Source organism: Bufo bufo, chromosome 3 (genome assembly GCF_905171765.1).
Source record: "Bufo bufo chromosome 3, aBufBuf1.1, whole genome shotgun sequence".
NCBI lineage: Eukaryota > Metazoa > Chordata > Amphibia > Anura > Bufonidae > Bufo > Bufo bufo.
Window position 1 is genome coordinate 267245041 of NC_053391.1, and position 144179 is coordinate 267389219.

At 45.1% G+C, this 144179-nt stretch overlaps 1 protein-coding gene across 1 annotated transcript; it reads left to right on the plus strand.

Moving 5' to 3' along the window:
* The first annotated feature begins 28901 nt into the window (after positions 1–28901).
* Positions 28902–97711, plus strand: MPC2 (mitochondrial pyruvate carrier 2). The gene is made up of 5 exons (XM_040424131.1): positions 28902–29108; positions 59833–59873; positions 67115–67199; positions 68280–68391; positions 97487–97711. Exons 1-5 carry the CDS (start codon positions 29009–29011, stop codon positions 97542–97544), a joined length of 396 nt encoding a protein of 131 aa, XP_040280065.1. The 5' UTR covers positions 28902–29008; the 3' UTR covers positions 97545–97711.
* The last annotated feature ends 46468 nt before the right edge of the window (positions 97712–144179 follow it).

Below are 144179 nucleotides of genomic sequence, written 5' to 3' on the forward strand. Positions count from 1 at the left end.
AATAACACTGGGCATCCTTAAGCTTTGCATGACGACAACCAGGCTCTTCAAAAACCCTACAAAAAAGCATTGAGTTAATGTTTTCCGATGGGGAGGCCCAAATGTGAGTGTAGGAGTGACCTGATGTTGGCAGATCCTTACCCAGCAATCAGGTAACTGACAAAAAGGGTGCAGAGGAAACTATAGTGTTAGAAATACAGTTTGATATTCCTAGCACTATAGTTTTTACCCTCTTTCAATATTTATATAAGGTCCCAAAAAATCTACAACTCCAAAAAGGCACTGCAATATGTGCTCACCAAGAGAAACTGAGTTTTCTTTGGGGTCTATGGACGCACAAACGATTCCATGGTATTTAAAAATTCTTATATGGGGCGAAGTCTATATGATAGACAATTTGATTTCCCGCATCCTCAATCACTGCCAGGTACAGACGCTCCACCCATGCTGTTTGTGTTGGTTGGTGATTAACCCCTTAAGGACTCAGCCCTATTTCACCTTAAGGACTTGGTCATTTTTTGCAAATCTGACCAGTGTCACTTTAAGTGCTCATAACTTTAAAACGCTTTGACTTACCCAGGCCGTTCTGAGATTGTTTTTTCGTCACATATTGCACTTCATGTCACTGCTAAAATTGGGTCAAAAAAGTTAATTTTTTTTGCATAAAAAATTAGCAAATTTCAAAGTTTCAGTTTCTCTACTTCTGTAATACATAGTAATAACCCCAAAAATTGTGATGACTTTACATTCCCCATATGTCTACTTCATGTTTGTAGCATTTTGGGAATGATATTTTATTTTTTGGGGATGTTACAAGGCTTAGAAGTTTAGAAGCAAATTTTGAAATTTTTCAGAAATCTTCAAAATCCCACTTTTTATGGACCAGTTCAGGTTTGAAGTCATACCTGTTTTTTCAAACTTTATTAACCCTTTAGGTCTTCCACAAGAGTTAATGGCAGATTGAGAAACAATTTCGAAATTTCTATTTTTTGGAAAATTTTCCAATATAATAAATTTTTTCCAGGAGTAAAACAAGGGTTAACTGCCAAACAAAACTTAAAATAGGTTGCCCCGATTCTGTAGTTTGCAGAAACACCCCATATGTGGTCGTAAACTACTGTTTGGCCGAACGGGAGCACATAGAAGGAGGGGAACACCATATGGGTTTTGGAAGGCAGATTTTGCAGGACTGGTTTTGTTTATACCATGTCCCATTTGAAGCCCCCTGTTGCACCCCTAGAATAAAAATTTCAAAAAAGTGACTCCATCTAAGAAAGTACACCCCTCAAGGTATTCAAAACTAGGTTTACAAACTTTGTTAACCCTTTAGGTGTTCCACAAGAGTTAATGGCAGATGGAGAAACAATTTCGAAATTTCTATTTTTTGGAAAATTTTCCATTTTAACCCTTACTTTATTACTGGAAAAAATGGGTTAACAGCCAAACAAAACTCTAAATGGGTTGCCCTGATTCTGTAGTTTGCAGAAACACCCCATATGTGGTCGTAAACTACTATTTGGCTAAAAGGCAGGACATAGAAGAAGGGGAACGTCATATGGTTTTTGGAAGGCAGATTTTGCTGGACTGGTTTATTTACACCATGTACCCTTTCAAGCCCCCTGATGCACCCCTAGAGTAGAAACTCCATAAAAGTGACCCCATCTAGGAAACTACGGGATAAGGTGGTTGTTGTTTTGGGACTATTTTAGGGGTAAATATGATTTTTGGTTGCTCTATATTACTCTTTTTTGAGGCAATGTAACAAAAAAATTAAATTCTAAAATTGTTTCTACATTCGCTATTTAGTTTTGTGGAACTCCTAAAGGGTTAACATAGTTTATAAAGTAACTTTTGAATACCTTGAGGGGTGTAGTTTCTTAGATGGGGTCACTTTTTTGGAGTTTCTAGTCTAGGCTACATCAGGGAGAGCTTCTAATGGGACATGGTGTCAAAAAAAAACCTGTCCATCAAAATCTGCCTTCCAGAAACCGTATGGAGTTCCCTTCGTTCTATGCCCTGCCGTGCGGCTATATAGCCATTTACGACCACATATTGGGTGTTTCTGCAAACTACAGAATCGGGGCAATAAATATTTAGTTTTGTTTGGCTGTTAACCCTTGCTTTATTACCGGCAAAAAGGATTCAAATGGAAATTTTGCCCCTAAATTGGTGTTTTGGCACCGTTTTTATTTTATATTTTTAACACCGTTCATCCGAGGTGTTTGGTCAAAAGTTATTTTTATAGCGATGACTTTTACGCACGCGACGATGCCCAATATGTATGGTTCTCAGACTTTGGAGACACTAAGCAGGCATCCTAAAACTGCGGCCCTCCAGATGTTGTAAAACTACAATTCCCACCATGCCCTGCTGATAGCTGTAGGTTGTCTAGGCATGCTGGGAGTTATAGTTTTACAACATCTGGAGGGCTGCAGTTTGAGGATGCCTGCACTAAAACTAATATTTTTTTGGGGAAAAAAATTGTTTCTGTGTCTCCAAAGTCTGAGAGACATAGTTTTTTATGTTCTCTAGTGGACTGTTGGGGATTATAAAAATTTAGTACTCCATGGAAGTGTGATACTCCCTGAAGCAATCGATAACGCAGAGGCCCGGATGATCGGGGCACGTGTCGCACTGAGTGGTGGTGTCCTTCCGTATCCCCCTCCTGCGACACACTCTGCACTTTTTTTCGGTTCGTCCCTTCTTTCCAGTATGGGGGACCACACCTGGAAAGTGTTGGCCAGGGACGATCCGGGCGCCTCCAATTCCCGAGGTACTACGGCCTACTCTTTCCCGGTCCGAAAAGATCAGATCCTTGGGACTGCCTCATAGAATTGGAGGAATGTCCCTGTGCTGCCAGCGCTTCGGGATAGTACAAAAGAGTTGTACATGGCAACCTGCACCAAGTAGACCGCAACTTTTTTGTACCATGCCCGGGTTTTGCGCATGGCGTTATATGGCGTGAGACTTGATCAGAGAGATCAACTCCTCCCATATACCGATTGTAGTCGACGATACAATTGGGCTTGATGACCGTTGCCGCGGTACCTCGCACAGGGACAGGGGTGGTGCTGTTACCGTGGATTGTGGACAGCATAAGGACATCCCTCTTGTCCTTATACCTGACCAGCAACAGGTTTCCACTGGTAAGTGCACGGGTCTCACCCCTGGGGATAGGTACCTGGAGGGGGTAGGCAGGGAGGCCGCGTTGATTTTTCCGCACGGTCCCACAAGCGAACGTGGATCTGGTGGCAAGGGACCTGAACAAGAGAATGCTGGTATAAAAGTTATCCACGTACAAGTGGTAACCCTTATCCAGCAGTGGGTACATAAGGTCCCACACGAGTTTCCCGGTAACACCCAGAGTGGGGGGACATTCTGGGGGTTGAATCCAGGAATCTCGCCCCTCGTACACACGAAATTTGTAAGTGTACCCTGAGGTACTCTCACAAATTTTGTATAGCTTCACGCCATACCTCGCCCGCTTTGTGGGAATATATTGGCAGAAACTGAGTATCCCCTTGAACGCAACGAGAGACTCATCAACCACGACCTCCCTTCCAGGTACGTAGGCCTGCTGAAATTTGGCCCCAAAGTGATCGATGACCGGCCGTATCTTATACAGCCGGTCATAGGCAGGATCACCTCGGGGTGGACATGCTGCATTATCGGAATAATGCAGACATTTCCGGATGGCCTCAAACCGGGGACGTGTCATGACCATACTGTACAGTGGGGTCTGGTATAGGACGTCCCCACTCCAGTATTGCCTGACACTGTGTTTTTGAACTAGACCCATATGCAGCACGAGGCCCCAAAATGTCCTCATCTCGGCTGCACTGACCGGCATCCAGCCACCTGGTCTAGCCAAAAATGAGCCTGGGTTTTGAGCGACCAACTGTTGGGCGTACAGATTCGTCTGCTCCACCATCAGATTCACCAGTGGGTTACTGAAAAAAAAACTAAAATAGTCAATTTCAGTAAACCCCACTGTGGGAATCTGGATTCCAGGATTGCCAGCAAAATCCGGAATCTCAGGCTCAAAGTCCACTGGGGGACACCAACTAAGTTCATCGGCAGGGGGCTCCGGTGGGCTTATTTGGTGGGCCGGGAAACCAGTACGAACCCCAGGGCGGCTGGCAAGTGGCAGGGGGGGGGGTCTGGGGTCTGATAGATGGATCAAAGAAAGTTTTGAATAAAAGTGCTGTTTTTTTTTTTTTTTCCCTAACTAACTTTTCCCTTCTTTCCCTGCCTAACGGTGCCTCTCCCTCACTGACCCTAACCTACCTGGGTGGCGATGGGTGCAGGAGGGTGATGGATGGCGATTAGGGGGACTCAGGAGCTGGACGATGCTGCCGGGTGCTCGTGCAGAACAGGAAGAGGAGGGGAGAGAGGAGCGCAGGAAGTTTGAATCTCGCGCCTCTCTCCCCTGCACCAATCAGCACCCTGGACAGCAGTGTTCAGCACCAGGGCCAGCACCGCCTCTCCAAATCTTCGGACTGCGATTGGTGGTGTATAATTACGCCACCGATCGCAGTCTTTTTCCGGTTCATCGGGTCACAGGACACCCGAATGGACCGGAAACGCAGAAAACCGCAGGTCTGAATTGACCTGCGGTTTTCTGCGATCGCCGATACGGGCCGGCATCCCGTTGCGATTAACCCCCGCAGCGCCGGAATACCGATTTAAAGTTAGGACGTACCGGTACGCCCTGAGTCCTTAAGGACTCGGGAAATAGGGCGTACCGATACGCCCTGCGTCCTTAAGGGGTTAAGCCTTCCAAATGTGCGGAAATCTTATGAAGCCATATTCTAGCCGTGGATTAAATAAAAAAAAACGCACATTCAAATACGGCTTGACCAGGGCTCGAATGATGGTGGAATGAACCAGTTCATATGAAAGTTGAAACGTTCGACGAGGTGGTAACTAGCTACTTACAAAAGAACCCCAAAATGTGTAGCAGATACCGGAGGAAAGTGAGATGATCAGCATTAAAAATTTTGGACCGTGGTCAAATGTAGCGGTTGCAAGGATGAGAGACTCTTTTGCAGATTATTTCTGCTCTGATGCCGGAAGGGTTCACTGGCAGGACCGTTTTGTCTAAAATATTATTGTTAATGTGTTCATGTAAAATTCATCTGTTTCTGTTTAGTTGCCTGGTTATATGGGTGGGTACAGTGGTGTTTATTGATTGAAAATACATGTATATTACTTTTTTGGGTTTATTAAATTTTGTTTCATATATTTATGTCCGCACTCAGGAAGAGCGACACATACTTTTGTCGCTCCACCAGCGCTGGTAGATAATGTGCGGCCTCTTCTACACACTACAGATTGTCAACATACTCTCCCCACGCTGTTGGAGCGACAAATACTTCTGTCACGCATCCATGCGCTGGGAGATTATGTCAGGCCTAAGGTTGACAAATAGTTTGTAGAAGAGGCCGCACAGTATCTACCAGCGCTGGTGGAGCGACACAAGTATGTGTCGCTCCTACAGCGTGGGGAGTGTATGTTGACTATCAGTAGTGTGTAACATAGAGGCCTAACATGTTACACACAACTGATTGTCAACATACACTCCCCACGCTGTAGGAGCGCCACATACTTGTGTCGCTCCCCCAGTGCTGGTACATAATGTGCGGCCTCTTCTACAAACTATTTGTCAACTGTAGCGGCCCACGGTGTAGGAGCGACCCATACTTGTGTCACTCCACCAGCGCTGGTAGATAAAGTGCAGCCTCTTTTACAAACTATTTGTCAATCTTATCTGCCCAAGTATTTGTCGCTTCACAAGCGCTGTGACATTTTAAAACTTTTTTCCCTTTAAAATAAATACATAACCAAATAAATTTTCTAAAAAAAGAACATTTATTATAAAAAAATATATAAATAAAACAAACAAACAAAAAAAAAAGATGAACATGCCTATATGAAGGCCTGGGTGAAGAGGGTTGGAGGGCAGATCGCGGTTTGGTTCCTCTCTGTCCTGTTCTTCTGCCACTGTGGACATAAAACTGCATGTTGTGGGAAGTGGAACAGAGGGAGTGTGTAATCTGGAGGATATGATGTATACCCAGCACACGTAGAGGCACTTTTTATTGTATTTTACATTTAGTCATGAGACTAATGATTGCCTACTCTTGACGTGCGCTTTTTTTGAGTTAGTGATTTTTATTTGATAAAAATTAACTTTTATTAGGTTTTAATTAAATAACAGTGATAACTTATTCCTAACCTACCTAAATAGTTAAAACTTTCATCAGTGGACTTTGACAGTGCTGTACTGTATAGATGCGTCTGCTGACAGTCGTTTTTACATTAGTGATTTAGCTATATGTAGCTGGCTATTTATTTGTCTGCTGAGACGGATACTTTGTATCTACTGAGTTGTAGCGATAACTTGCTACATTGTCAGCAGGCTATTTGCTGTTTGTATCGGTCGGCTCTATATAGTAGCGTTTTGTGGTAATAGGTTTGCTGCGCTTACTACCTACTGCATAGCTAAATGCTCCAGTTCATTCACTCTGTATTCTGGTTTGCTGCGCTTGCTACCTACTACCTATCTAAATGCTTCGATTCATTCAATTTTTTTATGTGGTGCCAGCACAGTCTTTGCTATGCTGCCTTCCGATGGCAGCGCAATGACTTGCTAGGTTGCCGACTCGTTGCTTGGTAGCTAGCACTATCTAATCCTGTCCACTGTGACCTAAAAACTTAGCGCTGCCCCCCGACATGTTTCGCCATGGATATGGCGTCCTCAGGGGATCGGGCAGTCTGTGTAATCTGGAGGATAGGGTAGGAGATAGAGTTTCCCGAGCAACAATAGAGGGAGTGGTGAAACTGGTTGGAGGAAAGTAATGAGGAGGAGAGGGAGAAAAGTGATGAGAAAAGAGCTTGGGGGTTTGGGACTAGGAAGGGGGAATGAGGAGGTTGGGATGGGGGATAGGTAGTTTGGGAAAGGGGTTGTGGAGGTTGACATGGGGAAAGGTAGTTTTGAATTAGGGATAGGTGTGGGATGGGGGATAGGTCGGGGGCGGGGGATAGGGCATGGATGGGGGATAGGTCAGGGGAAGGGATGTGGGGCGGTGTTGCACTTGCCACAAGACGCTGTCCACTTGTCTACGGGGCCTCAAACAGCTGGTCGGGCGTAAACCGCTCCATCACAGGGAGCAACGATAACCAATAGTGATGCACCGGATCCATCTGCGACGTCAGCACCGCCCCCTCCTGCAGATGTCGCACATTGTCCTCCAAAGCGGCAATTGGTGAATCCCATCAAGGACTTGTAAACAAGCCTTGTGAGATCCTCGTAGTCCGCCTGATGGCTCCTACCGGTCCTCTGGCGACGCATGAGGGCCTCAAAGCAACTACAGATGTTTCATCTGAAGTACGCTTTGCTCATCTGTACTCCTCCAAATACTATGTCAATGGCCCGGATAGAGTGCCCAATGACAGTCTACCTGGGCCACACACATAAATTTGAGATCTTTATTCATACTTTGGATAAACATAATATCTTACCGTTGCAGCTCTAGGGTTCTTTTTAGGAACCCCAATGCGGCCGCATAACTGTTCCTCCAGACCCACTCGGGCACTTGACCTCCTCATTGAAGTCCTTCTTGTAGCGGTCCCTCATTGACCGCCACCGCACCATGATTGTCGTCCCTGTCAACAAGAAAAAAAAAAAATAATAATAATAAAAAAAAAACATGTTTTTTTTTTACATAAAAAATGGTTAACTATTTGATTGAACCTGCCACAACAACAAACAAAAATATATTGTTGTGAAATATCGGTGGCAGTGACCTACTTCAACCAGATAGAAAACCATTTTTCACAAATGAAGCTGACATGTATGCAATATAGAAATGAAATACTATATCCTTATGGCACTCATCCCGTTGAGTATCACTGAGGTCGTCCCAGTTGGGTACAATGGCCTTGCAAATTTGGATCCAGAGGAGCCGGGTTGCATGATGGTCTGCATGGCGGCGGTCAGTCTGTGTCATGAGGGTGTCAAGAGCCATGCCTGACTCCGTTATACCCGGGGTCAGGAAATCGCAGCGGGTGGCTGCGCGCTCTATGTAGAAAGATAGTGTTGTTTCTTTATGGTAGCTTTCTGGGTTTGCTTTGCAACCCTTTTTGGCTTACTCAGGGATCCGTAGCTCCTTCTCCTCAGCTGTTTCTTGTCCAGCACTCCCAACCTCCTTATATTCCCCTCTCCCACTTCTCTGGTTGCCAGATATAGAGCTTCCTGCCTGGACTTCTATACTGACCCACTTGAGCTGTGTAGCTGTGTTCCCTGGTTGTTGTTCCAGAACGTTACCCTCCGGATCCCTGTTGGGTCTTGGTGGTCTGCTGTTGTTGCCCACCTGGGATTATATGTTTGTCTGTCCTCTCCTTGGTGTTTTCCTCTTAGTGTCAGTGGTGCGGACTAGTGATCCCACCGCCCCGTTCACTACATAGGGCTCATCTTAGGGAAAGCCAGGGTTTTAGCACGTGATCGGCGTATGGGTGAGGAACCCGTCTAGGGACGTCAGGGCAGTCAGGTGCCAGCCGCAAGGTGAGTCAGGAGTCACCATCTTTCCCTCTCCCTTGGACAGGGCCTTCCCATTTCCCTCCCTTTGCGTGACGCCGGTCATTACATTATATCTGGCCCTTATTTTGTGTAGGTTAAAAAAAAAAAAAAAAAATTTCTTTCTACCTACTTAGAATCCAGTATGGATCCAATTGCTGCTTTGTCAAAGCAACTTCAAGGCCTGTCTTTGGAGGTGGCAGGATTGAAGGCGTCGGTCCTCCAGCAACAGCAGCAATTGCAACAGACCGCAAGCCCAGCGGTTGCTACAGGTAACCAGGTTGTTGCGAAACCCAAGGTTGCTCTTCCTGACAGATTTTCTGGGGGAAGGGACAATTTTGTGACGTTCCGTGAGGCCTGTATATTATATTTTAAGCTGCGCCCTTACTCCTCTGGTAATGAAGAACAGCGGGTGGGGGTTGTTATTTCCCTGCTGCAGGGGGACCCGCAATCCTGGGCGTTCTCTTTACCCACTGATTCCCAGGCTCTCCGGTCAGTGGATGAATTTTTTGGGGCCTTGGGTCTCATATATGACGACCCTGACCGAGTCGCACAGGCTGAGTCAAAATTACGGAGACTCCTACAGGGAGAGCGGCCAGTAGAGGAGTATTGCTCAGAGTTCCGTAGGTGGGCTACGGATACCCAGTGGAACGACCCGACTCTCAGGAGTCAGTTCTGCTGTGGGTTATCCGAAAGGATTAAGGATGCACTTGCGCTGTATGAGACTCCCTTTTCCCTTGATGCGGTTATGTCCCTTTCTATCAGAATAGATAGACGTCTTAGGGACAGATTGAAAAATCCGGAGCAATTGGTAACCCCTCCCAAGCAGCAGTTAGTCTGTACGGACTTAGACGAGCCTATGCAGCTAGGAGGAACTACTCGTCAGGTCCATCCTCCTGAGGCGAGGTGTTTGCTTTTTCTGTGGGGAGAGGGGTCATTTTATTAATGTCTGTCCTTCGTTCCTCAAAAACAAAAGACCGTCGGAAAACTACTAACCCCAGGCTGTGTGGAGGATGTCAGCCAGGGGGTATACGTTTCCTCCATACGAACATCGCAATTTGTGTTGCCAGCAGTTGTTGTTTTTGGCGTTAAGACGGAGACAATTTCTTTTTTTCTAGACAGTGGAGCAGGAGTAAATTTGATAGATGCCCATTTTGCCCACACTATGGGTTTGTCTCTCTGTACGCTACAGAGACCTATTCCCATATTCGCTATTGATTCTGCTCCTCTGTCTCAGAGAAACCTCACTCACATTGTCCATAACTTACACCTTCGGGTAGGGGACCACCATAACGAGTTGCTTTCATGTTATGTTCTGGAGGGGCTTCCCACTCCGGGGGTGTTGGGTCTTCCCTGGTTGGTAGCGCACAATCCAGTGGTGGATTGGCAGGCCAGGGAGATATTGGAGTGGAGGGAGCATTGCAGAGAAAATTGCTTAAATAGCAATTGCTTAGTCGCCTCCATAGCTACCCTACCTACATTTGTTTCGGACTTTGAGGACGTTTTTTCTGAATAGGGTTGTCAGAAGTTACCACCTCATCGTCCTTATGATTGCCCGGTTAACCTGATTCCCGGTGCAAAATTACCCAAGACCAGGTTATATAATCTTTCGGGTCCGGAGAGACAAGCCATGAAAGATTATATCTCCGAGAGCTTGGCTAAGGGACACATCAGACCCTCTTCTTCACCCGTGGCTGCAGGGTTTTTCTTTGTTAAAAAGAAAGATGGGAGGCCTGCGTCCTTGCCTAGATTTTCGCGAATTAAACCGGATAACCATCCGAGACCCATACCCTCTTCCTCCCATTCCTGACCTGTTTAATCAGATTGCGGGTGCTAGGTGGTTCTCCAAACTTGATCTTAGGGGGGCCTACAATTTGATTCGAATCAAGGAAGGGGATGAGTGGAAGACAGCTTTTAACACCCCTGAGGGGCATTATGAAAATCTAGTCATGCCTTTCGGTCTGACCAATGCTCCTGCTGTCTTCCAACATTTCGTTAATGACATTTTTAGTCATCTTATCGGCAGGTTTGTGGTGATATACCTAGATGATATTTTAATTTATTCGTCTGATCTGAAAACACATGAGGTGCATGTCAGACAGGTACTGCAGGTCCTACGGAGGAATAAATTATATGCTAAAATTGAAAAGTGTGTCTTCGCCGTTCAGGAAATACAGTTCCTAGGGTATTTATTATCTGCTTCAGGTTTCCAAATGGATCCTAGGAAGGTCCAGGCAATTTTAGATTGGGATCTTCCTGAGAACCTCAAAGCACTGCAAAGGTTCTTGGGCTTCGCAAATTTCTATAGAAAATTCATTAAAAATTATTCGGTGATTGTAAAACCCCTTACTGACATGACTAGGAAGGGGACTGATTAATCTAAATGGTCTGACGCCACAAAAATTGCTTTTTCCTCTCTAAAAGAGAGGTTTACCTCGGCACCTGTACTAATCCAACCTGATGTCTCCCAGCCTTTTATTGTTGAAGTCGATGCGTCAGAGGTGGGAGTGGGGGCTGTCTCAGGGTCCGTCTCCTGGCAAATGGCCTCTATCTGCAGCAGAAAAGAACTATGATATTGGCAATAGGGAACTATTAGCTATTAAACTAGCGTTTGAAGAATAGCGTCACTTTTTAGAGGGGGCAATCCACCCCGTCACTGTGATTACGGACCACAAAAAACTTCTGTACCTCGAATCAGCTAAGCGTCTCACCCCTAGACAAGCTAGGTGGTCGCTATTTTTTACCAGGTTTAACTTTGTTATTACCTATCGTCCTGGGGCAAAAAATACCAAGGCAGATGCATTATCTCGTTGTTTCCCTGGAGGGGGTAATGTGAGTGATCCGGTACCCATTCTACAAAGAGGAGTGGTTGTCTCTGCGGTACACTCTGTTCAGGAGGGGAAGGTGTTAGAGGCCCAGGGGGACGCCCCGGTCTCTTGCCCCTCAGAGAAATTGTTTGTACCGTTGAACCTGCGTCTCGAATTATTAAAGGAACATCATAATTCGGCACTTGCTGGGCACCCGGGTAGTAAAGCAACCTTGGAGCTATTGTCTCGTCGTTTTTGGTGGCCAAGGTTGCGTCAGGATGTAATGGATTTTGTGTCTTCTTGTTCTACTTGTGCGTGCGCGAAAGTCTCTCATACACGTCCTGCAGGGTCTTTATTGCCACTTGTCATTCCCAATAGGCCATGGACACATCTGTCAATGGATTTTATCATTGACTTACCTTTGTCTGCGGGTAAAACAGTTATCTTGGTAGTAGTGGACAGGTTTAGCAAAATGGTACACTTCATTGCGTTACCCGCACTACCTAATGCTAAGACTCTTGCTCAGGTATTCATCAGTGAAATCGTGAAGCTTCACGGGGTCCCTTCCGATGTTGTTTCGGATCAGGGAACCCAGTTTATTTCTAAATTTTGGAAAGCTTTTTGTTCCCGTTTGGGGGGTACACTTGTCCTTTTCCTCAGCTTTCCATCCTCAGTCGAATGGGCAGACTGAGCGTACCAACCAAAACCTTGAGACATATCTAAGATGTTTTGTGTCTGAAAAAAAAGAGGTGTGGTCATCATATTTACCGTTAGCTGAGTTTGCCATAAATAATCGCCGTCAGGAATCTACTGGTAAGTCACCATTTCTTGGTGCATATGGTTTTCATCCCCAATTCTGTACTTTTAAAGAGTCTTCTGGGGTTCCTGAAGAGGAACGGTTTTCGTCATCTCAGCTTAGTCTCGTTTGTGGAGGGATTTATTTTGGGACAGCGCTTTCGTTTATTGCTAGCTGTGGAAGGAGTTCGACTGAATTGCTGATCGGGAGTTGCCGCGTTCGTATGCTCCATTCGGGAGTTTGATGATCGTCTGGATTAAAAACTGCATTTCTGGAGAAAGGGGATTATTCACTAAACGGCGGCTTCCTCTACCTGGCGGTGAGTGTCGTAACAAAAAGTACATAGGGACAGCAGGTGGTGTAAGTGCATAGTAGATGCTAGGAGTAGTAGTCCCGGGTACTGCTACTCCTAGCATCCAATATGTACTTATACCACCTGCAGTCCCTATGTACTTTTGCATAGGGACAGCATTTGGTAAAATTGCTTCAGGGGATGATTGGAGTAGTAGTCTTAAGTTTAAAAAGTTTAATACTACTCCTATTATTAATTTTGTTTTTTATGTAGCCCAATCAAAAAATAAATAAAAATTGTCCGCCTATCTGCCGGCAATCCATCCTGCAAGCCAGCCCGCCAGCCATCAAGTTGGACCCTGAAGCGACTCTAGTGGCTGTCTGGTAGACAGCCAATAGAGGATGAGATGACCTTGCAAGGTGGTATTTAACATTGCAGGGTTAGGGGGGCATGGGCACTGCACCCAAACCCATTAAACAAGATGAAGTGGTCTTGGTGCCTTTAATTTCCCTTTAAAGAGCAACTTCTTACTACCTTCACCTGCCCTTCATGGCCACTGGAATACAAGTGGAACAGAGACCAACTGGTATCTTTGCACAATATTCAAAATAGATAAATAAAATATAATAAAAATTATTAAGTGGTTTAGGGTTCGGTCATAATCTCAGAATTGGGTCTAATGCAACAGAGGGTTCCGTTTTATGAATCTGTTGATATCCTGCTGAGCCGCCAGTCATAGATGATACACAACAGAAAATGCACTTAGTGTATAATGCTTTAAACCGCCTCCCTCATCAAACTGAAACTTGATCTAGAATTGAGAAAACAGTCTCACATATAATGATTTAAACCTGATCAAACTGGGGTGTGAAAGGAATCCATGTTTTTATATGTTAAAACTAATTCTGTTTTCTGCTAAGTTTCTGTTCTCTGTAACCATGAATCTTATCTCTTTGGCACTACTCCCAGACAATACCCCAAATATGGAAGTTCCGCTTTTTGCTCTATTTGCCTGTAGAATAGAACGTGTTAATATATGGTAGGTTGAATAAATAACTTACATTGATATGCTAATAAAGGGGGTAAAACCCCCTCTATATAACCTGTGTGCACTAATAATAAACTTCAGAGCGTTCATTCAGTACATCATTGTTGTGTCTGTTATTCCCTACTGAGTGAAGCGCTCTCCTGACGTCAGAACAAGACTCAAACCAAGCCGATACTAGAAGTTCGGTACCAGGGGTACCAAGTGGGACGTTGAGATTTCCTATCAGTTTGGGGGCACGTCCGGGATTGAGAAGGTCATCCTCGGGTCTGGTAAGAAAGACATCTGTTATTGTCCTCTGGCCGATCCGAGGACCACGTCTCGATCTAGTAAGTAGAACCTACAACTTCTAGTATAATTACTGTATCAGGGATACAGGGAACAGACTCCGGGAGTCTGGGGAGAAGTGACCCGGGGACTCCGGGAGTCCGCCGTGAGGATCACTCAGAGAAAATATAGTGCGCACTAGAAAATATTGTCTAAGGGAGACAAGGACGGAGCTTGGTTTGACTCTTTTTAAATTGTTTAGAGTATAAGAATATTAGAGTTGATATAAGTATACTGATGTCCAGGTGGTAAGTGTACAGACTGAAGTTGACTTTTTGCATAGAGTTATAAGGACATTGTATTGTTGTTTTACTGTGTTGCGGAGGTCTGCAAGACGCCCCACCCCCCCGGCTAGGAGCAATCGTTGACCCGGGGATAGGTGAACGCAAGTGGCGGACCAAAACAACAAATTATATGTTTGATGAAACTCTCAGATATTTTGTGATCAGACCTGAGTCCTTCGTCTAAGTTGACAGGATTTGTTGGAGCCTTTACGGTTCAGTACAGCCAGTACTAGAAAAGTGGCATCATTAAAATATCAGACGGAATGGGGGCACAAGGGTCAAAAACAGATTACCCCAAACCTGAAATGGGAGAAACATGTAAAGTTTATGTTGCCCGGTGTAGTCCCACAAATTACTTCCTAGTTAACCCATGGGTAGACAATTTGGCAGGATGTGATATTAATGGAGAATTGAAAGTTACAATGTGAAAAAGAATGTTACAGAGAAAGTGGGCCCGGACAGCAGGTCGCCTGGCTGGCAACAGGGATGAAAATCTGTAAGAATCTGTGAAGTTAGAGCTTATAGACTGTGGACATCAGAACTCCTGTGATGGTGAAGGGGGGGTTCTAATGAGTGAGAAAACAGAGCAGTGTCAGGATGTTAATTGATGGCACTAGCAAGAAAGAAAGTGCCCCAGTGTCTGCAATCAGAAAGGTGCTTGTGTTAAATGTTCAGAAATGAACTGGTTAAGTTTTGTTACCCTAATGATATGTGTGTGTTTAAATAGGGAAGATCCGTAGCCCTAGCATTAGATATTAGAGCAGTAAAAGATGGTCAGTTAATGGATAAGTATTGTACCTAGTGTGAGCCACAGAACACGAAAGGTGTTAGAAAGATATCTCTGTTGAAGTAGTTTGAGGAATATTTAAAGGGCTTCTGTCACCCCTCAACCCCCAATTTTCAGTTTTTGACTTATTATATTTGTTAATGTAAGCAGATTCAATATATGCCTGTCACTACCAGAGCTTTGGGACGTTCTCACAGCTCTGTTTCTCCACCCCTGTGATGATGTCACTACTAGAGCTGGGAGGAGTTCTCACTACTCTGTTTACTTTTGGTTTCTTTCACCACAGTTGTTCCTCATGTGTTTGATTTCCCTCTCTTTATATCACCCCTCCTCCTATGATAGGATGTGGATTATAGTTCTCATTTCAGTTGTAGCTCTTGCTTTAGTATCTTCACTTGTAGCTATCAGTTCACTGGACCTGTGTTCTGCTGCAGCTAGCACTCCGGATATTGCCAGCCTGTCCTTGGATCCGTCTTCTCTGCGGCAGACATTGTTGTGTTCCTGTTTATTTTCTGACTGGATCTGAGGTGGCCACGGTTCCCTCCATATACTGAGTAGGGCACTGGTGGCCGTGCCCCTTCCACTATTGTAGGGGTTACAGTGGTCATTAGTCTTAGGCACGTGGGCATGCCTCGTTCCACCATTTGGATCCGGGCATGTGCTTTAGCAGAATAGGGAGAGCGTTGAGGGTCGGACAGGGGTCACCCTTTATCCTCCCTAGTTCTGGGTCCAGTCAGTAGCTCTGTACTGTGTATACTATTGTTGCTCACATACAGCCGTGACAATGCCCCTCTTACCTCGGGCTGTGCAGTAATTACAGTAAAAAATGTACTTTTATTATATGTAAATTTCTTCACTACCAGCAAGTTGGGGGACTTGCTCGTAGCCACTGCATCCTCTGTTTTAAAAAATGCCCCCTCTTCCACTTGATTGACAGGGCCAGCGAGCACTATCCTCCTCTTGCTGGCCCTGCCTGCAGCCTCAAATTCCGCGCCTGCGCCGTACCGGTCGTCATTCGGCGCAGGCGCTCTGAGAGAAGGACGGCCGTTCCTTCCTCAGTGGGCCTGCACCGTTGACGTCAGCCCTACACCCGGAAGAGAAGCCCACATGGTGGGCTGATTCACTTCCCCTGCCTTAACAGAAACATTCCTAAGATAAGAGAAGCAGGCAAAGAAAAAAGGGGGGATGGAATCATGCAGAATAAGTGATGTTATATGTGTAATAACATTATACAAGACGAAGAATTGTTTAATAATTTTCTTTCTTCTTTCCCAAGCAGTGTAATGTGGGAATCCAGCTTTTAACAAAAATTATTATATATGTGCAACACTAACTTAGACCACATGGCATATAAGATGATTTGGGTTTAACAAAATTACTGTAGGATTATAACATGTATATTGTCTTCTTATAAGAGTTGATTAATCACAGAGTGAAGACCAGACGACATTGGAAAACACAGCACAACAGCGACATAGACCATCAGCTATTCTGGGTGTGGTGTGGCTATCTGTTTCCAGGAAAGCTGTGTTTGTCTGTGCTGCAAGTTTTGGGATGAAACAAAGAAAACTGTGTGGCTGGGTTGGAAGACATAAATCATTCAGTGGAATGTGAATGGGTGTGGCTTTGAGTTGTAGTTGAGTCGAAAATGTGTGAAGACTGATGGATGTTTTTAGCAGAGCTGTGTATGCAATTCATATTTTATGTATAAGGGCATGGTTATGAGCTGTTTGTGAAAAGGAGTACATGAAAATGTGAATGTGTATGGAGTACGATATTTGTTTTCATATAATATGTGCATTGAGAATTTAATTTTATTTTTCTTGGAAGATTTTTGGTTTTTATTGGTGCCAGTGTTGATTGAGCTGTACATTTCTTTTTAAATTGAAGTCAATGAAAAGTTTCTTATGGGCCCTTTGTGTGTTCATGTCTGTATTGTCAGATCTGTTTGTTTCAATGTTTGAAGTTATGTATTACATGTTAAGTGTTGTGCTTAAAGAGGACCTTTCACTTGTAAAAACTATGTGAACTAAGTATGCTGCCATGTAGAGCGGCACCCGGGGATCTCACTGCACTTACTATTATACCCTGGCGCCGCTCCGTTCTCCCGTTATGCCCTCCGGTACCTTTGCTCCTTAAGTTATAGTAGGCGGGTCTTCCCTTGTCCTGTGGGCGTCTCCTTCTCCTAGGCTGTAGCGCTTGGCCAATCGCAGCGCACAGCTCACAGCCTGGGAGAAAAAACCTTCCAGGCTGTGAGCTGTGCGCTGCGATTGGCCAGCGCTGCAGCCTAGGAGAAGGAGACGCCCACAGGACAAGGGAAGACCCGCCTACTATAACTTAAGGAGCAAAGGTACCGGAGGGCATAACGGGAGAACGGAGCGGCGCCCGGGGATAATAGTAAGTGCAGTGAGATCCCCGGGCTCCGCTCTATATGTCAGCATACTTAGTTCACATAGTTTTCACAAGTGAAAGGTCCTCTTTAACATCAGAGCTCTGTTCTCATGGACAGCTGGGACACTACTGACGGACAGTAGGAGGACCACAGCGTCTGACTTAAAGGGGTGGACTTAGATGACTGAGAGTGGGAGGAAGGAGAGTAGGTTTTATGGTAGATAGCGGTGCAACCTCAAGTGTGTTAAGTAAGGATTTGTACAAAGGACCATTGAGAAAATCTGAGCCCTCTATGGGAATTAATGGGGTATTGACAAAAACTTACAAAACTGACTCACTACCACTCGAGACCATGGACAGGGAATACATCACAGATAATCTATTCAGCATTATACCAGATTGCCCAGTCAGCCTGTTAGGGAGAGATTTGTTCATTAAGCTTGACTTGCAGGTATCAGCAAAGAATCAGGGCATAAAAGTACACTCAGACCTCATTCCAATCTCTACACACGTGCCACTGATTCTTGCAAACATACAGGACCACCCAGAACTTAACAACATTAACCCTGCATTATGGTCCTCAAATGAATATGACACGGGGCTCATAGATTGCACACCTTACAAAACCAGGTGTTCCAGAAACAATACACGTTGTCCACAGAGAAAATTGAGGGTTTAAGGCCAATGATCGAGAAAATTTTAAACAAGGGCATTTTGGAAGAGGTGATTTCACCCTTCAGCACTCCCATAAATCCTGTGGCAAAAGCAAATGGTTCAGTTCGCTTTGTGCAGGATTTAAGGGCCATCAACAACATCATTGTGCCTATAGCCCCTGTTGTACCTGACATCACTCAACTACTATCTGCCATCCCAGCAGACGCTGTTTGTTTCAGTGTGATAGATCTGAAAAATGCATTATTTTCTATCCCAGTTGACAAGCGGACCAGACTACTTTTTGCTTTTTCCTTCGAAGGGCGACAATTGACCTGGGGCAGGATGCCCCAAGGATATGCTGATTCACCTGTAGTGTTCAGTATCGTCCTCCAAATGACTTTAAAACCATGGCACCCCCCCAAGGTTCCGTGTTGTTGCAATATGTGGATGATCTACTGTTATGCAGTATGTCAGTGGAGGCCAACATTGAGGATGGTATATCACTGTTACAATGGTTGTTTGAATGTGGACACAAAGTGTCATTAGGGAAAATGCAATGGTGTAAACAGCAAGTCGAATACTTGGGGTTTGTCCTCACAAAGGGGGAAAGCAAAAGTGAAAACAGTCGGCACTCCTCTTGCAGAGTCGTGGTGCTCGCGTCCAGGGTAAGAAAAACCCACTTACGATATGGAACAAAAGACCGGCACTTCACTTCTCGTCAATCTTTACATTATTGAAGCATGGAGGAACAGCGCAGATGCGACACGTGTTTCGGCTCAGGTACGAGCCTTTGTCAAGCATCAAAGGCTTGACAAAGGCTCGTACCTGAGCCGAAACACGTGTCGCATCTGCGCTGTTCCTCCATGCTTCAATAAAGTAAAGATTGACAAGAAGTGAAGTGCCGGTCTTTTGTTCCATATCACAAAGGGGGAAAGGAGGATCAGTCCAGAGAGAGTCCAGTCTGTAGCTGGCCTGGTCACCCCGCACTCTAAGAAGGAAATGCTGTCCTTCCTTGTTATGATTAACTATTGCAGACAATGGATCCCCGACTGTTCCTACTATGACAATATCTTGAGGCAGGCAACATTGGAGGACAAACCAGATTTAATAAGATGGTCTTCAGAAATGTAAATTTTTTTTGTATATTTGAAATGTTCATTAATGTCAAGTCCAGGATTGGGCATCCCTGACTACAAACTGCCCTTCCACATGTTTGCACGACAAAATTGTAAAACCATGGCGGGCGTACTAACACAAGAACATGGCAAGTTGCGCCCATGTGCATTTTTCTCGAAGGTAATGCCCACCTCTGTCCAAGGGATGCCGACATGTCTGCGTTCTCTTGCAGCCTGTGCTATGATGGTAGAGTTGGCAACTCCTTTCACAATGGGACATTACACCATTTTGCACACCACCCATGATGTTGTAGGCCTACTCAACGGCATCCACACTCAACACATGTCTGCACATTTTAGGATATGAGGTAATACTGCTCAGTGACCCCTCACTCAAAATCAAGTATGCTTCCCACACCTCAGGTCCAGCACCAATACTGAATGCTCTCTTAGGCCTTAAAGGACAAGAAGATTGCCTCACAGACACACGATTGTTTACAGGTCCTAGAATATAAAACTTCTCCAAGACATGATTTGTCATCCACACCCATTGAAGGAGCTCCAGAGGTTTTTGTGGATGGGTCATGCACCAGACCAAATGACACCAGATACTGTACAGGCTACGACATTGTCATGCTCCCAGATTTTGTACTAGAAGCAAAGCCCATAAAATTTCAGTCTGCACAGGCAGCTGAACTCATCGCCCTTACTAGGGAATATATTCTACATGCAGACAAACCTGTCACCATCTATATTGACAATAGGTACGCACATGGAGTAGTGTGGGACCATAGTATGATTTGGCAGAAAAGAGGATTCACGGCAGCAGATGGTAAGCGTATCTCACACTCACAGATCTACTTGAAGCCATCAAACTACCCTCACAATTAGCAACTGTCCACTGCAAGGAACACACCAACGGCAAGGATCATGTCTCACAGGGCAATGCGCTGGCAGATAAGGTGGCAAAACGAGTGGCCAAATGCAACCCCACAGGTCCATGTAACCATTGGGAGATGCCATGTCTGGCACCTCCAACCCCTGAGATGTGGCAAATGCTTACTGATCTTCAAAGGTATGCCACTGAACAGGAACAGCAAGACTGGTGTTATCCAGTATTGCAAAAAAATCCTAAAACAGGATTAGTCTGCAAAGAGGGGAAGCCATGCATTCCCCAACACAGTGCTTCTATCTTTATAACACATTTCCACAGAGTAGGACATAACAGCATTCACCTTTAAACTCAACAAGGAAATTGCTAAATTACCACAAATAGAATGGAAATTTCACATTCCATATCACCCACAGAGCTCAGGAATTGTGGAACGCATGAACAGGACAATTAAAGATAAATTGAGAAAGGCCACTGCAGGTACCTTTGAAAAATGGAAAGAGACCCTACCCATAATACTTGCAGAAATAAGGATGACACCTAATAAGAAGTTAGGGTTATCACCATTTGAGATACTCATGGGAAGACCTTTCCCCACCCCCTGGGCCAGACGCCCAATGATAGTGCAGGAAGGGGACCTTGATTTAATAAGGGAAGAATATGTCACCAAATTGATACAGGTACTTAATAAAAAACTGAGGAAAAAGTTGCTTGTAAGTCTCCCTCTCCCATACAGGGTGGGGGATCAGGTGGTGATCAAAACACTGAAGAAAGGAAGAGCCCAAGGTGATTTCGTATATGGCCCACCTACTACTGTGGTCGCAGTAACCAGAACAGCCGTGCTGACTGAACAATCTCCAACGTGGATCCACGCCACCCGAGTGAAGCTTGTGAGAGCAAGAGAGGAGGCTGAAACGGGGGCAGACAGCCCTGACCTCCAACGAGGCCCAGAGGTACTAACGGATACAGACAGCCCTGACCTCCAACATGAAGATCCTCTCCCCTTGTTTTGGGAAATGATCGAGCGCATTGATTAAGATTGCAATGGCCTCGATGACTTTATTGAGTTTACTAACCAGTAGTAATAGGTGTAGTAGCATTATGTGTTATTCCCTGTGTGAGACGAATGCTAGAAAAGGGGATCACTAATATGTCATTATATCAGACTACTGTACCCCAGGAGGATCGAAGCCCAGATGGGTATAAGAATTACCTAATATCATATAGAGAGAAAAAGGACAAGAAAGGAAAGAACCATGTAAAGGTTCTAAGAGGGGATTTGAAAGGAATCCATGTTTTTATATGTTAAAACTAATTCTGTTTTCTGCTAAGTTTCTGTTCTCTGTAACCATGAATCTTATCTCTTTGGCACTACTCCCAGACAATACCCCAAATATGGAAGTTCCGCTTTTTGCTCTATTTGCCTGTAGAATAGAACGTGTTAATATATGATAGGTTGAATAAATAACTTACATTGATATGCTAATAAAGGGGGTAAAGCGTTCATTCAGTACATCATTGTTGTGTCTATTATTCCCTACTGAGTGAAGCACTCTCCTGACGTCAGAACAAGACTCAAACCAAGCCGATACTAGAAGTTCGTCGTTGAGATTTCCTATCAGGGTGCTATATCTGGAACACTTTATTACCCCCCCCCCCCCCCCCCCGATTAAAGTGGCATGGAGTATATAACACTAGATTTCACCTTTGATGGATCCCGATAAGTATAAGCAGTGTTTATGATACAGTCACAGTGTAAGCAGTGTTTAGGTGATACGGTCACAGTATAAGCAGTGTTTAGGTGATACGGTCACAGTATAAGCAGTGTTTAGGTGATACGGTCACAGTGTAAGCAGTGTTTAGGTAATATGGTCACAGTGTAAGCAGTGTTTAGGAGTCTAAGCGGTGTTTAGGTGATACGGTCACAGTATAGGCAGTGTTTAGGACATACGGTCACAGTGTAAGCTGTGTGTAGAAGATACGGTCATTTAACCCCTTAGTGACCAAGCCTGTTTGGGCCTTTATGACCAAGCGTTTTTCTTCCTTTTTTTATGGTCTCGTTCCAAGAGCTATAACTTTTTTATTTTTTCATCTATATAGCTTTATGAGGGCTTGTTTTTTACGGGACAAGTTGTAGTTTTTAATGGCGCCATTTTGGGGTACACATAACTTTCTGATTAACTTTTATTAACTCTGGGAGGGAGATGGGAAAAAATAGCAATACTACCACTGCGTTTTTACATTATACATTTTTTGGCGTTCATTTTTCGGTACAAATAACATAATATCTTTATTCTCTGGGTCAGTACGATTACAGTGATACTAAATACTTATAATTTTGTTTACGTTTTACTACTTTTTTTGCAATTAAACACCTTTTATTAACCAAAAAAATGATTTTGCATTGCCACTTCACAAGACCCATAACTTTTTTTTTTTTTATATGGAATTGTGTGAGGGCTTGATTTTTGAAAGACGACTTGTATTTTTCATTGGTATGATTTTGGAGTAAATGCCGCTTTTTGATCGCTTGTTATTACGTTTTTTTTCGGTGGAAACTAAGAATAAATTCGAAATTCTGTCTTTTTTTATTTTTTACGGCGTTCACCATAGGGGATAATTTATGTAATATTTATGTAGTCCCGGTCGTTACGGACGTGGCAATACCAAACATATGGGGGATATTTTCTTTTTGCAATTTTTTTCATTGAAAAGCGTATTTTCAATGGAAAAAAATGCATATTTTTTTATTTTATGGAATTTTTTTTATTTAATAAATGTGTATTTTTTTTCTATTTTTTTTACTACTTAATAGTCCCACAAGGGGACTATAATATACAGTATTTTGATTGCTTTTAAAATGTAATGCATTATCTCTATAATGCATTGTATTTCAATAGCAATGCTATTCAAACATTGACCAGCAGGCTGCGCCAGAGAGGCACAGCCTGCTGGAAGTAACGGAAGACAGGCTCGGGGCCCTGATCGGAAGCAAGGTAAGCTTCCCAGCACATCAGCACCCCGCGATCGCATTTTCGGGGTGCTGATGGGAGACAGAGGGAGTCCGCTCCCTCTGTCACCACTTTACATGCAGCGGGCACCATTGCACCCGGCATGTAAAGGGTTAAACAGCCCGGATCGGCACTCCTGCCAGTCGGGGCTGTTAGAGCAGGGACCCGGCTCTCATGTGAGAGCCAGGTCCGCGCTCCCCGCTGCACGGGGGAGCCGTGCAGCGCTTAAACTGGGCCGCCGTAAAAACGCGGCGGCCCAGCCTAAGGCCCCTTAGTGACCGCCGTAAAAACACGTATGGGTGGTCACTAAGGGGTTAATTCTCCATCGTCACAGTATTTATGGTTACCTCATAAGTATTACAGTCACTCACATTGGTTGAATTGGCATATGGATACACATGTGAGCAGTAACGTCACATCAAGGCTTCAACCCTTGTTACTGACCATTCACACACACCATATTTTTCATTCATACGCATTTGGTATTCCAGATGTTTTGGACTACACCTGCCATAATGCTTCGCCAGCATTAAGGGAGATCTAATTCACAGCATCTGGACTGCCTAAGGTTGTCTACCTCTGAACTAGTGGTGATCACAGTACACAATGTTGAAGTAGCTGTGCAAACAGGAGCAGCTTGTCACGTGTCAGATGCCCCTTCAATACTTATAAATTCAATACTCCACCCAGGACGCGGGCCTCAAACATGGGCATCTTCATTCCACTTCATGTACTTCGTGTTCCATAGGAGAACATGCTTGCCATGGTGATGGGGACGCTTCAAGTTAGAATATACTAAAAGAACTGTGCACATGACTGCCCCCTGCTGCCTGGCAGGTGCTGCCAGGCAGCAGGGGGCAGACCCCCCCTCCCTCCCTCCCCTGTATTTAACTCATTGGTGGCCAGTGCGGCCCCCCCTCCCTCCCCTGTATTTAACTCATTGGTGGCCAGTGCGGCCTCCCCTGTATTTAACTCATTGGTGGCCAGTGCGGCCCCCCCCTCCCTCCCTCCCCTGTATTCAACTCATTGGTGGCCAGTGCGGCTGCCCCCCCCCTCCCTCCCCTATATTTAACTCATTGGTGGCCAGTGCGGCCGGCCCCCCCCTCCCTCCCCTATATTTAACTCATTGGTGGCCAGTGCGGCCGGCCCCCCCCTCCTGTTTTAACTCATTGGTGGCCAGTGCGGCCGGCCTCCCCTCCCTCCCCCCCCTGTTTTTAACTCATTGGTGGCCAGTGCGGCCAGCCCCCCTCCCCCCCTAATTAAAATGACCGACCCCCCATCATTGGTGGCAGCGGAGAGTTCCGATTGGAGTCCCAGTTTAATCGCTGGGACTCCGATCGGTAACCATGGCAACCAGGACGCTACTGCATTCCTGGCTGCCATGGTTACTTAGCAATTTTAGAAGCATTATACTTACCTGCGATGTCTGTGACCGGCCCGGCGCTCCTCCTACTGGTAAGTGAAAGGTCTGTGCGGCGCATTGCTTATAGCACAGACCTTTCACTTACCAGTAGGAGGAGCGCCGGGCCGGTCACAGACATCACAGGTAAGTATAATGCTTCTAAAATTGCTAAGTAACCATGGCAGCCAGGAATGCAGTAGCGTCCTTGTTGCCATGGTTACCGATCGGAGTCCCAGATTAAACTGGGACTCCGATCGGAACTCTCCGCTGCCACCAATGATGGGGGGGTCGGTCATTTTAATTAGGGGGGGGCGGCTGCACTGGCCACCAATGAGTTAAAAACAGGGGGGGAGGGAGGGGGGCCAGCCGCACTGGCCACCAATGAGTTAAAAACAGGGGGGGGAGGGAGGGGGGCCGGCCGCACTGGCCACCAATCAGTTAAATACAGGGGAGGGAGGGGGCAGTCATGTACACAGTTCTTTTAGTATATTCTAACTTTAAGCGTCCCCATCACCATATATACTGTCGGATCTGAGTTTCACGATCTAACTCAAATCCGATGGTATTGTCTAACATAGAGGCGTTCCCATGGTGATGGGGACGCTTCAAGTTAAAATATACAATCGGATTGGAGAAAACTCCGATCTGATGGCATATTAATAGGGACTCCTGACTTTACATTGAAAGTCGATAGGGACGGATCCGTTTGCAATTGCACCATATTGTGTCAACGTCAAACGGATCCGTCCCCATTGACTTGCATTGTAAGTCTGGACGGATCCGTTTGGCTCCGCACGGCCAGGCGGACACGAAAACGCTGCAAGCTGCGTTCGGGTGTCCGCCTGCTGAGCGGAACGGAGGCCAAACGGTGCCAAACTGATGCATTCTGAGCGGATCCGCATCCACTCAGAATGCATTGGGGCAGTACGGATCCGTTCGGGGCCGCTTATGAGAGCCTTCAAACGGAACTCACAAGCGGAACCCCGAACGCAAGTGTGAAAGTAGCCTAATGAAAACAACAAATAAACTGAAACAGGCTGTTTTTCAGCTGATCAAAAGTTTAGGACCACACCTCCAAAAAAAAACTAAACCCCCCCCAAAACAGAAATCCAACTTCCAAACATGAACTCAGTAATGAGTAGCTCCGCCGTTATTGTTTATCACTTCCAAAATTTGTTTCGGCATGCTTGATACAAGCGTTTCCATGAGGTGAGTGGGAACATTTCTCCAAGTGGTGAAGACGGTCGCACGAAGACCATCTACTGTCTGGAACTGTTGTCCATTTTTGTAAACTTCCCTTGCCATCCATCCCCAAAGGTTCTAAATTAGATTTAGATCAGTGGAACACGCAGGATGGGCCAAAAGAGTGATGTTATTCTCCTGGAAGAAGTCCCTTGTCCTGCGGGCATTGTGTACTGTAGCGTTGTCCGGTTGAAAAACCCAGTCGTTACCACACAGACGAGGGCCCTCAGTCATGAGGAATGCTCTCTGCAACATCTGGACATAGCCAACGGCCGTTTGATGCCCCTGCACTTCCTGAAGCTCCATTGTTCCACTGAAGGAAAAAGCACCCCAGACCATTATGGCGCCCCCTCCACTGTGGCACGTAGAAAACATCTCAGGTGGGATCTGCTTGTCATGCCAGTAATGTTGGAAACCATCAGGACCATCAAGGTTAAATTTTTTCTCATCAGAGAATAAAAATTTCTTCCACCTTTGAATGTCCCATGTTTGGTGCTCTCTTGCAAAGTCCAAACGAGCAGTTCTGTGGCGTTCAAGGAGACGAGGTCTTTGAAGACGTTTTTTGTTTTTGAAGCCCTTCAGTCTCAGATGCCGCCTGATGGTTAGGGGGCTGCAGTCAGCACCAGTAAGAGCCTTAATTTGGGTCGAGGATCGTCCAGTGTCTTGACGGACAGCCAATTGGATCCTCCGGCTCAGTGCTGATTAAATTTTTTGGGGTCTTCCACTTGACTTTTTTGTTCCATAACCCTCAGGATCATTTAAGAAATTCCAAATGACTGTCTTACTGCGTCCCACCTCAGTGAGAGACTCTGCTTATGCAACAACCCGACCACGTTCAAAAAGGGAGAGTTTTTTTGCCTTTGCCATCAAAACGTGTGACTACCTGACAGAAAATGACAATGAATCCACATCTTTGCACATATTTGGCCTTTTAAAGGCATGTGGTCCTAAAATTTGGATCAGCTGAAAAACAGCCTGTTTCAGTTTAATCGTTATTTTCAATTAATTGAATGCTCAAAAAATGTTTGGTCTCACTCTCATTTCTTCTTGTTGCATGTTGAAGCTCTACTTGGAACCTTGTTAAGATCCAACAATGTAAAATATGATTTTTTGCCATTTTTCAAGTGGTCTTAAACTTTTGATCAGGACTGTATATACAGCAGACAGACAAAAAGATTGTGGGAGACACAGAGACGGAGATTACCGAATTCAGTGACCGACTGATTTGGTTGCAGATGTGGGGCAGTCCCTCTGGCTGGGGTGCAGTTTCTCATCCTTCTCCGAGTGACTAGATGGCTGCGGTTTCGTAGCAAAAAGCACGCCATGACATATGAGATCTAGGAAAAAAATTTTTTTGTGAAACTAGGGTTGTAGGCATCTAACACACAGGCCAAACGTACTGCACAGCTCCCAAATATAATACACTGCCCCCCCACATAATACACTACCCCCATCTAACGCACAGCCCCCCATCTAATACACTGCCCCCAAACATCTAACGCACAGCCTCCCCATCTAACGCATAGGCCACCCCAATATATTTCACAGACCCCCCCAATCTACTGCACAGACCACCCCAATATATAGCACAGACAACCCCCAATATACTGCGTAGACCCCCCAAAATATACTGTGCAGACACCCTCAATATACTGTGCAGAAAGCACCCCATATACTGCGCAAACACCCCCAAATATACTGCGTAGACCCCCAAAATATAAAGGGCAGACACCCCCAATATACTGTGCAGACAGCACCCCATCTACTGCGTAGACACCCCCAAAATATACTGTGCATACAGCCCCCATATACTGCGCAGACAGCCCCCCATATACTGCACAGATAGCACCCCATATACTACGCAGACAGCCCCCAATATACTGCGCAGACACCCCCAATATACTGCGTAGACCCCCCCCAAAATATACTGTGCAGACAGCCCCCCAATATACTGCGCAGACACCCTCAATATACTGCGCAGACAGCACCCCATATACTGCTCAGACATCACCCAATATGCTGCAGTGTCGGCCGTTGTCCTGCTGAGAAGTACGGCGCAAGCGCATTGCTTCTCTACAACTCTGCTATGAAATGTCCCTACCCCATCGTTCCGTGCCTACACGGCACGGCACACCTCCTTCCACAACTGAGAACGTCATGTCCGATGCGGTCGGAAGTGACGAGGGTAGGGAAATTTTTTTTAGAACACCAGTGTTCCGTTAGATTTCCCTACCCTCGTCACTTCCTGCTGTGACGCGGCCGCACCGGACATGACGTGAAGGAGGTGTGCTGCGCTGCGCAGGTGCACAACGACGGGGTAGGGAAATTTCACAGCACATGCACCGGGAGCTCACCAGTGGTTAGGGTAGGGAAAAATTATGGGCCAGTGCGCAGGTGCGGTGATCGGATGGATGTTCTCAGCTGGACACCGGCCAACACTGCGCATGCGCCGGGAGCCTCACCAGCGGTTAGGGTAGGGAAAAATTCTGGCCCAGTGCGCAAGCACGATGATCGGATGGATGTTCTCAGCTGGACACCGGCCGACACTGCGCATGCGCTGGGAGCCTCATCAGCGGTTAGGGTAGGGAAAAATTCCAGGCCAGTGCGCAAGCGCGATGATCGGATGGATGTTCTCAGCTGGACACCAGCCGACACTGCGCATGCGCTGGGAGCCTCACCAGCGGTTGGGGTAGGGAAAAATTATGGTCCAGTGCTTTTTTCCTACCCTAACCACTGGTGAGCAAAAAATCATTGCAGCACCGCGGGAAAAGGACTTCATGCACATGCGCGAAACCGCACACCGCGCGTGTGCACACTTAGGGGTAGGTAGGTGGAAAATCTACCTACCCCTAAGTGCGCACGCGCGGTGTATGGTCATGCGCATGAAGTCCTCTTGCAGCGCTGCAATGATTTTTTGCTAATCCAGTGGATGGGCGCTTGCGCAGCGCGCACACACCCTCCTCCAGCTGCATCCTGTGTGGCTGCGTCACTTCCGGTATAGCGTTCTTGCAAGGTATAGGAATCTGGCAGAATCCAGCTAACTGCTGTGAAATTTCCCTACCCAGTCGTTGTGCGCCTGAGCGGCACATCTCCTCACGTCATGTCCGGTGCGGCAGCGCAACAGCAGGAAGTGACGAAGGTATAGAAATCTCACGGGTAGGGATGGAAATCTAACGGAACAGCGGCCAATACGTTCTTGACTTTACCAGGTTGGTTTCAGTTGGTTCAGCAGACAGGAAGAGGCGGGGCCTGTTGTGTCAGCAGTGAGCCAATAGGAATCTGACGGGCTTTCTACGCCCCTGGAGAAGACCTTGTGGGGACACTGTGCGCTTCCGTCAGTTCTTTTGTTAGCTGCCAAGCAGTTGGTATACCTCTGCTGGAGAAGATGGCAGCGGTCGGACTAAGGGCATCGTACCACCGAGCTCTGGATAAAATAGAGCTGATGCTGCCTGCGCGGATCAGACCCTTCTACAATCACCCGGCAGGTGAGGCGCTGTGATAGGCAGGCAGAGGTGACCTGTTAGCTTGGAGGCTTCCTGCAGCACCCTCCTTGTGTGATGTACAAGTGCTATGCTGCTAGTGTGTTGGTGTGCGGCCAGTAGTCACAGACGGTCATAGACCAAACCTGCAGATAAAGTACAGGGAATTATCCCCTGGGCACAGCTCACCTCTGCCAACAGGAGGTCACTTACTGGTCTGTCTTGTTTTGCATTCAGTTTGTCTCTGTCATGGGGACAGTGCTTTAGCTGGAAAATAAGCTTGCACTTGCCCCAGAGAAACCGATCAGGCCTGAAAGACTTGCTCAGAATAGGCACCCATTGACCTTTAAAGGGAGTCAGTCACCTAATCTGTGCGTTTTAGACCGCTCAGATCAGGTTATAGACCCTTTGGCCCTCATTACAACGTTACCTTTCTTTTCTGTGTCCCTCATCGAGATCATGAAAAAGAGAGACTTTTTAAACGTATGCAATTGAGCTTCTGCAAGTGCCCAGGGGCGGTGTTACTGCTCAAGTGCCCAGGCCCCTCTGCAATGTACCCCGAAAAACATACCTCTTTCAGCCCTCTGGCCCGCCCTTGTTTCCTATTATGATCTCCTCCTCTGCTTCCAGCCGGCGGAAGTCATGAGCTGCACCAGAGGATGGCAGGCAGGAGAGAAGGGGTGGGCCGGCAAGTCTCAGCGCAGCTGTGTTTAGTTGGCCAGCGCATGCGCAATATGAATAGCTGTTCCTCTGCCCATAATGGGCACAGCAGTGCACAGGTGCGGGCCAACTGTGGAGCGGCACACGCGTGAGATCTGGGATGCAGAGGAGGAGGTAATAATAGTAAACAAGGACAGGCCAAAGGGCTGAAAGAGGTGTGTTTTTCGGGGTACATTGCTGAGGGGCCTGGGCACTTGAGCAGTAACGCCCCCCCCCCCCCCTTCCTGGACACTTGCAGAAGCTAATTTGCATAGATTTAAACAGTGTATTTTTCATGATCTGGACGAGGGACACAGAAAAGAAGGGTACCGTTGTAATGAGGGCCAAAGAGTCTATAACCTGATATGAGTGGTCTAAAATGCTCAGATTAGGCGACAGACTCCCTTTAAAATAAATAAATAAATAAAACTGTAGCACTTGTCGGTCTTTAATTCATGCTGGTTTATTCACCAAAAACTGCGACGTTTCAACCTCTGTCTTTCTGAAGCTTGAGAAAGACCGAGAGGTCAAAACGTCGCATTTTTGGGTGAATAAACCAGCATGAATTGAAGACCGGGGAGTGCTGCAGTTTTATTTTTTATTTATTCTGGATGATTTGGGGATAGACTGGTATCAAACACTGCGGGCACCACCACCATAGAGACTTTTTGCTATAGATTCATCATTGCTGCTACTTTTTATCTTTTTTGACCAGACTCCCTTTAAAGGCACATGTAAAATTTGAGACAACAGCCACCAGTCGCAGCATTTATAGTGCTCCTGAAAAATGAATGCAGCACCTGATTGGTGTCTATGAGAACAAGTGTGTGTGGTAAAGGAAAGCTGTCAACACAATTACCAGTAGCAGGGTATAGAGCAGGAGGAGCTGAGCCATTTGATGTCTTATGGGAAAAGATTCAGTAATTCTTGTAATTTCTACATTTAAAATGCCATGAACTGCTCAAGTCAGGGGGGCTGCTTGGGTGAAAATGGGGGCATGTCCAGGTTCAGCTCTGAAACCGGACAACCCCTTTAAATTCCTGCTCATTCTATGTTGATCAAGGTAAATTAAAAGGAACCTGTCATGTTGAAGTCAAGAAGGTACTTGGTGACTGACGCCTATCTGTGTAAACACATTCATAGAGGGAAGGCTGTCAATTACTGGTAGGACCGGCTCCTTGACTTCAAAGACCAGCATGGGCAGGAATTTAAATGAATAAAATACCAGTTTTACTTTTCTGTTGTCACATGCTGTTCACAAGTTGACTTATTGTCTGCTGAGGCATGGCATCCCATTCCTCTTGAAGGGTGGCCCTCAGGTCATTGAGGTTCTGAAATACAAAGTTACTCTACATGGTGACTCAGCTGATCCGACCACTTTATTTGAGGTACCCCAGTTTCCAGCAACCGTTACTTAAAGGATAACTGTCACATTTAGACCCTAATTTCAATTTTCATATATGTAGTTGCTAATAACATGATATTCCAGAATCAGTTACTATTAGACTGACTTACCCCATATTTAAAGGGCTTCTGTCACCCCCCAACCCCCAATTTTCAGTTTTTGACTTATTATATTTGTTAATGTAAGCAGATTCCATATATGTCCCTCTTACCTCGGGCTGTGCAGTAATTACAGTAAAAAACATACTTTTATTATATGTAAATTTCTTCACTACCAGCAAGTTGGGCGGACTTGCTGGTAGCCGCCGCATCCTCTGTTTGAAAAAACGCCCCCTCCTCTACTTGATTGACAGGGCCAGCGAGCGCTCTCCTCCTCTCGCTGGCCCTGCCTGCAGCCTCAAATCCTGCGCCGTACCGGTCTTCATTCGGCGCAGGCGCTCTGAGAGAAGGACGGCCGCTCCTTCCTCAGTGCGCCTGCGCCAATGACGTCAGCCCTACACCCGGAAGAGAAGACCTCTCTTCCGGGTGTAGGGCTGACGTCATCGGTGCAGGCGCACTGAGGAAGGAGCGGCTGTCCTTCTCTCAGAGCGCCTGCGCCGAATGACGACCCGCGCAGGCGCGGGATTTGAGGCTGCAGGCAGGGCCAGCGAGCGCTCATCGAGAGGAGGAGAGCGCTCGCTGGCCCTGTCAATCAAGTAGAGGAGGGGGCGTTTTTTCAAACAGAGGATGCGGCGGCTACCAGCAAGTCCGCCCAACTTGCTGGTAGTGAAGAAATTTACATATAATAAAAGTACGTTTTTTATTGTAATTACTGCACAGCCCGAGGTAAGAGGGGCATATATGGTATCTGCTTACATTAACAAATATAATAAGTCAAAAACTGAAAATTGGGGGTTGGGGGGTGACAGAAGCCCTTTAATAAGATTCAGCCCTTAGCAACCAGTCTGCATAAAACTGCAATTTATCTATTCAGTTAAGATGGCCGCCACTGCCCTCACCCTGAGGCTAATCCCGCCTGCCCTCACTAGCCAGTAACAATAGCCCCCCAAAAGTGTCAGTAACCAGAGCCCTCCCCTTAAAGGGTTAATCTCCTGCAGCACAAAGGGGTCCTCTTACCACATGTTGCTTTCATTTATACACTGAGCAGATGGCAGATCTCCCTTCCCTGGTCTGCGCTGATTCAACTCTACTTCTCCAGCTCTGCTGAGTGAGGGAGCGTCTGCCAAGCGCAGGGACAAGGAGAAGTACACACAGCCCAGGCACTGTTATCAGCTGCTGGGGAGGACCTGGCTTTAATCATTTACCTACAGTCCCTGGCTGTCTGTAATCTGACCTTGCAGGCTGCCTGCTTCTGTGTCCTCTGTCCTTCAACACATAGAGGGACCCTGCATAGCAACCTGATCTTAGGCAGAGGTAAAAGCAGGCAGTAGAGGGAACTAAACTGTTGCATTAAGGGGTAATTGAATACACAGTGAAAAGTTTAAATAGGGCCACCAAGGAGATATTAATCACCACAATCCAATACTCCAAAAAAAAAAAAAGACAGTTATCCTTTAACCCCTTAAGGACATAGGACGTACCGGTACGCCCTATTTCCCGAGTCCTTAAGGACCAAGGACGTACCGGTACGTCCTAACTTTTAAATCGGTATTCCAGCGCCCGAGGGGTTAAACGGAACGGGATTTCGGCTGAAATCCTTCAGCCGGCATCCTGTGACAACGCCAGGGGGGGTCATGTGACCCCCCCCCGTGTCGGCGATCGCAGCAAACCGCAGGTCAATTCAGACCTGCGGTTTGCTGCGCTTTTTGCAGTTTCTGATGCCCGTGGTCCCTAAAAATTGAGTTTTTTTGTAAATTTCTGAAAAATTTCAAGATTTGCTTCTAAACTTCTAAGCCTTGTAACATCCCCAAAAAATAAAATATCATTCCCAAAACAATTCAAACATGAAGTAGACATATGGGGAATGTAAAGTCATCACAATTTTTTGGGGTATTACAGAGGTAGAGAAACTGAAACTTTGAAATTTGCAAATTTTTCCAAATTTTTGGTAAATTAGGTATTTTTTTGTGCAAAAAAAATAATTTTTTTGACTTCATTTTACCAGTGTCATGAAGTACAATATGTGACGAAAAAACAATCTCAGAACGGCCTGGATAAGTCAAAGCGTTTTAAAGTTATGAGCACTTAAAGTGACACTGGTCAGATTTGCAAAAAATGGCCTGGTCCTTAAGGTGAAAATGAGCCCGGTCCTTAAGGGGTTAATGATGTGACCTCGATGAGCTTGTACATTGTTGTCCATGAAGAGGAAATTAGGCCTGTCTTGTTCATGCAGAGGCACAATGACTGGATTAATGGTGTTATTCAAGTAGTATGGCTTGTACAATTCACAAAGTGTAGGGCAATTCTGTATTGACTAGCCACACTGTAACACCAACACCACTAGCAAAGTCCCATCTGGTGACAACAGTGGATGATGCATAGAGCTCTCCTTGATGTCTCCAACATTGTTGGCGGCCATCATTTCTGCTCAGCGTGAATAGACTTTCATCAGTGAACAACAATGAGGAGCACTGGTCCCTCATCCAATGTAGCTGCTCCCTAGCCCATTCAAGACAATGATGCCTGTGTCTGGTGGTGTAGTCAGGTACCCTTGCAGGTTGTCTAGCACACAGACCACGCTGATGTAAATGGTTTTGAATGGTCTGATGTGACACTTGGGTGCCTCTAACCTCCCTTAAATGTATCTGAAGTTGTGTGGTTCATCTAGTTCTGCAGGGCATTGTTCACAATGAAGTGGTCATCAGTGTGGGATGTGACCAAAGGACATCCACTTCTATACCGTTCTGTGACTCTTCCAGTCTCTCTTTTGCAACCTGTTGATGACACTCTGTGACACTCTAAGCCCAGTGGCCACTTCCATCTGAGTACATCCAATTGTTAGGTGTCATCTTGATCTCATGATGTCAAAATGTGAACAGCATGATGAGGACTGTTTAAAGGGTTTCTGTCACTAGAATTTTCATTATTAAACTGGCTGACATTAGCTATTTGCAAATGTCAGCTGCACCTAACTCTGCTATTTTAATGATTTATCCGTGCCCCCCCCGTTACTGTAAAATTCTTACTTTTATAATATGTAAATGAGCCTCCAGGAGCAGGGGAAGAGGGGGGGAGGCGCTGCTCTTGCAACTAGAGGCTCCTGTCTCCCACCTAAAGTCACGCCTTTCAAGTGTTGACTGACAGGGCCAGGCATCGTTCGCATCCTTCTGCCTGCCCTGTGCTCTGGGGAAATCTCGCGCCGTTCGGTATTCAGGCGTGGTGAGGAAGCTGGCAGCCTGCGACCTTCCCTCATCGCGCCTGCGCAGAATACCGAACGGCGCAAGATTTCCCTAGGGCATGCAGAAGGATGTGAACGATGCCTGGCCCTGTCAATCAACACTTGGAAGACAGGAGCCACAAAAAATATTAAGTATAAATCACCCCCTTTCCCAATTTTATATATAAACAATAAATACGGTAAATAAACATATTACATATCGCCATGTATGAAAAGTCCAAACTATTAAAATGTCCTATGCGGTGAACGCCGTAACAGGAAAAAAATAAAAATTGCGTGATTCGTTTTTTTTTTGGTTTATTTTTTTGTCACCTTGTCCCCCCCCCCCCCCCCAAAAAAATAGGATCGGACTGTTCTATTATGGGCCGTTCCATAAAATGCGGGTATCGAAACAACCTATTTGTGAGTAGTGTATGTCCAATGTGGACAAGCCCCGAGATGTGTTGACATTTTTATTTTTTTTCTTTACAGGAAAACACAAAATTAGCACTTTAGAACGCCATGCTATATAATTTATGATTGCTTCTAACATTCTGTTCCCATGTGTGCATGTTATATTGTGCACCTCCCTTCATAGGTGACCACTAGCAGTGATTATGTATGACACAACACCAGTATCTACTTTGATAGCAAAGTTATATGGTGGTGGTTATATATAAAATCACCATAGAGTCCTGCCCTTAACCCCTTAAGGACTCGGCCCTATTTCACCTTCCGGACATGGCCATTTTTTGCAAATCTGACCAGTGTCACTTTAAGTGCTGATAACTTTAAAACGCTATGACTTATCCAGGCCATTCTGAGATTGTTTTCTCGTCACATATTGTACTTCATGACACTGGTAAAATGAAGTAAAAAAAAAAACTTTTTTATTTATAAAAAAAAAAATACCAAATTTAACAAAAATTTTGAGAAAAATTGCCAATTTCAAAGTTTAAATTTCTCTACTTCTATAATACATAGTAATACCTCCAAAAATAGTTATTACTTTACATTCCCCATATGTCTACTTCATGTTTGGATCATTTTGGGAAGGATATTTTATTTTTTGGGGATGTTACAAGGCTTAGAAGTTTAGAAGCAAATCTTGAAATTTTTCAGAAATTTTCAAAAACGCAATTTTTAGGGACCAGTTCAGGTCTGAAGTCACTTTGTGAGGCTTAGATAATAGAAACCACCCAAAATGGACCCCATTCTATAAACTACACCCCTCAAGGTATTCAAAACTGATTTTACAAACTTTGTTAACCCTTTAGGTGTTCCACAAGAATTAATGGAAAATAGAGATACAATTTCAAAATTTCACTTTTTTGGCAGATTTTCCATTTTAATATTTTTTTTACAGTTACAAAGCAAGGGTTAACAGCCAAACCAAACTCAATATTTATGGCCCTGATTCTGTAGTTTACAGAAACACCCCATATGTGGTCGTAAACTACTGTACGGGCACACGGCAGGGCGCAGAAGGAAAGGAATGCCATACGGTTTTTAGAAGGCAGACTTTGCTGGACTGTTTTTTTTGGACACCATGTCCCATTTGAAGCACCCCTAGAGTAGAAACTCCATAAAAGTGGCCCCATTTTAGAAACTACGGGATAGGGTGGCAGTATTGTTGGTACTAGTTTAGGGTACATATGATTTTTAGTTGCTCTATATTACACTTTTTGTGAGGCAAGATAACAAGAAATAGCTGTTTTCGCACCGTTTTTATTTTTTGTTATTTACAACATTCATCTGACAGGTTAGATCATGTGATATTTTCATAGACCAGGTTGTCACGGATGCGGCGATACCTAATATGTATACTTTTATTTTTATTTATGTAAGTTTTAAACAATAATATCATTTTTGAAACAAAAAAAAATCATGTTTTAGTGTCTCCATAGTCTGAGAGCCATAGTTTTTTCAGTTTTTGGGCGATTACCTTGGGTAGGGTACGATTTTTGCGGGATGAGATGACTGTTTTATTGGCACTATTTTGGGGTGCGTGTGACTTTTTGATCGCTTGCTATGACACTTTTTGTGATGTAAGGTGACAGAAAATGGTTTATTTAGCACAGTTTTTTTTTTTTTTTTTACGGTGTTCATCTGAGGGGTTAGGTCATGTGATATTTTTATAGAGCCGATCGATACGGACGTGGCGATACCTAATATGTATACTTTTTTTTTTCTCACCTATTTTTTACCAATTTTTTTAACTTTATTTGGGTAAAATGACGTTTTTGTTTATTTTTACTTGAAACTTTTAATTTTTTTGGGGGAAAACTTTATTTTTTCAACTTTTCTTTTCACTTAATTTTTTTCCCCACTTTGGGACTTGAACTTTTGGGGGTCTAATCCTTTACAATGCATTGGCTGTATGAGTAATACTGTGTGTATTACTCATACAGCATCCGGCCTGTGAGATCCAGGGGGCTGGATCTCACAGGCACGTCACAGGAAGGCAGCGCGATGCCTTCCTTAGACATCGCGCTGCCTTCCATGCCATCGGGTCCCCCCTCCAGCCGCATGGGGACCCGATGGCCCCCCACCGCCGCCGCAATAGCTAAAAGCCGCAAACCGCAGGTCTGAATTGACCTGCGGTTTGCGGCGATCGCCGTCATGGGACCCCCCGGGCATTTAGCCGAAGTGCCTGCTCAATGCCTACGCCCTGTGTCCTTAAGTACCAGGACATAAGGGCGTACCTGTACGCCCTGTGTCCTGAAGAGGTTAAAGGGGTTCACCTGGGAATTAAGAAAATACAATTACTGAAAATACTTAAATATAACTTTATTCTAAATATATTCCCAAATACCTTTCATTAGATATTTTGCTTGTTTTGTCCGGGAGCAGTCATTAGGAGAAATAAAATCTCTCCTGTTCTATTAGTGCACACAAAACCAGTGCTAATTACACAGGAGGACAAGTTACTTCAGAACACTGAGCTAAAGAGCTGCCTCATCCTTCTCTCTGCTCTGCTTGTCAGGGATTATGAGCATGAATACAGATCTTCAGCTGAATCTCTGTAGGAATGGAGCTCATGAGGAGACATGAAGTACACAGAGGATGTGGCTGATGAGCAGCAGCACTTGTATGGGTAGCACTGTGGCTCAGTGGTTGGCACTGGTGCCTTGCAGCGCTGGGGTCCTGGGTTCAAATCTGACCAAAGACTATCTGCATGGAGTCTGTATGTTCTTCCCGTGTTTGCGGTTTCCTCCCACACATTAAAGACATACTGGGGACAGCTTGATGCTAATGACTGTAAAGCGCTACAGAATATAACAACGCTATATAAGCGCATAAAATAAATAAATAAAATACTTGTTTGCAGTCTCCATTACCACAGTCTGTCCTGTCCATCCTCTCTGTACTTTGTAGGAATGGAGTTCATGAGAAGACACAGAGATTGTAGACAGCTTTTGTGTGCACTAATAGAATGGCGGTCATCTTATTTCTCCTAATGATTGCTTCCTAGTCAAAACAAGCCATTATAACTAATTAGGCGTATTTGAGTAATATTTAGTTATGTTCACTTTAATTCCCAGAGAGCCCCTTTAAGGAATGGAGTGATCATTTTGTCTGCAAAAATAACTGAGCAGCGGAACATGCAAAGTAAAAATTGCATTTATTTTTTCACTGTGGATGGCATTTCAGTGCACAATATATTGTGTCCAGCTCGTGCCACCTGAGATTGAAACCACACCCCTTGGGCTACTTTCACACTTGCGTTTGGAGCGGATCCGTCTGGTGTCTGCACAGACGGATCAGCTTCTATAATGCAAACGCTTGCATCCGTTCAGAACGGATCCGTCTGCATAACTGGTTTTTACAGATCTGATTTTTCACTTCGTGAAAACTCTAATCCGACAGTATATTCTAACACAGAGTCGTTCCCATGGTGATGGGGACGCTTCAAGTTAGAATATACTAAAAGAACTGTGTACATGACTGCCCCCTGCTGCCTGGCAGCACCCGATCTCTTACAGGGGGCTGTGATCCGCACAATTATTGTGCGAATCATAGACCTCTGTAAGAGATCAGGTGCTGCCAGGCAGGAGGGGGCAGACCCCCTCCCTCCCCTGTATTAAATGTGACCAGTGCGGCCCCCCTCCCTCTATATTCATTGGTGGCAAGTGCGGCCCCCCTCCCTCCCTCCCCAGTATTAAATGTGACCAGTGCTGCTCCCCTCCCTCTATATTCATTGGTGGCCAGTGCGGCCCCCCTCCCTCCCTCCCTCCCCAGTATTAAATGTGACCAGTGCGGCCTCCCCTCTCCCCCCCCCCCCTAATTAAAATCGCCCCCCCCCCCCCCCCATCATTGGTGGCAGCGGAGAGTTCCGTTCGGAGTCCCAGTTTAATCGCTGGGGCTCCGATCGGTTACCATGGCAGCCAAGGTGCTATTGCAGTCTTGGCTGCCATGGTTACTTAGCAATAAATAGAAGCATTATACTTACCTGCAATGTCTGTGACCGGCCGGGAGCTCCTCCTACTGGTAAGTGAAAGGTCTGTGCGGCGCATTGCTTATAGCACAGACCTGTCACTTACCAGTAGGAGGAGCGCCCGGCCAGTCAGACATCGCAGGTAAGTATAATGCTTCTAAAAATTGCTAAGTAACCATGGCAACCAGGACTGCAGTAGCGTCCTGGTTGCCATGGTTACCGATCAGAGCCCCAGCGATTAAACTGGGACTCCGAACGGAACTCTCCGCTGCCACCAATGATGGGGGGGGGGGGGGAGAGGGGAGGCCGCACTGGTCACATTTAATACTGGGGAGGGAGGGGGGCCGCACTGGCCACCAATGAATATAGAGGAAGGGGGGCCGCACTGGTCACATTTAATACTGGGGAGGGAGGGAGTGGGGGCCGCACTGGCCACCAATGAATATAGAGGGAGGGGGGCCGCACTGGTCACATTTAATACTAGGGAGGGGGGGCCGCACTGGCCACCAATGAGTATAGAGGGAGGGGGGCCGCACTGGTCACATTTAATACTGGGGAGGGAGGGGGGGCCGCACTGGCCACCAATGAATATCCTGGTTGCCATGGTTACTGATCGGAGCCCCAGCGATTAAACTGGGACTCCGATCGGTACTCTCCGCTGCCACCAATGATGGGGGGGGGGGGTGTGATTTTAATTAGGGGGGGAAGAGGGGAGGCCGCACTGGTCACATTTAATACTGGGAATCCGCACTGGCCACCAATGAATATAGAGGGAGGGGGGCAGCACTGGTCACATTTAATACTGGGGAGGGAGGGAGTGGGGGCCGCACTGGCCACCAATGAATATAGAGGGAGGGGGGCCGCACTGGTCACATTTAATACTGGGGAGGGGGGGGGCCGCATTGGCCACCAATGAATATAGAGGGAGGGGGGCCGCACTGGTCACATTTAATACTGGGGAGGGAGGGAGTGGGGGCCGCACTGGCCACCAATGAATATAGAGGGAGGGGGGCCGCACTGGTCACATTTAATACTGGGGAGGGGGGGGGGCCGCATTGGCCACCAATGAATATAGAGGGAGGGGGGCCGCACTGGTCACATTTAATACTGGGGAGGGGAGGGGCCGCATTGGCCACCAATGAATATAGAGGGAGGGGGGGCCGCACTGGTCACATTTAATAGGGGGGGGGGGGGGGGCCGCATTGGCCACCAATGAATATAGAGGGAGGGGGGCAGCACTGGTCACATTTAATACTGGGGAGGGAGGGAGTGGGGGCCGCACTGGCCACCAATGAATATAGAGGGAGGGGGGCCGCACTGGTCACATTTAATACTGGGGAGGGGGGGGGCCGCATTGGCCACCAATGAATATAGAGGGAGGGGGGCCGCACTGGTCACATTTAATACTGGGGAGGGAGGGGGGCCGCACTGGCCACCAATGAGTTAAATACAGGGGGGGGGGAGGGGGGGGTCTGCCCCCTGCTGCCTGGCAGCACCTCCCAGGCAGCAGGGGGCAGTCATGTACACCGTTCTCAGTATATTTTAACTTGAAGCGTCCCCATCACCATGGGAAAGCCTCTGTGTTAGAATATACTGTCGGATCTGAGTTTCACGATCTAACTCAAATCCGATGGTATATTCTAACAGAGGCGTTCCCATGGTGATGGGGACGCTTCAAGTTAAAATATACCATCGGATTGGAGAAAACTCCGATCCGATGGTATATTAATAGGGGACTCCTGACTTTACATTGAAAGTCAATGGGGGACGGATCCGTTTGAAATTGCACCATATTGTGTCAACGTCAAACGGATCTGTCCCCATTGACTTGCATTGTAAGTCAAACTGATGCATTCTGAGCGGATCCGCATCCACTCAGAATGCATTGGGGCTGTACGGATCCGTTCGGGGCCGCTTGTGAGAGCCTTCAAACGGAGCTCACAAGCGGAACCCCGAACGCAAGTGTGAAAGTAGCCTTAAGGCTCAATTCACACCTGAGCGTTTTACAGCGCGTTCCTACGCGCTGTAAAACGCTCAACAAGGAGAAACCAATGCTTCCCTATGGGAATGGTTCTCACCTGGGCGTTTTACAGCGCGTACGATCGCGCTGTAAAACGCCCGACGCTCACACAAGTACAGGAGCGTTTTTTTGGGCGCTTGTCGCGCGTTCCCGTACATACACTTTCGGGAACGCGCGACACTGTGTGCACACTTGTCTCTGTATGCGCGCTTGTAAACGTCCGTACAATCGCGCATACAGAGCGCTCCTTTCAGAACGCTCAGGTGTGAATTGAGCCTAAATTGTTAGGCAGGTTCTACTTGGTACAGAAGTGCCATAAATGTGGATGTAAGCTGCTGTATGGGCACACGGTAGGGCTCAGAATTGAAGGAGTGCCTTTTTGGCTTTTGGAGCACAGATTTTTCTGGAATGGTTCTCAGGAGCTACTACATCACATTTGCACAGACCTCAGGGTATTTTCACACCAGCGTTGTTGGGTTCCGGCAGGCAGTTCTGTTCCGGAACTGGCTGCCGGATCCAGAAATCCATTTGCATACGGATATCATTTGTTTCCGGATCCGTCTGACAGATGCATTGAAATACCGGATCCGTCTCTCTGGTGTCATCCGGAAAAATAGATCTGGTATTTATTTTTTTTCACATTTTTAAAGGACTACCCATGCGCAGACCGGAAAACTGGATCCGTCAATGTGGCAATTTAATGAACACTTGGTACCGGATATGGCATTAATACATTTCAATGGAAATTAATGCCGGATCCGGCAAGTGTCCGGAATTTTGGCCAGGAGAAAATACTGCAGCATGCTGCAGTATTTTCTCCTGGCCAAGTACTGTAAAAGGGACATAACGGAAGACACCCTGATGCATACTGAATGGATTGCTATCCATTCAGAATGCATAAGTATCAGGGCTGTGTAGTCGGTAGATAAATACTCAGACTCCTCAGTTTTGGGTACTTCCGACTCAGACTCTCAGACTCCTCTGTATTTAATATGCGAATGTATTTTATACGTTCCTTGAAGGAAATAAAGTCAACATACAGCTGTTCCACCAAATTCTTCTAAGCTCTTATAGCAGAGAGAGGTAGTTGTTCAGAAGCTGCTGCCTCCTCCTGTGTGCTGATCTTCTGCTGAAGATAGGGCAGTGGGAGGATCCAGGAAGGGGCATGGGAAGGGGCATTTATTTTAAAACATGATTTCCCTAGTAGAATCCCATAGTCATGTTTAAAGTTTAAGCTAACAATCTGAGTTTACAAGTTTTTATAGCCTTAGCTGAATGACAGCAGTTTTTCAAATGGTTTACAGCTTCAGTCTTAGGGCTCTTTCACACTTGCGTTATTGTCTTCCGGCATAGAGTTCCGTCGTCGGGACTCTATGCCGGAAGAATACTGATCAGGATTATCCTAATGCATTCTGAATGGAGAGTAATCCGTTCAGGATGCATCAGGATGTCTTCAGTTCCGGTACGGAACGTTTTTTGGCCGGAGAAAATACCGCAGCATGCTGCGCTTTTTGCTCCGGCCAAAAATCCTGAAGACTTGCCGCAACGCCGGATCCGGGATCAATGCCCATTGAAAGGCATTGATCCGGATCCGGCCTTAAGCTAAACGTCGTTTCGGCGCATTGCCGGACCCGACGTTTAGCTTTTTCTGAATAGTTACCATGGCTACCGGGACGCTAAAGTCCTGACAGCCATGGTAAGTGTAGCGGGGAGCGGGGGAGCAGCATACTTACCGTCCGTGCGGCTCCCCGGGCGCTCCAGAGTGACGTCAGGGCGCCCCAAGCGCATGGATCACGTGATCACATGGATCACGTCATCCATGCGCATGGGGCGCTCTGACGTCATTCTGGAGCGCCCGGGGAGCCGCACGGACTGTAAGTATACCGCTCCCCCGCTCCCCGCTCCTACTATGGCAACCAGGACTTTAATAGCGTCCTGGGTGCCATAGTAACACTGAAAGCATTTGGAAGACGGTTCCGTCTTCAAATGCTTTCAGTACACTTGCGTTGTTACGGATCCGGCAGGCACCTCCGGCAACGGAAGTGCATGCCGGATCCCAACAACGCAAGTGTGAAAGAGGCCTTAACTATTGACTATCCATTCCCTTCACTTATACAAGTGTCCTGCAAAAAACATATTTACTTAATAAGTTATCAGTGAGAGGCTAGGTTAACCATGGGCGTTGAGTTCCATGTAACAGCGGAACACAACACAATGGAAAGTATAAGTATTGCCGCTCCTTAACTGTGCGTTCCGTGCCATATAGTGAAGCATATGAAAAGCATGCTTCTTCATGGTCACTTAACGTGTTTGTTTTGCGGTAACGTGACGCACTGCATGCATTGGCCTTTATTCTTACAGTAGAGAAGTAATTAATTATAACTTTTTGTGAATTGGGAGATTTAAACTGGCTTTTTTTTATTCCAATTAAAATTTAGTAGGAGTCGGAGTCGGTTCATTTTTGCCGACTCCGACTCCAGGTACCCAAAATTGCCTCCGACTCCACAGCCCTGATTAGGACAAAACTGATGCGTTTTTCCGGTATTGAGCCCCTCTGACAGAACTCAATACCGGAAAACTTTAAAGCTAGTGTGAAAGTACCCTTAAAGGGGTTGTCCCACGAAAAAAATTTCTATAGTTTTCAAACCAGCGCTTGGATCTGAATACTTTTCTAATTGCATGTAATTAAAAATTTTGTATAGCTACTGAGTTAATAAAATGTATGTACTGTATCTTTATAGTGCCACTTAATTTCTTATTTCTATATAATGACCTGCTCATTAGAAGGCCGCACATGCTCAGTTTCATCCTTCAACTGCCTCCTGAGCTGTGATAGGGAGAGCATGGACACGCCCCCCTAAGCAGCAGCAGAGAAGACACTCCCCTTGAGCTGTCAGCTTGATATAAATCTAGCAGACCAATGAATGGGGGGATATCTGGATCCCTGTGAGGTACAGGGCTGGTTCTAGCTTTGTTAGGGCTCATGCACATGACCCTATGCTGGCTGGGCCTGTGCTGCAGACCGCAAATTGCGGTCCACAATGCACAAGCACCGACCGTGGGGCAGCCGCATGCAGATCGCGGACCCATTCACTTGAATGGCGTTCACGATCTGTATCCGACGGTCTGCACCGCAAAAAAGTTGTGCATGCACTACTTTTTTGTGGTGCGGAGGCACGGTTAGAAACTCAACGGAAGCACTCCGTAGTGCTTCCACACCGCATCTCCGGGTTTGCGGACCCATTCAAGTGAATAGGTCCGCATCTGTGATGCGGGGTGCACACGGCCGGTGCCCCATGTATTGCGGACCCGCCATATGCAGGCTGCAATACGGTCACTTCGGGGCAATGGCTGTGTGTATGAACCATTACAGATTGTCCTAGACTATACGATATCTCATTTTCATTATTTACATTAGTCATGGGAGAACCCCTTTAAGGTACCTGTAATGTGGAAACCCCCAATAAGTGACCTCAGTTTGGAAGCTAATCCCCACAAGGGGTGGAGTGAGCATTTTGATGCCACATGTTTTTTGCAGAACTGAATGAGCAGTGTACAGTCTTGCATTTCAGTGCCCAATACGTTATCCCCAGCTTGTGCCATCTTAGAGCCATACCTCATCCCTTATTAAATTGTTCGGCAGGTTCTACTGAGTACAGAAATGCCATAAATGTGGGCGTACATTTCAGGGTTCTGAAGGGAAAGAATACTTTTGTTGCATTGATTTTTAATGGATTAGTTTACAGGCACCATGTTGCTATTAAACAGCCTATGAGGCACCAGAACAGCCATTTTCTGAGAATTATAAGGCCCCTTTCACACGGGCGAGTTTTCCGCGCCGGTGCAATGCGTGAGGTGAACGCATTGCACCCGCACTGAATCCGGACCCATTTATTTCTATGGGGCTGTGCACATGAACGGTGATTTTCACGCATCACTTGTGTGTTGCAGCAAACTCTATATTGTGCGTTTTTCACGCAACACAGGCCCCATAGAAGTGAATGGGGCTGCGTGAAAATCGCATAGCATCCGCAAGCAAGTGCGGATGCGGTGCGATTTTTCACGCATGGTTGCTAGGAGACGATCGGAATGGAGACCCGATCTTTATTATTTTCCCTTATAACATGGTTATAAGGGAAAATAGCATTCTTAATACAGAATGCTATGTAAAATAGGGATGGGGGGGGTTAAAAAATAAAAATAAAAAATTACACTCACCTCATCCACTTGTGTGCGCAGCCCGGCTTCTCTTCTTTCTTCTTCTTTCTTCTTCTTTGATGATCTGGGAGGAAAAGGACCTTTGGCGACGTCACTGCGCTCATCACATGGTCCAGGTGAGTGTAATTTTGGATGAGGTGAGTGTAATTTTTTAACTCCTCCATCCCTAATTTACATCCCATTATAACCATGTTATAAGTGAAAATAATAACATTTACTCAACACCGATCCCAAACCCGAGCTTCTGTGAAGAAGTCCAGGTTTGGGTCTGGGTACCAAACATGCTGATTTTTATTTTTTTCTCACGCGCGTGCAAAAGGCATTAAAACGCTTTGCACTCGCGGGGAAAAATCGTGCATTTTCCCACAGCGCACCCGCATCTTTTCCCGCATGTCACCCGCAACGCCCGTGTTAAAGAGGCCTAAATCTTTAATTTATTTCTCCCTGGTGTTGTCTGAGGACTCATTTGTTTGTGGGATGAGTTTCCATTATCATTGATAGTATTTTGGGGTACATATGACCTTTTTTTTTATTTTTATTTTTAAAACCCCTTCCCGACTTTTGACGTACTGTTACGTCATGGGAACCACTGAGTTCCCGCAATTTGACGTAATAGTATGTCATAGTAATCGGGCGGGCACCGGAGCGGTGCGTGCACGATCACTGCAGGGGCCCGGCACTCCGTGGTAGCCGGGCCCCTGCTGTATCCGCCGGCATCTCTGTAAAAGCCGATGCCGGCGGATTAACCCCTTCTATGCCGCGGTCCGCGCTGACTGCGACATAGAAGAGGTTTGTGTCGGGTGAGGGAGAGCATCTAGTCCCCGCGCTGCTGTGGCGGGGACCCGATGCGACACAAGGCCGTGAAGAGGCTGCCCAATGCCTTGCACGGCATCGGGAACTGCCTTCTACGGGAGCCGAGGAGATCCAGCCTCAGGCTGCTTCTCCTAGGCAACCTGTTAATGTATGACTCAGTGTCATACACGAACAGGCAATGCATTACAATACAGATGTATTGTAATGCATTGCAGAGGGGATCAGACCCCCAAAAGTGAATGTCATAAATAACGTAAAGTAAAAAAAAAGTGTTTTTAATAAAATTAATAAAGTAAAAAAGAAAAAAAAACGCCCTTTTCCCCTTATTTTATAATAAAAACCAAAACAAAACCCACACATAATAGGTATCGCCGCGTCCGTAATGACCGGCTCTATAAATACACTGCTCAAAAAAATAAAGGGAACACTTAAACAACACAATGTAACTCCAAGTCAATCACACTTCTGTGAAATCAAACTGTCCACTTAGGAAGCAACACTGAGTGACAATCAATTTCACATGCTGTTGTGCAAATGGGATAGACAACAGGTGGAAATTCTAGGCAATTAGCAAGACACCCCCAATAAAGGAGTGGTTCTGCAGGTGGTGACCACAGACCACTTCTCAGTTCCTATGCTTCCTGGCTGATGTTTTGGTCACTTTTGAATGCTGGCGGTGCTTTCACTCTAGTGGTAGCATGACGGAGTCTACAACCCACACAAGTGGCTCAGGTAGTGCAGCTTATCCAGGATGGCACATCAATGCGAGCTGTGGCAAGAAGGTTTGCTGTTTCTGTCAGCGTAGTGTCCAGAGCATGGAGGCGCTACCAGGAGACAGGCCAGTACATCAGGAGACGTGGAGGAGGCCAGCAACAGGACCGCTACCTCCGCCTTTGTGCAAGGAGGAACAGGAGGAGCACTGCCAGAGCCCTGCAAAATGACCTCCAGCAGGCCACAAATGTGCATGTGTCTGCTCAAACGGTCAGAAACAGACTCCATGAGGGTGATATGAGGGCCTGACGTCCACAGGTGGGGGTTGTGCTTACAGCCCAACACCGTGCAGGACGTTTGCCATTTGCCAGAGAACACCAAGATTGGCAAATTCGCCACTGGCGCCCTGTGCTCTTCACAGATGAAAGCAGGTTCACACTGAGCACATGTGACAGACGTGACAGAGTCTGGAGACGCCGTGGAGAACGTTCTGCTGCCTGCAACATCCTCCAGCATGACCGGTTTGGCATTGGGTCAGTAATGGTGTGGGGTGGCATTTCTTTGGAGGGCCGCACAGCCCTCCATGTGCTCGCCAGAGGTAGCCTGACTGCCATTAGGTACCGAGATGAGATCCTCAGACCCCTCGTGAGACCATATGCTGGTGCGGTTGGCCCTGGGTTCCTCCTAATGCAAGACAATGCTAGACCTCATGTGGCTGGAGTGTGTCAGCAGTTCCTGCAAGACGAAGGCATTAATGCTATGGACTGGCCCGCCCGTTCCCCAGACCTGAATCCAATTGTGCACATCTGGGACATCATGTCTCGCTCTATCCACCAACGTCACGTTGCACCACAGACTGTCCAGGAGTTGGCAGATGCTTTAGTCCAGGTCTGGGAGGAGATCCCTCAGGAGACCGTCCGCCACCTCATCAGGAGCATGCACAGGCGTTGTAGGGAGGTCATACAGGCATGTGGAGGCCACACACACTACTGAGCCTCATTTTGACTTGTTTTAAGGACATTACATCAAAGTTGGATCAGCCTGTAGTGTGTTTTTCCACTTTAATTTTGAGTGTGACTCCAAATCCAGACCTCCATGGGTTGAAAAATTTGATTTCCATTTTTTTATTTTTGTGTGATTTTGTTGTCAGCAGCACATTCAACTATGTAAAGAACAAAGTATTTCAGAAGAATATTTAATTAATTCAGATCTAGGATGTGTTATTTTTGTGTTCCCTTTATTTTTTTGAGCAGTGTATATCACATGATCCACCCTGTCTGATACACCATAAAAAAATAAAGACAGTGTAAAAAAAAGCTATTTTTGTCACCTTACATCACAAAAAGTGCAACACCAAGGGATCAAAAAGGCGTATGCCCCCCAAAATGATATCAATAAAGCAGTCACCTCATCCCGCAAAAAATTAGCCCCAACCTAAGACAATCGCCCCCAAAAATAAAAAAAACTATAGCTCTCAGAACATGGAGACACTAAAACATCATTTTTTTTCTTTTGTCAAAACTGCTAAAGTGAAATACATAAAAAAATACCTATTAGGTATCGCCACGTCCGTAACAAACAGATCTATAAAAATATCACATGACCTAACCACTCAAGTGAACACCGTAAAAAAAAAAAAAAAAAACTGTAAAAAAAATGCCATTTTTGTCACATTACATCACAAAAATTGCAACAGCAAGTGATTAAAAAAGCGTATGCCCCCCAAAATAGTACAAATCAGACCGTCACCTCATCCCGCAAAAAATTAGACCCTAGCTGAGAGAATCTGTAAAAAAAATAAAAAAGCTATGGCTATGAGACACTAAAATATCATTATTTCTGTTTCAAAAATGCTATTGTGTAAAACTTAAATAATTAAGAAAAAGTAGACATATTAGGTATTGCCACGTGAGTAACGATCTGCTCTATAAAAAAGTCACATGACCTAATCCCTCGGTTAAACGCTGTAAAAATAAAAACTGTGCCAAAACATCCATTTTTTGTTACCTTGCCTCACAAAAAACGTAATATAGAGCAATAAAAAATCATATGTACCCCAAAATAGTACCAACAAAACTGGCACCTTATCCCGTAGTTCCAAAATGTGGTCGATTTTTTTGAGTTTCTACTGTAGGGGTGCATCAGGGGGGCTTCAAATGGGACATGGCATCTAAAAACCAGTTCAGCTAAATTTGCCTTCCAAAAACCATATGGCGTTCCTTTCCTTCTGCGCCCTGCCGTGTGCCCGTACAGCAGTTTACGTTCACATGTGGGGTGTTTCTCTAAACCGCAGAATCAGGGTAACAAATATTGAGTTTTATTTGGCTGTTAACCCTTGCTTTGCTACTGGAAAAAATGGATTAAAATGTAAAATCTGCTGGATGTAGTGTGCGATCACATTTGCATTTTCCGTTTGTATATGTATTTCGCCATAGTGATCTGCACCTACAGGCAGGTTGTGCGGACTCAACCCCCCACATTTTTTCTTTGTAGCATATATTGGAGGCGTGGCGATCTCCTTTGAGTCAAGCACACCTGACCAGTTAGTTTGTCCTGGAGGCTGGTTTTAAAGTCAGTATAAAACTGAGTCTGCTTATATGGAACCTACCATTAGCCATTTGGCTCCAGGAGAAGTATATGGTGGGTTCAGCATGCATGTTGGTACTTGCATCCCTGGATCCGATGAAAGCTGTAATGGCACCGGACGGGGTTAAACGCAGAGTGTACTTGGCTTGCATGCTGACCTGCATTCCCTGGACTTTATGTGGCTGTCATGGCCCATAAACAGGTAGGAACAAGAGTTAGGGACCACTCAAATGAGACGACCTTGACGCGGTGAGTGGCTTAAATACGCTTTGGCCAAAATGTACACCAATGTCTCATCCAGCATGGAGGGCAGAGTGCTGGATGTAGTGTGCGATCACATTTGCATTTTCCGTTTGTATATGTATTTCGCCATAGTGATCTGCACCTACAGGCAGGTTGTGCGGACTCAACCCCCCAAATATTAAGTTTTATTTGGCTGTTAACCCTTGCTTTGCTACTGGAAAAAATGGATTAAAATGTAAAATCTGCCAAAAAAGTGAAATTCTGAAATTTCATCTCCATGTTCCATCAATTCTTGTGGAACACCTTAAAGGGTTAAGAAAGTTTGTAAAATCGGTTTTGTATACCTTGAGGGGTGTAGTTTCTAAAATGGGGTCATTTTTGAGTGGTTTCTATTATGTAAGCCTCACAAAGTGACTTCAGACCTGAACTGGTCCTTAAAAAGTGGGTTTTGGAAATTTTCCGAAAAATTTAAAGATTTGCTTCCATACTTCTAAGCCTTCTAACGTCCCCAAAAAATAAAATGTAATTTTCAAAATGATCCAAACATGAAGTAGACATATGGGGAATGTAAAGTAATTAATATTTTTGAAGGTATTACTATCCTATTATAAAATTAGAGAAATTGAAATTTGCTAATTCTTGGTAAATTTGGTATTTTTTTTTTTATGAATACAAATGTGTTTTTTTTTTTTTTTTACTTATTTTTACCACTGTCATGAAGTACAACATGTGACGAGAAAATAATCTCAGAATGGCCTGTATAAGTAAAAGCGTTTTAAAGTTATCACCACATAAAGTGACACCTGTCAGATTTGAAAAAAAATGGCCTGGGCAGGAAGGTGAAAACAGGCCCGGGGTTGAAGGGATTAAGCAGGATGAGGTTTTGTTATTATGGCATACACCTTGTTGGAAAAATGACATTTTAACTTTATTGGGCTGGTCAGTACGATACAATTTTTAGGTATTTTTTTTTGTTACTACTTTTACACAATAAAAGCATTTTTGAAAAATGATGCTATTTGTTGACATTTTTGGCCCACAAACAGGTAGGAACTAGTGTTGGGGACCACTCCATAGAGGCGACCTTGACGTGGTGAGTGGCTTATTACGCTTTGGCCAAAATGTACACCAATGCCTCATCCAGCATAGAGGCAGGGCAGAATGCTGGTTGCAGAGTGCCATTGAATATATATATATATATATATATATATATATATATATATAATATTTATATATATTTTGCAGGATGAGTTTTTTTCATTGTTTAGCATTTTGAGGTACAAATGACTTTGACCACATCAAAATGCATGGTCTTTTATTTCAGTGAACAGTTGTTATTTTCACCACATATGCCCAGCAGCAACGGGTTATTCAGTTCTTGTTTTTTGTGTTGTGGGCTGTGGTCACATGATCATGTCCATATAGCTCCTTATTTCCTGTGATGTTCTGTCCATGGTCATGTCTAAGCAGCAACAGTGATAGGGGAGTGTCTGTGACTAGCAGGGTAGGAGGAGTTATAAACTAGCTGGGCAATGTTAGGGGCGGTGCTGGAGCTGTGGAAGAGAAAGGAAAAGTGCATCATGGGTTTGGTTAGATGCAGTAACAGGAAGTGCTACATTGATAGAAACATAGAATGTGTCGGCAGATAAGAACCATTAGGCCCATCTAGTCTGCCCAATATACTGAATAATATGAATAGCCCCTGGCCCTATCTAATATGAAGGATGGCCTTATGCCTATCCCATGCATGCTTAAACTCCTTCACTGTATTTGCAGCTACCACTTCTGCAGGAAGGCTATTCCATGCATCCACTACTCTCTCAGTAAAGTAATACTTCCTGATATTACTTTTAAACCTTTGCCCCTCTAATTTAACCACTTCCCATCTGGGCCATTTGCCCCCTTCCTGACCAGGCCTAATTTTGCAAAACTGACATATCTCACTTTATGTGGTAATAACTTTGGAACGCCTTTATTTATCCAAGTCATTCAGAGATTGTTTTCTCGTGACACATTGTACTTCATGATAGTCATAAATTTGAGTCAAAATATTTCACCTTTATTTATGAAAAAATCCCAAATTTACCCAAAAATTTGAAAAATTCGCAATTTTCTAAATTTCAATTTCTCTGCTTTTAACCCCTTAAGGACACAGCCTTTTTACACCTTAGGACCAGGCCATTTTTTGCAAATCTGACCAGAGTCCCTTTAAGTGCTGATAACTTTAAAACGCTTTGACTTATCCAGGCCGTTCTGAGATTGTTTTTTCGTCACATATTGTACTTCATGACACTGGTAAAATGAAGTCAAAAAAATTATTTTTTTTGCACCAAAAAATACCTATTTTAACAAAAATTTGGAAAAATTTGCAAATTTCAAAGTTTCAGTTTCTCTACTTCTGTAATACATAGTAATACCCCCAAAAATTGTGATGACTTTACATTCCCCATATGTCTACTTCATGTTTGAATTGTTTTGGGAATGATATTTTATTTTTTGGGGATGTTACAAGGCTTAGAAGTTTAGAAGCAAATCTTGAAATTTTTCAGAAATTTACAAAAACTAAATTTTTAGGGACCAGTTCAGGTCTCAAGTCACTTTGCGAGGCTTACATAATAGAAACCACCCAAAAATGACCCCATCTAAGAAACTACACCCCTCAAGGTATTCAAAACTGATTTTGCATACGTTGTTAACCCTTTAGGTGTTGCACAAGAGTTATTGGCAAATGGGGAGGAAATTTGAGAATTTCATTTTTTTGTCTAATTTTTCATTTTAACCCATTTTTTCCACTAACAAATCAAGGGTTAACAGCCAAACAAGACTGTATCTTTATTGCCCTGACTCTGCCGTTTACAGAAACGCCCAATATGTGGCCGTAAACTACTGTACGGCCACACAGCGGGGCGTAGAGTGAAAGGTGCGCCGTATGGTTTTTGGAGGGCTGATTTTTTGGACTGGTTTATTTACACCATGTCCCATTTGAAGCCCCCCTGATGCACCCCTAGAGGAGAAACTCCCTAAAAGTGACCCCATCTAAGAAACTACACCCCTCAAGCTATTCAAAACTGATTTTACATACATCGTTAACCCTTTAGGTGTTGCACAGGAGTTATTGGCAAATGGCGATGAAATTTGAGAATTTCATTTTTTTGCCTAATTTTCCATTTTAACCCATTTTTTCCACTAACAAAGCAAGGGTTAACAGCCAAACAAGACTGTATCTTTATTGCCCTGACTCTGCTGTTTACAGAAACACCCCATATGTGGCCGTAAACTACTGTACGGGCACACAGCGGGGCGTAGAGTGAAAGGTGCGCCGTTTGGTTTTTGGAGGGCTGATTTTGCTGGACTGTTTTTTTTGGCACCATGTCCCATTTGAAGCCCCCCTGATGCACCCCTGGAGTAGAAACTCCATAAAAGTGACCCCATCTAAGAAACTACACCCCTCAAGGTATTCGAAACTGATTTTACAAACTTTGTTAACCCTTTAGGTGTTGCACAAGATTTAATGGAAAATAGAGATACAATTTCAAAATTTCACTTTTTTGGCAGATTTTCCATTTTAATATTTTTTTTCCAGTTACAAAGCAAGGGTTAACAGCCAAACAAAACTCATTATTTATGGCCCTGATTCTGTAGTTTACAGAAACACCCCATATGTGGTCGTAAACCGCTGTACGGGCACACGGCAGGGCGCAGAAGGAAAGGAACGCCATACGGTTTTTGGAAGGCAGATTTTGCTGGACAGTTTTTTTTTTTACACCATGTCCCATTTGAAGCCCCCCTGATGCACCCCTAGAGTAGAAACTCCAAAAAAGTGACCCCATTTTAGAAACTACGGGATAGGGTGGCAGTTTTGTTGGTACTAGTTTAGGGTACATATGATTTTTGGTTGCTCTATATTACACTTTTTGTGCGGCAAGGTAACAAGAAATAGATTTTTTGGCACGTTTTTATTTTTTGTTATTGACAACATTCATCTGACAGGTTAGATCATGTGGTAATTTTATAGAGCAGGTTGTCACGGACGCGGCGATACCTAATATGTATACAATTTTTTTTATTTATGTAAGTTTTACACAATGATTTCATTTTTAAAACAAAAAAAATGTTTGTGTCTCCATAGTCTAAGAGCCATAGTTTTTTCAGTTTTTGGGCTATTATCTTAAGTAGGGTCTCATTTTTTGCGGGATGAAATGACGGTTTGATTGGCATCTATTTTGGGGTGCATATGACTTTTTGATTGCTTGCTATTACACTTTTTGTGACGTAAGATGACAAAAAATGGCTTTTTTTACACCGTTTTTATTTTAATTTTTTTACGGTGGTCATCTGAGGGGTTAGATCATGTGATATTTTTATAGAGCCGGTCGATACGGACGCGGCGATACCTAATATGTATACTTTTTTTTTATTTATGTACGTTTTACACAATGATTTCATTTTTGAAACAAAAAAAATCATGTTTTAGTGTTTCCATAGTCTAAGAGCCATAGTTTTTTCAGTTTTTGGGCGATTATCTTGGGTAGGGTATGATTTTTGCGGGATGAGATGATGGTTTGATTGGTACTATTTTGGCGTACATGCGACTTTTTTGATCACTTTTATTACCTTTTTTGGGAAGTAAGGTGGGCAAAATTTCAATTTCATCATAGTTTTTTATTTTTTATTTTATGGCGTTCACCGTTCGGGTAAAGTAACATAACCGTTTTATAGATCAGGTCGTTACGGACGCGGCGATACCAAACATGTGTAGGGAATTTTATTTTTTTCATTTTGAATCAGTGATAAATGTGTTTTTTGATTTTTACTTTTTTTTCACTTTTTTTAACTTTTTTTTTGACCCAGACCCACTTGGTTCTTGAAGATCCAGTGGGTCTGATGTCTGTATAATACAGTACAGTACAATATATATTGTTCTGTACTGTATTTTACTTACACTGAACAGATCTATGCTTTTAGCACAGATCTGTTCAGCACCATGGACAGCAGGACGCCTGAGAGGCGTCCTGTTGCCATGGGAACCTTCCCCGTCTGCTCAGAACTGCGCAGACGGGGAAGGGTAAGCACAGGGCTGAGGGGGGCTCTCTGGGGGCTCTCTCCCTCTCCCATCGGGGGGCTGCAAAGGCACAGCAGCCCCCCGATGGGAGAGGGAGGGAGCTCCCTGCGCTGTTAACCTTTTCCATACAGCGGTCCGTACGGACCGCTGTATGGAAAGGGTTAACGGCTGACATCGCATCGCAGATGTCAGCCGTTTATACCAGGGTGCCAGCAATGTGCTGGCACCCTGGTATACCCACTAGAAACCAACGATTATACAAGGGGAGGCGGGCGGGGGATCGCGATCCCGCCTGCCGCACCGCCCGCCTCCCGCACCGCCCGCACTGCCCGCAACCCTCCCCCTGCACCTCCCACCGGGCTAAAATCACTCGGGGGGTGCAGGGGGAGGGATACAGATCTATTTTAGGAATACTAAAGTTTCTGATCCCCGCGGTCAGGGACCGCAGGGATCAGAAATCGCAGCAAACCGCAGGTCTGAATTGACCTGCGGTTTGCCGCGATCGCCGACATGGGGGGGTCACGGGACCCCCCCGCGCATTTAGCCTAGGTGCCTGCTCGATGATTTGAGCAGGCACCGGGTTCCGATCACTGCCGGCCGGGCGGCAGTGATCGGAACAACACATGACGTACCGGTACGTCATGTGTCCTTAAGTACCAGGACATCATGACGTACCGGTACGTCATGTGTCCTTAAGAGGTTAAAACAGAAAGTGATACCTCATAAAATATTTATTACTTAACATTCCCCATATGTCTACTTTATGTTGGCATCATTTTGGAAATGTCATTTTATTTTTTTTAGGACGTTAGAAGGCTTAGAAGTTTAGAAGCAATTCTTCAAATTTTTAAGAAAATTGCCAAAACCCACTTTTTAAGGACCAGTTCAGGTCTGAAGTCACTTTGTGGGGCCTACATAGTGGATACCCCCATAAATGACCCCATTGTAGAAACTACACCCCTCAAGGTATTCAAAACCGATTTTACAAACTTTGTTAACCCTTTATGTGTTCCACAAGAATTAAAGGAAAATGGAGATCAAATTTTTAAATTTCACTTTTTTGGCAGATTTTCCATTTTAATCCAATTTTTTCTTTAACACATCGATGGTTAACATCCAAACAAAACTCAATATTTATTACCCAGATTCTGCGGTTTACAGAAACACCCCACATGTGGTCATAAACTGCTGTATGGGCACACGGCAGGGCGCAGAAGAAAAGGAGCGCCACATGGTTTTTAGATGCCATGTCCCATTTGAAGCCCCCTGATGCACCCTTACAGTAGAAACTCCCAAGAAGTGACCCCATTTTGGAAACTAGGGGATAAGGTGCCAGTTTTATTAGTACTATTTTTGGGTACATATGATTTTTTGATCATTCATTATAACACTTTATGGGGCAAGGTGACCAAAAAAATTGGTTGTTTTAGCACAGTTTCTATTTATTTATTTTTACAGCGTTCACCTGAGGGGTTCAGTCAAGTGACATTTTTATAGAGCAGATTGTTACGGACGTGGCGATACCTAATATGTATACTTTTTCTCATTTATTAAAGTTTTACACAATAATAGCATTTTTGAAACAAAAAAATTATGTTTTAATGTGTCCATGTTCTGAGAGCTATAGTTTTTCTATTTTTGAGAGATTTTGTGGGACATACGCGTTTTTGATCACTTGGTGTTGCACCTTTTGTGATGCAAGGTGACAAAAATTGCTTGTTTTGACACACTTTTTTTTTTTTTTTTTTTTTTTACGGTGTTCATCTGAGGGGTTAGCTCATGTGATATTTTTATAGAGCTGGTTTTTACGGACGCGGCAATACCTAATATGTATACTTTTTTTTAAATTTGTTTCACTTTAACACAATAATAGCATTTTTGAAACCAAAAAAATTATGTTTTAGTGTCTCCATGTTCTAAGAGCTATAGTTTTTTTATATTTAAAACTTTTTTTTTTATTTAATTTTTTCAACCCTTTTATTTTTTATTTTTTTTTATTTTACACTTTTCGTCCCCCATAAGGTCATACAAGACCTCTGGGGGACATTTGCTTCACTTTCTTTTTTTTTTTCACTATTGATTTCTCCTGTAACTGGGGCTGACATAGTAGCCCCAGTTACAGAAGAAATGCACCCCCCAGAGAGGCTGTACAGCATAATTCTGCGCTGTACAGCCTCAGAGCAGGGCTGATCGAGGTCTATGAAAGACCTCACACAGCTCCTGCACTCTCCGGTCACGGCGGTCACATGACCGTCGCGCCGGAACAGGAAGCGCATAGCGCTTCCTGCTCTGCATACACAGCGCTCGGTGAGCGCTGTGTATGCACCGATCCATAAGGCAGGGACAGCGGGCAACCCGATCAGCAGCTGCATGATTAGCGTGCAGCTGCTGTTTCTGAAAGGACGTTTTAAAACGTGCTTTTCAGAAATAGAGGTTCACCCATAGGACGTTTATATCCTATGGGCGGTCTAGTGGTTAAAACGATGTCCTCTTGTAGCAGACTGAAAACAAACCAGAGTGATTTGTTTACATGGAGAAAAAAGGTTTAAACGTAGCCATAGGTTTTGGGTATACTGATGTAGGTTAGAAGAGTGTTCCTTTGGCCTTCTTTGATCTGTATGTTAGCTGTATTTGCTGTATGGAATAGAGTTGTTGCGATACCAAATTTTTGATTCGGTTTCAATACCATAAAAAAGTATTGCGATACTCGATACCATTCGAAAAAAGTAAAACACAAATAAAGCCATGTGCATTCCGCATTTAAAAAAATGGCGAATCACGCAGTTTTTATTTATTTATTTTTCTGTTCCGGCGTTCACCGCATAGATTTTTAAAAATATTTTAGGGCTCTTTCACACCTGCGTTATTGTCTTCCGGCATAGAGTTTCGTCGTCGGGGCTCTATGCCGGAAGAATCCTGATCAGGATTATCCTAATGCATTCTGAATGGAGAGTAATCCGTTCAGGATGCATCAGGATGTCTTCAGTTCCGGTACGGAACGTTTGTTGGTTTGAGAAAATACCGCAGCATGCTGCGCTTTTTGCTCTGGCCAAAAATCCGGAACACTTGCCGCAAGGCCGGATCCGGGATTAATGCCCATTGGAAGGCATTGATCCAGATCCGGCCTTAAGCTAAACGTCGTTTCGGCGCATTGCCGGAGCCGACATTTAGCTTTTTCAGAGTGGTTACCATGGCTGCCGGGACGCTATAGTCCTGACAGCCATGGTAAAGTGTAGCGGGGAGCGGGGGAGCAGCATACTTACCGTCCGTGCGGCTCCCCGGGCGCTCCAGAGTGACGTCAGGGCGCCCCAAGCGCATGGATCACGTGATCGCATGGATCACGTCATCCATGCGCATGGGGCGCTCTGACGTCATTCTGGAGCGCCCCGGGAGCTGCACGGACTGTAAGTATACCGCTCCCCCGCTCCTACTATGGCAACCAGGACTTTAATAGCGTCCTGGGTGCCATAGTAACACTGAAAGCATTTGGAAGACGGTTCCGTCTTCAAATGCTTTCAGTACACTTGCGTTTTTCCGGATCCGGCAGGCACCTCCGGCAACGGAAGTGCATGCCGGATCCCAACAACGCAAGTGTGAAAGAGGCCTTAATAGTTTGGACGTGGCACTATGTGATATGTTTATTTTATATGTAAAATTGGGAAATGGGGTGATTTATACATTTACATTTATTTTATTTTATTTTTTTCACTTTTTTTTTAATAACCATTTCCCCACTTAGGAGCTAGAACTTGGGATCTTTTAATCCCGTGTCCCATTTACCCTGATAGATCTCTATCAGGGTAAATAGGATCTCACACTCTTCCTGCTACCCTGTGCTCTGTGCACACAGCAGCAGGGAGCTGACTAGGGCAGCCAGGGCTTCAGTAGCGTCCTGGCTGCCATGGTAACCGATTAGAGCCCCAGGATTACACTGCTGGGTCTCCGATCAGAAGCTGCCACTGCCACCAATGAGAAGGGGAGGGGACCCTGTGGCCACTGCCACCAATGATTTTAATACTGGGGAGGAGGGGGGGGGCGCACAGTGCCACCAATGATTTTAATACTGGGGAGGAGGGGGGGCGCACATCGCCACCAATGATAATTAACCTTTGATACAGGAGGCGGGTGCCGGCATCAGATCAGCGGCAGTTAACCTCCTCAGGTGCGGCACCTGAGGGGTTAATTGCCGCTGATCGCAGTTCCCTGTCAGAGGCAGGGTGCCGACTATGTGATTCTGCTGCCGGCAACTTCCTCCTGTATTAAAAGTCAAAGACGACCTTTCATGGGTCTGGACTTTAAGTTAGCAGGTTATATAGAACGGCGCCCCGGGATCTCACTGCACTAAATATTCCGGGGTGCCGCTCCGTTAGCCCGCGGTGTCCCTCGGTATTTTCAGTCTCTTGGTAAAACTGTGAGGAGCCTGCCCTTTTTCTCCCTGGGCGTTCCCTTTCCCAGGCTGTAGCGCTGTCCAGTTGCTCACAGCCTGGGAGAAAAAAGCTCTACACAGCCTGATGGTTACTTTACATTGTTCGGACCATTTAACTTTCATTGGTGGCGCAGTGCGCCCGCCCCCTCTTTCCTCATTGGTGGCAACGACGGCACAGGGGGAGGGAGAGAGTGACTCCTCCCCTGTGCTGCTGTGGAGAACACGGAACGCGCTGACAGCAGCACGCTCCATGCTGTGATATTAGGTTGCGCAATAGTGAAGCCTAGTATCGAAAATTGTCAAATCCTGTTATCTAGGTCAATACCGGACAAAAGTATCGATTGAGTATCAAAAATTCGATACCCACAACAACCCTAGTATGGAATAGAGCAGCAGACTGTGCCATGACGCATGCAGTATACTTTTTTCTTTGTAGCATACGTGACTGTGGGTGCTGAATGCCAACAGTGGTAGCCGTAAAACACATATGTCTGAGATGTCTATTGGAAAATGTTCTCAATGGAAACCTCATCTGGACACTGCAGAACGTAGTGCGGAAAGAGCCAAATATCGACAGCTTAGGGCTTGCATTTAGGTTTTGTTTTAATCCCCTTTTACTTGAGGCAAAAATGCAGACAGATCAGGAACAAACATTAATAGGAGTTCAATCCATTCAGGACACCTACCTGAACAAAATGCATAAATTGTACAGGATACGTAGCTAGCTGGACACGAAGTCTGGTTGTAATGGATTGCTATGAGAAACTGACTATCACTTGTCTTTCTTGTTTTAGGACCCAAGACTGTCTTTTTCTGGGCTCCAATAATGAAATGGGTAATTGTTTTTAAAGTCTTTCCAAGTGTTTAAAGGGAGTCTGTCACTTCCTCAAGCAGTCAACTGGATCATTAATAGTATGTTGCCTTATTGCCTCAAATCATGCAGGAATACCTTGACAAGCTTCCTGAGAGAACGCTCAAAATGAGGAGGACCTTCTGGGTGGGCGCAGCGGTGCTTGTAGTAATGCACTTCTTAGTGCTTGCAGAAGGTGACAGACTCTTTTAAATGTGTTGAATGTAGTCAAAACCTGACTTAAAGTTAAACCTTCAATTAAGTTTCCTTCATAATTTGCTAATCAGGGTACTTTCACACTAGCGGGTGAACTCCGGCGGGTGAACAGTTTGTCGTATCTGTGCTGCTGCTAGTGCACGCGTGCCCCTTGTAGTTTTATTGTGGCCGCCTCTTGGCATGTTTGCTATGCTGCCGCCGGAACTCCGGCCCGCCCCCATTATAGTCAGTGGGGCTGGAGCGGTAGTCCAGGGGTACGCGTGCACTAGCGGTAGCACGGATGTGACAGGCTGTTTACCTGCCGGACTTCCTTGCCTCTAGTGTGAAACTAGCCTCACCCCATGTTACATAAACGTTGTTTTGTACATGTAGCAGCCGTTCATACCTTCAGCTCATTAAAGAGGACCTTTCTTCTGTTTTACTTATAGGAGCTAAATACCTGTACTTGCGGGGATTCTGCCATCCGTTGTTTTTTGTTTGTTTGTTTTGTTTTTTAAACATCGCTCTTACACCTCGCTGCTCTCTCCTGAAGTTTTCACCCTCAGTATGCTAATACTGCGCATCGGAACAGGAAGGAGGAGACTCCAGGGTTTCTCAATAGGCGTTTCCTTCTCCCTGCTCAGCGGGGGGTACCCTGCAAGTACAGGTATTTAGCTCCTATAAGTAAAACAGATGAGAGGTCCTCTTTTAATTCCTGTTTTCAGAGTGGATATTCTTTGAAGCTGCCCTCTCATGCTCCGGAGGTCATCCAGTAAGCAACCTGCTGTAAACCTGTCGCACACGCTTCTGTCCTGCATCTGACCTGACATTAGAATAGGAGCTTGTTTCTGTATACACATCGCTATTTGAAGTAACAGTAAATTACTGCTTTCTCCTTATTTTGGAGATCAGCGTGTCTTTTATCAATGAATACATGTATTCTCTACCGTGCTCCTCCATATCCACTCGTAACGGGGTTCTCTGGGAATGATTTAAAATAGTGCCAGGAACCTGTCCTAGAATGTGAGTAGGACTGGTTGCCATCGATTGCCGAGCTGCTTAGGGGAGGGTTATACAGAGGGGCCTGACTACACACAACAATCTGGAACTTGCATATGCTACATTTTGGTGAGTTTTCTTGTTGGGCTGCTGAGCCATGATGACATATCATAGGCAGGATGACGTCATTACCATCTATTGTAGAGCAGTGCAGTGAGGCCTTGCCCGCTCACCCCCTAGGCAGCTCTGCAAGTGGTGGCAGCAAATCCTGCTTGCATTGTAGGACAGGTTGCAGGCAGCAATTTTAAATCCTTTCCAGAGGACCCCTTTAATCTCATGTGTCATTGCTCACTTCTGTCAAATTTTATGCAGTTCCTCAGTCTTCCCATAATCGTCATGTGTCATGCTCCAATGATCCCCATGTGCCAGAACTCACCCCTGCCACCTTCCATTCTTCTCCTCCGTCCTCCAATCATCATGCACTCACACCTGCCACCTTCCATCCTCCACCATTCAGGCTGGCTGACTTGATGGGGTTGTTTCAAACGCCTAAATCTCCGGATGAGCTGGTTCTTTAACCCGTAGGATACCAGCGACGTACATGTACGGCGCAGAGATGAGGGACACAAATACCAGCATACATGTACGGCGGGGTGATTGGGCAGGTGTAGGAGCTGCTCCCGCCAGATCAGCAGCAGGAATCCAGCAGTCACTGATAGCCAGACCCCTGTTGTATGCGCTGGCATCGGTGAAAACACCAATGCCAGCGCATTAACCCTTGCACGCTCACGGTCAGTACTGACCGCGGCACTTGCGGGATCCTGCCGGGTGCAGGTGGTTATGGGGTCCCCGCGCTGCTGTGACGGGGACCCGATGGCAGGCAAGGCAGGCCGATGCTTTCCTTAGGTATTGTGGCTGCCTTCCGTGACAGCCTGTGAGATCCAGCCCCCTGGATCTCACAGGAAGCTGTAAGTTTATTACAGTGTGTAATACACTTAAAGCCATTGCATCACAATACAGAAGTATTGTGATGCATTGTAAAGGGGATCAGACCCCAAAAAGTTGAAGTCCCAGAGTGGTACAAAAAATAAAGTGAAAAAAGAAGTTAAAAAAATAAATAATTAGAGTTTCAAGTAAAAAACAAACATCCTTCTTATAGCATTAGCAATGCGCCGCACAGACCTATGAGAACAAGGAGCGACCGGCGGCCACGGCGCACATGAGTATAATGCTGCTCACTAACATACCATGGCAGCCATGACTTCAGTAGCGTGACTCCTGGCTGCCATGGTAACCGATCGGAGCCCCAGCAATACACTGCTGGGACTCCGATCGGAACTGCCCACTGCCACCCATAATACTGGGGAGGGAGGGGGGGTGGGTTTGAGTTACCAGAGGGGGCTGATAAGAGGGAGAGGCTGGGGGGGGCACATGAGAGGCTGGGGGGCACATGAGAGTCTGGCTGCTGTTGTGTGCACAGGGCAGCAGGGAGAGTGTAAAGTCCTATTCACCCTAATAGAGCTCTATTAGGGTGAATATGACAAGGGTTCTAGCCCTTAAGGAGGCTAATAGTTATTAAATAAAAAGTAAAAAAAATAAAAGTTAAAACACCCCCCCCCCCAATATAGAAAACAATATATCGCAATATATATCGCATATCGCACATGCTTAAAATTATATCGCAATATACAGGGTGGGCCATTTATATGGATACACCTTAATAAAATGGGAATGGTTGGTGATATTAACTTCCTGTTTGTGGCACATTAGTAAATTTGAGGGGGGAAACTTTTCAAGATGGGTGGTGACCATGGTGGCCATTTTGAAGTAGTCGGCCATTTTGAATCCAACTTTTGTTTTTTCAATAGGAAGAGGGTCATGTGACACATCAAACTTATTGGGAATTTCACACGAAAAACAATGGTGTGCTTGGTTTTAACGTAACTTTATTCTCTCATTCGTTATTTACAAGTTTACAGCCATTGACATGTCGCCGAGGTTAACACGTGAGGAACGGATAGAAATTGTGTTGATGTCTGGTGAACGCAGTAACCGGGTCATTGCAGCAGATTTCAATGCAAGACACCCTACGAGACCACCCATCTCCCATGCTACAGTTAGCAAACTGCTTGCTAAGTTTCGTGAAACTGGTTCAGTGTTGGATTTGCCAAGATGTGGACGCATGAAATCTGTCTCTAATGAAGAAACATTAGTGGCTGTCCTAGCTTCATTCAGCAAGAGCCCACAGCGTAGCACTCGCCGCATGTCACTGGAGAGTGGCATTAGTCGAACATCCCTTTGGCGGATATTAGCTACTCACAAATGGCACCCTTACAAACTCCAGCTATTGCAGCATCTCAACGAGGATGACCCAGATCGGCGCACTGAATTTGCAGAATGGGCAAAACATAAAAAAAACTAAAATTCGAACAGGACCCTCAGTTTACGCAGAAGATTTTGTTCAGTGATGAGGCAAACTTTTATGTGAATGGTGAAGTTAACAAACAAAACCACCGCTATTGGTCTGACACTAACCCACATTGGATAGATCCGTTCAAGACTGTTGGAACAAAAAAATTGATGGTATGGTGTGGTATATGGGGTACAAAGATAGCGGGGCCATTCTTCATCAATGGAAACCTCAAGGCCACTAGATATGCGAAATTGCTACATGATGATGTGTTTCCCTCTTTATGCACTGAAGCTGGCACGTTTCCTGAGTTTTTCCAGCAAGATGGTGCACCACCACATTATGGGTGTCAGGTCCGAGCATTCCTAGATGAACAGTTTCCTGGAAAGTGGATTGGTCGTCGTGGGCCAGTTGAATGGCCCCCAAGCTCTCCCGATCTGACCCCCTTTGCCTTCAGATGACCCCAAAGATAAAAGTCTATTGTCTATGCTGTGAAGATACGAGATGTGCAGCACCTGAAACTACGGATACTGGAAGCCTGTGCTAGCATTTCTCCTGCGGTGTTGCTATCAGTGTGTGAAGACTGGGAGAAGAGGGTTGCATTGACGATCCAACACAATGGGCAGCACATTGAACACATTTTATAAGTGGTCAGAAACTTGTAAATAACTCATGAAAGAATAAAGTTACGTTAAAACCGAGCACACCATTGTTTTTCTTGTGAAATTCCCAATAAGTTTGATGTGTCACATGACCCTCTTCCTATTGAAAAAACAAAAGTTGGATTCAAAATGTCCGACTTCAAAATGACCGCCATGGTCACCACCCATCTTAAAAAGTTTTCCCCCTCACATATACTAATGTGCCACAAACAGGAAGTTAATATCACCAACCATTCCCATTTTATTAAGGTGTATCCATATAAATGGCCCACCCTGTAGATTTTAGGCCATATCGCCCACCCCTAGTTTCGACTGTAGGAGTACGTCAGGGTCTCTTCAAATACAAAATGGTGCCTAAAAACCATTCTAGTGAAATCTGCCTCCAAAATCCATATGGCGCTCCTTTCCTTCTGACCACTGCCACGTGCCCATACAGCGGTCACATAGGGCACATCTACACTGCAACATTTGTCATGCGACAATTTTTAAAATGATAGTCTATGGTGTCGCACTGCGACATGCTGCGACGCGACAGTCGCAAAAAATCCATTCGAAATGGATTTTTCTGCGACTGTCGCGTTGCAGTCACAGCATGTCGTAGTGCGACACCATAGACTATCATTATAAAAATTGGCGCACAACAAATGTTGCAGTGTAGTTGTGCCCTATGTGTCGCGCAACATATGTCGTCGTGTAGACGTAGCCTAATAGTAGTTGTTGTTTTAGAAATTTTAGCTTGTTATCCCATTTGTGCGTATATGTCATGTATGCCTTTGAGGGTTGCTTGACTGAATCTTTAGGAGCTGCTCACATCAGAAACGTATACAGTGCAAACACAGTCAAAAGTATGTACTTTTGATCTTTGTTTTCCTAATTAAAATCTGTGCGTAAGTTGAGTGATATGTATAAATACGTTTTTGCGGTTTAGAAACATATATGCCTGATGTACAGAAAAAATAATATATGACAAACCACAGACTGTTAATATCATACTGATGTAAGTCAGGCACAGCAAAAATGAGATGAGGGCTCCAACCAATACACCTAAAGAAGTAACATATACACAGAAAGAGAGCAAGAGAATGTGTAGACTGAAGTTGAGCACTCTGTTAAAGGGGTATTCCCATCACAGACAATGGGGGCATATCGCTAGGATATGCCCCCATTGTCTCATAGGTACCGGTCCCACCTCTGGGACCCGCACCTACAACAAGAACGAAGCGGGGAGAGCTGTGGCTGGAGGACCCTGGATTTCCCAGGGTCTGTCCACCACCAAGCGCTGCTCCCATAGAAGTGAATGGGAGCGCACCGAGAGAACAGAGCGGGGAAATGAACGGAGGGCGCACTGCGCATGTGCAGCTGCTCTCCATTCATTACTATGGGGCCGCTGGCTCGGCGATTTCCGTCTGCCCCATAGAAATTAATTGGAGCAGGTGCCGCGTATGCGCGGTGTGCTCCCATTCACTTCTATGGGAGCAGTGGGGAGCAGAGCTTGGTGGTGAACGGACCCTGGGAAATCCGGGGTCCTCCAGCCACAGCTCTCCCAGCTCCGTTCTCGTTGTAGGTGCGGGTCCTAGAGGTGGGACCTGTATCTTTCAGACAATGGGGGCATATCCTAGAGATATGCCCCCATTGTCTGTGATGGGAATACCCCTTTATTACACAAATTGACAAAAATGCCACCCAACAACAATAGAATGAAAAATTTAAAAATAAAGCAATACATAAGTAATGATACACAAGGGTATTTATGTCAAGCCCTAACCCCTTTCTCCCCCCCCCCCCCCATTTCCAACAGTAAATGCCTAAGGAAGGTGAACCAATGTGGAAACATAGCTCAAACTATATAAGAAATGTGCAAAGCTGTAAAAGCAGTAATAACCATAGAGTGTTCCAGAGGGAGGGCAGAAGGAGGGGTGTATGACTCCACTTGTCACCAACTACTATGGCTGCTGAAATGTGTGAATACATACTATACATGTGTGTCAAATTCAAACAACTGAGTGGTGAGGTGAGGGATGTAAGTGGAGCTGTACCTTCTGGATCCTGGACCTCTATAAGAGGAACTCTGAGACATTCAAGCGCCAGATTCATGTGCAGTAGTCACAACAACCAGATACAATTGATCTGCGCATGAATCAAAATAATTAGGTAGAAGCTTAGGGGGAGATTTATCAAAACTGGCATAAAGAAAAACTGGCTTAGTTGCCCATAGCAACCAATCAGATTCCACCTTTCATTTTCCAAAGGATAGAAGCTGACTGGTTGCTATGGGCAACTAAGACAGTTTTTCTTTACACTAGTTTTGATAAATCTTCCCCTTAGTCTATCACCATAGGAGAACCAGTAAGCGCATGTTCTAAGGACCAGACAATATTTTAGAATACACAGGTAACATTACAGCCATGTTTTCCAGAGTGGTTACCAATGCAGTGTTTAGTAGATATGCATATAAAAGATGACAATAATGCAGAAAGGTAGAAATATTTAGTCTTCCTTAGGCCTCTTTCACACGGGTGTCCCGGATTTGCTCCGGATGCGTCGCGCGTGCATTGCGCGAAAACCGCACGAGTAGGAACGCAATTGCAGTCAGATTTGACTGCGATTTGCGTTCTGGTGTTCAGTTTTTTCCACGCGAGTGCAATGCGTTTTGCACGCGCGCGAGAAAAGACTGAATATGGTACCCAGACCCGAACCCTGACTTCACTGAAGTTTGGGTTAGGTGTTCTGTAGGTTTTATTATTTTCCCTTATTACGTGGTTAGAAGGGAAAATGAGTATGCTTACTAAAATGTCGATTGAGGGGTTAAAAAAAAAAATATTAAATTACTCCACTTGATTGCGCAGCCGGCATAGTCTTCTTTCATGACGTAATCGCGCTTACCACGTTGATTGAAATTATACTTTACTGCTTTTCCCCTGCAATATTGTAAATGGTTTTATATTTTGTATGTACTCTAGGGTTTGGTGATTGCTGGATTAGCAGATATGACTAGACCAGCAGATAAATTAAGCCCAGCTCAGTCTGGAGTTCTCATGGCTACTGGTAAGTTGTTATATATTGCATGGTGTTTTAGGAGCTAATGGAACAAAGATTGTCCAATATCTTTGTAGAAATAGTTAAGGTAATAGTGGAAGCTGCAAATACATGACTTGAAGTTGTGTAGGGAAGAATTCCAGTAAACTTTAGGTTAAATAATGCATTGTGAAATGACTGCATACGAGAACCATTTCATTTTTATATAATTTGCTGTTTTTCTAACCACATCTACTACTCAGTAATAATACTTTCTGCATTACATCAGTGAGCACAGGACTGACAGGAGCACACAACACTGCCTGTGCCTGCTCCACTCAAAGCTCTGCATAGACATGGCGGCAGGATACCCTGCACCATTGGCCTATGGCAAGCTCTATTGGAACAGACAAGGGCAGGATCCTGGGACCACTCCACTCTGCTGACAGCTCTGCATATGACATCTCTGAAGGAGACTCTCCAAGAGCTTTGAGCAGAGCAGATAGGGGCAGTGATGTGTGCTCCTGCTAGTCCTGTGGCACCTGTACTCATGAGTAAGGGGGCGTGTTCTCCCGAAACGTCGCGTGGAGAGGAGGAGGTGTGAACGATGTCTGTCTCGGCGTCCCTCATGATGTACCATTTTATACTGGAATAAATTTAAAGACATGAAAGAAACAAAAGGTTTTGTACCAGCAACTTATGAGGATGTCTTCTATTGCTCACTCACATACAATATTGGCACATTGAGGTAAAGAGAACACATAGGTCTGCATTTTTGAAAGACTGTCCGTGCAGGGTTAAGCAGAGCTCCCGGTGTGGACTTGCATTTGCTACAGTTGACTGAAGTCGTATCAGTCGGCATCGAAAACACAGTGGCTTTAATATCTAGATACTAGAAAACCCCTTCAGCTGCTTATGGTTGAAAGCCTCTGTTGTCTATCCATTTCACTAGCTTCTGTCAATTCCCTCAATTTCCTTAGTATTTAAAAGGTAGACTAACATGTAGATGTAAAGTTTTATCTTTATTGGCATACTACTAACATGTTGTTTGTGCCTTAATCATGTATCTTCCATTTACACGATAACCATTTCTTTTCTTCCCTTTGCCAGGACTGATTTGGTCACGTTATTCCCTTGTGATTATCCCTAAAAACTGGTCTCTCTTTGCTGTGAACTTTTTTGTTGGCTGTGCAGGCGGGTCTCAACTTCTCAGAATATGGAGGTATGTGTTCAGTCTTCATACTTATGAGCCCCTTAATTAGCTTAATTGTGACAGTTTTGTAGTATTAGGAAAAGTTAATGCGCATATGACAACTTTGCACAGGATCTGTAAATGTGGTACACTGGATGGGATCAGTTCTGTCTCTTGAGTTCTGAGAACAGTCAAGCAGTTTTACCACAGCTGGAGTGCCGGAGGTTAGCCATCACAGTCCTAGGGCATGCTAGAGTTTACTGATCACAGCTTCTACTCCCCTAGCAGGACTATTAAAAAATAAATAAAATAAAAAAACAATGAAATATAGCATAGCTGGCAGTGCAGGGGCTCAGACAAGTGCCTCCTCAGCTCCTCACTTGTGCTTCTCTTTTCCACCAAATTTCTGTTTACAACGTTGACTTGAATCCAGCCAGTGCTCCGACAGCTGCCCTTCTTCCTTATGCACACTTTGGCCAATGCTTTAGGAGAGTTTTTCATCTGCCTCTGTCCCAGACATGAACATAAAAAATAAAATAAAAAAGTGAGTCCATAGCGGCAGGAGCCAGTAGATCAAATAATGACCAGAAGACCAATGAATTCCCAGGTGAAGAATTTGAGAAGGATAAATGGTAAAAGAAGTGTTCCCAAAGGAAGATGAAGGATCTTTGTGGACAAAATATACCAAGAAATGATTAGATTGAATCATAAGTCTGTAAGGAGTACGGAGTTTGAGGTGAGGAGCACCAGTCTCCGCAGACTTTCTGAAATTTAGATGGACATTTCTTATAAGTGAATACAGTGTGTTCAAATGGGATGATGGTTAACCAATGCCTTCCATTTACAAATAGTAAAAGAACAAGAGTCCATCCTTCGTAATGCAATGGTCTTCCTCACGATGAATTCTTTCTTTCAGAAAAAAACTAACATGATGTAACCATAATTCTTCTTGCAATAATCCAAAAAAAAACATCTGTGGAATGACAGTCCCAGTTATGTCTTGAAGAGAAGCTACCTATTCCTAGAAGGAGAAGACATAAGGGCACTTCCATATCATAAGCCAAAAATCTGATCTGGGGTATGAGCACCACTGACAACGTGTAGTGCTAGAACGGCCCATTCTCTATAGTTAAAGGGGTTTCCCATCTCAAACAATGGGGGCATATCGCTAGGATATGCCTCCTTTGTCTAATTGTTGCGGCTCCCACCTCTGGGACCCACACCTATTTTGTTAACCCAGCCGGCTAAGGGCTCTTTCACACTTGCGTTCTTTTCTTCCGGCATAGAGTTCCGTCGTCGGGGCTCTATGCCGGAAGAATCCTGATCAGTTTTATCCTAATGCATTCTGAATGGAGAGAAATCCGTTCAGGATGTCTTCAGTTCCGGACCGGAACGTTTTTTGGCCAGAGAAAATACCGCAGCATGCTGCGCTTTTTGCTCCGGCCAAAAATCCTGAACACTTGCCGGATCCGGAATTAATGCCCATTGAAAGGCATTAATCCGGATCCGGCCTTAAGCTAAACGTTGTTTCGGCGCATTGCCGGATCCGACGTTTAGCTTTTTCTGAATAGTTACCATGGCTGCCGGGACGCTAAAGTCCTGGCAGCCATGGTAAAGTGTAGTGGGGAGCGGGGGAGCAGTATACTTACCGTCCGTGCGGCTCCCCGGGCGCTCCAGAGTGACGTCAGGGCGCCCCACGCGCATGGGTGACGTGATCACATGGACACGTCATCCATGCGCATGGGGCGCTCTGACGTCATTCTGGAGCGCCCCGGGAGCCGCACGGACTAAGTATACTGCTCCCCCGCTCCCCACTACTACTATGGCAGCCAGGACTTTAATAGCGTCCTGGGTGCCATAGTAACACTGAACGCATTTTGAAGACGGATCCGTCTTCAAATGCTTTCAGTTCACTTGCGTTTTTCTGGATCCGGCGGGCACCTCCGGCAAATGGAGTACACGCCGGATCCGGACAACGCAAGTGTGAAAGAGCCCAAAGTGAAGGAGGGCACACTGCGTATGCCTGGCTGCCCTCCATTCATTTTTATGGGGCCACCGAAAATAGCCGAGCTGTTTTCGTTGGCCCCACAGTAGTGAATAGAAGCGGTGGCCACGCAAGCGCAGTGAGCTCCAGTTAATTTCTATTGTATTCCAAAAATAGCCGAGGGCACCACTCGGCTATTTTTGGTGGGGCAATAGGAACGTTTGGTGGTGGCCGCAGCAGGCACTCCTGGCCACCACTTTGCTGACTTCGTTTTAGAGAGGTGCGGGTCCCACCTCTCAGACAATGGGGGCATATCCTAGCGATATGCCCCCATTGTCTGAGATGAAAATACCCCTTTAAATAACAGTGATGTACTATGTAAGCCTATATCAGCTTATTTATGGAAGGAGAAACTGATACTTGAGAAACCAATGGCTCCTTCAATGAACATCTGCCTTGAGAGCACAGTGCAAAACGATGGGTGTAGATAACTAAAAAGAGGAATAACTGAAATAAGGCCTTGAGATCTAAACACTCCAATTAACCACTTCCTGCCTCAGCAATTTTCCGTTTTTTACGTTCTAATTCTTTTAATGGCACCATTTAATACTGTATGTATTAGAAAGCTGGAAAAAATCCAAATGGGGTGGAATTGGGGGGAAAAAATGCAATTGCAGTTTTATGGGTTTTGTTTTTACGACATTCACTATGTAGTAAAACTGATTTGTGCTGTTCTCCAGGTCAGTACAATTACAGCAATACCATATATGCATATGTTGTCTTGCGTTTGAATACTAAATATAAAAAACTTTTGAAAAAAAATTATTCTGACCACCATAACTTTTTTTATAGTTAGGTCTATGGAAATGTGTGAGGGCTCATTTCTTTCTGTGGGACGATCTGTAGTTTTTCTTACCATTTTGGGATGTGTATGACTTTTGATCACTTTTATTTAATTTTTTGGAAGGTAAAGTGATGAAAAATGGTGAATTGAACAAAAAAAAATTCTGTTGTGCCATTCATCGTATGGGATAAGTGTTTTTATACTTTAACAGTGTTTTTTCGCATGCAGCTTTGTCCATGTTTTTTTTTATTTTTATTTATTAAAGAGGACCTTTCGCCTCTCCTGACACGCCTGTTTTAATAGCTCCATGCATTCTCCATGTAATAACAATTCTAGAACATCTATTCTTATGGCTCTGTTGTGCCATTCCTTTATTGTTTCAACTAGAAGTTATGAATTAATTACTATCAGTCTGCAGTAATGGTACATAGGGGCGGTAACCAGTTGGAGGTGTGTTCCCTCACATACTTACTGTATCCAATCAGTGCTGCCATTTTCGGACTATGCAGGTACACCCCCCCCCCCCCCCTCCCAACTGGTTACCACCCCTCTGTACCCTTAGGCCTCTTTCACACGGGCGTTGCGGGAAAATGTGCGGGTGCGTTGCGTGGAAAAATCTGAATACAGAATGCTTAGTAGGTGATCAATTGAGGGTTAATTATTATTTTTTTTTTAACTCACCTTCTCCTCTTGTTCGCCACGGTGATGGACCATGTGATTGGAGCATGTGATCTGACGTCACCAAAGGTCCTTTAGCCCACAGCTCATCATTAAAGAAGTAAAGAAGAGACTGGGAACTACGCGAACAAGAAGAGAAGGTGAGTTAATTTTTTTATTTTTTTTTAACCCTCAATTGATCACCTACTAAGCATTCTGTATTCAGAATGCTATTATTTTCCCTTATAACCATGTTATAAGGGAAAATAATACAGTGAATAGACTGTCACCTAGCAACCATGCGTGAAAATCGCACCGCATCCGCACTTGCTTGCGGATGCTTGCGATTTTCACGCAACCCCATTCACTTCTATGGGGCCTGCGTTGCGTGAAAAACGCAGAATATAGAGCATGCTGCGATTTTCACGCAACGCACAAGTGATGCGTGAAAATCACCGCTCATGTGAACAGCCCCATAGAAATTAATGGGTCGCTATTCAGTGCGGGTGCAATGCGTTCACCTCACGCATCGCATCCGCGCGGAATACTCGCCCGTGTGAAAGGGGCCTTACTGCAGGCTGCTAGCAATTCATTCATAACTTCTAGTAGAAATAATAGCGGAATACCACAACATAGAGCCATAAGAATAGATGCTCCAGAATTACATAGTAACATAGTTTATAAGGCCGAAAAAATACATCTGTCCATCCAGTTCGGCCTGTTATTCTGCAAGTTGAACCAGAGGAAGGCAAAAAAAAAAACTGTGACGTAGAAGCCAATTTTCCCCACTTAACCTGTTCAGGACACAGGGCCCACCGGTACGCCCTGATGTCCTGGTACTTAAGGACACAGGGCATACAGGTACGTCCTGTGTATACCTTAGCCAAGGTGAGCAGGCACCTTGGCTAAATGTGCCCCCCCCCCCCCTGTCGGCGATCGCCGCAAACCGCAGGTCAATTCAGAACTGCGGTTTGCGGCGGCGATCGGGTCCCCATGCGGCTGTAGGGGGGACCCGATGGCATGGAAGGCAGCGCGATGCCTAAGGAAGGCATTGCGCTGCCTTCCGGTGACGAGCCTGTGAGATCCAGCCCCCTGGATCTCACAGGCCGGAAGCTGTATGAGTAAGTATTGGAATGCATTGTAAAGGATAAGACCCCCAAAAGTTCAAGTCCCAAAGTGGGACAAAAAATAAAGTGAAAAAAAAAGTTGAAGAAATAAAGTTTTCCCCCCAAAAAATTAAGTTTCAAGTAAAAAATAAACAAAACCGTCATTTTCCCCAAATAAAGTTAAAAGAAATTGGTAAAAAATAGGGGGGGGGAAAGAAGTATACATATTGGGTATCGCCGCGTCCGTATCGACCGGCTCTATAAAAATATCACATGACCTAACCCCTCAGATGAACACCATATAAAAATTAAAATAAAAACTGTGCTAAATAAACAATTTTTTGGCACCTTACATCACAAAAAGTGTAATAGCAAGCAATCAAAAAGTCACACGCACCCCAAAATAGTACCAATAAGACGTCATCTCATCCCGCAAAAATCATACCCTACCCAAGGTAATCGCCCAAAAACTGAAAAAATGATGGCTCTCAGACTATGGAAACACTAAAACATGATTTTCTTTGCTTCAAAAATGAAATCATTGTGTAAAGCTTACATAAATAAAAAAAAAGTATACATATTAGGTATCGCCGCATCTGTGACAACCTGGTCTATAAAAATATCACATGATCTAACCTGTCAGATGAATGTTGTAAATAACAAAAAATAAAAACGGTATTTTCTAAAATGGGGTCACTTTTTTGGAGTTTCTACTCTAGGGGTGCATCAGGGGGGCTTCAAATGGGACATGGTGTAAAAAAAAAAACAGTCCAGCAAAATCTGCCTTCCAAATACCGTATGGTATTCCTTTCCTTCTGCGCCCTGCCGTGTGCCCGTACAGTAGTTTACGACCACATATGGGGTGTTTCTGTAAACTACAATATCAGGGCCATAAATATTGAGTTTTGTTTGGCTGTTAACCCTTGCTTTGTTACTGGGAAAAATTGATTAAAATGGAAAATTTGCCAAAAAATTGAAATTCTGAAACTTCATCTCCATTTGCCAATAACTCTTGTGGAACACCTAAAGGGTTAACGACGTTTGTAAAATCAGTTTTGAATACCTTGAGGGGTGTAGTTTCTTAGATGGGGTCACTTTTATGGAGTTTTTACTCTAGGGTTGCATCGGGGGGGGGGGGGGGCTTAAATGGGACATGGTGTCAAAAAAAACAGTCCAGCAAACCTGCCTTCCAAAAACCGTATGGCATTCCTTTCCTTCTGCGCCCTGCCATGTGCCCGTACAGCGGTTTACGACCACATATGGGGTGTTTCTGTAAACTACAGAATCAGGGCCATAAATATTGAGTTTGGTTTGGCTGTTAACCCTTGCTTTGTAACTGGAAAAAAATTATTAGAATCTGCCAAAAAAGTGACATTTTGAAATTGTATCTCTATTTTCCATTAATTCTTGTGGAACACCTAAAGGGTTAACAAAGTTTGTAAAATCAGGTTTGAATACCTTGAGGGGTGTAGATTATAGAATTGGGTCATTTTTGGGGGGTTTCTATTATGTAAGCCTCGCAAAGTGACTTCAGACCTGAACTGGTCCCTAAAAATTTAGTTTTTGAAGATTTCTGAAAAATTTCAAGATTTGCTTCTAAACTTCTAAGCCTTCTAACGTCCCCCAAAAATAAAATATCCTTCCCAAAATGATCCAAACATGAAGTAGACATATGGGGAATGTAAAGTAGTAACTATTTTTGGAGGTATTACTATGTATTATAGAAGTAGAGAAATTGAAACTTGAAAATTTGCAATTTTTTACAAATTTTGGGTAAATTTGGTATTTATTTTATAAATAAAAATGCATTTTTTTTTTTTACTTCATTTTACAAGTGTCATGAAGTACAATATGTGACGAAAAAACTGTCTCAGAATGGCCTGGATAAGTCAAAGCGTTTTAAAGTTATCACCACTTAAAGTGACACTGGTCAGAATTGCAAAAAATGGCCTGGTCCTTAAGGTGAAATATGGCCGTGTCCTTAAGGGGTTAAAGGAAACTTGTCACCTAGATTTTGTGTATAGAGCTGAGGACATGGGCTGCTAGATCGCCGCTAGCACATCCGCAATATCCATTCCCCATAGCTCTCTGTGCTTGCTCCCCGACGTCATAAAACTAGAGCGCCGTAATCTCGCGATGCGCAGTGTCGGTATAGTGTTCCTACTCTGTGCTGGTATCCGCCTCAGGGAACGAACTATGCATGCGCTAGTTCGCGCATCGCGATATTACGGCGCTCTAGCTTTGTGACGTCATGAAGCAAGGATTCGGAGGATGCGGGGGCGGTGCTGGGCTCCTTCACAGTGGGCGTGGCTGGACTCAGAGAACGCTGGACTCATCTCTGAAGCATGGAGGAGACAGGACTCATCTAAGGTTAATTTAAATATAATGTAGGGATGCCCCGATACCATTTTTTTTAAGACTGAGTACGAGTACCGATACTTTTATTTAAGTACTCACCGATACCAATTACCGATACTAATTTTAACAATAAAATACACACACATGTATTTTCTGACCACTGACCAACCAAAAGGCCCAAAAACAGAACTATAACATTCCAAGGAGACGTTATACTGTATAGGGGGCCACAAAGAGACGTTATACTGTATGGGGGCAGCCACAAGGAGACGTTATACTGTATGAGGGCAGCCACAAGGAGACGTTATACTGTATGGGGGCAGCCACAAGGAGATGTTATACTGTATGGGGGCAGCCACAAGGAGACGTTGCACTGTATGGGGGCAGCCACAAGGAGACGTTGCACTGTATGGGGGCAGCATCAAGGAGACGTTGCACTGTATGGGGGCAGCATCAAGGAGACGTTGCACTGTATGGGGGCAGCATCAAGGAGACGTTGCACTGTATGGGGGCAGCATCAAGGTGACGTTGCACTGTATGGGGGCAGCATCAAGGAGACGTTGCACTGTATGGGGGCAGCATCAAGGAGACGTTGCACTGTATAGGGGCAGCCACAAGGAGACGTTGCACTGTATGGGGGCAGCCACAAGGAGACGTTGCACTGTATGGGGGCAGCCACAAGGAGACGTTGCACTGTATGGGGGCAGCCACAAGGAGTCGGCTCTCAAGTGAACCGAAGGTCAGGAGGGACTCACTCCTGGCAAACACAGCTCTGCTGCATTGAATGCAGTGGAGCAGACTGTGATGTAATTAGAATGTATAGTTATTGCAGGGACTCAGAGAATCGTCTGAGAGTTTTAGTTAAAAGAATCGAATGAGTCAGAGACTGTGTCACCGAGCCCCTGCCAGGCTTCCTGCTCTGCTACATGCACCCTGGACACACACAGCTCCACTACATGGTATGCTAATAATGCCCCCCTTCCCCCCCGGACGGACTTACAGGGAGCCGCAGAGCAGGAAGCCTGGCAGGGACTCGGTGACAGTCTCTGACTCATAACTAATAAACTCTCAGACGATTCTCTGAGTCCATGCGACTCCCCCTGTGCTGTGAGTCAGTGCTGGTTGCCTGATTGGTTGGAGGGCGGGGAGGGGCGGGGCTAGCTTCCACTGTAGGCTCCTATTACACTGCCTGCTGCTGCCTCTGAAGCTGTATCAGCTGTGCGAGATGCAGGGCCAGGCCGCGGACGGACACAGACACGCGGCGCACAGGTATCGGCAGTGGTATCGGGGACATTTGCACGAGTACATGTACATCGGTATCGGGACATCCCTAATATAATGTACATCGAGTACATGTACATCGGTATCGGGACATCCCTAATATAATGTATAGATATATATAGACTAAAACCTTCAGGATCACAGGTGCATATCCATGAGGCAAACATAATTACAAAAAACAAAATGGCTGCACACCATTATATACAAACAATAGAGCTAGGAAATGGGGGTCATTCTAGATAAAAGTGGTACAATACCGACTATAAATCAGTATACATGAATAATGGATGCTCTTAGCGCACATATGTGTCGAACCCATCTACCAGGCGTCAAGGTGGCTTCCGCAGATGGGTCCCTATCACTAAAGAAACTGCCTCACTTTGGACTTACTTAAGCCTACAATATTCAGGGCAGTGTAGGAACCAGCTACAAACATATTCTGCTCAGAATTCCCAGGTAGATGGGCGTGTCCAGTCTAAAAGGGGTGCCACCCCCAAAATGTTGCAAGAAAATTTAGACTAAAACCTTCAGGATCACAGGTGCATATCCATGAGGCAAACATAATTACAAAAAACACGCCCATCTACCTGGGACTTCTGAGCAGAATATGTTTGTAGGCTTAAGCAAGTCTACAAACATGAATATTGTAGGCTTAAGTAAGTCCAAATTGAGGCAGTTTCTTTAGTGATAGGGACCCATCTGCGGAAGCCACCTTGATGCCTGGTAGATGGGCTCGACACGTATGTGCGCTAAGAGCTTCCATTATTCATGTATACTGATTTATAGTCGGTATTGTACCACTTTTATCCAGAATGACCCCCATTTCCTAGCTCTATTGTTTGTATATAATGGTGTGCAGCCATTTAGTTTTTTGTAAATAAATAAATATTTACATACATATATTTTTGTTTATAATTTTATTTTATTTTTTTACTTGTAATATACAAGTAATGAGCCAGAAAGCCTAAATCAGGCTCATTACTCACATGGAATACTTCCCCAATATCCGCCAAGGAGAGGTATTCCTGCCCGTGAAACACACATGCTTCCGGTTTTCCGGCCTCTGAGTCGCCGTGGACACATTTGAAGTGGGTGAGGTTAAGATTATGCCAAAGTGGAATATCAAAAGGGATCTCATCATAGTGGGAGATACTCTTAGCTGCTGTCCAAACCTGTAAGGCTAGTTTGTGAAGTAATAGTAAAGGTCTAGGATTGCTGGAAGACAGGATTAGAAAAGACTACAAGCAAGGGTCATTCCAATAGTTGGCCAAGTGTTGATTGCTATTGCAGGGTGTTTCTAACAGGAAGGTTTGGGTCTCTATAGAGTAGACAGTTTTAGTTTAGCTCTATTTTGCTTCTATATAAAGGGCGGAACGGAGTGCTTTCGTGGGGTTCCGTTCCGTGCTCCATGTATTGCGGAACCGGTGTATGCAGCCTGCAATACGGCCATGGAACGAGGCCTAAGTGAGAGAGAAGCCAATTTTTCCCAATTAATGCGTAGGCCAGAATACACTCCAAACTCCCCAATCATGGCAGTGGCCCTTGTGAGGGTATCCCTAGGGGAGGACATAAAAAGTATCATGCCATCGGCAAATAGGCCAGTTCTATCTTCCACACCGCCTAAGGATATCTCCTTTTATAATTCAAGTCCTGACAGATAAGTAGGGCTTGGTGCTCCACTGCCAACGCAAACAGGAACGGACACCCCTGCCTAGTTCCCCTGCCCAGAGTTTAATAGGAAGAACAAATACCATTGACATGGACTTGAGTCTGTGGGGACATAAAAAGCATGCACACTCACCGAATAAAATTCAATTGGAATCCAAATCTTTTCAGATATTCTCATTTTATAGTAAACTTGTAGGACTTACTCCCAGGGTTGCACCGGGTATCGAATACCCAATCGATACTTATGAGCCGTTATCGATTCGATACTGGGATTTAACATTTACCGATACTAGGCAGCGCTTCTGTGCAGCCTAGTATCAGAGAACATGGCGCCTGCTGCTCTCAGCGCACTCCATGTTCTCCTCATCAGCACAGTAGAGAAGGAGAGAGTCTCTCCCTCCCTACTGTACCGCCGCTGCCACCAATGTGGATGGAGGGGAGGGACTGTGCCACCAATGAAGATAAGTAACCTTTTAATACAAATACAGGAGGCGGGTAATGGCGGCAGAATCATAGTCTGCACCTGACTTCTATTACAGGGACCTGTGATCCGCGGCAGTTAACCCCTTAGGTGCCACACTTGAGGGGTTAACTGCCGCGTATCGCAACACCTTGTCATAGAGGTCGGGTGCCGGCTATGTGATTCAGCCGCCGGCACCCATCTCCTGTATTTGTATTAAAAGGTTACTTATCTTCATTGGTGGCACAGTGCTCCCACCCCAACCCCAGTATTAAAAACATTGGTGCTGCAGTTGCCCCCCCCCCCCCCCCCCAACCACCCCAGTATTAAAAACATTGGCGGCAGTCGCCACAGAGTCCCCCTCCTCTTCATTGGTGGTGCAGTGGCAGTTCCGATTGGAGCCCTATGCTGTAGCACTGGCCAATCGCAGCGCTCAGCTCATAGCCTGAGAGGGTTTTTTTTCTCTCAGGCTATGAGCTGAGTGCTGCGATTGGCCAGCGCCACAGCATGGAAGAATGAGATGCCGGCAGGTTCCCCTGGGTGGAGCCTAACTATGAAGATACCGGAGGCTATAACCGGAGAACGGAGCGGCGCCCAGGTATAACAGTAAGTTCAGGGGGATCCCTGGGCGCCGCTCTACGCGTCTGTATAGTTAGTTTAGAGGTTTTATTATGGTGAAAGGTCCTCTTTAAATCTGACGTGTCACTTTGTGGTAACTTTAAAACGCTTTTACTTATCCAGGCCATTCTGAGATTGTTTACTCGACACATATTTTACTTCATAACAGTGGTAAAATTCTGTCAAAATATTTCATTTTTATTCATAATTTTTTTTTCAAAATTTAAATTTCTCTACTTTTATGATAGTGATACCTCCAAAATAGTTATTACTTTACATTTCCCATATGTCTACTTCATGTTTGGATCATTTTCAAAATGACATTTTATTTTTTTGGGACGTTAGAAGGCTTAGAAATTTAGAAGCAAATCTTGAAATTTCTCAGAAAATTTCCAAAACCCACTTTTTAAGGACCAGTTCAGGTCTGAAGTCACTTTGTGAGGCTTACATAATAGAAACCACCCAAAAATGACCCAATTTTAGAAACTACACCCCTTAAGGTATTCAAAACTGATTTTACAAACTTTGTTAACCCTTTAGGTGTTCCACAAGAATTAACCACCTCCGGACCGCCTAACGCAGGATCGCGTTCCGGAGGTGGCAGCCCTGCGCACAGTCACGCATATATGCGTCATCTCGCGAGACGCGAGATTTCCTGTGAACGCGCGCTCACAGGAACGGAAGGTAAGAGAGTGGATCTCCAGCCTGCCAGCGGCGATCGTTCGCTGGCAGGCTGGAGATGTGTTTTTTTTAACCCCTAACAGGTATATTAGACGCTGTTTTGATAACAGCGTCTAATATACCTGCTACCTGGTCCTCTGGTGGTCCCCTTTGTTTGGATCGACCACCAGAGGACACAGGTAGCTCAGTAAAGTCCCACCAAGCACCACTACACTACACTACACCCCCCCCCCCCCCCCCCGTCACTTATTAACCCCTTATTAGCCCCTGATCACCCCATATAGACTCCCTGATCACCCCCCTGTCATTGATTACCCCCCTGTCATTGATCAACCCCCTGTAAAGCTCCATAAGACGTCCGCATGATTTTTACGGATCCACTGATAGATGGATCGGATCCGCAAAACGCATCCGGACGTCTGAATGAAGCCTTACAGGGGCATGATCAATGACTGTGGTTATCACCCCATATAGACTCCCTGATCACCCCCCTGTCATTGATTACCCTCCTGTAAAGCTCCATTCAGATGTCCGCATGATTTTTACGGATGCACTGATAAATGGATCGGATCCGCAAAACGCATCCGGACGTCTGAATGAAACCTTACAGGGGCATGATCAATGACTGTGGTTATCACCCCATATAGACTCCCTGATCACCCCCCTGTCATTGATTACACCCCTGTCATTGATTACCCCCCTGTAAAGCTCCATTCAGACGTCCGCATGATTTTTACGGATCCGCAAAACGCATCCGGACGTCTGAATGAAGCCTTACAGGGGCATGATCAATGACTGTGGTTATCACCCCATATAGACTCCCTGATCACCCCCCTGTCATTGATTACACCCCTGTCATTGATCAACCCCCTGTAAAGCTCCATTCAGATGTCCGCATGATTTTTACGGATCCACTGATAGATGGATCGGATCTGCAAAACACATACAGGCGACTCCCTGATCACCCCCCTGTCATTGATCACCCCCCCCCCTGTCATTGATCACCCCCCCCCTGTCATTGATCACCCCCCCCCTGTCATTGATCACCCCCCCCCTGTCATTGATCACCCCCCCCTGTCATTGATCACCCCCCTGTAAGGCTCCATTCAGACATTTTTTTTGGCCCAAGTTAGCGGAATTATATTTTTTTTCTTACAAAGTCTCATATTCCACTAACTTGTGTCAAAAAATAAAATCTCACATGAACTCACCATACCCCTCACGGAATCCAAATGCGTAAATTTTTTTAGACATTTATATTCCAGACTTCTTCTCACGCTTTAGGGCCCCTAGAATGCCAGGGCAGTATAAATACCCCACATGTGACCCCATTTCGGAAAGAAGACACCCCCAGGTATTCCGTGAGGGGCATATTGAGTCCATGAAAGATTGAAATTTTTGTCCCAAGTTAGCGGAACGGGAGACTTTGTGAGAAAAAAATTAAAAATATCAATTTCCGCTAACTTGTGCCAAAAAAAATAAATTTCTATGAACTCGCCATGCCCCTCATTGAATACCTTGGGGTGTCTTCTTTCCAAAATGGGGTCACATGTGGGGTATTTATACTGCCCTGGCATTCTAGGGGCCCCAAAGCGTGAGAAGAAGTCTGGTATCCAAATGTCTAAAAATGCCCTCCTAAAAGGACTTTGGGCACCTTTGCGCATCTAGGCTGCAAAAAAGTGTCACACATCTGGTATCGCCGTACTCAGGAGAAGTTGGGGAATGTGTTTTGGGGTATCATTTTACATATACCCATGCTGGGTGAGAGAAATATCTTGGTCAAATGCCAACTTTGTATAAAAAAATGGGAAAAGTTGTCTTTGCCAAGATATTTCTCTCACCCAGCATGGGTATATGTAAAATGACACCCCAAAACACATTCCCCAACTTCTCCTGAATACGGCGATACCACATGTGTGACACTTTTTTGCAGCCTAGGTGGGCAAAGGGGCCCATATTCCAAAGAGCACCTTTAGGATTTCACAGGTCATTTACCTACTTACCACACATTAGGGCCCCTGGAAAATGCCAGGGCAGTATAACTACCCCACAAGTGACCCCATTTTGGAAAGAAGACACCCCAAGGTATTCCGTGAGGGGCATGGCGAGTTCCTAGAAATTTTTATTTTTTGTCACAAGTTAGTGGAAAATGCTGATTTTTTTTTTTTTTTTTTTTGATTTTTTTTCATACAAAGTCTCATATTCCACTAACTTGTGACAAAAAATAAAAACTTCCATGAACTCACTATGCCCATCAGCGAATACCTTGGGGTCTCTTCTTTCCAAAATGGGGTCACTTGTGGGGTAGTTATACTGCCCTGGCATTCTAGGGGCCCAAATGTGTGGTAAGGAGTTTGAAATCAAATTCTGTAAAAAATGACCAGTGAAATCCGAAAGGTGCTCTTTGGAATATGGGCCCCTTTGCCCACCTAGGCTGCAAAAAAGTGTCACACATCTGGTATCTCCGTACTCAGGAGAAGTTGGGGAATGTGTTTTGGGGTGTCATTTTACATATACCCATGCTGGGTGAGAGAAATATCTTGGCAAAAGACAACTTTTCCCATTTTTTTTATACAAAGTTGGCATTTGACCAAGATATTTATCTCACCCAGCATGGGTATATGTAAAAAAACACATTCCTCAACTTCTCCTGAATACAGAGATACCAGATGTGTGACACTTTTTTGCAGCCTAGGTGGGCAAAGGGGCCCATATTCCAAAGAGCACCTTTCGGATTTCACAGGTCATTTTTTACAGAATTTGATTTCAAACTCCTTACCACACATTTGGGCCCCTAGAATGCCAGGGCAGTATAACTACCCCACAAGTGACCCCATTTTGGAAAGAAGAGACCCCAAGGTATTCGCTGATGGGCATAGTTAGTTCATGGAAGTTTTTATTTTTTGTCACAAGTTAGTGGAATATGAGACTTTGTATGAAAAAAAAAAAAAAAAAAAAAAAAAAATCAGCATTTTCCACTAACTTGTGACAAAAAATAAAAAATTCTAGGAACTTGCCATGCCCCTCACGGAATACCTTGGGGTGTCTTCTTTCCAAAATGGGGTCACTTGTGGGGTAGTTATACTGCCCTGGCATTCTAGGGGCCCAAATGTGTGGTAAGGAGTTTGAAATCAAATTCTGTAAAAAATGACCTGTGAAATCCGAAAGGTGCTCTTTGGAATATAGGCCCCTTTGCCCACCTAGGCTGCAAAAAAGTGTCACACATCTGGTATCTCCGTACTCAGGAGAAGTTGGGGAATGTGTTTTGGGGTGTCATTTTACATATACCCATGCTGGGTGAGAGAAATATCTTGGCAAAAGACAACTTTTCCCATTTTTTTTATACAAAGTTGGCATTTGACCAAGATATTTATCTCACCCAGCATCGGTATATGTAAAATGACACCCCAAAACATATTCCTCAACTTCTCCTGAATACAGAGATACCAGATGTGTGACACTTTTTTGCAGCCTAGGTGGGCAAAGGGGCCCATATTCCAAAGAGCACCTTTCGGATTTCACTCGTCATTTTTACAGAATTTGATTTCAAACTCCTTACCACACATTGGGCCCCTAGAATGCCAGGGCAGTATAACTACCCCACAAGTGACCCCATTTTGGAAAGAAGAGACCCCAAGGTATTTCGTGATGGGCATAGTGAGTTCATAGAAGTTTTTATTTTTTGTCACAAGTTAGTGGAATATGAGACTTTGTAAGAAAAAAAAAAACATCATTTTCCGCTAACTTGTGACAAAAAATAAAAAGTTCTATGAACTCACTATGCCCATCAGCGAATACCTTAGGGTGTGTACTTTCCGAAATGGGGTCATTTGTGGGGTGTTTGTACTGTCTGGCCATTGTAGAACCTCAGGAAACATGACAGGTGCTCAGAAAGTCAGAGCTGCTTCAAAAAGCGGAAATTCACATTTTTGTACCATAGTTTGTAAACGCTATAACTTTTACCCAAAGCATTTTTTTTTTTTTACCCAAACATTTTTTTTTATCAAAGACATGTAGAACAATAAATTTAGAGCAAAATTTATATATGGATGTAGTTTTTTTTGCAAAATTTTACAACTGAAAGTGAAAAATGTCATTTTTTTGCAAAAAAATCGTTAAATTTCAATTAATAACAAAAAAAAGTAAAAATGTCAGCAGCAATGAAATACCACCAAATGAAAGCTCTATTAGTGAGAAGAAAAGGAGGTAAAATTCATTTGGGTGGTAAGTTGCATGACCGAGCAATAAACGGTGAAAGTAGTGTAGGTCAGAAGTGTAAAAAGTGGCCTGGTCTTTCAGGGTGTTAAAGTACTGGGGGCTGAGGTGGTTAAAGGAAAATGTAGATGAAATTTCAGAATTTCACTTTTTTGGCAGATTTTCCATTTAAATCAATTTTATTTCCAGTAACAAAGCCAGGGTTAACTGCCAAACAAAACTCAATATTTATTGCCTTGATTCTGTAGTTTACGACCACATATGGGGTGTTTCTGTAAACTGCTGTACGGGCACACAGCAGGGCGCAGAAGGAAAGGAACGCCATATGGTTTTTGGAGGGCAGATTTCACTGGGATAATTTTAAGTTGCTGTAACCTGAAATCTGAGGTAAATAGACAGATATATAGATAGATCTCATATTCTCCTAGACTTACATTATCAATAGCTGATTATATAGCAGTGGCTAATTGATCTATTAAGCAAATGCACATGGTGCCTCTCGATGCCGCCCGTCTGAAGACTAGAGGAGTAACTCCACATTATCAGAGGAAGCCCCCATATAGCACAGGCCTGCTAATTGAAAACCATTTGGGCATCCTAATGAAGACCTGGGAGGGGGATACTTGAAATGCACAGCCGCCCTAGACATGTTGGCTGCTAGACCAGTGGGTGGTCTAACCCATTCAGAGATGAATGAAATAATATCAGAAGCCATAACTCCGACCTCATGGCACCCACAGCCTCAGAATCCTAATAATTGTGTTCAGCCTGACATGGGCTTCGGGCAGTCTATGCGTGCCATACTGGACAGAAGGCATTTACTCGGTATTCAGGATCTGGCCTTTTGGAAATCATAACTCAATCATATTTGGTGTCTGTATGACTGGGACAAAGCGACTCAGATTATATGATCATACCTGTACCCGCAGTCCCTGTCATACAGCGAGGAATCGCCGTGGTTCATATTGCCACCTCAGTCAGTCTTCTGGGAAGGTGGGGCAGAAACCTGAATAATATCAGACGTCCCAGAAGTCCGGACCGAAAGGAGGGAGGTTCCCTCACAGCCCACCCCTAGGCTGAGGGGGGATAAAAAAATGGGTTTTTGGGAACAGGTAATTGTAAGCCATTTTGGGGATCCACATCGTTTGGAGTGACTGCCCATATCTTCAGCTGTCCCCACAGCCGGAATTTAACTGCTGCATCTCAGTAAGCCAATATTCCGTATTTTATCCCGTTTATTTTATCTGTTTTACTGCATTGTTATTGTATGTATATTTTGTTTTTATCTTTTATCTGACACTTTCTTTTTGTATTGCACTGAACTATTGTGTATTAAATTTAAACATTAATAAGTCCCTTCCTTGTGGTCTTATAGAACTTGCTCTTTCAGAGGGAATAGCGTTACCAGTAGTGTTTCAGAGGATTTTAGGTCCCATATAGATAACCTGTGTTACTGTGTTAAATTTGGGTTGAGAGAATATCTGAGTATAGGCCCCTATTGCCTTATAGTACAGTGTGCGCAGAATTATTCGGCAAATGAGTATTTTGACCACATCATCCTCTTTATGCATGTTGTCTTACTCCAAGCTGTATAGGCTCGAAAGCCTACTACCAATTAAGCATATTAGGTGATGTGCATCTCTGTAATGAGAAGGGGTGTGGTCTAATGACATCAACACCCTATATCAGGTGTGCATAATTATTAGGCAACTTCCTTTCCTTTGGCAAAATGGGTCAAAAGAAGGACTTGACAGGCTCAGAAAAGTCAAAAATAGTGAGATATCTTGCAGAGGGATGCAGCACTCTTAAAATTGCAAAGCTTCTGAAGCGTGATCATCGAACAATCAAGCGTTTCATTCAAAATAGTCAACAGGGTCGCAAGAAGCGTGTGGAAAAACCAAGGCGCAAAATAACTGCCCATGAACTGAGAAAAGTCAAGCGTGCAGCTGCCAAGATGCCACTTGCCACCAGTTTGGCCATATTTCAGAGCTGCAACATCACTGGAGTGCCCAAAAGCACAAGGTGTGCAATACTCAGAGACATGGCCAAGGTAAGAAAGGCTGAAAGACGACCACCACTGAACAAGACACAAGCTGAAACGTCAAGACTGGGCCAAGAAATATCTCAAGACTGATTTTTCTAAGGTTTTATGGACTGATGAAATGAGAGCGAGTCTTGATGGGCCAGATGGATGGGCCCGTGGCTGGATTGGTAAAGGGCAGAGAGCTCCAGTCCGACTCAGACGCCAGCAAGGTGGAGGTGGAGTACTGGTTTGGGCTGGTATCATCAAAGATGAGCTTGTGGGCCCTTTTCGGGTTGAGGATGGAGTCAAGCTCAACTCCCAGTCCTACTGCCAGTTTCTGGAAGACACCTTCTTCAAGCAGTGGTACAGGAAGAAGTCTGCATCCTTCAAGAAAAACATGATTTTCATGCAGGACAATGCTCCATCACACGCGTCCAAGTACTCCACAGCGTGGCTGGCAAGAAAGGGTATAAAAGAAGAAAATCTAATGACATGGCCTCCTTGTTCACCTGATCTGAACCCCATTGAGAACCTGTGGTCCATCATCAAATGTGAGATTTACAAGGAGGGAAAACAGTACACCTCTCTGAACAGTGTCTGGGAGGCTGTGGTTGCTGCTGCACGCAATGTTGATGGTGAACAGATCAAAACACTGACAGAATCCATGGATGGCAGGCTTTTGAGTGTCCTTGCAAAGAAAGGTGGCTATATTGGTCACTGATTTGTTTTGTTTTTGAATGTCAGAAATGTATATTTGTGAATGTTGAGATGTTATATTGGTTTCACTGGTAAAAATAAATAATTGAAATGGGTATATATTTGTTTTTTTAAAATGCCTAATAATTATGCACAGTAATGGTCACCTGCACACACAGATATCCCCCTAAAATAGCTAAAACTAAAAACAAACTAAAAACTACTTCCAAAAATATTCAGCTTTGATATTAATGAGTTTTTTGGGTTCATTGAGAACATGGTTGTTGTTCAATAATAAAATGAATCCTCAAAAATACAACTTGCCTAATAATTCTGCACTCCCTGTATAGATGGTGGCAGCTATTGTGATAGAAAATATTGGGGTGTTAGAATCTAGGGGAGTAAGTTAGCATAATTCCGTCATCTAGAATAGGTGGGGGGGAATTTCTGTGGTAACTTGATGAGCTCACTAGTATAATTCACCCCAGTAACGTGACCTATTGAGTAGGGATCGTGACAGTTGCCATGTCGCATTTGAAGACCCCCTGATGCACCCCTAGACAGGGCTCCAGATGGCGACCAAAACGGTCGCCAATGCGCCTTAAAATTTGCAGATGGCGACAAGACTTTTTAGACTTGTCGCCATTTGCGACTGTACCGCCGCGATCCTGCGCAGCCTACGTTCTCTTCACTAGCACACGGCACAGTGGAGAAGGAAGGAGTCCCTCCCTCTCCACTGTGACGCGGCCGCCACTACCACCAATGGGGAGATAGCAGGGAGGAGGAGGGGAGGAGCTGTCGCCACTGCGCCACCAATGAATGTAAAACATAAGTATAGGCAGCGGTATCACAGACCCGGCACCCGGCCTCAATAACAGGGCATGCGATCCGCGGCCATTAACCCCTCAGGTGCCCCAGATCGCATGCCCTGTTATTGAGGCCGGGTGCTGGGTCTGTGATACCGCTGCAGACAATTGTATAAAGGAGTTAAAGGACCTTTCATGGGTCCAAAGAATATGAACTTAGTAGCAGGCTGCATAGAGCGGCGCCCAGGGATCTAAGTGCACTTACTATTATTCCTGGGCGCCGCTCCGTTCACCCACTGTGGCCCCCGGTATTTTCAGCATTCAGAGCAAGGAGGAGGAGGCGCCAGTGTCTCTCCGTCTCCCTGACAGCAGCGCTGTCCAATCACAGCGCAGAACTCAGAGCCAGGGAGTTTTTTTTTCTCCCTGGCTCTGAGCTCTGCGCTGTGATTGGACAGCGCTGCTGTCAGGGAGACGGAGAGACACTGGCGTCTCCTCCTCCTTGCTCTGAATGCTGAAAATACCGGGGGCCACAGCGGGTGAACGGAGCAGCGCCCAGGAATAATAGTAAGTGCACTTAGATCCCTGGGCGCCGCTCTATGCAGCCTGCTACTAAGTTCATATTCTTTGGATCCACGAAAGGTCCTCTTTAATTACATTCATTGGTGGTGCAGTGCGCCCCCCCAAAGCCTCCCCCCCCTATTATCACTGGCCACAAGTCTCCCCCCCCCCCCCCCCCCCCCATTATCACTGGCCACAAGTCATCGTCCCCCCATTATCACTGGCCACAAGTCCGTCCCCCCCCCCCCCCTAGTCCCCCCCCCTATCATCACTGGCCACAAGTCCGTCCCCCCCTATTATCACTGGCCACTAGTCCCCCCCTATTATCACTTGCCACAAGTCCCCCCCCCCCCCCCCTATTATCACTGGCCACAAGTCCCCCCCCTCCCCCATTATCACTGGCCACAAGTCCCCCCCCCCCCCCCCATTATCACTGGCCACAAGTCCCCCCCCTATTATCACTTGCCACAAGTCCCCCCCCTATTATCACTGGCCACAAGTCCCCGTCCCCCCCCCATTATCACTGGCCACAAGTCTGTCCCCCCCCCCCATTGTTATATGGTGGCTACAGGGTCCCACCCCCTCCAGTGGTGGCAGTGGCAGAGTACACTGCTGGGGCTCAGATCGTTACCATGGCAGCCAGGACGCTACTGAAGCCCTGGCTGCCATGTTCAGCTCCCTGCTGCTGTGTGCACAAAGCCCAGGGCAGCAGGGAGAGTGTGAGAACCTATTCACCCTGATAGAGATCTATCAGGGTGAATAGCACAAGGGATGAAAAGATCCAGGTTCTAGTCCCTAAGGGAAGAAATGGTTATTAAATAAAAAAAGTAAAAAAAAAAACACCAAAATACTAAAAGTTTAAATGGCCCCCTTCCCAGTTTTACATATAAAATTTACAAACAATAAAGAATAAACATATTACATATCGCCACGTCCCAAAAAGTGTGAGCTATTAAAATATAAAAAAATATTTCCGCTCGGTGAAGGCCGTTACAGATAAAAAAAAACCTCTAAACCACGCAATTCGCCATTTTTAGTCACCTTGTCCCCCAGAAGATGTCCCTGGATGTGAGAGGCATGTGGTGCTGTTTTCTCCTATATGTAGTGCTGGCTCATTACTGTGACCTGCGTCTCATCCTCTCAAAGTTCTTTTTTTTTAAATGATATGCATTTTAAATTTGGCGACTAAAAAATGTAATTTGGCTCCTAAATTTTTTAGTTTAGGAGCCAATGGCTCCTGGTCATTTTTTTTTGTCTGGAGCACTGCCCCTAGAGTAGAAACTCCAATAAAATGACCCCATTTTGGAGACTACAAGATAAGGTGGCAGTTTTGTTGGTACTATTTTAGGGTACATATGATTTTTGGTTGCTCTACATTACACTTTTTGTGAGGCAAGGTAACAAAAAATAGCTGTTTTTGGTACAGTTTTTATTTTTTTGTTATTTACAACGTTCATCTGACAGGTTAGCTCATGTGGTATTTTTATAGACCAGGTTGTTACAGACTCGACAATACCAATCATGACTTTTTTTTTTTTGTGTGTCTCCATATTCTGAAAGCCATAGTTTTTTTTTTTTTTTTTTCATACAGTGTTCATCTGAGGGGTTAGGTCATGTGATATTTTTATAGAGCAGGTCATTGCGGATGTGGCAATACCTAATCTAATATGTATACTTTTTTATTTTTTTATTTAAGTTTTACACAATGATATCATTTTTTAAACAAAAAAAAATTTTTTAGTGTCTCCATATTCTGAGAGCTATTTTTTTTTTATTTTTTGGGCGATTGTCTTAGGTAGGGTCTCATTTTTTGCGGGATAAAATGTTTGATTGGTACGATTTTGGGTTGCGTATGACTTTGATCGCTTGGTATTACACTTTTTGTGATGTAAGGTGACAAAAAAATTTCTTTTTTGACAGTTTTTATTTTTATTTTTTTATGGTGTTCACCTGAGTGGTTACGTCATGTGATATTTTTATAGAGCCGATCCATAGGGACACTGCGATATGTCTACTTTTCTTTTTTTCCCTATTTTTGAAAAATGTTTGTTTTACTTTATTTTGGGGAAAAAAAACATTTTTTTTTTTTACCCACAACTTTTGGGGGTCTGATCTCCTTTACAATGCATTGCAATACTTCTGTATTGTAATGCATTGGCTGTAAGTGTATTACCAGTGTAATACACTTACAGCCTGCTTCCTGTGAGATCCAGGGGGCTGGATCTCACTGCCATCGGGTCCCCTTCACAGCAGCGCGGGGACTTGATGGGGACCGCTCCCTCCACACACCGCGCACATGAAGCGGTCAGCGCTGACCGTGGCACAGTGAGGGTTAATGCATCAGTGTTTTCACCGATGCCGGCGCATACAGCAGGGGTCTGGCGAACAGGAACAGCCGGTCCCCTGCACCCGCCCGATCAGCGTGCTGTAATAGTACTGCACTGGGTGGCAAGATAAAACTGATTGATTCGCCATTTTTTAGTCCAGAGGATAGATCATCAGTTAAAACAAACTCTAGAACCCCTTTAAACAATGCCTACAGTTATAGTTAGGATTACTACAGTGAGCGGGGCCCGGTGCAATAGAATACAGTGGCTGCCATTACAAAACTAGATGCTGTCCCCCGCCCTCTGTATTGGGGGTTATTCACACTACACAGGGACACTGTTATGGGGGGGGGGGGGGGGGGGGGGGATCTGTGGATGACACATAGCATAAGATACTATATGTGTCATCCACAGATGCCCCCCCCATAACAGTGCCAGCCACAGATGCCCCCCCCATAACAGTGCCAGCCACAGATGCCCCCCCATAACAGTGCTATCCACTGATACCCCCCCATAACAGTGCCATCCACTGATACCCCCCCATAACAGTGCCATCCACTGATACCCCCCCATAACAGTGCCATCCACAGATGACCCCCCCATAACAGTGCCATCCACAGATGCCCCCCCCCATAACAGTGCCATCCACAGATGCCCCCCCCATAACAGTGCCATCCACAGATGCCCCCCCATTACAGTGCCATCCACAGATGCCCCCCCATTACAGTGCCATCCACAGATGCCCCCCCCATAACAGTGCCATCCACAGATGCCCCCCCATAACAATGCCAGCCACAGATGTCCCCCCCCATAACAGCCACAGATGGCCCCCCACCCATTACAGTGCCAGCCACAGATGCCCCCCCCATTACAGTGCCATCCACAGATGCCCCCCCCCATAACTGCCATCCACAGATGCCCCCCATAACAATGCCAGCCACAGATGTCCCCCCCATAACAGCCACAGATGGCCCCCTACCCATAACAGTGCCAGCCACAGATGCCGCCCCCCCATAACAGTGCCAGCCACAGACCACCATTAGATACTATGTGTCATCCACAGATGCCCCCCCATAACAGTGCCAGCCACAGATGCCCCCCCCCATAACAGTGCCATCCACAGATGCCCCCCCATAACAATGCCAGCCACAGATGTCCCCCCATAACAGCCACAGATGGCCCCCCCACCCATAACAGTGCCAGCCACAGATGCCCCCCCATTACAGTGCCATCCACAGATGCCCCCCCCATAACTGCCATCCACAGATGCCCCCCCATAACAATGCCAGCCACAGATGTCCCCCCCATAACAGCCACAGATGGCCCCCCACCCATAACAGTGCCAGCCACAGATGCCGCCCCCCCATAACAGTGCCAGCCACAGACCACCATTAGATACTATGTGTCATCCACAGATGCCCCCCCATAACAGTGCCAGCCACAGATGCCCCCCCCCCCCATATCAGTGCCAGCCACAGATGCCCCCCCCCCATAACAGTGCCAGCCACAGATGCCCCCCCCATAACAGTGCCAGCCACAGATGCCCCCCCCATAACAGTGCCAGCCACAGATGCCCCCCCCCCATAACAGTGCCAGCCACAGATCCCCCCCATAACAGTGCCAGCCACAGATCCCCCCCCCCCATAACAGTGCCAGCCACAGATGCCCCCCCCATAACAGTGCCAGCCACAGATGCCCCCCCCCATAACAGTGCCAGCCACAGACCACCATTAGATACTATGTGTCATCCACAGATGCCCCCCATAACAGTGCCAGCCACAGATGCCCCCCCATAACAGTGCCAGCCACAGATGCCCCCCCCCCCATAACAGTGCCAGCCACAGATGCCCCCCCCCCCATAACAGTGCCAGCCACAGGTGGCTGCCCCCCCCCCCCATAACAGTGCCAGCCACAGGTGGCTGCCCCCCCCCCCCCCCCATAACAGTGCCAGCCACAGATGGCTGCCCCCCCACCCATAACAGTGCCAGCCACAGATGGCTGCCCCCCCACCCATAACAGTGCCAGCCACAGATGGCTGCCCCCCCACCCATAACAGTGCCAGCCACAGATGCCCCCCCCTATCAGTGCCAGCCACAGATGCCCCCCCCCATAACAGTGCCAGCCACAGATGCCCCCCCCCATAACAGTGCCAGCCACAGATGCCCCCCCCCATAACAGTGCCAGCCACAGATGCCCCCCCCCCCCCCATAACAGTGCCAGCCACAGATCCCCCCCCATAACAGTGCCAGCCACAGATGCCCCCCCCCCCCATAACAGTGCCAGCCACAGGTGGCTGCCCCCCCCCCCCATAACAGTGCCAGCCACAGATGGCTGCCCCCCCCACCCATAACAGTGCCAGCCACAGATGGCTGCCCCCCCACCCATAACAGTGCCAGCCACAGATGGCTGCCCCCCCACCCATAACAGTGCCAGCCACAGATGCCCCCCCATAACAGTGCCAGCCACAGGTGGCTGCCCCCCCCCCATAACAGTGCCAGCCACAGGTGGCTGCCCCCCCCCCCCCATAACAGTGCCAGCCACAGGTGGCTGCCCCCCCCCCCCCCATAACAGTGCCAGCCACAGATGGCTGCCCCCCCCCACCCATAACAGTGCCAGCCACAGATGGCTGCCCCCCCACCCATAACAGTGCCAGCCACAGATGGCTGCCCCCCCCCCCATACCAGTGCCAGCCACAGACCACCATTAGTTCAAAACACACCAAAAGCACACCTTTTGGTTAAAAAAAAAAAAGGCTTATTTTCCTCCTCAAAAACTTAGATGAGTCTTATGGGCCGGTGCATCTTATAGGGTGAAAAATAGGGTATATAACTATATATATCACTGTTTTTGGTAGAAATTATATTTCTACATGGCAAATAATTTACCAACAGTCATGACATGCATGCTGATTCTCTTTAATTCAATCACTTATTGAAAGGGGCATGTTCAAAATAATAGTTTTTCTTTTGAAAAACAGGTGGCAATTATTGCCCTTATTTAAGGAAGGAAGACAGCAAATGTTGTACATGCTGGTTACAGTGCATTTCTCTCTGAAATTCTGAGGAAAATTGGTCGTTCCAGACATTGTTCAGAAGAACAGCGTACCTTGTTTAAAAAGTTAATTGGCATTGGAAGTCCAGTTCTCCACCCACATTGCTTGAATGGACAAGAGAGTTAAGATTTATATTGCGCATGGAAGAGTTGATAGCAAACAAGCAAGAAAGATCTGAATCCTTTGCGCGTAGTTGTGACCCCTTACTCCAGTTTCTGGACTCACCGGATTTTAATGACTTGATAGGAGTGTAATGAGTTTTGGAAACTCACAAGATCTCTCACAGTATCTTTAGGTCAGGTCCCTTTTGTATTAACATCTTTAATTGTTGTCTTCTCTTTCCACCCCCCTCTTTCCCTATATATCCCCTTTGTTTCCTTCCCATGTTATTGTCTTACTAGATGGTGATCATTTCCAATGAGACAAACTTAGGCCTCATGCACACGACCGTTTAGTTTTTTTGCGGTCCGCAAAAACTGGTTCCGTTTTTCCGTGATCCGTGACCGTTTTTTTCGTCCGTGGGTCTTCCTTGATTTTCGGAGGATCCACGGACATGAAAAAAAAGTTGTTTTGGTGTCCGCCTGGCCGTGCGGAGCCAAACGGATCCGTCCTGACTTACAATGCAAGTCAATGTGGACGGATCCGTTTGACGTTGACACTATATGGTGCAATTGCAAACGGATCCGTCCCCCATTGACTTTCAATGTAAATTCAGGAGTTAATATACCATAGGATCAGAGTTTTGTCCAATCCGATGGTATATTTTAACTTGAAGCGTCCCCATCACCATGGGAACGCCTCTATGTTAGAATATACCATCGGATTTGAGTTACATCGTGAAACTCAGATCCGACAGTATATTCTAACACAGAGGCGTTCCCATAGTGATGGGGACGCGTCTAGTTAGAATATACTACGAACTGTGTACATGACTGCTGCCTGGCAGCCCCCGATCTTTTACAGGGGGCTGTGATCAGCACAATTAACCCTTCAGGTGCCGCACCTGAAGGGGTTAATTGTGCGTATCATAGCCCCCTGTAAGAGATCAGCATCATACTTACCTGCTGCGCTGTCTGTGACCGGCCGGGAGCTCCTCCTACTGGTAAGTGACAGGTCTGTGCGGCGCATTGCTTAATGATCTGTCACTTACCAGTAGGAGGAGCTCCCGGCCGGTCACAGACAGCGCAGCAGGTAAGTATGATGCTTCTAATATTGTAATATTGCTAAGTAACCATGGAACCAGGCCTGCAGTAGCGTCCTGGTTGCCATGGTTACCGATCAGAGCCCCAGCGATTAAACTGGGACTCCGGTCGGAACTCTCCGCTGCCACCAATGATCGGGCGGGAAAGGGGGGGGAGAGGGGAGGCCGCACACTGGCCACCAATGATATTACAATAGAGGGGGGGGCGGGGGAGGCCGCACACTGGCCACCAATGATATTACAATAAAGGGAGGGGGGGGGGGCGCACACTGGCCACCAAATATATTACAATAGAGGGAGGGGGGGAGGCCGCACACTGGCCACCAATGATATTCAAACTGGGGAGGGAGGGGGGCTGCTGCCTGGCAGCCCCTGATCTCTTATAGGGGGCTATGATATGCACAATTAACCCCTCAGGTGCAGCACCTGAGGGGTTAATTGTGCGGATCACAGTCCCCTGTAAGAGATCGGGTGCTGCCAGGCAGCAGGGGGCAGTCATGTACACAGTTCGTAGTATATTCTAACTAGAAGCGTCCCCATCACTATGGGAACGCCTCTGTGTTAGAATATACTGTCGGATATGAAAAAGCTTTTATGCAGACGGAGCTTCGGATCCGTCTGTATGAAAGTAACCTACGGCCACGGATCACGTACGCGGATGCCAATCTTGTGTGCATCCGTGTTCTTTCACGGACCCATTGACTTGAATGGGTCCGTGAACCGTTGTCCGTCAAAAAAATAGAACAGGTCATATTTTTTTGACGGACAGGAAACGCGGATCACGGATGCGGCTGCAAAACGGTGCATTTTCCGATTTTTTTTTTTCACGGACCCACTGAAAGTCAATGGGTCCGCGAAAAAAAATGGAAAACGGCACAACGGCCACGGATGCACACAACGGTCGCGTGCATGAGGCCTTGTAGTCACAAGGAATATATTGAGATTGACAATTGGTTACATAGGCTATAATGCTTTCATGTTTATTGTTTAACATGGATACCATGTTGCAAGAGAGTATATATTTGTATTCATTTTTTGACGATTGTATACACTCTTTATATGTGTTGTATTAATAACAACTATTCTCATTGTTACTTTATGCACTGGACCCTAAGTGGTTCTTATGTAATGTTCATACACATCAAATGTCACTATTCATTTTTTTGAAATTGGTGATTGCAATAACTTCAGAGTAAACATAAAAAGTTATTGGAGAGGGGAAAACCTATAAATAAGTGCAGAAAATGATAGGCTGCTCAGCTAAAATGATGGCAAATGCTTTAAATGGCAACCAAAACCTGAAAGACGTTGAAGAAAGCGAAAAACTACCATTCGAATGGATAGAAGAATAGCCAAAATGGCAAGGACTCAGCCAACAATCAGCTCCAGGAAGATCAAAGAAGGTCTAAAGTTACCTGTGAGTACTGTTACAATTAGAAGACGCCTATGTGAAGCCAAGCTATCTGCAAGAAGCCCCCGCAAAGTCCCACTGTTGAAAAAAAGACATGTGCTGAAGAGGTTACAATTTGCCAAAGAGCACATTGACTGGCCTAAAGAGACATTTTATGGACTGATGAAAGTAAGATTGTTCTTTTTGGGTCTAGTGGCCGGAGACAGTTTGTCAGATGACCCCCAAACACTGAATTCAAGCCACACTACACTGTGAAGACAGTGAAGCATGGTGGTGCAAGCATCATGATATGGGGATGTTTCTCATACTGATCATGGATCAGTTTGAATACATCAGCATAAGGCAGCATAACCTCTTCAAGTATTCTGAAGAGGAAATGCCCTTGAAATGGGTGTTCCAACAAGACAATGACCCCAAACACACCAGTAAACGTGCAACATCTTGGTTCCAGACCAACAAGATTGATGTTATGGCGTGGCCAGCCCAATCCCCGGATCTTAATCCAATAGAAAACTTGTGGGGTGACATCAAAAATGCAGTTTCTGAGGCAAAACCAAGAAATAGAGAAGAACTGTGGAATGTAGTCCAATCATCCTGGGCTGGAAAACCTGTTCACAGGTGCCAGGAGTTGTTTGACTCCATGCAACACAGATGTACAGCAGTTCTCAGAAACAGTGGCTATACAACTAAATATTAGATAAGTGATTCAAAAGAAAGCAAAATCTTCAAAAAAAATTCAGTTTATATAGTGAATGTTTGAGTTTGTAAAGAATACAAACTTTTTTTGAACAGTCAAATATTCACTTTTCAATTTTTTTTTTAGAGGAACAACACAAATTGGATATATTTTTCTTCATGTTTTGATTCGGAACAGAATGTGTACTGTTCCCAATGGATTTGTGTGTATGGCAATAAAAGCTATTAGAAGGTGTTTTGAGCTTTATTCACTTTATTTATTTATACATTCCATTTTCCTCTCTATGGTGCCCCCTGCTGTTTATCCTTCTGATCCACCTTCTCCTGCATTCAGTGGTGCTACATGATCAGTAGCTTCCCTGCTTCCTTTCCCACTGTTCAGTGCTGACATAGTGATGTCATAGATATGAGATATTACCGTTCCTGCACATTTGCTTTGAAGCAAACCATAATAATATTTTAATCTGCCTTTTTTCATTACAGATACAATCAAGAGTTTAAAGCACAAGCTGCTGAAGATCTCCAGAAAAAAGAGCATTAATTTTATTAATCTCATATTTTTTATTTGACATCCAGAAAGTTCGGCAACACCACCACTGTGGGTCTAAGCAGAAAATATTAAATCCTAAACATATTAGAATAAAATATTTTAGGATTGATTTTATTGAACTTCTAGTGTATTATATTAATAAACAATAATAATATTTCTGATTCTCATTCTATTTTATTCGCTGCATTTTTTTTTTATTTTTTTTTTCTTACATTCTACTCTATCAATTATGCATTTCAATTTTTTATTAAAGCAAGTTACACTAGGAGTACCTGCACACTGGGGGTGAATGTGCAGAACATTTGCTAGAATTTCTGTGAGGTGTTTTTTTGTTTTGTTTTTTGGTGTGTGGATTTGATGAGGTTTTGCTGCAGATCTCCTTTACATTTGAAAAGGGTGAAAATATTGGAAATCCACGCGGCAATTACTAATGGATATTCACAATTACGTCCCCACCAATTCCAGATCACAGTATTTAAATGGACGCTAAAATAAAATATATAACTAACTTTATTGTGTTATTTGCTTAAAATGGGGGAAACTTACACAAGGATAGATTCTAATCCAATATTACACCTAAGAGCTATCGCAGTGTAATTTCACTAGCAAGCTGAATACATGTGTCTGTGCATAACTGCATTCGCTCCTGTACCTGTTGCGGGGGGTAACCCCTAACAGCTCAGACCATACTGTATATCAGCAATATGTAGCTCTGGTATAGTATCGCTAATGAGGATCAATGGTAGCGTGGTAGGGTATACCTAGTGGTTTTCAACACATCATCCAGTAGGACCCTAATTCTCCTGCTCTCTTACACCACTGACCTCATTACTAACTTATTTTAAAAAACTGACTGATGTCTAGTATATCTCAATTTTGTCTGACACTGGCTGTAGCTCCACACTGGCTCGATGCGTTTCTAGTGTCCTGACCTCCTCAGGAGCCTCATTACTACTCATGCCAGTATTAGTAACTGTAGACCAGACAAACAGACATATAACGAGCGTGCCTTGAAGCGGCCGCCGAACTCTGAATCCTATAACAGGGTGGCTCCTCCCACTGGCGGCCCATCCAATCAGCTGACCGCTGCTCAGGAGACAGGAGCGCTCACAGAGACACTCCCCCGGGCAAACGTCAGCTGCACGTCATGGAAGCTGGTCTGTGTAGGTATCAAACCTATATATTGCAGGAATTATGCGGCGAATTATAATATCTGTAAGGTGATCCAAAGCAATGGGGGCAATATAAAACCAGGCATGTAATAGAGAGAAGTTGAATAAACTGTACTCCTATAACCCCTGACAAGTCAGCAATCTCAAAACCGGACTAGCCATAGAGGCAGTGTATTTGCATTAGAAACAATATATTTACATCAAATTTAGATTCGGGACATGCATAAACTACAAGAGCAGGAGATGTGTAACACTCTATCACTCCAATCTTTATTAGAATAAATGAACTCCGCAGCACATCCGAGTAGTGAAGAAGTAAAAGAAGCTTTAATCACCAAGCATGCGACGTTTCAATCCTCTCAATGGGATTTTTCTCAAGCAGCTACATTTCCGTGCACGCACAAATCCACAAAGTGTACATGAGATTTCCTTAATCTCATACACTTTGTACTGTACTCTGAGTTTTTTTTCCGCACAGAAAAATTGGGCGTATTCCGCATAAGGTTGTTTCGGGTATCGAACGTTCTAGACCCAGTCGATACTTTTGTCACTGTATCGTATCGTGCCTTTTATTGATACTAGGCTGTGCTACTGCACAGCCCAGTATCGGAGAACATGAGCGCGCTGCTCTCACTGCGGCCATGTTCTCTCAGCAGCACGGGGAGAAGGAAGCAGTCTCTCTCCCCCTCTGCTGCTGCCGCCAATGAGAGCGCGGAGGAGGGGAGGGGCTGTGGCCACTGCGCCACCAATGATTAACGTTTAATACATTACAAATACAAGCGGCAGAAACACATTGCCGGCACCCAGTATTAAAAACATTGGTGGCGCAGTGCGCTCCCTCCTCCACAGTATTAAAATCATTGGTGGCAGTGGTCACAAAATCCCCTCTCATTGGTGGCAGTGGCAGTTCTGATCAGAGCCCCAGCAGTGTAATCCTGGGGCTCCGATCGGTTACCATGGCAGCCAGGATGCTACTGAAGCCAAGCCCTGGCTGCCATGGTCAGCTCCCTGCTGCTGTGTGCACAGGGCAGCAGGGACAGTGTAAGATTCTATTCACCCTAATAGAGATCTATTAGGGCGAATAGGACAAGGGTTTAAAAGTTCCCAGGTTCTACCCCTGAGGGGTAGTCCAAAATACAAAAAAAAACTATGAACACTAAAAGAAAAACACCCAAAAAATTCTATTATGGGCCGGACGTTTCATAAAATGCGGAATGCACGCTGCTTTTTTTGGGGCATTTTTTATTTTTTTCACCTGGTATCGAGCGTCTCAATACTTTATGGTATCAAAATTTGGGTATTGAAACAACCGTAATTCTGCAGCATGTACAGGTACTCTAAGTCTACTTTCACACTCGCATTTTTGCTTTCCATTTGTGAGATCCGTTCAGGGCTCTCACAAGCGGTCCAAAACAGATCAGTTTGCATTCTGAGTGGAAAAGGATCTGCTCAGAATGCATCAGTTTGCATCAATTCAGTCTCCATTCTGCTTTGGAGACAGACACTAAAACACTGCTTGCAGCGTTTTGGTGTTTGTCTGATGAAACTGAGCCAAACTGATCCAACCTGGCACACAATGTAAGTCAATAGGGACGGATCCGTTTTCACTGACACAATCTGGCAGAATAGAAAACTGATCCGTCCTCCATTGACGTTCAAGACGGATCAGTCTTGGCTATGTTAAAGATAATACAAACGGATACGTTCTGAACGGATGCAGACAGGTGTATTATCTGAACAGATCCGTCCATGATGGATCCGCACAAAACGCGAGTGTGAAAGTAGCCTATGATGTAAATGGCTTTTTTTTTTGTTATATGCTATACCACTTTAAGCTCTGTTCACATGATGTTTGAACCTTCCATCTGAGGTGTATATCACAGGATTAGACAGAACTGGGTAGACATTGAAATATGTTTGAAAAATACAAACCTGTATCGTTATGCATCCCTTATGCAATGCTTCCCTTCGCCCCCCTCCTCCCCCCCCCCCCCCATATGCCCAGGCCCCTCACACACAATATACTTACCTTGCTCCCCGGCACCCGTGTCGCTCCTTGTCCCCACGCGGCCGCCGCTGCTTCTCACCTTGCGCAGATTAAAAGATCCGGGGGGGGGGGGTTGCAGGCGGTGACAAGTCTCCTTAGCATCGCGGGTGACGCTAGGGAGGCTCTTTCCCCTTCACCACCTGCTATTGGCTTCCCCCACTGGATGTTTTCAACCATGCATGGGAAGCAGCAGTGGTGGCCAGGAGCGACACGGGTGCCGGGGAGCAACTTAAGTATATTGTGTGTGAGGGCCTATGGGGGAGGGGAGGGGAGGTGCATTTCAGGGGTCGGATAACACCTTTTAAAGAGGACCTTTCACTAGTTTAAAAACTAACTATATCAGTGGGCAGAGCGGCGCCCAGGGGTCCCCCTGCACTTACTAGTATGTCTGGGCGCCGCTCCGTTCTCCCGGTATAGGCTCCGGTGTCTGCAGCTCCCTCTGTTGTACTGGGCGGAGTTTTTGTATTAGGGTTGTCCCTTGCTGCAGCTCTGGCCAATCGTAGCGCACAGCTCATAACCTGGGAGTCCCAGGCTATGAGCTGTGTGCTACGATTGGCCAGAGCTGCAGCAAGGGACAACCCTAATACAAAAACTCCGCCCAGTACAACAGAGGGAGCTGCAGACACCGGAGCCTATACCGGGAGAACGGACCGGCGCCCAGACATACTAGTAAGTGCAGGGGGACCCCTGGGCGCCGCTCTGCCCACTGATATAGTTAGTTTTTAAACTAGTGAAAGGTCCTCTTTAAGCCCAGGCCTCCCCTGCCAGTACACACATAATATCGATTACTGTGTGTGTGCCTAAGTGAGGACTTTATTCCCCAGACATGTTGTCCCCAGCAAAGTACTCAAACCTACCTCCCCCTTCACACCCATGCACCAAAGACATACACTGCTCAAAAAAATAAAGGGAACACTTAAACAACACAATGTAACTCCAAGTCAATCACACTTCTGTGAAATCAAACTGTCCACTTAGGAAGCAACACTGAGTGACAATCAATTTCACATGCTGTTGTGCAAATTGGATAGACAACAGGTGGAAATTATAGGCAATTAGCAAGACACCCCCAATAAAGGAGTGGTTCTGCAGGTGGTGACCACAGACCACTTCTCAGTTCCTATGCTTCCTGGTTGATGTTTTGGTCACTTTTGAATGCTGGCGGGGCTTTCACTCTAGTGGTAGCATGAGACGGAGTCTACAACCCACACAAGTGGCTCAGGTAGTGCAGCTTATCCAGGATGGCACATCAATGCGAGCTGTGGCAAGAAGGTTTGCTGTGTCTGTCAGCGTAGTGTCCAGAGCATGGAGGCGCTACCAGGAGACAGGCCAGTACATCAGGAGACGTGGAGGAGGCCAACAACCCAGCAGCAGGACCGCTACCTCCGCCTTTGTGCTCAAACGGTCAGAAACAGACTCCATGAGGGTGATATGAGGGCCCGACGTCCACAGGTGGGGGTTGTGCTTACAGCCCAACACCGTGCAGGACGTTTTGGCATTTGCCAGAGAACAAGATTGGCAAATTCGCCACTGGCGCCCTGTGCTCTTCATGGATGAAAGCAGATTCACACTGAGCACATGTGACAGACGTGACAGAGTCTGGAGATGCCGTGGAGAACGTTCTGCTGCCTGCAACATCCTCCAGCATGACCGGTTTGGCATTGGGTCAGTAATGGTGTCGGGTGGCATTTCTTTGGAGGGCCGCACAGCCCTCCATGTGCTCGCCAGAGGTAGCCTGACTGCCATTAGGTACCGAGATGAGATCCTCAGACCCCTTGTGAGACCATATGCTGGTGCGGTTGGCCCTGGGTTCCTCCTAATGCAAGACAATGCTAGACCTCATGTGGCTGGAGTGTGTCAGCAGTTCCTGCAAGATGAAGGCATTGATGCTATGGACTGGCCCGCCCATTCCCCAGACCTGAATCCAATTGAGCACATCTGGGACATCATGTCTCGCTCTATCCACCAACGTCACGTTGCACCACAGACTGTCCAGGAGTTGGCAGATGCTTTAGTCCAGGTCTGGGAGGAGATCCCTCAGGAGACTGTCTGCCACCTCATCAGGAGCATGAACAGGCGTTGTAGGGAGGTCATACAGGTACGTGGAGGCCACACACACTACTGAGCCTCATTTTGACTTGTTTTAAGGACATTACATCAAAGTTGGATCAGCCTGTAGTGTGTTTTTCCACTTTAATTTTGAGTGTGACTCCAAATCCAGACCTCCATGGGTTGAAAAATTTGATTTCCATTTTTTTATTTTTGTGTAATTTTGTTGTCAGCACGTTCAACTATGTAAAGAACAAAGTATTTCAGAAGAATATTTAATTAATTCAGATCGAGGATGTGTTATTTTTGTGTTCCCTTTATTTTTTTGAGCAGTGTATTTTACTTGCTGGATGAACATTACATTTAGCACTACCACACATACAGGTCTAAACAGCATTATATACCTATTAAATCCTGTGCCTCACAGGTGATGTCGCCGTCTTCTCCCTTAGGCCCAGACAATGCATGACAATTTCTTCCAGCCGCATCTTGGTACCTCAACAGTGTTATCCTGCTGCTGCTATTGTGCCTGTTGCGCTTCCCAATGCTACCAAAACTATTCTGCAAAAATAGTACCATTCAGATTTTATAGTATTATTAAAGTCGCACCAACAGTAATCATTCTTTCCTAGAGTCCCCTCATTGGTAATGGTGCCCTACAGTGCCACCAATAACTATGCTTCCCTAGAGTGCCCCGTTAGTAGTAGTGCATTCCATATTACCATTGAGCACACAGTAGTAATAAGGCTTCTCTATACTGCCCCTAGTATTTATAATGCCCCTCAATAGTGTCCCCTGTAGATATAATGCATCTTATCGTTCCCCCCATGAGTTAAAATGTCAGTTATAATGCCCAAGTAGTTATAATGCCCTCTTGTAGTGTCCCAGTAGTTATAGTTTCTTCTGTGCCCCAGTAGCTCTAAAGCCCCTGACTTCCGTAGTGCCCCAGTAGTTATAATGCGCCTGATCCATAGAATTCCCCCAAAGTGACAAAAAAAAAAATACCTCACTTACACTGCGATGCAGGCCACAGACCTCTTACATCCTGAGTTGCCTGCAGGTGGTCGCAATGACCTCATCGAGCAGCATGCGAGATTGATGCATCTTCTAGTAGGTTACAGGACACTAGGCTTAAAGGCTATGAGAGAGATTTATGGCGGGGTAGGGAACCATTTGACTGTAATGTCGTCCTCAGGACAGCAATACAATTAAATGTGTGGGAGTCATGATGTTTGGTCCTTTGGGCAAAACACAGGAGCCATAGCCTTGGATGTTTTGGCCTAACTATGCCCCTGTGTGTTTCAGCCATGGCAGACACATCCTATCATATCAGGGGCTGAACTCACAATGGCGTCTGCTTCAGAGCTAACATGTAGCCTGATAGACCAGTCAATATTATTTTTCCTGTCGGCTGTCAGGCTGACTGCAAAGAATTATGGGCGTTAGATCCTCTATCTTCATCCTTCCTGCCCTATTTCCCTCACTAGTGGACTGGATTTTAATTGTAAAAAGGTGTTTTGCTCAATCTGTCGGAAAAGAAACAAATTGCAAAACTTCAGTTTCTTTTGGAAGAAAAATTTGTGCAATTCGTGACCAATCTGATTCATTTAGATTTCAGTGGTAATTTCTATACTTTTGTATACTGATTATTATTATTTTTTATATATAATCAGACTGGCAAGCAAGCGCTTTCAAGGGAGTCTGCAACCTCCGTAATCAACTGTTTGCATAGACACATGGCTGTAGTTCACCTGATTAAACCAATGTTTTTCTTTTGTTCATCTGAGGCTGTTTAAAATTTCTTTTTAATTAGCAAATTTTAGGTTTGTTTTAAAGAGGGTGTAACTGTTGCTGTCATTGCAAACCTATGTGTAAAGACTTAGATTGACAGTGCTGTCATACTGGCAGCCTGTGCCTACCGCATTTCTGCTCCCAGGCATGGCTGCCTTTCTGCTCACCTCCCTGGACCTGCAAGCATTTCTCCTCTACGGTGGGCCCTACCAGAATAACTCCACTTCTCCCTGCAAGCTGCGACCTACTCCTTGCCAGCATTCTACTCATTCATGCAGTCTGAGCTCTGCTCCTGCTTAGACTATTGTTTTGCCTGATCATTTAGTGCTTCACATTGGTGTCTTTTGGTCAGCTGTCACTTGAACAGAGACTACTCCAAAATGTAGCAGCTTGGTAGTTCTGGTGCATCAGAGTCCAGATCCCTGTATAAAGGTTAAAAGGTGAAGACCAGGGAAAACACTTAGGCCCCTTTCACACGGGCGAGTTTTCCGTGCGGGTGCAATGCGTCAGGTGAACGCATTGCACCCTCACTGAATCCAAACCCATTCACTTCAATGGGGCTGTGTAGTAGAGCGGTGATTTTCACGCATTACTTGTGTTTTGCGTGAAAATCGCAGCATGTTCTATATTCTGCGTTTTTCACGCAACGCAGGCCCCATAGAAATGAATGAGGCTGTCTGAAAATCGCATAGCATCCGCAAGCAAGTGCGGATGTGGTGCGATTTTCACACATGGTTGCTAGGAGATTATAGGGATGAGCAACCCCGGACCCCATTAAAGTAAATTCACTGTATTATTTTCCCTTATAACATGGTTATAAGGAAAAGTAATGGCATTCTTAATACAGAATGCTTACTAAAATGTCGATTGAGGGGTTAAAAAAATTAACTGACCTCATCCACTTGTTCGAGCAGCCGGCATCGTCTTCTTTCTGCTTCTTTCAGGACCTGTAAAAGGACCTTTGATGACGCAATCGCGCTCACCGCGTGGTGACGTCAGCGCAGGTCCTGCAGAATGAAGATAGAAGGATCTTTATTCAGCAGGACCCGCGCTGATGTCACTGTACTCACCACGTGGTGAGCGCGATTACGTCATCAAAGGTCCTTTTGCAGGTCCTGAAAGAAGACTATGCCGGCTGTGCAAACAAGTGCGTGAGGTGAGTGAAGAAGTTTGGATTCGGGTCTGGATTGCACCCGCGCAATAAAAACTGAACAACGCAATCGCAGTCAAAACTGACTGAAATTGCATGCGCACTCGCGCGGGTTTTCCGCAATGCACACGCGACGCATCCGGAGCAAATCCGGGACGCCCGTGTGAAAGAGGACTTAGATAATGCCCTTAGGAGTAGCTCAAAGTCATACCTGTTTGTGACACAGTGAATCCACATCTGCTTCATAAGTGGCAAAGCGTCAAAGAATGTAAGTTGTGTACAATAATAGCAGCAGTGACAACCTATCTGTAAAACACGCAATTAATACAAAATTATGAAAACTTAGAATGAGTGAATGGAGCCTTGGGTGAAGAAAATAGTGCTTAAGTTAAGTGAGCAACAGCTGTGTCTCTGGTGACAGACTCCCTTTAACATCCCATGACATACATGGGTCACAAGTAAGTGCTAATTACCCCATCCATGGCAGATATATCCATCACAAACTACAACTGTCGTAGTGTGTTAATACACAGTTAAAGAACTGTGACAACAGATTGCTATGATTGGTCAGTCAGATCTGTTTGAACAATCATAGAAATGCAGATCTTTATACAAAAGGTGGTCGCGCTGCCAGGTATATGTCTCAATTCACAAGCTCAAGAGAAGCGGCAATCTTCTTTGATACAACCAACACAGCTGAGTCCCACTGGATAGTAACCTTTCCTCAAAGCAACCTTCCTGTGGAATGAAAGTTTCGGGTACATAGTGAAGGGCCGCAAAGTTGAACGAAACTCTTTTATTATACTCACAATAAAATCGTGAATAACACGCCTTAAATAATCATAAAATCAGGTCCATCAAACACAATGCCCGACCTAGGTTTCGCCAATAAGGCTTCGTCAGGGGCAATCATACCACCCATCTCTGCACGCTTTATTTAAATGGGGTTAATCTGCATCCCCTCCCCTTCCTTTGCAGACAATACCCACCCTATAAAATACATTCTTTTAAATCATTTTGTTCATATATCATTGCACATATTACATATTCTTCCTTGGGACCATAAATAATCATAAAAACCTACATACATACTGAATATAAGGACATATAAACAGATCATATCCGATATCGGAACCCAATACAGACCTGCTCCTATTCGGAGCGCTGCAACTATCCCCAGTGTTAAAAGAAACAATATCCAACACGGTCATACATCCCGCAAACACTCCTTAGTCTGTCCATTCCGTACTGTTTCATTAAAATTACCTCCCTCCTATATTTCTTAATTTCATTCATAACTTCTTCCCTAGTCACATGATATCATACCACCAATAACTATCCACTATCGGCTACACCCACTTCACACCCACTTTTTACTCAGCCAATAACCAGATATCCTGTATTTACCCCACGTTATTCCACCAAACAGGGCTTCAAATCAAAATCAATGTTTAAGCCAAGGGGCTGTAATGTCTTAATTTTGAATATCTATTCCACTTCTCGTCGGTCTATCTGTCTCACGGGGTCACCTCCTCTCCAGTCCAATTTCACCTTTTCCACTCCTGCAAACCACAAACCTCTCGGGTCCTTACCATGCATTTTCTTAAAATGCATCGATACACTATGACTTTCCAGCCCTTTCTTTTTATTGTTAATATGCTCCTGTACCCTCGTTTTAAGTTTATGCAATGTTCTCCATATATAAAACAATCCACAGGAGCATTTCAACAAATATACTATTCCCATATGTTTGAAGCCTATTTCCCCTTTTATTTTATATTCTTCTCCACTTCCTGCTACTATCTTCTGGATGTTCCTCACTTTTTTATCATCCTTGCTGCGGTTTCTGCATGCAATGCAGAATCCGCACCATGTGAACTGATCCCTCTCTTTCTTTTCTATTTTTGCTGGGATGTAGATCCAGACCAGAGAACTCTTCAAGTTTGGGGCCTTCCGATATATATCACCTTCGGTTTGCTTGGTATAACCCCCCCCCTAAAACAGGATCGTTTTTTAAAACTGACCTATTTCTGCACAAGATATTTTTCATAGGTCCGGTAATGGCACTAAATTGTGTGAAAAAGGTAAATCTATAGTCCTTTCTTTTTCTTTCCCTTTTTTAGATCATAAACCCCTCCTTCCTTCTTTTCTATACCTTCACTAACTCTTTCTAGTTCTTCCTTCTTATACCCCTTCTCCTCAAACCGTTCTTGTATGATTTTACTCTGTTCTTTGTAATCCCCTACATCAGTACAATTCCTATGGATCCGAGTGAACTGCCCTTTAGGGATATTCTTAATCTAAGGACGGTGGTGGCAACTAGTGGTATCTATATAACTATTTACATCTGTTGGTTTAAAAAAACTTTTGGTTTTAATTTTACCATCTTGTATAAAAATAGTCAAATCCAACACTTACTGCACTAACCTCACTCGTAAAGGATAGGTTCCAATTATTCCTGTTGACCTCTCCCATGAATTTTTCTAATCCCTGTTGTTCCCCTTCCCATATAATAAAACAATCGTCAATGAATCCCTGATTTTGTTTTGATAGAGAGGGTGTCCAAGTTCAGATCTTGTTCTGATTGCTGGCAAGTTCTATTTTCTCAATGAATTTGATAATGCCGCCTTATGTGCTGTAACATAACCCCGATACCTGTGTTTGGTTTGCTTATTTTAAGCCTGCAGATCTTGCACACAGCAATGCTTTTGTCTGCCCGCACTGTGGTTAAAAACTGCCATATGTGAGATACCCACACAGAGCTAGCAGCAGCCAAGCTTGGCCTTGGTTTGGCATGCTTGGAGCCTGCGCCCACAGGCTCAGTGGCATCATCAGCTACTAAGCTCACCACAATAGAAGCAGATCTGGCCCTGTCAAATTTTTGGTAGGATTTGGCCTTTCTTAAATCAGGTCAAAGTAGTGGGGCTAGTCTTGATAAACTACAAGAAATTAAATATGTGCAGGCTGTAGTGGCTTGTTTTGAAATAGAGATAAATATGAGATTAGGGGCATATGTAGTATGATAGCTGTATGGTTGCCTGGATGTTTATAATATATACAGTGGGGCAAAAAAGTGTTTAGTCAGCCACCAATTGTTCTTAAAAAGATGAGAGAGGCCTGTAATTTTCATCACAGGTATACCTCAACAATGAGAGACATAATGAGAAAAAAAATCCTGAAAGTCACATTGTCTGATTTTTAAAGAATTTATTTGCAAATTATGGTGAAAAATAAGTATTTGGTCAATAACAAAAGTTCATCTCAATACTTTGTTATATACCCTTTCTGCAAGTCTTCACAAGATTTTCACACACTGTAGCTGGTATTTTGGCCCATTCCTCCATGCAGATCTCCTCTAGAGCAGTGATATTTTGGGGCTGTTGCTGGGCAACATGGACTTTCAACTTCCTCCTAGTGTTGATTACGAATATTCAAATTTCGAATTTTTATCGTGAATATAGGTACTTCGAAAATTCGTGAATATCTCGAATATAGTTATATATATTCGTAATTTCGAATATTCGAAAAAAAAAATTCCCTTTTTTTTTTTTTTATTCGATTTTTTTTTTTTATCAGTACACATGAAACCTTCCTGCTTCTAGCTTGTGGGCCAATAAGAAGGCTGCAATATACTTGACTTTAGGAGTAGTAGTGTTTGCGAATTTTGCTCTATATTAGTTTTTTTTGAATATTCGCTATATTGCTATATATTCTTGTTTTAGAATATTATGAATATTCGAAAAAACGAAGTTATAGCAATATAGCGAATATTCGAAAAAAACTTATATAGAGCAATTTAGCTAATATAGTGCTATAATATTTTTCTTTATAGTTGTAATTTTTTTCCAATGTGAACTTCAGATGAGAAAAAAATTACATTTATTAGACAAAGAAGATTATAGCACTATATTAGTTAAATTGCTCTATATTAGTTTTTTCGAATATTCGCTATATTGCTATATATTCTTTTAGAATATTACGAATATTCGAAAAAACGAAGTTATAGCAATATAGCGAATATTCTAAAAAAAATCGAATATAGAGCAATTTAGCTAATATAGTGCTATAATCTTCTTTGTCTAATAGTTGTAAGTTTAAAAATTCGCAATAAAAAATTAGAATCCGAAAATTTGCATATTACACAATCATTACCTTGCCGATTTTTCGAGTAAAAAAATCGCGAATATTCTACAAAATATTCGCGAAATATCGCGAATTCGAATATGACCCCTTCCGCTCATCACTTCTCCCTCCAAAGGTTTTCTATGGGGTTGAGATCTGGAGACTGGCTAGGCCACTCCAGGACCTTGAAATGCTTCTTACGAAGCCACTCCTTCGTTGCCTGGGCGGTGTGTTTGGGATCATTGTCATGCTGAAAGACCCAGCCACGTTTCATCTTCAATGTCCTTGCTGATGGAAGGAGGTTTTCACTCAAAATCTCACGATACATGGCCCCATTGATTCTTTTCTTTATACTGATCAGGTGTCCTGGTCCCTTTGCAGAAAAACGGCCCCAAAGCATGATGTTTCCACCCCCATGCTTCACAGTAGGTATGGTGAATTTGGATGTAACTCAGCATTCTTTCTCCTCCAAACACGACGAGCTGAGTTTTTACCACAAAATTATACTTTGGGTTCATCTGACCATATGACATTCTCCCAATCCACTTCTAGATCATCCAAATTCTCTCTAGAAAACTTCAGACGGGCCCGGACATGTACTGGCTTAAGCAGGGGGACACGTCTGGCACTGCAGGATTTGAGTCCCTGGTGTAGTGTGTTACTGATGGTAGCCTTTGTTACTTTGGTCCCAGCTCTCTGCAGGTCATTCAGTAGGTCCCCTGTGTGGTTCTGGGATTTTTGCTCACCGTTCTTGTGATCATTTTGACCCCACGGGGTGAGATCTTACGTGGAGCCCCAGATCAAAGGAAGATTATCAGTGGTCTTGTATGTCTTGAATTTTCTAATAATTGCTCCCACAGCTGGGATTTCTTCAAACCAACCCATTTATACAGGTAACAAGTGGAGGACAGACGAGCCTCTTAAAGAAGAAGGTACAGGTCTGTGAGATCCAGAAATCTTGCTTGTTTGTAGGTGACCAAATACTTATTTTACCGAGGAATTTACCAACTAATTCATTAGAAATCCTACAATGTGATTTCCTGTATTCTTTCCTCCGATTCTGTCTCTCATAGTTGAAGTGTACCTATGATGAAAATTACAGGCCTCTCTCATCTTTTTAAGTGGGAGAACTTGCACAATTGGTGGCTGACTAAATACTTTTTTGCCCCACTGTAGATAATGGCAGGATTTATGTCCTATAATAAACCTGTGTGTCTGTATACATTAATGGATTTAAAAAAATCATCATAAATGTTAGAGTAAATAAAATAATGGGGATGGAGTCAAATGATTCATGTTGATTTGAATGATAAATGCTTGATGATTTTTGTAATAAATATGACTTGAAAACACGAATCATATATAACTGAATAGATGGAAACTATATAGGTACAAAATCAAATTTATAAACAAGTATTATGATGCTGAAAAACTTATGATTGTATGTAATTAATTGATTAATAGATAAATGAATGGGGATGTGAGTATTTGACTCTGTTAAAAGGAGTACTATGAATAAAGGGGAAAATTGGGACATGAATGGAGGAAATAAATTCTTGTAATCTGTGAGTATTATGAATGAATGGAAGAAATACATTATTTTGTCACAAATAACATAATATAGTGAGAAAAATTCAACAAGGTATAGAATGCAATAAAATAGTAAGTACCATTATGAGGGTTAGGGCTCATGCACACAAATGTATTTTCTCTCTCCGTGTCCTTTTCCGCAAAAGAATAGAACATGTCCTATTATTGTCCAGTTATGGTCAAGGATAGGACTGTTCTTTTAGGGGCCAGCTGTTTAATTCCGCAAAATACGGAATGTACACGTATGTCATCTGTATTTTTTGTGGACCGCAAACTACATACGGTTGTGTGCATGAGCCCTTACACAAAATGCTTATATAATATTAAATTAAAAAACTAATAAGAAATAATCTTTTTAAAATATTGTACTAATTAAATATATTCTCCAATATTCATTGAGACTAGGGATGAGCGAATAGACTTCGGATGAAACATCAGAAGTTGATTTGCATAATATTTTGTTTGAATACTGTACGGAGCGAGCTCTGTATAGTATTAGAATGTATTGCCGAAGTTATTACTTTGCGAAGTCTCGCGAGACTTCGCATAATAATTTCATAAATTAATTTCTACTGTAAAAGACCATTTTCCGAACTCTGTGTCTTACGTAAAGCCTTCAAACAGTCGTTTTGACATACTGTAATCCAAACTTGCAGGGCAGTACATAGATGACGAATATAAAGGAGCAGTTGGAAATCGTGGATCTAAAAAAAAATAATTCTCCTGTCGTATTGCTCTTACAACTGCATAATTTGTTAGATACTGAGATGCAACTGGAATGTTGGCATTTATCATTTCTTTTTAAGGTCGGAAACATAGAGAATTATCCCTATTAAACTGGCTGACATTAGCGATGTGCTAATGTAAGCTGAACTTAAAGGGAGTATTTCACCTATACTGAATCAGGCCTGATTCAGTGCGCAGGCGCGGGGATTCTTGTGAACGGCGCTGGCGCTCGATTTGTGAAGAACCTAGGGCGGGCCAGAGGGGTGAAAGGGGAGGGGTTTCATATGAATAGCGACGAGGGGCCTGGGCACCGGCCGCTTGAACGCCGCCCCTGGGCACCTTCAGACCTAATTTGCATATTAAATAAAAGTGTTTTTTCGAAGAAAATAAGCGACGGACAGCTAAACAGTAAGTAGCATTCCAATATGGGGACTATAATGCTGATAATGGTGTTAGTGTTCTATAATGGTCAGTATAGGTGAAAGACTCCCTTTAAGTAGGCTATTCTTATTTTTATTCATGCCCCCATTACTGCACAATTCTAACTTCTATAATATGCAAATTAGCCTCGAGGAACGGGGGTGGAAGGGTGCTCCATTGCTCCTTCTCCTAGAGGCTCTCTTCTCCCACCTCATTCCACGCCCTGCCAGCCTTGATTGACAGGCCAGTGTTCTTCTTCTCCTGCCAGCCCTATGTGCTGGCGCCTGCACCGTGCCATTTACCTAGCACACAGGGCCGGCAGGAAGAGATGAACGCCGGCCTGGCCCTGTCAATCGAGACTGGCAGGTCGTGGAATGAGGTGGGACGGAAAATGGAGCCTCTACGGGCAGGAGCAACACCCCGCCTGCTCATAGAGGCTAATTTGGATATTATAAAAGTTAGAATTGTGCAGTAACTGGGGCATGAAAAATAAGAATAACCTAGTTAGGTTCAGCTGACATTAGCACATCGCTAATGTCAGCCAGTTTAATAGTGTTTTCTTTTTGGTGGAGATTTCTCAATTTATAATACTTTTATAATTCTATCTCTATCCTATAGGTGTTCCGAGGCTGGTGGGAGAGAGAATTCCTCAGTAGAGGGCTATTTAGTAAAACCGGCCAGTGTTTGGTCACAGTTGTTCTGATTTTGTTGTGTGATTGATTGTAAGTGGTGACAAAGTTATGGCTGTAAGTAGCGATGAGCAAAGTTTTCAAAAATTCTATTCAGTGGCTTCGCTGAATTTCTCCAATAATTTTTTACAGTCACAAATTAATTTGTCACAAAGCGCATTAAATCAGGTCTATCCTGGGCTGCAGGCAAACTATAGGAAGAATTTATCTTGTTGTACATCACTGTGCAGTGCAACATGCATAGCTAGTACTTTCTGATAGAGAAACAGTTAATGTGCATCAGAATGACAGGCAAAACACATATGGATGTGCGCATCATCGTGCAGGCCACCAACAGTCCTAGCTAACCCCTAAACAAACAAAAAAAAAACCATACCACATCCTTCAGTAAAGCAAAAAAAAAAAAGGCTGTGCGCCCCAGCAGCATCTATGTCCCAATGACTCTTTAGTGGTGCAAAATAAGGACATGGATGCAGCGCCAATAAAGTAGTGGAGAAAAAAAAAGGTTATTTTAATACATTTTGTGGCAGTGCAAACACATGCTTTTGAATCCCTTCTGTTAGCTGTAGAATGACTGTGCGTCACTATTAGGCTCAGTTGACACTTTATTTATATGGTCAGTTATTCTCATCATTTATTGTCAGCCAATAGCAGGTGCGGGTCAAACCCACAGAACAGGTGTACATCTATTTATGATAACTAATCTGATAGTAGGCTTGGTGCCTGATGACAATAACTGATCAAATTACTGAAGTTTGAACTCTGCCTTACAGGTCACTGTTAGCGTGGACTGAACTATGCAGTGGTCCAAGATTCGAGTATTGCCCCCCCCCCACCCCCGACAGTAGGGAGGGTGTCAGCAGTAAGGCTGTGTTCACATCACTGTTTAATTTTCCATACTTCTGATCTGTCAGAAGAAGAGCCCCAAAATAAAGCGGATCCTGTAGTTTGAGCATCCTCCTTCAAATTGTCAGCATTTAAGCAGTATTTGTAAGGCAAAAACAGGAGTGGGTCCAAAACACAGATAACATGTGATGGAAATTCTTCTGTGTTATGGACCCACTCCTGCTTTTGGCTTTCAAATCCTGAGGCAAAATATTGACCATGTGATAGAGACCTTACAGATGCTGAATTTATTTTTTGCTATTTTTCTGTTATTAGGATGGATCAGAAGAACGGAAAAAAAAACTGTGATGTCAACACTGTCAAACAGGAACACTAGTCTCCCCTGAACAGAATGAAGAGGATGGCAACAGCAAGAAGAATCACAATAGTGGCCCAGCAACAGAGTGGGGAGGGTGGCAACAGCAGGAAGAGTCACAATAATGGCCCCAGAACAGAGTTGGACAGGAAGGGGCGGTAAAAGTAGTGGCAGTAACAGCACAAGATGGTGGCAGATCACAGTAGGAGCAGATGGCAGTAGAGGCAGCAGGCATGTGGCAGCACACTACAGTCAGGTCATTACTGCCAGAACTATCTAGTTTGTTGTATCAGGCACCAGTGTCTGGAAATCCTGGTTGAAAGGTTAGTCTCTCAACATTTTGTGTTAAAAGGCGAGTTCTCTCTGGGGTAACTATGCCTCCCGCTGCACTAAACACTTGCTCTGATGCCACACTACTGGCTGGGCCTCCCCAGACCCCCCCTTCATGAAGCGCAAGCTCAGAAGGTCCCCCTGATGATACTTTTGTGAGCATGGGGCGATGGCACATGTAGACAGCAACCAACTGACTACATAAGATGTCTCAATAGTAGTTGAGATTATCCTCCCTCTCAGCAGGTGGAAAAAAGGCACCCATTTTGGACCGGTAGGGAGGGTCTAACATTGTGGAGAGTCAGTAGTTATCCCTCTGCCCAATGGTGATAATGCAGTCACTACACAAGCAACTCAGCATGCATCTGGCCAGTTGTGCAAGGGACTCAGAGGGACTCCCTGCCTCCATCTCCATTGCATACTGCCACGGTCTATCAGGGTTAACTGCGTTGTCTTCGTCATCACACTCTAGCTCCTCTTCTGTCACTTCAGCAGAAAAACCACATAGTTATGTATAGAATTCCTGGGCATTTATGTTCTCCTCCTTCTCCTCCTGTGCCAGTTCAGCCTCCATAATGCTCAGGTGGCCGTGAGATTTAGGCACAACGTCTTCTGTCCCCTCACCAGTCAAAGTTATCAGATTCCCCTCCAGGACCTGAAGTGGAATCACATCATTCATCCCATAGTCCTGGCAACCGACAAATAACGTGGCCTCCTGAAAGGCCCTGAGCAAACGGCAGGTGTCACGCATGAACTACCACTGTTTAACGTCAAAGTTGCACTGGTAAGTAGTCCTGTCTATAAACATCATCAAGAACTCGGTCACGGTTTTCCTCTGCTTATACAGTTGGTCCAACGTAGAGTTCAATCACGTGGAAACGTCGCATATGAGGCGAAGTAGGGGAACATGATTCTGCCTTTGCAGCTCAAGAAGGGAGTGTTTTGCAGTGGCGGAAGTGCATGCACAGTTTCCTTGACATTCTCAAGACGTCTTGCAGTTGGGTGGAAGACTTCAGGAACCGGGTGACAACCAGATTGAAGATGTGCACCATTCAGGGCACATGCGTCAACCCTCCCTGAAGCAACGGAGACAGAATGTTCTTCCCGTTATCGGTGACCATGGTTCCTATCTCCAGTTGGAGCAGTTCTTACCTGATTTGACTCCATTCGCCCAGGCGGACCATGTACAGAACCACGTGACAAGCTTGTGCTTTGCATAGGTGGTATGCTAAAAAAAAAACACCAAAAATATGAAACCACATATTGTGACAACTTTGTGCTTTGCATAGGTGGTATGCAAAAAAACCCACCAAAAATATGAAACTATATATATATATATATATATATACACTGCTCAAAAAAATAAAGGGAACACAAAAATAACACATCCTAGATCTGAATTAATTAAATATTCTTCTGAAATACTTTGTTCTTTACATAGTTGAATGTGCTGACAACAAAATCACACAAAAATAAAAAAATGGAAATCAAATTTTTCAACCTATGGAGGTCTGGATTTGGAGTCACCCTCAAAATTAAAGTGGAAAAACACACTACAGGGTGATCCAACTTTTATGTAATGTCCTTAAAACAAGTCAAAATGAGGCTCAGTAGTGTGTGTGGCCTCCACGTGCCTGTATGACCTCCCTACAACGCCTGTGCATGCTCCTGATGAGGTGGCGGACGGTCTCCTGAGGGATCTCCTCCCAGACCTGGACTAAAGCATCTGCCAACTCCTGGACAGTCTGTGGTGCAACGTGACGTTGGTGGATAGAGCGAGACATGATGTCCCAGATGTGCTCAATTGGATTCAGGTCTGGGGAACGGGCGGGCCAGTCCATAGCATCAATGCCTTCGTCTTGCAGGAACTGCTGACACACTCCAGCCACATGAGGTCTTGCATTGTCTTGCATTAGGAGGAACCCAGGGCCAACCGCACCAGCATATGGTCTCACAAGGGGTCTGAGGATCTCATCTCGGTACCTAATGGCAGTCAGGCTACCTCTGGCGAGCACATGGAGGCCTGTGCGGCCCTCCAAAGAAATGCCACCCCACACCATTACTGACCCAATGCCAAACCGGTCATGCTGGAGGATGTTGCAGGCAGCAGAACATTCTCCACGGCGTCTCAAGACTCTGTCACGTTTGTCACATGTGCTCAGTGTGAACCTGCTTTCATCTGTGAAGAGCACAGGGCGCCAGTGGCGAATTTGCCAATCTTGGTGTTCTCTGGCAAATGCCAAACGTCCTGCACGGTGTTGGGCTGTAAGCACAACCCCCACCTGTGGACGTCGGGCCCTCATATCACCCTCATGGAGTCTGTTTCTGACTGTTTGCGCAGACACATGCACATTTGTGGCCTGCTGGAGGTCATTTTGCAGGGCTCTGGCAGTGCTCCTCCTGTTCCTCCTTGCACAAAGGCAGAGGTAGCGGTCCTGCTGCTGGGTTGTTGCCCTCCTACGGCCTCCTCCACATCTCCTGATGTACTGGCCTGTCCCCTGGTAGCGCCTCCATGCTCTGGACACTACGCTGACAGACACAGCAAACCTTCTTGCCACAGCTCGCATTGATGTGCCATCCTGGATAAGCTGCACTATCTGAGCCACTTGTGTGGGTTGTAGACTCCAGTGAAAGCACTGCCAGCATTCAAAAGTGACCAAAACATCAGCCAGGAAGCATAGGAACTGAGAAGTGATCTGTGGTCACCACCTGCAGAACCACTCCTTTATTGGGGGTGTCTTGATAATTGCCTATAATTTCCACCTGTTGTCTATCCCATTTGCACAACAGCATGTGAAATTGATTGTCACTCAGTGTTGCTTCCTAAGTGGACAGTTTGATTTCACAGAAGTGTGATTGACTTGGAGTTACATTGTGTTAAGTGTTTCCTTTATTTTTTTGAGCAGTGTATAATTCACCCTTTATTTGATCATAGTAAAAAATCGCAAATAAAAAAAACATGAAAAATATGCAGTATGGACTAATCAGACACAAACACCTCCTGGGGAAACAGGTCAGTATATGTTCCACAAAAAAACTGTGTAAAAGCTACAGAGGGGGTGAAAGTGTCCCACAATGACCACTGTTCGTTCTAGTCCCAAATGACTTAAAGCAGCCCTAACAATAGTTACATACAGTATGTATATACCAAAAGTGACAGGAAAAGGCTACATAATTCAAACAGTCAGGTTAGAATAACACATGTACACGGCAATCTCACACCCAAATGCATACCCCTAAGAACATTATATAAGGTACAACTGAAAAAACATCACAAAAAAATCAAAAGATATACAGACTAACATGACTGTAGCACAAATATTATAGTGGATACCGACCAAGTAACCCAGGGGGTGAGCAAACACCCTGACGTACGTCTCGCCTAGCTTCCTCCTGTTCATACTATGACACGCGATCATCTCAGTGGGGGGCGGAGCCATAACAAACTGGCTCCTTGGGCAATGGCAAGCTGTATGCTTGCTTACTTATGCACTGGCAGGTTTATCATTCACATCAAGCAGTCTGATGATTACTGGATAGCCATGCTTTTAGTCTCTCGCTTTTACAGCAAAATGGGGGAATGTTTCCCTCCAGCCAAAAAGGGAGGACAAATTACTTTATTACGAGGAAACACTGTGTATGCAGCTTACCGCAGCTTTCAGTGAGCAGATGCCTGCATCCAGAGTGCCTGAATTACATTCCTGCAGAGAAGTCAGTATATATGACATGCATTGACTTACCTGAATAAATTAGTTTTGTATGCCAGAATAGCATCTCTTAGAAAACCTTTGTAAAAAGAAAAAAAATTATAATAGTTTACAAACAACAGATGTTAGACTTACCAGTGTATAATTTTTTTTATCCCTTTTTGAATATTATTATACCCCTTTTTTTAAATTATTATATATAAATACGGTATATACTGTATATAATCCACCCTCTTACTGTGTCTGAAGATTGGGTGCAATAAAAGAGATACAAGAGTGAACATATAAAAAGTATATTGTGGAAATTGATTACATTCATTACATACAGATAGACTTTACAATTACTTAGCAACCAAGATGATGCAATAAGCCTATACAACTTTCTTAAAGCAAATGTGTCACCAAAAATGTTTCCTCCCAGTTAAAAGCAGATCCTTTTTTCTAATGACTTTCTAATTCCTGAACATAATTATGGGGGCTGCCATCTTGCCTGAGCTGTTTACAAGGCATTAAGAAAAATGGGGGTCCATAGACACAATGGACTGAAGGGGACCTCACTGACTTATATAAGAACATTTTCTAGGCATGCTCTGTGACCTGTGCAGAGATCATTGTACAAAGAAAGAGTAGATTAAGTTTTACAATCACCTATTATGAATGGTGGATCCTGTCTTATCTGTCATTCTAATCCTGCCTATAATGATATCATCTCTGTGTATAGATAGGCAGGTAAATGCAGTAAAGTGATCTGTACAGACCAAGCGATGGTGCCGCTATTATTAGACTTAGTGTTCAGTGCAAAAACGGAAGAATTTTAAGTTTTTTTTTTTGTTGTTTAAATATGGATATTGACGTGGAAAAATAAATCACCAACAATTCTTTAAAATATGTTAAAGGGGTATTCTCATCTGGGTAATCATGTTTCACCCCCCCCCCCCCTCCCCGAGGCTTTTCCTAAATATAATCCTTTTTCTAAATCCTATAGTTTTTTATAAAATTGAAAAATCCTATAGCATTGTTTATAGTCGCTGCCCATGGATACGGCCACCGATCGCCCGCCGCATCCATGGGCCGCGCCTGCGCACCGCTTACCCTGGTGATCTAGTGGCCGGCCTGTATTAGATGCTGTGAGCGCGCACGTCGGGTGGCCGCGCATGCGCAGATCAACTTTACTTCCTGCTGCCACTCCAAAGGAAGATACTTCTGCGCATGCGCGGGCGCCCGAAAACTTCGGTGGATGAAGAGAAGAGTCGGACGTCTTTTGAACAGCCAGCGCAGGACATGGGTAAGTATTATTTGTAAATGCCCCACCAATTCCACCAACGATTTACTAATAAGAGCATCATCAATGGGGGCATTATTCTTACTAGGGGGGCACTAATGGGGGCATTTTTTTACCTGGGGGCATAACTGGAGGCATTATTCTAACTGGGGGGGCACTAATGGGGGCATTATTTTACCTGGGGGCACAACTGGAGGCATTATTCTAACTGGGGGGGGCACTAATGGGGGCATTATTTTACTTGGGGGCACAACTGGAGGCATTATTCTTACTGGGGGGCACTAATGGGGGCATTATTTTTCCTGGGGGCACTAATGGGGGCATTATTCTTCTTGGGGGCACTAATGGAGGCATTATTCTTCTTAGGGGCACTAATGGGGGCATTATTCTTTTTGGGAGCACTAATGGGGCATTATTCTTCTTAGGGGCACTAATGGGGGCATTATTCTTCTTGGGGGCACTAATGGGGGCATTATTCATCTTGGGGGCACTAATGGGGGCATTATTCTTCTTAGGGGCACTAATGGGGGCATTATTCTTCTTAGGGGCATTATTCTTATTGGGGGCATTATTCTTCTTAGGGGCACTAATGGGGGCATTATTCTTCTTGGGGGCACTAATGGGGGCATTATTCTTCCTGGGGGCACAACTGGAGGTATTATTCTTACTGAGGGGACACTAATGGGGGCATTATTCTTCCTGGGGGCACTAATGTGGCAGTATTCTTTTTAGGGGCACTAAAGAGGGCATTATTCTTCTCAGGGGCACTAATGTGGGCATTATTCTTCTTAGTGGCACTAATGGGGGCATTATTCTTCTTAGTGGCACTAATGGGGGCATTATTCTTCCTGGGGGGACTAATGGGGGCATTATTCTTCCTGGGTGCACTAATGTAGCAGTATTCTTTTTAGGGGCACTTATGGTGGCATTATTTTTCCATGGGGGCACAACTGGAGGCATTATTCTTACTGGGGGGCACTAATGGGGGCATTATTTTACCTGGGGGCACTAATGGGGGCATTATTCTTTCTGGGGACACTAATGGCGGCATTATTCTTCTTAGGGGCACTAATGGGGGTTTTATTCTTCTTGGGGGCACTAATGGGGGCATTAATTCTTCCTGGGGGCACAACATGTGTGAAATCCATGGCATGCACAGCTCCGTTTTTGACGCAGCACAAAGAAATAAAGATCAGCGCCGGGCGGCCGCGCTATTCCTTTGTGCCTTCATCTGCAGAAGCAGAGAGGGTTAGGAGCAGAGGACATGAGGCAGGATGGGGTCAGACTCTGGACTGCAGCAATGGAGCTGTGGGGGATTTATGGCTGCTCAGTTCTGGTTGTATTCATAGTGGCTGCTGCATTATTGAATGGAGGGACACAGAGGGTTGACATTGAATGGAGGGACATAGAGGGGGTGACATTAAATGGAGGGACATAGAGGGGGGTGACATTGAATGGAGGGACGCAGAGGGGATGACATTCTGAAGTGTAGTGATACAGGGATGCCATTATGGAGTGAGGGGACACAGAGGGGAGGACATTATGATGTTGAGAGAATGGAGGGACATTGCGTCCCCTTTGTCCCTCTACTTCATAATGTCCTCCACTCTGTGTCCTTTCACTCCATAATGGCGTCCCCTGTATCCTTACACTTTAGAATGTCATCCCCTCTGTGTCCCTCCATTCTATTATGGCGTCCCCTCTGTGTCCCTCCATTCTATAATGGCGTCCCCTGTGTCCCTCGATTCTATAATGGCGTCCCTTGTGTCCCTCCATTCTATAATGGCATCCCCTGTGTACCTCCATTCTATAATGGCATCCCCTGTGTCCCTCCATTCTATAATGGCCTCCACTCTGTGTCCCTCCATTATATAATGTCATCCCCTGTGGCCCTCCATTCTATAATGGCGTCCCCTGTGTCCCTCCATTCTATAATGGCATCCCCTCTGTGTCCCTCCATTCTATAATGGCGTCCCCTGTGTCCCTCCATTCTATAATGGTGTCCCCTGTGTCCCTCCATTCTATAATGGCGTCCCCTCTGTGTCCTTCCAGTCCTTAACGTCTTCCACCTATGTTGCTCCATTCCATAAAGGAGTTCATTCTGAATTCCATTATTGTAATCTAATGTAAAATCCGTGGTGGATTTGGTGGTGCATTTATTCAAATAAAAATGATACTCACCTATTTTGAAGTTGTCCTGGTCCTCCGATACTTCTCCGGCACGCCCTCTTTCTCAAATTCTGTTTGATCTTCATGTATGTTGATCTTCTTATACAGCTCTGCTACATCTGTCTTCATGTACACTATATTTCATTATAGGTGTCTAATTCATGAAACTCAGTGTCCCTCCATTCCATATTGGCGTCCCCTGTGTCCCTCCATAGGACATTATGAAGTGGAGGTCATGGTAGTGTAGAGGAAGACAGATGTAGAAGGGCTGTATAGGAAGCTTTTCATCCACAATGCTAGTGGTGGAGGGGGAGACAGATGTAGCAGTGCTGTATAAGAAGTTGATCAGCCACAGTGCTGGAAGTGACTATATATATGTAGCAGAGCTGTGTAAGCGGATGGTCAGCCTCAGTGATGGTGAAAGAGAGAGAGATGAACTAGAATTGTATGAGGCTGTTCAGCAACATTGCTAGTGTGGAAATGACTATATATACAGTACAGACCAAAAGTTTGGACACACCTTCTCATTCAAAGAGTTTTCTTTATTTTCATGACTATGAAGGCATCAAAACTATGAATTAACACATGTGGAATTATACACATAACAAACAAGTGTGAAACAACTGAAAATATGTCATATTCTAGGTTCTTCAAAGTAGCCACCTTTTGCTTTGATTACTGCTTTGCACACTCTTGGCATTCTCTTGATGAGCTTCAAGAGGTAGTCCCCTGAAATGGTCTTCCAACAGTCTTGAAGGAGTTCCCAGAGATGCTTAGCACTTGTTGGCCCTTTTGCCTTCACTCTGCGGTCCAGCTCACCCCAAACCATCTCGATTGGGTTCAGGTCCGGTGACTGTGGAGGCCAGGTCATCTGGCGCAGCACCCCATCACTCTCCTTCATGGTCAAATAGCCCTTACTTTCAAAGTTTTCCCAATTTTTCGGCTGACTGACTGACCTTCATTTCTTAAAGTAATGATGGCCACTCGTTTTTCTTTACTGCTTTACGGCCACGCTGCTTTTTTCTTGCCATAATACAAATTCTAACAGTCTATTCAGTAGGACTATCAGCTGTGTATCCACCTGACTTCTCCTCAATGCAACTGATGGTCCCAACCCCATTTATAAGGCAAGAAATACCACTTATTAAACCTAACTGTCACTACCAGAGCTTTGGGACGTTCTCACAGCTCTGTTTCTCCACCCCTGTGATGATGTCACTACTAGAGCTGGGAGGAGTTCTCACTACTCTGTTTACTTTTGGTTTCTTTCACCACAGCTGTTCTTCATGTGTTTGATTTCCCTCTCTTTATATCACCCCTCCTCCTATGATAGGATGTGGATTATAGTTCTCACTTCAGTTGTAGCTCTTGCTTTAGTTTCTTCACTTGTGGCTATCAGTTCACTGGACCTGTGTTCTGCTGCAGCTAGCACTCCGGATATTGCCAGCCTGTCCTTGGATCCGTCTTCTCTGCGGCTGCAACACCTCCAGCTAAGTGTGCAGACATTGTTGTGTTCCTGTTTATTTCTGACTGGATCTGAGGTGGCCACGGTTCCCTCCATATACTGAGTAGGGCACTGGTGGCCGTGCCCCTTCCACTATTGTAGGGGTTACAGTGGTCATTAGTCTTAGGCACGTGGGCATGCCTCGTTCCGCCATTGGGATCCGGGCATGTGCTTTAGCAGAATAGGGAGAGCGTTGAGGGTCGGACAGGGGTCACCCTTTATCCTCCCTAGTTCTGGGTCCAGTCAGTAGCTCTGTACTGTGTATTACTATTGTTGCTCACATACAGTCGTGACATTATAATCCACCAAAACCGTCCTTTTTTGACATGGATCCGCTTTCTGACCTGTTTGACCGCATGCAGGGTCTTTCTTTGGAAGTAGCGGATCTCCGTCAATCTATGACCCAGCTTCAAGCATTGGGCCCTGCTCCGGCTCATGGAGTCTGTTGCGAGCCAAAGGTCTCACTTCCGGAGACGTTCTCCGGGGGCAGTGAGAATTTTGTTCGTTTCAGAGAGGCATGCAAACTCCATTTTTGCTTGTGTCCTCACTCTTCTGGTAATCAGGAGCAGAGGGTGAGGATTGTCATTTCCCTGCTCAGGGGTAATGCTCAGACTTGGGCTTTTTCGCTGCCATCAGGGGATCCCTCCCTTCGATCCGTGGAGGGATTTTTTGTGGCCCTGGGGCAGATTTATGATGACCCGGATCGTGTTGCTCTGGCCGAATCTAACCTACGTGTTTTATGCCAGAACAAACGGTCTGCGGAGCTTTATTGTTCTGAATTTCGGAGATGGGCAGCTGATTCGGGTTGGAATGATGCTGCACTCCGGAGTCAGTTCTGTCATGGTCTCTCGGAGAGATTAAAAGATGCGTTTGCTTTCCATGAGAGACCAACGTCCTTAGAGTCTGCCATGTCCTTGGCGGTACGCCTTGACAGGCGTCTAAGAGAAAGAAACGAGACCTCTCTGTCCCGCCATTGTCAGTCTAGGGGCAGTGGTGCGGACTCATTCAGTGTGCAGGGGCCTCATCCTGTCTCGCTCCCCTCTGAGGAGGAGCCCATGCAGCTAGGTCGACTTGCCCCTGATAAAAGAGGATTTAGTCCTCAGAGTATGGTGTGTTTTTGTTGTGGGGGCATAGGTCATTTGGCAAATCTTTGTCCGTCTAGGAGATTCTTGAACCGTACTAAGAGCGATAATAAGAGAAAAATCTCAAAAGGTGAATCATCAAGTTCTGCTTCATCTGCTACTTTGGGCAAAGTTGATGTAGGATTTGATGCTTTTCCTCTGACCTGCAGTTCCCGTTTTCTCCTGTCTGCCAGGCTGGCGCTAGAGAGCAAAGTCATTTCTTGTGAGATTTTTGTCGATAGTGGAGCCGCCGTCAATCTTATTGACACTCAATTTGTAGCCATGCATGGTTTTCAGGTTTGCACTTTAGATAAAGATATACCTGTTTTTGCTATTAACTCTGCTCCACTCTCACAGAGATCTCTGAAGGGCATTGTTCACAATATCCGGCTAGCTGTAGGTGACACTCATGTGGAGGATATATCTTGTTTTGTCCTTAACGGATTGCCGTCTCCTCTAGTTTTGGGGTTACCCTGGCTCACTAGACATAACCCCACTATTGATTGGCAAGGAAGGCAAATAAATGAGTGGAGTGATTTTTGTAGAGAGAATTGTCTCACAGCGACTTTTGCAGAGGTGTCTACTAAAACGGTGCCATCATTTCTCTCTGATTTCTCGGACGTGTTTTCCGAGAGCGGTGTTCAGGAGCTACCTCCTCACCGGGAGTTTGACTGTCCCATTAACCTCATTCCCGGCGCCAAGCTGCCAAAAGCACGCCTGTACAATCACTCACAACCGGAAAGAATCGCTATGCGAACTTACATCTCCGAGAGTCTCGAAAAGGGGCATATTCGTCCCTCAAAGTCACCTGTGGCCGCGGCTTTTTTTCTTGTTAAAAAGAAAGATGGCTCTCTGAGACCTTGCCTAGATTTTAGGGAGCTGAACCGTATCACGATTCGCGATCCCTATCCCCTTCCTCTGATCCCGGACCTCTTCAATCAAATTGTTGGGGCCAAGGTGTTTTCCAAATTGGATTTGAGAGGCGCGTACAACCTGGTCAGGGTCAGAGAGGGGGATGAAAGGAAAACGGCCTTTAATACCCCTGACGGGCATTTCGAGAATCTCGTTATGCCTTTCGGCCTGATGAATGCTCCGGCCGTCTTTCAGCATTTTGTTAATAGTATTTTCTATCATTTAATGGGGAAATTTGTATTGGTGTATCTTGATGATATTTTGATTTTTTCCCCTGATGTTCAGACCCATCAGGATCATCTTTTTCAGGTTCTGCAGATTCTGCGGGAAAATAAATTGTATGCCAAGCTGGAGAAATGTCTTTTTATGGTATCGGAGATTCAATTTCTGGGTTTTCTCCTCTCTGCTTCTGGTTTTCGCATGGATCCCGAGAAGGTCCGTGCTGTACTTGAGTGGGAGCTTCCTGAGAATCAGAAGGCATTGATGCGCTTTCTGGGTTTTGCGAACTATTACAGAAAGTTCATTTTGATATATTCCTCTGTTGTCAAACCCCTCACTGACATGACAAAAAAGGGGGCGGATTTTTCCTCTTGGTCGGAGGAGGCGCTTACAGCCTTTTCTAAGATTAAAGAGAATTTTGCGTCTGCTCCCGTCTTGGTGCATCCCGATGTTTCCTTACCTTTTATTGTTGAGGTGGATGCTTCCGAGGTGGGTGTGGGTGCGGTTTTGTCCCAGGGCCCTTCCCCTGCCAAGTGGCGACCCTGTGCCTTTTTCTCTAAAAAACTCTCCCCAGCAGAGAGAAACTATGATGTGGGAGATAGGGAGTTGTTGGCCATCAAGTTGGCTTTCGAGGAATGGCGCCATTGGTTGGAGGGGGCCAGGCACCCTATCACCGTTTTTACCGACCATAAGAATCTGGCATACTTGGAGTCGGCCAGGCGTATGAATCCGAGACAGGCCAGATGGTCTCTGTTCTTCTCCAGATTCAATTTTGTTGTTACATTCCGACCTGGGATAAAAAATGTGAAGGCTGATGCTCTCTCTCGCTGTTTTCCGGGAGGAGGAAACTCCGAGGACCCGGGTCCCATTTTGGCGGAGGGGGTAGTTGTTTCTGCTCTATATTCCGATTTGGAGGCCGAGGTCCAGGCTGCCCAGACTGAGACACCTGCCCGTTGTCCTTCTGGGAAGTTGTTCGTGCCTCCTGAGCTACGTCACAAACTCTTTAAGGAGCATCATGATACGGTTCTTGCTGGTCACCCCGGGAGTAGAGCCACGGTAGATCTCATTGCTCAGAGATTTTGGTGGCCGGCTCTTCGTAAGTCGGTGGAGGGTTTTGTGGCTGCTTGTGAGACGTGCGCTCGCGCTAAGGTCCCTCGTTCACGGCCTTTAGGTTCCCTTCTCCCGTTACCCATTCCTTCCCGTCCTTGGACACACCTGTCCATTGACTTTATCACGGATCTTCCTCGGGGAAGTCGGTGATCCTGGTGGTGGTGGACCGTTTTAGCAAGATGGCTCATTTCGTACCTTTCCCTGGTTTACCCAATGCTAAAACGTTGGCGCAAGCTTTTGTCGACCATATTGTTAAATTGCACGGCATTCCCTCTGATATTGTTTCCGATAGAGGCACGCAGTTTGTGTCCAGGTTCTGGAAGGCTTTCTGTTCTCGCCTGGGGGTTCGGCTGTCCTTCTCTTCTGCTTTTCATCCGCAGTCGAATGGTCAGACTGAGCGCCTCAATCAGAATCTGGAGACATATTTGCACTGTTTTGTGGCAGAGAACCAGGAGGATTGGTGTTCATTTCTCCCTCTTGCTGAGTTTGCTCTGAACAACCGTCGTCAGGAATCTTCTGATAAGTCACCATTCTTTGGTGCATATGGGTTCCATCCGCAGTTTGGGACATTCTCGGGAGGGGCTCTTTCTGGTTTACCTGAGGAGGAGAGATTTTCCTTGTCTTTGTCTACCATTTGGCAAAAGATTCAGAGTAATCTTAAAAAGATGAGTGAGAGGTATAGGCGTGTGGCTGATAAGAGACGTGTGCCTGGTCCGGACCTGAATGTGGGTGATCTGGTGTGGTTGTCTACTAGAAACATTAAGTTGAAGGTTCCCTCCTGGAAATTGGGTCCCAAGTTTATTGGGCCTTATAAAATCTTGTCAGTCATCAATCCTGTTGCCTTCCGTCTTGATCTTCCACGGGTTTGGAAGATACATAATGTATTTCACAGATCTCTCTTAAAACCATATGTCCAGCCCACGGTACCCTCCTCTTTGCCTCCTCCTCCGATTTTGGTTGATGGCAATCTGGAGTTTGAGGTTTCCAGAATTGTGGACTCTCGCATTGTCCGCGGTTCTCTTCAGTACCTCGTTCATTGGAAGGGTTATGCTCCTGAGGAGAGGATGTGGGTTCCGGTGTCGGACATTAAAGCCACTCGCCTCATCAGGGCATTTCATAGGGCTCATCCTGAGAAGGTGGGTCCTGGGTGTCCGGAGTCCACCCGTAGAGGGGGGGGGGGGGGTACTGTCACTACCAGAGCTTTGGGACGTTCTCACAGCTCTGTTTCTCCACCCCTGTGATGATGTCACTACTAGAGCTGGGAGGAGTTCTCACTACTCTGTTTACTTTTGGTTTCTTTCACCACAGCTGTTCTTCATGTGTTTGATTTCCCTCTCTTTATATCACCCCTCCTCCTATGATAGGATGTGGATTATAGTTCTCACTTCAGTTGTAGCTCTTGCTTTAGTTTCTTCACTTGTGGCTATCAGTTCACTGGACCTGTGTTCTGCTGCAGCTAGCACTCCGGATATTGCCAGCCTGTCCTTGGATCCGTCTTCTCTGCGGCTGCAACACCTCCAGCTAAGTGTGCAGACATTGTTGTGTTCCTGTTTATTTCTGACTGGATCTGAGGTGGCCACGGTTCCCTCCATATACTGAGTAGGGCACTGGTGGCCGTGCCCCTTCCACTATTGTAGGGGTTACAGTGGTCATTAGTCTTAGGCATGTGCTCGTTCCGCCATTGGGATCCGGGCATGTGCTTTAGCAGAATAGGGAGAGCGTTGAGGGTCGGACAGGGGTCACCCTTTATCCTCCCTAGTTCTGGGTCCAGTCAGTAGCTCTGTACTGTGTATTACTATTGTTGCTCACATACAGTCGTGACACTAACAGGGCACACCTGTGAAGTGAAAACCATTTCAGGGGACTACCTCTTGAAGCTCATCAAGAGAATGCCAATAGTGTGCAAAGCAGTAATCAAAGCAAAAGGTGGCTACTTTGAAGAACCTAGAATATGACATATTTTCAGTTGTTTCACACTTGTTTGTTATGAATAGTTGTGATGCCTTCAGTGTGAATCTACAATTTTCATAGTCATGAAAATAAAGAAAACTCTTTGAATGAGAAGGTGTGTCCAAACTTTTGGTCGGTACTGTATATATATATATATATATATATATATATATATATATATATACACAATGTAAAAAATCGGACTGCACTCCAAGCGAATCTTCAAACAAGTTAGTGTTTAATCACCCATATGGTGGCAAAGCGACGTTTCGGCTCCAGCATGAGCCTTTTTCAAGCATTGGTGAACAGTGAACAACAGGTATATAAAGGGTTTCCAATACATACATTCAATCAAACAACATAATTGGTACTTTAAAAATAATACATGTATACAATATATCAATATGTGCATAAACCGCATAATAATCATGATTATTAAAGTGACTAGTGCATTGCATAAAGTAAAATTCCATAATACAACATATTACAGATGAAAACACCATAAGACATATAATTGGTTACAACTGCAACTCATTCATATATCATTAGTGCATCGACTGTAATGGTGCACATGTGCAAAATAAGGAAGACTAATGAATTGCTACCTGGGGGAATGATGGTGCCCACACATACCATATCGCTGATCGGCGCGTCCTCAGGAGCCCAAAACGCATGTCCCGGTCGCATCACGTCATCACTGGGGGACAGGCTGATGCATAACGGTGCCGCCTACTGATGACCTCAGTGGCGCACCCAATAACGCCTCACAGCCCTCTCCCATTGATGACTGCATGCAGCGGCGCATGCGCAATAGCAACAGCAAGCTCTTTGCCGCCATATTGGAAGAGGGAATCTGACCAAAAGAATAATAGTTACCTTTGTAGCTTACTGTCTTGTTCGTTCTACTTATTCAGTTACTGTGGTTGAATACCACTGTGGCGCAGGTTGGAAGAGTAACCATCTTTTCCAAAATGGTAAACCCAAATCCACTCGTCACCCCAATGCTAACAGCACGTCAGTGTCATCAGCATTGTAGGTTCTTGCCCTGCTTCAATATATAACTGTGAGGGTACTCCTCATTACAACAGAACGATTTTGGAAAAACGGCAGTATCAGCTACAAAAAGGTATAAGGTGTTCCCCCTTAGATTTAATCTTAGCGGGACATACGCATGGAACCCCGAGACAAACAAAATTATAACACAACATAATTGTTTTTTTCGTGGGCTCATCATCCACCATCCAGGTTCATCAGTTTTCTAAAGTGCCTTCTGTGCAAGTGTTTCTGAAAAGATAATACAAAGTGTCAGTGACATATATAAATCAAATTACTAATTACACTTATATTAAAATCAATATAGTATTTGTTTGCATTTTTTTGTCTTTTTTTGTTTAACCAATGAATCTGTCGTCCACAGGAGATAATTTGGAACTCATATCAGTGGAACATAGGGGCAAACTGACCTCCTTACAAACCTCCACCATATCTATAGTCAATATTTAAACCTCTAGGGTGCAGACTTTGTAGTGTCTGGATCCAATGCATTTCTCTTTTTTTGAGTAGAGATACCCGATCTCCACCTCTCCGTGGCATTGGAACTTGATCTATGATCCAACATCTAAGATCTTTTTCCCTGTGCCCTAGTAAACCAAAATGTCTCGGGACTGGCAGATCTTTGCGTCCCTTTCTGATTGTGTAGCGATGGTTATTGAGCCTAGTCTTCAAGTCCGTGGAAGTTTCGCCTACATATAGCAATTGGCATGGACAGGATAGGACATAGACTACGAATGAAGAGTCACATGTTAAATGAAACTTAAGGGGATATATTTGTCCCGTATCGGGATGTGTGAATACCCTGGATCTACGGATCAGGCTACAGTTAACACAATGCAGACACGGGAAACAACCCGTGCCTGATGGTGCCAGCATAGTCTGTCTGACAGTAGATTTGGGTCCCACATCTGCTCTCACCAGTTGGTCTCTTATATTTTTACACCTACGATAGGCACATAGGGGAGATGTTCTAAATTCTGGTACCGTTTTCAAGCAGCTACCAAGTATTGGCCAGTGTCTTTTTAGGATTTTATTAATGGCGCCGCTGTATTTTGAATAGGTGGACACAAACGTGATTCTTTTCTGTGTCTTCCTATTGTCCTTGCCCTGCAATAGGGAACCCCTATCTACAGCTAGCGCTTTTTGTCTCTGCTGGACAAGCAGTTTATTAGGGTAACCCCATTGTTTGAACTTAGTCACCATATTATCTACCGTATTTTCAAGGGTTTCACTATCTGCTACAATTCGTCTTGCTCTTAAAAATTGCGAGTATGGTAAATGTTTTACCATACTGCGTGGATGACAGCTCTCGTACCTTAACATCATATTCCTGTCGGTGGGTTTAGTATATAATAATGTAGATAACATTCCATTGGAGACCACGACATTGGTATCAAGGAACTGTACTGAGGTGTCTGAGTAAGTCACAGTAAACTGTAAGTCACTGTCCACATTATTGAGGTACCGGTGGAAATCTAACAACTGTTGTTCAGTTCCTGTCCAGATGAGGAAGATGTCGTCTATATATCTCCACCATCCCAAGATATATTGGGCATGGCGGGACCCATAGACGACATCTTCCTCAAACCGGCGCATAAAGATATTCGCGTACGTTGGGGCCACATTTGCCCCCATCGCCACGCCGCGTTTCTGGACATAGTAAGTGTCCTGAAAAAGGAAATAGTTGTGTTCCAATACAATAGTGAGTAGCGAGATAATGAAAGAGCAAGCATCTGGTGTCATTGATGACATATCCAACATACCTTGTACCGCAGCAATACCCTTTTTGTGGTCGATGGAAGTGTATAAGGATATGACATCAAATGAGACCAGTGTGATCCCCACCACCTCATCAAGATTGACCTTACTCAATTTCATCAAGAAATCAGACGTGTCTCTGATATAGGATAGTCCCCCTGTAGAAAAATCACGTAACACCTTGTCTAAAAAAATAGATATGTGACAAAACACTGAATCGGTGCCCGAAACAATGGGGCGCCCGGGTGGGTCCACCATTGTTTTGTGTACCTTTGGCAACACATAAATTACTGGGGTAATGGGGTGGGAAACAATGAGATATTCCCTAAGCCCCTCATCTATAATACCTGCTTGTACAGCTTTTGTCACACATTGTTCAATTATTCGCATGATATTGAATTTGGGGTCATATGATATCAGATTATACACATTTACGTCACTTAATTGCCTTAAGATCTCTTTGATATATTTGATGGTGTCCATCACTACGATGGCACCGCCTTTGTCGGCGGGTTTTATCGTTAGGTCAATATCCTTTTTTAATTCAACTAATACATACACCTCAGCCGCAGTGAGGTTGGGGTACCTGAAGCTCTCAGTACGAGGGAGAGACTTAAGGGCACCAATCTCATTCTTGACGGCTGAGATGTACGCATCAATGGCTGGTTCATTTACCACCGGATTAAAGTAACTCTTGTTGGACAAATTAAGCATTTTACATGTAAACTCGCTAGATCTTGTTACCTGATCCCCACTCTTTCCTTGGAACCACACCTTCAGCTTAAGGCCTCATGCACACGACCGTATTTTTTTGCGGTCCGCAAAACGGGGTTCCGTTTTTCCGTGATCCGTGACCGTTTTTTCGTCCGTGGGTCTTCCTTGATTTTTGGAGGATCCACGGACATGAAAAAAAAGTCGTTTTGGTGTCCGCCTGGCCGTGCGGAGCCAAACGGATCCGTCCTGAATTACAATGCAAGTCAATGGGGACGGATCCGTTTGACGTTGACACAATATGGTGCAATTTCAAACGGATCCGTCCCCCATGACTTTCAATGTAAAGTCAGGAGTTAATATACCATCGGATCAGAGTTTTCTCCAATCCGATGGTATATTTCAACTTGAAGCGTCCCCATCACCATGGGAACGCCTCTATGTTAAAATATACCGTCGGATTTGAGTTACATCGTGAAACTCAAATCCGACAGTATATTCTAACACAGAGGCGTTCCCATGGTGATGGGGACGCTTCAGGTTAGAATATACTAAAAGAACTGTGTACATGACTGCCCCCTGCTGCCTGGCAGGTGCTGCCAGGCAGCAGGGGGCAGCCCCCCCCCCTGTAGTTAACACATTGGTGGCCAGTGCGGCCGGCCCCCCCTGTAGTTAACTCATTGGTGGCCAGTAGGCCCCCCCCTGTAGTTAACTCATTGTGGCCAGTGGGCCCCCCCCTCCTCTGTAGTTAACTCATTGGTGGCCAGTGGGCCCCCCCCCTCCCCTGTAGTTAACTCATTGGTGGCCAGTGTGGCCGGCCCCCCTCCCTCCCCTGTAGTTAACTCGTTGGTGGCCAGTGGGCCCCCCCCCCTCCCTCCCCCTCCTAATTAAAATCTCCCCCCTATCATTGGTGGCAGCGGAGTGTACCGATCGGAGTCCCAGTTTAATCGCTGGGGCTCCGATCGGTAACCATGGTAACCAGGACGCTACTGCAGTCCCGGTTGCCATGGTTACTTAGCAATTTGTAGAACCATTATACTTACCTGCGAGCTGCGATGGTCTGTGTCCGGTCGGGAGCTCGTCCTACTGGTAAGTGACAGGTCTGGCCAGGAGCTCCTCCTACTGGTAAGTGACATGACCTGTCACTTACCAGTAGGAGGAGCTCTCGGCCGGACCTGTCACTTACCAGTAGGAGGAGCTCCCGACCGGACGCAGACCATCGCAGCTCGCAGGTAAGTATAATGGTTCTACAAATTGCTAAGTATTCATGGCAACCGGGACTGCAGTAGCGTCCTGGTTGCCATGGTTACCGATCGGAGCCCCAGCGATTAAACTGGGACTCCGATCGGTACACTCCGCTGCCACCAATGATAGGGGGGAGATTTTAATTAGGAGGGGGAGGGAGGGGATAAGGCCCACTGGCCACCAACAAGTTAACTACAGGGGAGGGAGGGGGGGCCCACTGGCCACCAAGGAGTTAACTACAGGGGAGGGAGGGGGGCCGGCCGCACTGGCCACCAATGAGTTAACTACAGGGGAGGGGGGGGCCCACTGGCCACCAATGAGTTAACTACAGGAGAGGGGGGGCCCACTGGCCACCAATGTGTTAACTACAGGGAGGGGGCTGCCCCCTGCTGCCTGGCAGCACCTTCCAGGCAGCAGGGGGCAGTCATGTACACAGTTCTGTTAGTATATTCTAACCTGAAGCGTCCCCATCACCATGGGAACGCCTCTGTGTTAGAATATACTGTCGGTTCAGAGTTTTCACGAAGTGAAAACTCAGCTATGAAAAAGCTTTTATGCAGACGGATCTTCGGATCCATCTGTATAAAAACTAACCTACGGCCACGGATCACGGACACGGATGCCAATCTTGTGTGCATCCGTGTTCTTTTACGGACCCATTGACTTGAATGGGTCTGTGAACCGTTGGCTGTGAAAAAAATAGGACAGCTCATATTTTTTTCACGGCCAGGAAACACGGATCACGGATGCGGCTGGAAAACGGTGCATTTTCCGATTTTTCCACGGACCCATTGAAAGTCAATGGGTCCGCGAAAAAAAAACGGAAAACGGCACAACGGCCACGGGTGCACACAACGGTCGTGTGCATGAGGCCTAATAGAGCGGAAAAAATCACACAGGTCAGATTCAACGTCCAGCCAATTTACCTGTGAATTGAGGCAGAATGATAACCCTTTAGATAAAACGGTTAACTGCGCAGGGGTCAATGCTTTGGAGGAAAGATTAATAACAGCTATTTCTTCTTTTTTTGTATTTGAGTCCGTGTTTTCATGTTGCGTGTTCTGCTGGTTTCGTCTATATCGACGACCGCCTCTCCTGGTTCGTTTCCTCTTGCATTGGAGTCCATTTTGTTCCCTAAAAAAACTTCCGGTTCTCCTTTGTGCATCTGGATATTTTTTCTTGTTTTTTTGTTCTCCCTCATATTGTTATACGGGAAATTACCAGGTTGCCAACTGTATATGTCACCTTTCTTGTAGTCCTCGATGTCTCGGGCCCATTTGATCCTCTTACCGTCCTCTAGTTCAGTCTGCAGCTGCTGTAACTGCCCCTTTAAAGTCTCACTGAACTCTGAGTACTGTTTCTCCGTCATACACATACGGAGCTGTTGCTCAATCTGTGCCATATCAATGGTCAATGTGGCGACTTCCTGTTGTAAGAATTCAATATTTAATAAAATGAAGTCCATGGAATATTTATTGGACAAGGCCTCGAAACGTTTGCAAAAGAAATCACTATGAGAAAACAAGTTAGGGCGCAAATGGGATCGCATCCCTCTAGGGATCCGCTGCTCCTTATAGTAATGCCCAAGAGTGGTCATATGTAACTTTAGAGATAATGTCCGTCTGGATAGGTTTTCATATTTTCTTTTATATTCCTTCAAAGATGGAGTCGTCAAAAAAGCAGTATCTCCCTCTATGCCACCGATAATGCGCTCCGCATCCTCCTGTGTGAAGACACAACCACCGGGTGTATCCAATTGCGACATGTTGGTGTGCAAAACCAACAAAAAAGTATTGAAAAAACAAGAAGTAAAAACTTGCAGGTGTGCTAGGCCAATATCACAGAGATAGAGGAAAAAAACCACTGGCAGCACCACCTTAAAGAGGTATAAATGATGAACGGGTGCAATGTCCAAGCATGGTAAAAAGGTGCTTACCCACTTATAAAATGTAAAAAATCGGACTGCACTCCAAGCGAATCTTCAAACAAGTTAGTGTTTAATCACCCATATGGTGGCAAAGCGACGTTTCGGCTCCAGCATGAGCCTTTTTCAAGCATTGGTGAACAGTGAACAACAGGTATATAAAGGGGTTCCAATACATACATTCAATCAAACAACATAATTGGTACTTTAAAAATAATACATGTATACAATATATCAATATGTGCATAAACCGCATAATAATCATGATTATTAAAGTGACTAGTGCATTGCATAAAGTAAAATTCCATAATACAACATATTACAGATGAAAACACCATAAGACATATAATTGGTTACAACTGCAACTCATTCATATATCATTAGTGCATCGACTGTAATGGTGCACATGTGCAAAATAAGGAAGACTAATGAATTGCTACCTGGGGGAATGATGGTGCCCACACATACCATAGCGCTGATCGGCGCGTCCTCAGGAGCCCAAAGCGCATGTCCCGGTCGCATCACGTCATCACTGGGGGACAGGCTGATGCATAACGGTGCCGCCTACTGATGACCTCAGTGGCGCACCCAATAACGCCTCACAGCCCTCTCCCATTGATGACTGCATGCAGCGGCGCATGCGCAATAGCAACAGCAAGCTCTTTGCCGCCATATTGGAAGAGGGAATCTGACCAAAAGAATAATAGTTACCTTTGTAGCTTACTGTCTTGTTCGTTTTACTTATTCAGTTACTGTGGTTGAATACCACTGTGGCGCAGGTTGGAAGAGTAACCATCTTTTCCAAAATGGTAAACCCAAATCCAGTCGTCACCCCAATGCTAACAGCACGTCAGTGTCATCAGCATTGTAGGTTCTTGCCCTGCTTCAATATATAACTGTGAGGGTACTCCTCATTACAACAGAACGATTTTGGAAAAACGGCAGTATCAGCTACAAAAAGGTATAAGGTGTTCCCCCTTAGATTTAATCTTAACGGGACATACGCATGGAACCCAGAGACAAACAAAATTATAACACAACATAATTGTTTTTTTCGTAGGCTCATCATCCACCATCCAGGTTCATCAGTTTTCTAAAGTGCCTTCTGTGCAAGTGTTTCTGAAAAAATAATACAAAGTGTCAGTGACATATATAAATCAAATTACTAATTACACTTATATTAAAATCAATATAGTATTTGTTTGCATTTTTTTGTCTTTTTTTGTTTAACCAATGAATCTGTCGACCACAGGAGATAATTTGGAACTCATATCAGTGGAACATAGGGGCAAACTGACCTCCTTACAAACCCCCACCATATCTATAGTCAATATTTAAACCTCTAGGGTGCAGACTTTGGTCTATGGTATGTGTGGGCACCATCATTCCCCCAGGTAGCAATTCATTAGTCTTCCGATGCACTTAGTCGATGCACTAATGATATATGAATGAGTTGCAGTTGTAACCAATTATATGTCTTATGGTGTTTTCATCTGTAATATGTTGTATTATGGAATTTTACTTTATGCAATGCACTAGTCACTTTAATAATCATGATTATTATGCGGTTTATGCACATATTGATATATTGTATTAGTATACATGTATTATTTTTAAAGTACCAATTATGTTGTTTGATTGAATGTATGTATTGGAACCCCTTTATATACCTGTTGTTGACTGTTCACCAGTGCTTGAAAAAGGCTCATGCTGGAGCCGAAACGTCGCTTTGCCACCATATGGGTGATTAAACACTAACTTGTTTGAAGATTCGCTTGGAGTGCAGTCCGATTTTTTACATTTTATAAGTGGGTAAGCACCTTTTTACCATGCTTGGACATTGCACCCGTTCATCATTTATACCTCTTTAAGGTGGTGCTGCCAGTGGTTTTTTTCCTATATATATATATATATATATATATATATATATATATATATATACAGGGTGTGCCATTTATATGGATACACCTTAATAAAATGGGAATGGTTGGTGATATTAACTTCCTGTTTGTGGCACATTAGTATATGTGAGGGGGGAAACTTTTCAAGATGGGTGGTGACCATGGCGGCCATTTTGAAGTCAGCCATTTTGAATCCAACTTTTGTTTTTTCAATAGGAAGAGGGTCATGTGACACATTAAACTTATTGGGAATTTCACAAGAAAAACAATGGTGTGCTTGGTTTTAACGTAACTTTATTCTTTCATGAGTTATTTACAACACTGCAGGAGAAATGCTAGCACAGGCTTCCAGTATCTGTAGTTTCAGGTGCTGCACATCTCGTATCTTCACAGCAGAGACAATTGCCTTCAGCTAACCCCAAATAAAAAAGCCTAAGGGGGGTCACTGGATATGCAAAATTGCTACATGATGATGTGTTTCCCTCTTTATGCACTGAAGCTGGCACGTTCCCTGAGTTTTTCCAGCAAGATGGTGCACCCACCACCACATTATGGGTGTCAGGTCCGAGCATTCCTAGATGAACAGTTTCCTGGAAAGTGGATTGATCGTCGTGGGCCAGTTGAATGGCCCCCAAGGTCTCCCGATCTGACCCCCTTAGACTTTTATCTTTGGGGTCATCTGAAGGCAATTGTCTATGCTGTGAAGATACGAGCTGTGCAGCACCTGAAACTACGGATACTGGAAGCCTGTGCTAGCATTTCTCCTGCAGTGTTGCTATCAGTGTGTGAAGAGTGGGAGAAGAGGGTTGCATTGACAATCCAACACAATGGGCAGCACATTGAACACATTTTATAAGTGGTCAGAAACTTGTAAATAACTCATGAAAGAATAAAGTAACGTTAAAACCAAGCACACCATTGTTTTTCTTGTGAAATTCCCAATAAGTTTGATGTGTCACATGACCCTCTTCCTATTGAAAAAACAAAAGTTGGATTCAAAATGGCCAACTTTAAAATGGCCGCCATGGTCACCACCCATCTTGAAAAGTTTCCCCCCTCACATATACTAATGTGCCACAAACAGGAAGTTAATATCACCAACCATTCCCATTTTATTAAGGTGTATCTATATAAATGGCCAACCCTGTATTTGTAGCAGAGCTGTATAAGCGGATGGTCAGCCTCAGTGATGGTGAAAGAGAGAGAGATGAACTCTAACTGTATGAGGCTGTTCAGCAACAGTGCTAGTGTGGAAGTGACTTTATATATATATGTAGCAGAGCTGTATAAGCGGATGGTCAGCCTCAGTGATGGTGGAATAAAGACATGTAGCAGAGCTTTATATGTGGACCGTCAACCTCAAGGATGGTGGGAGAGTATAATAAAGATGTAGCTGAGCTGTATAGGAAGCCCTTGAGCCAAACTTATGATAGGAGACTGGAGAAGACACATGTTCCTGAGCTATATATGCATCTATACAGATACATAGTGTAAGGTTTATACACAATTGTAGTACAGCTGTGATAGAAAGATATCTGCATCAGTGCTGGGGGGTGGGGGATGGTCATGTTTTATGGGAATCAAATGCACAGATTATAAGTCTACTGGCTGACAAGCTTTTGAGCTAATGTATAATATGGAATTATAGAGTTTGCTGCACAGAATGGGTTTGTAAAAGATCAGATTGTGTGTAAAACTGTGCAGGACAGCCACATGTTACTGTATACTGAGCTCACTTATCACAGCTCTCTGAGGATTCCACAGCAGGGGGAGGGGACTCAGACACTGCAGGCTGCCAGACTGATGAGTCATACTCTCCACATGAACAAGCACGTAAGAACTCAGTGCTCAGTGTGATGTCATAAGGAGGTGTGGCCGGCCTTCACTCAAACAGCCTAAGCCCGCCCAGCCATAGCTGCATAAAACCAGGAAGTGAACAACAGAGTGACTGCAGGTGAGGCTGAAAGAGCAAGATGAGAATACCCCTTTAAACATAAAAATATGATTTAAACAATAGGTAATTTTTTGATGCCATATTTCCTTTAAACCTTATAAGACATAATTACTACACATAGTCTATGCCCAAATGCATGGGTCTTTTATCCCTTGAAACTATCTACTCCCCTCCTTTTCAACCTCTCATATTTGTTATCCCAGAATCTGTTTGCCATCCCATCTCATCCAGTATCCAGAATTTTCGAGCAAGTGCTTAGGGTACTTTCACACTTGCGGCAGAGAGATCCGGCAAGCAGTTCCGTCGCCGGAACTGCCTGCCGGATCAGGCAAAACGTATGCCAACTGATGGCATTTGTAAGACTGATCAGGATCCTGATCAGTCTTAAAAATGCCTGATCAGTCGAAAAAATGCATTGAAATGCCAGATCCGTCTTTCCGGTGTCATCCGGCAAAACGGATCCGGCATTTATTTTTTCATCTTTTTTTCAGTCTGCGCATGCGCAGACCGGAAGGACTGATCCGGCATTCCGGTATTCTGAATGCCGGATCCGGCACTAATACATTCCTATGGGAAAAAATGCCGGATCCGGCATTCAGGCAAGTCTTCAGTTTTTTTCGCCGGACATAAAACCGTAGCATGCTGCGGTATACTCTTTTGCCTGATCAGTCAAAACGACTGAACTGAAGACATCCTGATGCAAACTGAACGGATTAGGCTACTTTCACACTTGCGTTGTTCTTTTCCGGCATTCAGAATACCGGAATGCCGGATCCGTCCTTCCGGTATGCGCATGCGCAGACTGATAAAAAGGTGAAAAAATAAATGACGGATCCGTTTTTGCCGGATGACACCGGAAAGACGGATCCGGCATTTCAATGCATTTTTTCGACTGATCAGGCATTTTTAAGACTGATCAGGATCCTGATCAGTCTTACTAAGGGCTCTTTCACACTTGCGTTATTGTCTTCCGGCATAGAGTTCCGTCGTCGGGACTCTATGCCGGAAGAATACTGATCAGGATTATCCTAATGCATTCTGAATGGAGAGTAATCCGTTCAGGATGCATCAGGATGTCTTCAGTTCCGGTACGGAACGTTTTTTGGCCGGAGAAAATACCGCAGCATGCTGCGCTTTTTGCTCCGGCCAAAAATCCTGAAGACTTGCCGCAAGGCCGGATCCGGGATCAATGCCCATTGAAAGGCATTGATCCGGATCCGGCCTTAAGCTAAACGTCGTTTCGGCGCATTGCCGGACCCGACGTTTAGCTTTTTCTGAATAGTTACCATGGCTACCGGGACGCTAAAGTCCTGACAGCCATGGTAAGTGTAGCGGGGAGCAGGGGAGCAGCATACTTACCGTCCGTGCGGCTCCCCGGGCGCTCCAGAGTGACGTCAGGGCGCCCCAAGCGCATGGATCACGTGATCACATGGATCACGTGATCACATGGATCACGTCATCCATGCGCATGGGGCGCTCTGACGTCATTCTGGAGCGCCCGGGGAGCCGCACGGACTGTAAGTATACCGCTCCCCCGCTCCCCGCTCCTACTATGGCAACCAGGACTTTAATAGCGTCCTGGGTGCCATAGTAACACTGAAAGCATTTGGAAGACGGTTCCGTCTTCAAATGCTTTCAGTACACTTGCGTTGTTACGGATCCGGCAGGCACCTCCGGCAACGGAAGTGCATGCCGGATCCCAACAACGCAAGTGTGAAAGAGGCCTTAGGCTACTTTCACACTTGCGTTGTTCTTTTCCGGCATAGAGTTCCGTCACAGGGGCTCTATACCGGAAAAGAACTGATCAGGTATGTCCCCATGCATTCTGAATGGAGAGTAATCCGTTCAGTTTGCATCAGGATGTCTTCAGTTCAGTCGTTTTGACTGATCAGGCAAAAGAGAAAACCGTAGCATGCTACGGTTTTATCTCCAGCTAAAAAAACTGAAGACTTGCCTGAATGCCTGATCAGGCATTTTTTCCCATAGGAATGTATTAGTGCCGGATCCGGCATTCAGAATACCGGAATGCCGGATCCGTCCTTCCGGTATGCGCATGCGCAGACTGAAAAAAAGGTGAAAAAATAAATGCCGGATCCGTTTTTGCCGGATGACACCGGAAAGACGGATCCGGCATTTCAATGCATTTTTTCGACTGATCAGGCATTTTTAAGACTGATCAGGATCCTGATCAGTCTTACTAATGCCATCAGTTAGCATACATTTTGCCTGATCCGGCAGGCAGTTCCGGCGACGGAACTGCTTGCCAGATCTCGCTGCCGCAAGTGTGAAAGTAGCCTTATGCCATCAGTTAGCATACATTTTGCCTGATCCGGCAGGCAGTTCCGGCGACAGAACTGCTTGTCGGATCTCTCTGCCGCAAGTGTGAAAGGAGCCTTACTCTCCATTCAGAATGCATGGGGATAAAACTGATCAGTTCTTTTCCGGTATAGAACCCCTGTGACGGAACTCTATGCCGGAAATGAAAAACGCAAGCGTGAAAGTACCCTTACTTACGATTTTATGGCAGCTTGCACTTATATACAAATTAGGCGTATTTTAGGTGCAGATGGCGGCGCAACTAACTGTTATCTGTAGAGTTGAGCGAACACCTGGATGTTCGGGTTCGAGAAGTTCGGCCGAACTTCCCGGAAATGTTCGGGTTCGGGATCCGAACCCGATCCGAACTTCGTCCCGAACCCGAACCCCATTGAAGTCAATGGGGACCCGAACTTTTGGGCACTAAAAAGGCTGTAAAACAGCCCAGGAAAGAGCTAGAGGGCTGCAAAAGGCAGCAACATGTAGGTGAATCCCCTGCAAACAAATGTGGATAGGGAAATGAATTAAAATTAAAATTAAAAAAATAAAAATGAACCAATATCAATTGGACAGAGGTCCCATAGCAGAGAATCTGGCTTCACGTCAGCAGAGAATCAGTCTCTTCATGCCATAGCAAAGAATCTGGCTTCATGTCAGCAGAGAATCAGTCTCTTCATGCCATAGCAGAGAATCTGGCTTCATGTCAGCGCAGAATCAGTCTTCATGTCATAGCAGAGAATCAGGCTTCACGTCACCCACCACTGGAACAGGCCACTGTCACACATTTAGGCCCCGGCACCCAGACAGAGGAGAGAGGTCCCGTAACAGAGAATCTGGCCTTATGTCAGCACAGAATCTGTCTTCATCTCATAGCAGAGAATCAGGCTTCACGTCACCCACCACTGGAACAGGCCACTGTCACACATTTAGGCCCAGGCACCCAGGCAGAGGAGAGAGGTCCCGTAACAGAGAATCTGGCCTTATGTCAGCACAGAATCAGTCTTCATGTCATAGCAGAGAATCAGGCTTCACGTCACCCATCACTGGAACAGGCCACTGTCACACATTTAGGCCCCGGCACCCAGGCAGAGGAGAGAGGTCCCGTAACAGAGAATCTGGCCTTATGTCAGCGCAGAATCAGTCTTCATGTCATAGCAGAGAATCAGGCTTCACGTCACCCACCACTGGAACAGGCCACTGTCACACATTTAGGCCCCGGCACCCAGACAGAGGAGAGCGGTCCCGTAACAGAGAATATGGCCTTATGTCAGCGCAGAATCTGTATTCATGTCATATCAGAGAATCAGGCTTCACGTCACCCACCACTGGAACAGGCCACTGTCACATATTTAGGCCCAGGCACCCAGGCAGAGGAGAGAGGTCCCGTAACAGAGAATCTGGCCTGATGTCAGCACAGAATCTGTCTTCATGTCATAGCAGAGAATCAGGCTTCACGTCAGCCACCACTGGAACAGGCCACTGTCACACATTTAGGCCCAGGCACCCAGGCAGAGGAGAGAGGTCCCGTAACAGAGAATCTGGCCTTATGTCAGCACAGAATCTGTCTTCATGTCATAGCAGAGAATCAGGCTTCACGTCACCCACCACTGGAACAGGCCACTGTCACACATTTAGGCCCAGGCACCCAGGCAGAGGAGAGAGGTCCCGTAACAGAGAATCTGGCCTTATGTCAGCGCAGAATCAGTCTTCATGTCATAGCAGAGAATCAGGCTTCACGTTACCCACCACTGGAACAGGCCACTGTCACACATTTAGGCCCAGGCACCCAGGCAGAGGAGAGAGGTCCCGTAACAGAGAATCTGGCCTTATGTCAGCGCAGAATCACTCTTCATGTCATAGCAGAGAATCAGGCTTCACATCACCCACCACTGGAACAGGCCACTGTCACACATTTAGGCCCCGGCACCCAGACAGAGGAGAGCGGTCCCGTAACAGAGAATATGGCCTTATGTCAGCGCAGAATCTGTATTCATGTCATATCAGAGAATCAGGCTTCACGTCACCCACCACTGGAACAGGCCACTGTCACATATTTAGGCCCAGGCACCCAGGCAGAGGAGAGAGGTCCCGTAACAGAGAATCTGGCCTGATGTCAGCACAGAATCTGTCTTCATGTCATAGCAGAGAATCAGGCTTCACGTCACCCACCACTGGAACAGGCCACTGTCACACATTTAGGCCCCGGCACCCAGACAGAGGAGAGCGGTCCCGTAACAGAGAATCTGGCCTTATGTCAGCGCAGAATCTGTATTCATGTCATAGCAGAGAATCAGGCTTCACGTCACCCACCACTGGAACAGGCCACTGTCACACATTTAGGCAGAGGAGAGAGGTCCCGTAACAGAGAATCTGGCCTGATGTCAGCACATAATCTGTCTTCATGTCATAGCAGAGAATCAGGCTTCAGGTCACCCACCACTGGAACAGGCCACTGTCACACATTTAGGCCCAGGCACCCAGGCAGAGGACAGAGGTCCCGTAA

Coding starts and splice junctions, on each gene's coding strand:
- MPC2 (XM_040424131.1), top strand. CDS start 29,009: ATGGCAGCGGTCGGACTAAGGGCATCGTACCACCGAGCTCTGGATAAA. Junction 29,109..59,832: donor CTTCTACAATCACCCGGCAG/GTGAGGCGCTGT, acceptor TTCTTGTTTTAG/GACCCAAGACTGTCTTTTTC. Junction 59,874..67,114: donor GGGCTCCAATAATGAAATGG/GTAATTGTTTTT, acceptor TATGTACTCTAG/GGTTTGGTGATTGCTGGATT.